Source organism: Pyxicephalus adspersus, chromosome Z (assembly GCF_032062135.1).
Source record: "Pyxicephalus adspersus chromosome Z, UCB_Pads_2.0, whole genome shotgun sequence".
Taxonomy (NCBI): Eukaryota; Metazoa; Chordata; class Amphibia; order Anura; family Pyxicephalidae; genus Pyxicephalus; species Pyxicephalus adspersus.
The window spans coordinates 76,856,632-77,000,810 of NC_092871.1; the positions used below are offsets into that span (position 1 = coordinate 76,856,632).

The 144,179-nt window shown below is 37.9% G+C and overlaps 4 protein-coding genes across 5 annotated transcripts in view; all 4 read right to left on the reverse strand.

Moving 5' to 3' along the window:
• The window catches only part of LOC140343335 (actin-associated protein FAM107A-like), a 13,997-nt gene extending 9,352 nt beyond the window's left edge, over nt 1-4,645 (reverse strand). Inside the window, exon 1 of the mRNA XM_072429975.1 lies at nt 4,603-4,645. The gene's annotated coding sequence lies outside the window, so the exon portion shown is untranslated. The remainder of the gene's footprint in view (nt 1-4,602) is intronic.
• A 15,539-nt stretch (nt 4,646-20,184) lies between these two features.
• On the reverse strand, nt 20,185-55,546 carry LOC140343642 (5'-nucleotidase domain-containing protein 2-like). Its single transcript, XM_072430422.1, has 14 exons — nt 55,212-55,546; nt 44,952-45,136; nt 43,325-43,399; nt 43,021-43,076; nt 42,110-42,203; nt 40,745-40,873; nt 32,652-32,712; nt 31,072-31,174; nt 29,820-29,921; nt 27,634-27,715; nt 22,244-22,330; nt 22,019-22,159; nt 21,166-21,230; nt 20,185-20,486 (listed from the first exon to the last, which is right to left on the reverse strand). Exons 1-14 carry the CDS (start codon nt 55,492-55,494, stop codon nt 20,225-20,227), a joined length of 1,725 nt encoding a protein of 574 aa, XP_072286523.1. The 5' UTR covers nt 55,495-55,546; the 3' UTR covers nt 20,185-20,224.
• A 16,604-nt stretch (nt 55,547-72,150) lies between these two features.
• On the reverse strand, nt 72,151-105,972 carry LOC140343114 (protein bicaudal D homolog 2-like). Of its 2 annotated transcripts, none has more exons than XM_072429623.1 (9): nt 105,834-105,972; nt 99,252-99,491; nt 97,680-97,892; nt 94,579-94,725; nt 93,424-93,810; nt 87,705-88,637; nt 79,571-79,722; nt 78,170-78,379; nt 72,151-75,911 (listed from the first exon to the last, which is right to left on the reverse strand). In XM_072429623.1, coding segments are annotated over exons 2-9 (2,253 nt in total). In that variant the 5' UTR covers nt 99,462-99,491; nt 105,834-105,972; the 3' UTR covers nt 72,151-75,910. The 2 variants fall into 2 exon arrangements, with proteins under 2 accessions (XP_072285724.1, XP_072285725.1); XM_072429624.1 differs by having other exon boundaries at nt 78,166-78,379.
• A 4,442-nt stretch (nt 105,973-110,414) lies between these two features.
• On the reverse strand, nt 110,415-122,977 carry LOC140343255 (myosin heavy chain, skeletal muscle, adult-like). Its single transcript, XM_072429849.1, has 39 exons — nt 122,937-122,977; nt 121,297-121,509; nt 121,071-121,214; nt 120,679-120,835; nt 120,452-120,594; nt 118,947-119,039; nt 118,791-118,854; nt 118,615-118,713; nt 118,394-118,497; nt 118,146-118,284; nt 117,938-118,056; nt 117,702-117,851; nt 117,460-117,630; nt 117,061-117,367; nt 116,895-116,968; nt 116,643-116,730; nt 116,436-116,553; nt 116,218-116,341; nt 115,999-116,135; nt 115,650-115,905; nt 115,304-115,546; nt 115,046-115,222; nt 114,812-114,957; nt 114,640-114,730; nt 114,151-114,540; nt 113,936-114,062; nt 113,606-113,724; nt 113,314-113,510; nt 113,046-113,229; nt 112,800-112,965; nt 112,591-112,715; nt 112,174-112,482; nt 111,776-111,979; nt 111,564-111,689; nt 111,308-111,478; nt 111,106-111,210; nt 110,892-110,987; nt 110,615-110,746; nt 110,415-110,526 (listed from the first exon to the last, which is right to left on the reverse strand). The coding sequence occupies exons 2-39, from the start codon at nt 121,495-121,497 to the stop codon at nt 110,509-110,511; spliced, it is 5,814 nt and encodes a 1,937-aa protein (XP_072285950.1). The 5' UTR covers nt 121,498-121,509; nt 122,937-122,977; the 3' UTR covers nt 110,415-110,508.
• Nucleotides 122,978-144,179: the final 21,202 nt, after the last annotated feature.

Here is a 144,179-nt window from a genome sequence, read left to right on the forward strand (position 1 = left end):
TTGACAATAAGTATTAATATAGCTTAATTTTCATGTTTCATTAGTTTTCTATGAAGTTAATATTGAGGTCATTATTTCAAAAACTAGAGCCAATCTAACAAAACCAATACCTTATTTGAAATCTGTGCATCAAACATAACCTAAAATGACTTTCATCTATTTGGCAAAAAAATGTTTGTTGACCAGTGTTATTATTACTCACATTTAGGCAATGGCTGCAAAAGATCACACCACAGGTAAAAGAGCAGTTCTTTCTCAGAACAATAGGGCAAACAAAAACTCAGTAATTAAAGGTTAAATGCTTGCAAAATGCTTGTACAAAATGGGGACTTACAATGGGTATGGGTTTAAATAAATATATAAAAAGTAAAAACAGAAATGGCATTGTAATAATTATTTTATGTACACAAAAACATCTCTGTAAATATCTGATTCATGTTACTGGCTGTTGATCCTCAAGCAATATATTCCCAAGAAGTGCACCAGAGATGGGAGTAAAGCTTTAAAAACCTTTGCAAAAGTGGCACTACATATATGTTGGTTTTTTGGGATTTTTGACAGCAAGGACAGATGATTGGGCTCCCCTGGTACTTGTCTTACATTGGCACTAGTGTCATTAGAAGATCCAAACATTGTTAAAAAAAAGTAGATGTGTATATATATATATATATATATAGGTTGAATAAATTGGGCTCCATTTATAAAACAAGGAATCAGACATTGGCTCAAGCAATTCATATTGGGAATCTTCTAGGCAGATGTTTGAATGGCAGTAATTGTATTCAATCTTATATACCACAACTAACCACATTCACATATGCAAATAGAGAAAAGTCAGATTTTAAATACTTCAAAACTTTCAGAGTAAAAACTATACAATATATGCCATGGAAAGAAAGTTCTATCTGTCCGCTTAAAAAAATGTAAAACATTTGGGTGCTAAGGAAAGGGGGCTTAAACCGTACCTAAATTTTTATATAAAGTAGAAATTGTTTGTATTTTTTTAAGTGCAACCTTTTTTTAAGGTAAGGGTGCAGGACCAGCCCTTAATGAATGGGAGCACAAAGCCTCCTGGGATACCTATGTCATGCATCCCGGCAGGCTCTTGGGTGCTCCTTCTGTGCACGCCTGAGCACAGAAGAAGCCTTTTCGGAAATGGGAAAAATTGCTGATCTCACGTATGCGCAGTGAGATCGGCAAGTTTTTTTCCTAAACTATGTCACCCGATCTGGAGTCTGCATCTGGTGACAAATGAAGAAGAACCTGGAAGAAGAGGAGAAGAACGCCTAGCGCACTGGCCCGAAGACAGATACAGGGACGATGCGGGACCTGATAAAAGAAACCTTTGGACTGACCAACTGCTCTGCGGATTAAACGTAAATGGATTTTTTTTGGGGGCAGTTTTGAGTTTAACTTGACAGTGGGGAAGTTGTTAAAACAGTATGGTTTGGTATCAAATAAATAAAGGATTCACTGGTTGGCGAACATTCAATATATTGCATTAAATGCCCACATGCCACCTCCCAAATATAGACCAAATTGATATGTGCAGAGAAACGGAAGAAGCTGCTTCTAACAGAGCAGAACTCACTGGACATCTTATGGAGGATTGTTTCATCTATCTCAGGCAGACTTGAACGCTTCCTGGCTTCTGGTCCTACTATTTGGTTGCTGCTTCCTGTTTACTGGCACTCATCGCCCTTCTGTACTCCTTACTGTGTGAACCTGGTGCTTGGGAAGTGATACTAGAATTTGATTTATGTTGTATCATTATATTTACTAGTCTCATTAAGCTTCATCCTGAAGAAGTGGTATTATACCATGAAACATGTCGATGATACACTGGCACGTTTTGTGAGATTTACTATGTTTCAACTCTGTATTTATGTTGATACTTTTATGAAGAAGTGGGTTGTATGTCTGTATATTGTAATATAGGGACACAGTGGTTCCCAATCTGGGGCACTGCAAAAATCAATGTCTCCTACTTTACTTTTTAATATGATGTACCAATAAAATGTTTTAAGTGTTTTATATTTGCTGTTAAAGTCCTGTTTCTCTGCACATATCAATATGGTTTGGTATCAACCTTTTGTAGTCCCTGTACAGCAGAGCACAAACAAAGGAATGGAGAAGTAGCACAAAGAGCCCTTTAGGTGCACTGTGGTGCAAGAGGCATGCTTATAGAATTATTATTTGCTATTCATGGGTCAACTAAAATTTAGTTTTGATAATCATCAGAAACTACAGCAAACTTTTCCAAATCAGTTTTTGGAGCAGATTTCAGATCTGTTTTCAGTTTTTCCTACGTAAGCACCATTGAAGTGAATGTTAATACATCTTTATTGTAAAGTAAAATAAGGCACACTGTGGTATAGATCTACTAAACAGTGTCAGTACTATTATTTCTCCAGAAATGCTTAGAGTATGACTTTCTTGTGTACTCTTTGTCTGGATTGTCGCCGTATAGCATCCAGTAGTAGTCAACCATCATACTTTCATTCCAGAAACCTTGGCAGCGGTGCTCCATTAACTGAATGTCCTGGTGAAAACATTCTCCTTGTTCATCACTCACCATACCAAGATTTTCCGGGAAGAATTCTAGATGTGAGTGCATGAGTGCAATGTTTTTTTAATGACATGCGACAACCCAGTTTTTGGTATGAACCAAGCAGATCAATCCTCATCACCTTCTACAGAAGCAAATCCATGATGTGGCGGTACCTGAACTGGCAATGAATCATCATGGAGAACAGGCCTAATTGCAGAATCGAGGCTGGGATATAAGATTATGTGCTTAGTTTTACCTGAGAATCCACTTTTGTTGACACAGCAAAAATAGTAGTCGATTAGATGGTCTCGCGGTTCTCTGCACACCATCGAGATTGCAAATGGCATTGCTGCTTTACGCCGATTTAGCCGCAGTCCATTGGAACAACTGGTACAGATGACATGTGGAGCCCAAGATTTATCCTGGTCACCAAGTGGACAGCCAAAATATAATTTGTTTATCTTTTTTACTTCTGTGGTAATTTGGCGATGTTGTGCTTACGTCGTTAATGAACCACACACGTAACAGAAACTGTCTGGATCATTAAGGCAATTTCTAGACATGATGACAAATGAAATCATTCGCAGTTAGTGCGCTCTCTAACCTTAAAAAAAGAAAACTATTGTTAAATGTTGTAATATGTTAAGGCTATTTATAACGGATTTCACACAATATATATTTAGCTGCATCACAAAAACTAGACATGCTAGAGAAAAACTGAACACAGATTTGAAATCTGCATCAAAAAATAAAATTTATAAAATTATATCTGATGAAAATAACATGTTGACCTGTGTTATTAGACAGAATTTATATAGCACCAACATATTACGCAGCCTTGTACATTAAATAAGGGAGCAGAGTGACTCATTGGTCTGTTTTATTTCCATTCAGAGGCCGGGAGTGGAGATCTCTAGGGGCTGTATTTATAAAATATTCCCTTGGAAGTTCGACCTAAATTCCTCCCTTAAATCATTAGAAGATACAGCATTTGCTATTGTGACTGCTATGCTCTTTGAATATTCGGCCACTAGGTGGCAGAAATGGCTAAACGAATTTTAGTTTTTTTTGTTTTCTTTTCTTTCTTTTTTCATAATCAGTATTTGCCAGGTAAACTCAATGTAGACAAAATCAAATTAAATCAAGTTTTTGGATTCTTTACAAAAAAATATTTTTTACATACATTTACTAAATGACCTGAACTTGTCTTGAGAGCTGGAGTGCAATAATCCCTTGAACAGCAAGTTTTAGAAAGAGAATTGCAGCGAAAAACATTGGCAGCCTTGTGATGCACAGTGCAGTCAGTCTAACATTGTGAGCTTTCAGGATTACAGTGAAATGGACCAATGACCTCACCAGTGTGCTGCAGCTACGTTATAGTCTAGACCAGGCATGGGCAAACTACGACCTGCGGGCCATATATGGCCCAATAGGTATGTTTTTCCGGCCCTTTGGGTGTTCCGTGGCTCTGGCTCTGGAATACGTCCCCTGGAGCTGAGCCTGCGATTGGAGAGTGGCCAGGGTTAAGCCATCATGACATCACGTTCAGCGACGTCATGATGACATAAACCCTCTCACTGTCCCATCGACCCGGCCCCTCTGTCAAATTTTTTCTTTTATATTGTGGCCCCTGAGTCAAAATTTGCCCACCCCTGGTCTAGACTTAATTTCTGACCAGTCCTGACCAAACTGCATTTCACAAGTGCAGAATACCTTGCAGAGACATCTAAGACCTTGGATACATTGGGCCTTGTTTATTAAAGCTCTCCAAGACTGGAGAAAATACACTTTCATCAGTGAACCTGGGTGATCCAGCAAACCTGGTCCAGCTATCAAAACATTTGCTAGCAAGTATCAAATGACAAAATCCATTTCAACCAATTTCACTGAAAAAAATGTATTTTCTCCAGCCTTGGAGAGGGATAAATGAATCAACAGGCCAGAATACAAACTTTTGTTAAGTAACACACTTCATAACCTTATACAGGTATATTGGTCATGTATTCTGTACTTGAAGTTTGGCTTTTAGGACTCGGTAAGTTTTGTTTTACCTGCATTGTGTAGGAACGGGAGGCGTGGATCCCCACTGCTCATCTCTGTGTGGTATAATAAAAAGAAAGAGTTAGTACAAAGCCCTAGCACAAAGAAGGGATTATACTATTTCCATATACACCTGTCCAGCCTTTGCCTGTATACAAGAGTTATATACAATAGCTATTCAACTACTAAACTATGTGTGTCTAGGAAACAACATCCAGATGTTTAATAATGGATTCAGAGGCTCCAGGCTCCTGTTTCACAGCCAGCAACAAACACTTTTTGTCTAGAAAAAAAATAATCTGCAAGTAGGTCACTAGAATTAATAACATCTATGTGATGTGTCACAAGTAGGAACCCAAACCATTTATTGAACCCTACTTAATTTTATACTTGTATAAGGTTTATAGAGCAATAAAAGCTAGCTAATAAAGTGATTCCACTTGACTTGCATCAACCTGAAAACACTTACTGCAGGACAAACAAGTATTAAAGTGGCAAATCATATATCTTTTTCTAGTTTAGGAAAGAATAGGGATCTGATCTGAAGAAGTGATTTGTGATGCCACAAAATGCGTCACTCATAATGTGTGGCTACCATGTACAACCAAGAGTTATGTACATATAAACATCTTGGAACATGAAATGACTTATATGCCAAATTTTGTTACTGATGGAATTTTAGTTAAGACTGAATATATATATATAAATATATATATATTTATATATATATATATATATATATATATATATATATATATATATATATATATTTATATAAATATATATATATATATATATATATGTATGTTTAAATCCTTCATTTTTGAATTGCTATGTAAGAAAGGTGAGGGGATATCTTAAAATGGATTCAAATGATTTGGTGACAAGGATTCTTCTCACTATAGGGAAAGTTCCTCTTACTTCCTGTCCTATCTCAATGACAAAATGTTCTCATCAGGACACAGAGGACAAAAGATAACTTAGCAGCGGTTTGAATAAAGCTAGAATAAATGAAAAAAAGGTTGTTTTGTTCAACTTCATCTGGTACCAAAAGTTAAAAAAAATTGTAAAATTTGGACTATGTACATGTAAACGGATTGCAGAAAACATAGGCTCCCAATTACAGACTTCAGTAATCCGAATTCTCCCTAGAATTTTACCTATGTAACATGACTGGATGTTATAACAAACCAAAACCTGCTGCAATGACCATATAAACCGAAATTCAAAAGGGGAACAGCATAGGACAAATATTCTGCAAACAAGAAAGAATAATAGAAAAACAGCTCTATTTTTCAAACCCCTTTGAAGACAATGTTGATCAATGTAGATGATTAGGGGGCATTCTGGGTGATTTTACCTTGCCTATTTCTGAGAAGACAACTCCATTTCCCCTAATTTCCTGAGAGTGGTCACTAGTATAGTGTATATTGAGTCAGTCCCCCCAGATGGCAATACAAACTCTAACCCAACTCTTCTTTAACCAAAACTAAAATAATTTATTCTTACACTTTTAATAAAATAGTAGTTTGTTAGTTTGGACGGCTTTTGGACAGCTGCCTGCAGCTCACCCCCATACCACAACTAAAATACTCCATATGAGAAGACAACACTTTATCTTCCCCTGCTGTCATTTACTTTTACTAACACAGAGATGTCATAACCATTGTGCATATGAAAGTCCTGGAATAAACATTACAAGCTTCTGTCACACCGTTCACTCCATTCAGACATCTGGAAACACCAGCAGCACGTCCAAATTGATATCGGTCTCACTATCAAATCATTTACAAGTAGGAATTCGGTATCACAAGGCTCTTAATGTGGTAAAAAGCCCCAGCAATAATACTAAGTCTCCCCTTACCCCTGAGGAAGCCCGGTACGGGCGAAACACGTCGGGTGGGACACCATACTGCCATCGCTAACCTAGTATGATACTATACCATATTGCTATTTTTTTGCGAAACCAGTGGTTATATGTTAGCCCAGGATTCATTTACAGAGTCTTAGCTCTTAATCTTTTAAAAGATGTGGTTGGAACAATAAAATTTTGTGTTTTTAAATTTAACTCTGGTTGCCCTTCAAAAGCCTGGCTTTCCCTTCCTCCTTTTCTTCACTTCGTCCCACAGATACATGGCTTTTAATAAAATATATTGATAAGAACTTTCTTTATGCACATTCCTATATTGATATGTCTATCTTGTCTGTCCTTGTAAATACATTTCATCATCAAATTCAAAATATGACCCTAAGCTAGGCATACACTAATAATAGAATGTCCATAAAAGAGATTTTAATGAATATATTTTAATAAAAATCATATGATAAATTTGATAGACAAGAATATTCAACTTTTTAACAAGGAGATGTGATGAAAAGTATATTTTTTTACCTAATTACAATACAAAACTGTTTTTTTACAGTTGTGTCTAGATGGGCTGCCTCTCTCGGCTGGACCCTTTTTGCTCACAGATAAAACTTTCCCTGCTTTAGGTAATCATTTTGTATAATGAAAAGATAAATAAATACCCATAATGCCAAAAGGGTAATAAAGGTGGTCCCTAGGTTAAGGACATTTAAAATACAGATGGCTACTAGATATGAATTGGGCATCCCTGCTTGCTGTGTGCAGAAAGAAGGCTTGAAGGGGTCAGTTTGCATGACTTGCAGTACAAATCTTTTGCTAAACACAGCTGAGGTTTGGGTGATCCTAGGGGGTGAGCTCTTTCTGCAGCTTCTTGTAACTCTTTAATGACCAGGACAAACTCTGCACTTGTTTCTTTTTGCATATCAAAGCACAGCTTGCTGCAGAAGGTAATAAATGTCTAGATTCCATAAAGTTTTTATTTGCTTTGTTTGTGATTACCTCACAGTGAGGATTTTATACAGTAACTGACACCACGCAGCCTAATAATATGTTGAGACAAACATCTGTCCTAATTGTATTTATTAAAATAATGTACATGTTCCAACTTACATACAAATTCAACAAAAAACCTACTCTATAAACCCTCTATATAGTGGGATTTTTAAGGTACTACCAACAGACACAAAATATTAAAAAGCATATTTATTGAAATATATTCATAAAAAAAGAGAGTATAGACCCCTTTTCTTATTTACAACATAAAAACAACAGCATGTATCAACAACATTGGTCACAAGAGAGCCAAATTTTGTACCAAACATACTGTTACTATCATATATTAGCTAAAGAAGGAACATATGTGTCTTTCACGCATCAAAGAGTTACATTTGGAAAACTACCACTCTCGGTGCCTTTCACAGTACTAGTCTGCTTCCTCAGGAAGAGTGTGACAGAACAGTAGATAGAATAAATTCATCTAAAGAAAAGGAAAAGTTGGTAAGTTTGGTAAAAAAACTTGGCTCTCTTGTGACCAATGTTATTGATACATGTTGTTGTTTTTATGTTGTAAATAGGAAAAGTTGTCTATACTCTCTTTTTTATGAATACATTTCAATAAATATGCTTTTAAATCTTTAGTGTCTGTTGAAAGTACCTGTAACTGTATTACCCTTTTGGAATTATAGATGTTTATTTATCTTTTCAATGTGTTATTTTGGAATGTGGTACAGGTAATAAATTACTTAATAGGGGTAAATTAAAAATTGTGATAATCATTTTGTATCAGGTAAATGTATAATCGATTTAGATTTTTGTTCTAGATAGGAGCAGTATAAGGCAGTGTTTATTTCTGCTTTAGAATGGCTCAGGTATTATTAATTTCACTGCGTCAGACATAGTTACAGTAAAGAATAAATCATAGGAATTGGTAGCAGAAAAATAAAGAGAATATAGCTGTAGAGAAACTCTGGGGTCTTACATGTCCTGGAGGTGGTTTGGTTCTTCTGGGGTCTGTGACATCATGTGAAGTTGCTGGAAACTTGCAGTAACTTTGGGATGTGTCTGACCACCCTGGCACAGTAGATCCCAACCTGCTGTTATTTCTGGTGTATCTTTCCAGTATGCATTAATTATTAATTACCCCTGATTGTCTGCAATCCACGAGACACACGTATGTACAGCTATTGTTAGACAGAGCAGGTACAGAAGAGAAAAAAAATATTGAAAGGCTTAAAACACTCCCATCAGTATAGAAGAGGTTACTGGTGAACTACATAGTCCAGTTTGTGCTATTGTTAAAATAAATCATCACAGTATTATTAAATGCACAAAATGCTGCATTGATTTTAGAGAAAAATCAACATTCAGCATTGCTATATTACAAACACAATCTCCCATGTTTATTTCCATAGAAAAATACTGGAATAATACAGGAATACTTTGATACTTGCAGCCTATTTAGAAGGATAAAACTATGAAATGCTTATGCATTGTAAAATATTTTGCTCAGATATTTACATAAAGACAATCTCTTACAGAAATTAGTTATGAAAAATAAAATTAAAGGTTTGACATGCTTCAGAAGGAAGATATAGAGAGGAGGCTGCTCTGCATTGGCTCTTCTGAGCCTCCTATAGAAATACTTGGGTCACATTTGAGCATTTGATTTTTTTTAACTCAGCAAGATCCTTTATAAAATACTATTAAAAAATTAAAAAAGGGGGTGACAAAACGGAATGAATTAGCATAGAATTAAAAACTATTATTGTTATCTTTTTTTTTATAAAGCTAAATGCAATATTGTTTCATGTGAGACTTTTAAGGTGCTTGCCAAAAAACAAACAGTATTATAAAAGCAACGACAACAGCCAATTGGTTTATGTCAATAAGGTGAAACTTTATATATTTATCTTGTTCATATAGATGAGACTGATGCAGTCACCATGTTATGTCCCTCTAAAGAAGACTTTGGGTGAAACGCGTCAGGGACGCTAGTGTGGCAAATGTTAGATATGGAATTGACAAATGTATGTACATGTAAAGCATAGTGGAAATATTTTTTATATTAGTTTTTTTTCTTGTGTTTTTAAAATCTAAGTATAACTTAATAAAGTAGTATGAAAGAAATGCTTTTATAATACTGTGATTGTTTATTGGCAAGCTCCTTAAGGCTGGGTCTACATGGACGTTTTGTAAAAAGGCATGTAAACGTTCCTACTGCGTTTATAAGCGTTTTTATGCACTTAGGCTGGGTCTACATGGACGTTTTGTAAAAAGGCATGTAAACGTTCCTACTGCGTTTATAAGCGTTTTTATGCACTTATTCTAACGTTTTAAAACTTTTTTTTAAATGCTGGAAAAAGCTGAAAAACGTCTATGTAGATTAGCCCATTGGAATGCATGGGGACTTCAAACATGGGCTTTAAAAGCCTCAGGTTAAACGCTGGGGAAACAGTCCGTGTAGACTAAGCCTAAAAGTCTCACATGAAACAATATTGCATTTATCTAGATACATTGGGGATGTGATGCAAATTTGATTCTCCCAGACATAAATATTTTTTTTCTTGTTGTTTTTTTATAAAGCACCAACATATAATGTATCGCTGTATAATAGGTAAAAAACAAACAAACACTGAACTGCTAGAAGCCTTTAAAAAGATTTTTTTCTTTCATCCAATTAAATTAGGTAAGGAAAACACAGACTATTGCCTGCAGTGTTGGGGGCCAAGAACACCACAGTAAATGGCAAAGGGCAACAGGGCTCCACTGGTTTGAGAGAATTGCAATTCCTAAACATAACCACTTGATGGCAGCAACGCATCACAGTAAATTATCAGAATATAAAATACAACCAAAATCATCAAATTTTTATTAACCTCTTCAGCTCTCTTACCGTAATGCTTTATGGACCATAGCTATTTTTACATTACAACTATGTCCTGTTTATTTAGAAATATTTTTGTCATTATTTAGGATAACACAAAAAGTAATGCATATGTTGTTTTTTTGTGGAGGAAACTAGGCTACCTTTGTAAAATATTGTTTTAGGAATTTATTTCCTAGGTACACTATCGACAAAAATACATATAAACATATTAAAAACAGTTCTGTGTGTTGAGTGGGATCTCTTATCTTTTAGACTAGATAATGCATGAGTAACTTAATGACTCCTCCCCTCACCCTTTTTTTTCCCCTTGATTTAAACTCCATACCTTAACTTAGGTTATTTTTATAGCACCAACATATTACGCAGCGCTGTTCAAAGTTGATAGTCATTTCATTAACTGTCCCTCAAAGGGAAGCTAATTAACCTAACTGCATGTTTTTGGGATGTGGGAGGAAACCGGAGTACGGGGAGGAAACCCACACAGACACGGGGAGAACCTGCAAACTCCATGCAGATAGTGTCCTGGCTGAGATTTGAACCTGGGACCCAGCGCTGCAAAGGCCAGAAGGATAACCTCTGAGCCACCATGCTGCCCACTTATAACAGGAAATATTGTAAAAGTTCTTTATGTTGCATTTACAAAGACCATTGTATGTCATAATAATGGAATACTGATGTGATACAATATTTGGTTTAAAACTTATTTTATTTTTGTTGAAAACAAAGAAGTCTCTGTTGTTATAGCCTGGATTTTGTATGATGCGTGAATGTTTATAACTTCAACTCTTTTACTGTTGGAATTTTTTGTTGTTATGTGACTCAGTTTTCCCCCAAATATGTTGTTAAAAAAACCTTGAAATACAAAACAGTTTTGTTTACTTTGACATATTAGTTTTAAGAAAAAGTATTTTTCTATATTTTGACCCATTTAAAATGACGTCACAATTATATTCATGGTACAAAGCAAGACAAAAGTATTTGCAAATGAAAACAATACCTGTTTTTGTCTTCAGTTTTGCTCATTTGTTTTGTAATGCAACACTGAAAATTAACAAAATAAAATTTTAAAACAAACAATATTACTAGTAAAAAAAAAATCTCAAAAATAATAGCTGAGGGCAGAATGGGAAAATTATGTCAGCTTATGTCAAGTGAAATTAATGGTTAATATTTCTAAGGGTGTAAATGGTAAATCCAGTCTCATGTATGTCCTTACAAAGGGTTTTTCCACCTAATAAGATTTTGCAGCTTTCAAGAAACACATTGATTGTTTTCAGTGACTGCACTACACACAGCACTGTTGAGTTCTATGAATAGGGAAGGGGGGAGAACAAGCAAGTGGCAAACCGTTGTGTACTCTTCCGTCGGAAAGTACAGCAGTTATCCCTGCTCAGTCATTCATCAATCTGCCAGAACAGATTGGTGAACAACAACGGGGGGGATAGCTGTAGACATGCTAGATCTACACCAGAGTCAATCACAGTCGTTCACCTTAGGGGACAATCAACATGAATGGGTGAATTCATAATAATAATAAATAGAAACAGAATTTTCTAGGTTAAATGACACAGTTCTGCACTGTCAGGAGCTGGGAGACAATGTTTAAGGTAAGTGCTGGCTGACATGCCAGCGAGTGTCTGACTTGGGTTGCAATTTCCAGGTTTAGACAAAGCAAATCATTTTAAATCAGAAAGTAAACTTGATTTTTCCAAACACAAGCGGACATTTACAATTTAGAATGCAAGTCTTTTGTTTTGCATAGGCAAGCGGACTTGTCACAAATCCAGACATTGCAAACTGAGCACATGAAAAAATACATAAAATGAGATTACGCGTAATGAAAACCAAATGGTAAAACATTTAGCAGATACAGATATTTAAACAGAGGAATCATATTTCCACCTCAACTATTCCTGTAAAAACATACCATTCCCAAATCCCAAACCTCATTATTGGTTCTTACATGATAAAAAGCTGAGCTCCCCACTGACCATCAGGATCGGCAACTGGTATGGTGACCAAGCCTGGCTGTTACAGGAAGGATTTGTATTTAAAGCTGAAAACATTAAAAAATAAAAGACCAATTAATAGAAAAAATAAAGCAGCTTTAGTTGTTAGTTGATGTTATTGGTGTTTTAATCTTATTATTTCTAAATAAAAAACAATTTATATAGCGCCAACATATTACGCAGCACTGTACATTAAATAGGGCTTGCAAATGACAGACGAATACAGACAGCGACACAGGAGGAGGAGAGGAACCTGCCCCGAAGAGCTTACAATCTAGTAGGTGGAGAAGGTAACACATAATAGGAGAGGAGATATGAAGTAATGGGAAGAAGATGGGCAGACTCTTTTAAATGAGCAGAAAGTAGGAGCAAGCCGAATAGGATGAGGAAGACCATTCCAGAGAGTTGGGGCAGCTCTAGAGAAGTCTTGTTCAAAAAATATAAGACAGTGCCTTATTATAGGGGAAACGGTATGTCAGGGGGAGATTTGGAATTTGAGGGGGGGATGATGATGAGTTCTGTTTTATCCAGGTTGAGATCCAGGAATCGGTCAGACATCCATGATGAGATGGCTGACAGGCAGCATGAGACCTGATCCAGGACTGAGGGAGACCGTGTTTGTTTTCTACTCCTAGATGTTGCCAGTGTTCTGTGGTTCAAAAGGCCTGGCATCATTCTTTCCACTTCCTTTAACCCAGGCAGTTGTGGACCCATCCCCAGGGTTGCTTAGACTATCTTTGCACTGTACTTCAGCATTAAAAGGAATAAATAAGTCAGCTGAAAATCTATTCTTTTCCTTTTCTGTGTGTATTGTCTGGCTGGGATTGACCAAAATGTAGATCAGCAAAATTGGTGATGCCAGGAATTTGGCATTTGCAGCCTCACTGATCCTTTTCTGTCATGACCAAGAATCATCAAAATTAAATTGTCTTTACTGGAAAATGTTTACCATTTTATGTTTTTACTGGTATTCTGGAGTTTCCATTTATCCAGACATATATGGACTGTCCATCAAAAACAGGATAGCAACCCTTGTTGCTCCCTGAATAATATTTGGTTTCAATAATTTTTTTAAATTTTACAAAAAAAGTTTACATTCTAACTTTTTAAACAATTATTTATAAAAATGTGTTATAAAATGTACAAACAATGTAGGCAAATGTCCATCGATTTCAATGTAAAAAAGACAGAAGGCCACCCATGAAAATAGGCTAATAGACTCCCAGGTCATAAGTCCGTGGCCGTATATATCCACCCTGAGTACCTGTATGAGTGCAAATAAATTCAACAAAAAAGAAAAAAAGCATCAAAGGATAAACTATATGTAAAAAATATTGTACTCTAAAAGGAGAAAAATTTTTTTTTTTAAGTGTTTGTATGTTTTTATACAGTGTGTTTTGTATCAAAAATAAAATACAGAAATGTAAAGTTTTTATAAAAAGTATATTGTGGTGATATTTATGTGCACCAATTCCCATTTCCTTATAGGAAAAGATAGAAAATATATAGATATAGATATAGAAGAGTGAGAAAAAAGGGGGGGGACCTTGGAAGGGCAGGGTTGTAGTGGGGCGGGCACGGGTGGGAAGTCTTTGGGGGTCTGCCCCCCCCACTGAGTCAGGAGGACCCCCGGGGGGGGGGCACACTGGCCAGAGCCACGGACCATGTCCTCCAAACTGATCGCAGGCTCCAGGCAGTGGGCAGGTTGTCTCTCTGAATACAACCAGCCTATTGGGCCTTTGGTGGGAGAGTGGATAGGTTCTGGTATGACATGACACAGACAGAGGTTTTGTGGGGCGGGCACACCCCTGCGAAGGGGTAGGGCAGGGGAGGGATAGGGCAGGTAATCAGATCCTTGCAAGCTTTAAAAATGGTTTCCCTTATGGACGAGTTTGGTCTTGGGAAATGCAAAGTTATAGCGTCAAATTCGTTTGGTCCCTTACCGTTGGCATGTAGACTTCTGAATAATTTTAAGCTTTGGTAGGCTACCACAAGTTTGTAGAATAAGATGGATGACATAGTGGCTATCAGATGCTTATTGCATGTACATTTCATGACAAAAATGCTGGGCAGAGAAAGTTTTGGTGTCCCCTGCATGGTAATGTATCACCTTTCCTTTAAGAAGATTTTCTGGTCTTAAATTGAATCCTAGAAGAAAGTTTACTAAATTTAAATTTGGTCAATTATGCCTATCATGGAGCCAGGTGACTAAGAATTACAAGACCAAAATCTTTGGGATGTCATGCCATAAATGCAGCCCCGGGTCTTTGATGTGGTGCCATATAAAGTTCCAGCACTTACATAACGATAACTGCTATGCCCGCTCTCCCCTAATCAACTTTCTGAGTACCTTGATCTGATGAAGCAGAGATTGTTCTGCAAAATTGTCAGCTGTAGCTGTACTACTGTCACTTGCAGCCATAGTTCTCCCCAAAAAGTTTTAGCCGGTTGCTCCGCCCGGCTGCCGTGCCTCCCCTGCCTACTTCCCATCCTCAGCTCTAATGCTCTGCACGGATCTCAGTGAGGCTGCTGTGTGCTCAGCTGTCATCCAGAGGATTGCTGGCAGTGAGAGGTGGGCGGAGAATTCAGCACACAGCTCAGCCTTGATGGGAGTGGCACACAGGCAGCCCCACCCCATATCTAATAGCACAAGCTGGGATTTCTATTAAAAAAAAGCTGCTTCTAAAATGTATCTGCCCGAGCGGGCGTGTACAAAGACGTCATCAGCAGCAACTCGGATAGAAATCACTGTGTACAAACCTTCATATCTCCTAAACTGTATGTTGTAATGACTTTCGGGGTACACAGGGGACGCTCATAGACACCAAAATAGCAGCCCCCTAACTTTAAGGAATTTTGAGATAAGGGGGGGTCACAAAATTAAAATCTTATAAAAATACAACATAGGGGTTGCTGTTTCAAAAGAAAATGCGCCTAGGAGTCCTAAATTAAAAATGCACTAAGGGCAATTTACATAGCAAGGAGCATTGGGGTGGGATCCCTAAATGTATACCTACCTGTCACAAATCTATAACTGTCAAACTACGCTACCCTGTCTGCTTTTCTTCTTTGAACCCCAATTTCTCTAGAGCAGCAGGAAAACTGAAATTAAAGGTGCAAGTGGTAGACACCTTTGGCTAACTCCCCTTATAATTTCATTACTATAGCATCATTGGAACATTTAAAAAAAAAAAACTCTGCCCATCAAAATGCGCTGCCCTCCCACACATTACTCCACACTTCTAACGCTTGAACTCAAATTTTCCTGAATTGGGGAGGTGTAAGAAACCAAAAACTGTGGGGAACATCTGTGGCTACCATCCACCACAATTTCATCATTAGAACATAAACTAAGCCAACTAAAACTAAATGGGGATCAGGTACTGGTAGGGTACAGTCATGTGTAAAAGGGAGGTTGCTGCTAATGTGAACTAAGCCTCACTTGTTACACCACATTGATCACACTTTTACACTACTTCAAGGCATTACACTCTTAAAACTTAGAACACTAGGCAGTTGGATGAAAATACACAGCACTGGACAGTCAGGGCATAATTAGGAAGTTGGAACAAAGTATAGGAGGTAGGTGGAACACTAATAGGGGTTACTGGATAATTGCGGCATAAACTACTGGGAATGCTTAATTTGCCTCATCTTGCCCCCACACCTTTTTTGACCACCCGGCTACAGCTTTCCTCCACCCAGCTGAAAAAAAAATTCTGTGGAGGACACTCCTTGCAGCAGTACTATAGCTGCATTACAGTCACTTATAGGAGTACTATTGAACATCTAAAATGCAGATTTTATGTCTGCAAGAAATAAGTTTCCATTTAGGTTTGTAGATTGTTGTGTATGCTATGTCAAACATGCAAAAAAAAAAAGTCTTAAAACTTCTTTGGTAACAAGAAATGTTGCTTTTTTTTGTTAAGTGTGAAAATGGTTTCATGAAATACTTAAAATATTTTGATTTTAAAATATTATGGATGGATATCTGGAAACCCCCTATTATTAACTGACTCTTTAGATTGTATTTTGAGAAGATTTACTACTAGAATGGGGACCATGAAAAAAAAAATTATGAAGGGTGGTAAGGTCACAAGATGGTCAGCTCTCAGTGGGTTCTATTGAGATGTCTTCCTCATCACGGGTGTCCAGTGAACAAAAGAAGTCTTTAATCATTGGATGACCTGGTTGTTGCATTAAAATTATTTACGGTTACAATAGCGTTTTAGAATGTTGCAGCTAGTCGGCTAGCTAGGTCCAAGATATTATTTAGGCTTCCTTCAGGTCTAGTGCATTGCAATAATGTTAACATGCATTGTATTAGGGAAGTACATTTTAAATGGTCAACCACCACAACATGGAGGGGGGAATTCCAATGATTCCAGTTATTTATTGAGTAAATTATTGTATGTTTCCAGCCAGCAAATGAAGCATTAGAACCCCTGGTATTCCACAGTAGGCAATGCTCCAAGGCTGAAGGTACTTAAATGCAGCTACTGACACCTTTGCTACCAGTTCCCATTATGGCTACTGAACCGAACACGTGGGGTAAAATTGCTGGGAGTTATTTATATCAGTGTACAATACCAATGCTGTGTGTTTGTTACTTAGGCTCTATCAAAAAACTTAAAACTCAAAAAAACTTTTAAAGCCAGAAAACTCTGCAGCTTCATAACTAACTTTATTAGGTGCAACCTCCAGATTCCTGCTTTAGGAGCACTGCCCTCCAAGCTCATAAAAACTGCCATAGAACCAAGATTTAGCAAACCAAACATGTGTTAAACTTGATTCATAAACTATAAATTCTACAGCCTTGATTAATCACTAAAATTCTTTAGAATGTATCAACTTTGATCTCATCATAACTAATATAAATACACAGTCATGTGTCATTTTAGGAATTCTTCATAGGTGGTTACAGCTCTGCTTAATTTAGCAAGAAATCACCTTTATACATTATGAATTTATAATGGAAAATTACTCTGGCACTTTCCGGATCATGGGAAATAAAGCACCTCTAACCCAGCAACACCATCTCAGAAAATTTGTTCCAACCCATCTCCCTCCTATTGCATTCCCATGCTGATCAGTGCAGTTTTGGCTCAGTTATGACTTGTGCAGTTCTAAATAGACAAGATTTTCCAGAAAATATACAGAAGCAAAATTTGATAAACTTTTATTGAAATTTCCTCTGTACAGTATTTCATATCTTTTTAAAATCAACACAGAACAGCAGTAAATGTTTAATACGTTTTTGCCATTTCATGTACAGAAAATATTCAGAGAAGGCAGTATGTATGTAAAACTAAAATTTGACAGTAAAATTTGGCAAGTACCCATCAACAGATCCATACCCTGCAGTCTAGAGGGATTCGGCTTCCAGTCAATCATTCTCTTACCCAGGACAAAATCTCTGAACTTTAGCAAGAATTCCAGATCAGTCACTGGGGAAACGTTTGTTGCACATAAAATCCAGTAACAAGTCCATTTAGTTTTAAACAAATTAAATGCTGTGTACCTACCCAGAGTGGCCTTCTTGTGAACACCAGTGTCCCCAAGTCTATGTTCCTGCTGTGGTATGGTTTAGAGAAGAGGGGTATAATCTCTTGACACATACAGACACAGCAAAAACAGAAAATAAGATTAACTTGTTGTGGTACGTCACAGCAAACTAAGTTACACTTGGCACTCCAAACTACTCCACACCGAAAAATAAAACAGAATTGGAGCTCCTCTGATTAAATTCACTTGCATTAATCCTTTCAATGCAACATAGTTCCAACCAGCCTTTCTGCTGCCTGCCTAACCTGAGGTGAAAATGCTATGAATATTTAAAAACATTTGTTGTAAGTACCTGTCTCCTAAATCTTCCACAATGAATCCATCAGAGGATAATAAAAAAAAAAATTCTTGTTCTCCCTTATGACATTGTTGCATACAAAATGAGGTCTGGATTAGAAGACTACCATGCACTGGTAAATTGATAGATAATTTAGGGATATACATTATGAGAATTAAACAAGATTGTTTTGTCAAAATGAATATGGGAGCTAGAATACAAATCATTTATGATCTTAATGCCCCTCTTTCAAAGAACTATCTGGTAAGAATCTTTTGTACAGTACTACTTGCAGAACATCCCTATACTCCACTTGTCTTTCTTCTAAATTTCCCTATATTACACTTGCCTTTCTTCCAAACTTCCTTATAGCCAAAGCAATCTCCTTCCAGCTGTTTCAACCCACTTCCTACAAAGAGAAAAGACCGTTAGACCAGGGCTGTCCCAACTCGAGACCTCACGAGCCACATAAAAAACCAGTCATTTTCTGGCACGCCTAAAAACTTTACCTTACTAAATTTACTAAGAAAAGTTTAGAGAAATACTAAAATTGTGGAGACCTTACCTCTTAAGGCAGGAGTTGGGCAACCTAGGGCTGGACTGTCAGCTAAGGGCTGTGCCAAATATCTCTAGTAAAAGAAAAAATATTTGGCTGAACATTTCAGATGTTGTGAGCTTACACAATGACAAAGGCAAGAAACCCAAGTTACAGGTCCTCTTTTAATAAAACAAGTTGAAAGTAGTCTGTAAAAATATACTTCATCATTGAAAAGTCTAAACTTTGCAGCCTTTAAACTATGGCAGAAAATTCATATCCAACCAACACTTCCAGGAGTACTGGATGCAAGGTCATCCTTGCCAGCTCCTACTGTATCCTGTTAGTAAGTAGAACCAGTAGAATGAGTCACAACCGTGTTCAATGCTAAAGAATTGCAGGAGATTGCAGTGCTTAAAGACGAGGTTTATCTTTGCCATCAGCTTTAAATGTATATATTTAGGAGATTTCATTTGCAGGCACCATTTCCTAGTTTTTGTTAGCTGACATTCATAACTACATAGGTGCTATTGCATTATGTGGGGAAGCAGCATTTTCTGTAGATGTCCACCATGCCACTGCCAAGTTTTCAATGCAACTCAACACTTCTGTTATGTTTGCTGGTGACATAACTCAGATGGCCATCTGTCTCTGGAAGTGGTGGCCTTTCTGCACTTTCTAAACAATACAAACTAAGTCTGCAATTAGCATCTATTGATGCTTGCAATAGCACCCACAATATTTCTCCTTAACTAGGTAAAAGGCACATGCACTTTAAGGGATAATACCAATGTCACAAAATAGGTTATCAAAAATAAATTTAGGTACATTACCAAGTTGGCTCCTGGGGATCTATCTAGCATTACTAATAAGCACAAGACAATTGTACGGAATATTAAAGACAAGATTTAACACTGTCGTTACCATGTAATGCAAATCTCTAACAGCTTAGTACTCCTCTTTAGAATTCTAGTTATGAGGCTTAGTCATATGAGCTCCTTGCGAGGAGCCAATGTTGGTGTAAAAATGAAAAGCAGATGTTGGCAACAGATGGCCAAGTCCCAAATATTTCTCACATTCCGACTACAGCCACCTATTTCCCAAGCCAAAAGTCATTTGAATAGCAACTAAAGGTCCGCACTGTTCTTCAGCCCCAGGAAAAGGAGGGCCAAACACACGGCAATGCAATGAAATTTACTTTGTAAAGAACAGTTTTTCTGATCTTAATCTGTCCACTATAGGGTCCTAATGAACAGGGAAAGATCTTCAAAGCAACTTTGTTTTTAGCAGACCCTGTTACCGAGCCTATTACAAGCACAGATGGTTAAACTGTAACTGTAACACTTTGCTTGGAAAATTCTGTGCCCACCAATGTGCAAACACTTAAAACAAAACCAAAATAAAAATCAAAAAAAAAAAAAAAAAAAAAAACAGTCAGAGAAATAGAAGAAGCCTTTGAGTTTATATCTTAAGTCTATATTGGAAGATCCTGTTTTAGCGGATGTGGGCCATTTCTTCCAGGAATGGTGTTTTCATGCATCCAGTGCAAAGCTGATCCATCCACAATGGTGCTTCATGCTGCAGCGGTGTGCGGCGGGGGAAGAAGGTATAGCTTAAGTCGTAGTTCAGCAGGCAGCTGACAGAGGCCATGTAGAGATCAGAGAAACGGCAGAGGCGACGGGAAAAGTAGGTGGGATTATGGCAGGTGCGGAAAATACTTCCGAACTGTGGGTTGAAGAGGTTCTTTGTCACTGCCCTGTAAATTACATAAAGACAGGTTTTACTATTCTGTAATAACAGAACTACCATATTAAAAAAATATTTTGCCACCACTAAACAACCCCCCCCCCCCCCCAAATACCTAGCTTGGCCTGGCAACACTTCTGGGTGGCATGGGAGCGGTCACCATGTTTCCCTGCAGACCAAGAAGCTCAAAGTTCTGCAAAAGTGCACTAACATCCACTGTAAGAATGCTGTATTGCTGGATTTCAAGCTCCCAGCTATGGCAGGAGGCACAATGTCATTACTTGTGCCACTGGGAAGTACCGAAAACTAGGGCCCAAACTATTTTTCTTTGGTGGTGGCTTCAAATTGTTTGAAAATGCATACCGTTTTCTAAACCAATGTAGGTTTAAAATATCCACGTCTGGGTATAAATAAAGTTTGAAAAATCAACCACACATCGTTTTAAAAATTGTGGATTTACTTTATGAATCTTATAAGTAAATTAGTCAAGATAGCTTTAATGACCGCTATTTTATTAAGCTACTGGATACAGCAGTTTGTCATTTACTACCAACTAATTGGTCAGAGACAGTAATAACTGAAGTTTCTTATCTGTTTTGAGTTTCCTGTCTGACAAAAGACTACAGAGAGCCAACGTACATATAGAAGAAAACATTTTTTACACAATCCCCAAGCGAATAAGCAAATACCTAAGTTCTTGTCTTTCCTTCATCCAGTCTTGTAGAATCTGCTGGGACTCCGGATCACGGAAATTCTGTAAAGAAAAATAACATTACTTGATAGTGCTCTTCAGGTATTAAGTTTAATTTAGTCATTCCATTCTGCCCAAATACAAACCAAAATGATTTTAATCGATTACATATTTTTGGCTTTTCCATTAAAATTACATAGAGTTTGGCTAGCTTCAATTAGTCAATGCTAATGGTGACAAGGGCAAAAAACCCTCTGATCTTTAGATACACACATTTTCCACAAATAGCAACACCACATGTTTTTACATCACACTGTGCAACAGAATCCAAAAGAACAGGAGCTGAGAAACAGATGTGTTATTTCATGCACTAGTGCCATAAGCAAACAGGGAAATTATCCCGTTTTATTAGTACGGTATGTGTATACAAAAAAGAACAACTGCTTATAGAAAGAAAAATAGTCGGCACAAGTATATCGAGTCAGCCATGTGCTGATTACAAGTCACTAGTTCAATTCAGGTCAAACCCTAATGCTGAATGGACAGTATGATGGCTGTATACCTTTCTTTCTTTGAACTCTTGTCTATTTCATACTATACATTATCAAATATTACATTCTATCCCACTTCAAAAACTTTTTTTAACTACAGTTTTTCTTTGGTGTTTAGGATATGTGCCCCCCCCTTAAATATACAAATATTTAGCATCGTTCTGTTACAAAGAGTATATCCCAAGCCCTTATTCCATGAATATTTATTTTTTGCCTGGGTCTTATACAGAATATGTGTGTATATTGTACATGGATGGCAATGAAAAACAAATCCTAAGATTTAGCAATGTACATGCCTACCTGCATACGCTCCAGCAGACCAGTCAGAGCTTGCATCCATGTCAAGGACTGAGAGTATTGCTCAGTATTAACTATCTTTGTTTCACTCTCCAACTCCGGGACAATGGCTCCTGTTCTCCAGCCATGACGCAACATTAAATCCTGGACAAAAATAGGAGTGTAAGCAGTAGATACACAGGAAAAGGGGATATTAACAGATCTAAAAGAGGGAAGGAAGAGGCTTACTGCAAGGTCACTGTAAAGGTGGTCCCCAAAATACAACACTTTAGAACCTCTCCATCCAGTCAAACGAAGGAAATCAAATAGGTTTCCCTGAAAAAAAACAACATATTGCCGTGTATTATAAAGATTTTCAAAATCACGAACACGATAGTCATTTTAAGCAAAACAAATCCTCAAAAACATCAATATTTTTTACTTTCTACATACAGCATCAAGGTGGCAAAGGGTAAAGATAGCAGTTCTGATTTACCATTATGCAGTGAACAGTAATAGAAATACCAGATATCACACAATTATCACCTATGCAAGGAAAAAAAAAAAAAAAAAAAAAAAAATCAAGACAAGTTTTTGTGGTTCTAGCACAAAAATGATAAGGCCCAGCAGGTTCTATAAACCCTATTTAAATAATGCATATTAAAATAAAAATTAGGAATACCTAAATCACATTTTATAAATCACATTACACAAGGGTGCATACATTTTTAACCCATTAAATAACATGTAAGATACAGTCATTGTTTACTTTCTAAATCTGTACATTTAAAATACTGCTGCATTAAAAGGGGGAATAATCTAAAAATCATATTTCAGCAGTCAAATGTGAGGTTTAGTAAAGCAACATCTAAATTCATTTTTCTATAGAGGCATTTCTCAAGGATTGAGCATCATTGACCTTTTCCAAGCACAAGTACCATCTACCGCCATCCAAGTGACTGGACTAATTAATTGTACCTAAAACAGTGGCTCACCTATCCACATACAGGAGGAGATGCTGAAAAGTGGGCAAAATAAGAAACTGAAGAACAAATACACCAAGACAGAGCTTTGGTCCAACTAGTAGAGCCATGGCTCCTACCTCTAGAACAGGGGTTGGCAAAGTCTTATGGGGTGGGCAGGAGCACATTAGGCCAGACCCACCCTAATGGCTGTGCCCACCACCAGGGAAAACCCCGAAGTGAAATCCCTCTCAGTATGCATTGGGGAGGAGAGGGATTTACTGTTCAGGGAGCTTTCCTTTTTTACCACAGCAGCAAAAGTATCAATGCTGGCCGCGGTAAATAGGGGAGCAACTGCAAGGGGGCGGCATCAGAGCTCTGGTAGTTCCTAACGACCCGCATTATGCCGAATTGGCAACAACCAACTACCAGTTAGGCCGTATCTGGCCAACCCGTTCTAGAAGTTGACCTGCATCACCAAAAGTGTTGTGGAGTTTGAGCAAAAACTCCCATTGCAGCAGAAGCAATGTTTGGCAGCTCACAAAAGGATTTAGAAGCACATATCTGCCAAGATCAACCACATTTTTCCATACTTTACAAGGGACAGAATATAAGTTTAAAGGTTTCACTTACAGGTTTCCTCAATTTTCATTTTTACTTGAATACTCAGCATTTGAAACAGCACCATGCAACACTTATTTCTGGATATGACGCTGTAATCTATTTCAGTAAAATTACTATTACAAGACTATATGGGTAACATCATCAACAAATAGATGTCCTCAACTTCAGATCTAGGACTTCCTTCCCATACTTCATACAACCCTTTAATGTATCAGACAGCCTGCCAAAACACAATATCCTTAGACAGAAAACTGCGCCAGAACTGGGAGTCAAAAGCACATTATTCATAGTTTAATTACTGTAAAGTCTCTTACAGCCAGTGTTTGTACAAGATGGGTCTCCAAAACTGCAAACAGGACATATGTGTTAGGAGACATGCATTGAAGTACAGTTAACCCTTTGTGACTAGAGAACTTAGACAGCAATTATATGCAGTGCAAACCTCAGCAAAGCCCTGAATCAGAAGGCTGGGCACTGGGTCGTCATTTGACAGTGACACAGTTTAAATAAACCTTTTGTTCATCTGGCTTCTATAGGAATCACAGTCTGCATGCTCAGCAGTGGGAAAACTAGGTAACAGCAGTGACAAAAGTCAGCACAGCCTCCCATTTGTCTTCCAAGTCAATGAACGTGTCCTCATATACATAATTGTTATACAAATCACTTAACAGAAAGTAGGATTTAAAGGCTAGACATAGCTCTGTTTAGGGAAAAAGAGGGAGTGGGGTATGAGCTGCATGATAAATACTAACGTCATCAAGCATGTCAAAAAAACGAGAGCCTAACAGGATTCTGTACACACCCGAATGCATACCAACAGCACAGCATTGTCCTATAATAATTTGGGTTTGCTGCACAGTATGTAATTTAGAAAAGTAATAACTGCAGCCTATTGAGATTCGTAGCGGTGAGAAGATATCCAAAGCAGCTGCTTAGCCCCCCTAGCATTCTTAATTCTGTCTGTATTTCCACACAAAAAGCATTACTTTTGCATGGAATTTTATATTGTAGGCCTATAATTCTTAGGTATAACTCACTGAAATATGTCTAATATTAAACAAATTTTAAATTAAAAAAATGTTAAAATAAAATATAGTGATACATGTAAACTGTACAGCAGCATATATTATTATATCAAGATTACTTTGTATTGGACAATACAGCTAGTTTGTATTGACTCCCAATACAAAACTTTTGGAATTTCCCGCTGCTCCCCCCGCACCGACATCACCTAGGAAACCCTGAGATTGTCTCTGCATTCGCCGGCTGGTGATTGGAAGAGGATGTGTCCTGAAGACCTGCGGGGACCAGCAGGATGACAACGGAACATGTTTAATTAAAAAAAAAAAAAAAAAAAGCAATCTTTTTAGCATTCCCAAGTGTGACTCGAGGTTACCACTTTTTGCATGGAAAATCCACTCTGATTACCGCTAGGGGGTTAAACTTTCAAGCTGGAGCCTGTAGTGTCTGTCAACTGGATATTCAGACTTTGACAGTAGACAGTTCTGTTATGGAAAAGCAACACAGTGCTTTCTTTGCGCCGGGATCAGAAGGAATCCCAGGACAATGCAGGACCAGATCTTTGGAAAGTCCAGCACCATTGAGGGACCTACGGGGTTAAAGTATTTTTTATTTTTTTGGCTACTTAACCCAACAATGAGTTACCACCTTGTTGATCAGACTTTCTCTTGATAGGTAATACTATACAAAACACTTTCTAGTATGTTTTGGTTTTGCTGGGCTGTTCGGTTGCCAAGACTCTACAGAAGACCTCCAGTAATATAGAGCAAATTCCAGTACATACTGCTGCAAAGCCACGTATGCACAGTTGTGCCTTTCATAGCAAGGATAGACATAGTGAAGATTAGATGCCAGGAAGCAAGACGCAAAGCGTACAGCTTCCTCTAAGCCCTACACACAGGCACACCTGCCAAAAGAGATGCCACATTTCACTCCTAAATCAAAATAAGCACTGCCGATGTGGATATAGTGTTCCAGTGAATGCAGTGTTCCAGTGAACGCTTTAAATCCATAACCCTGGAAAATGACTATTAGAGCAATAACTCCTAAAATAAACAAACAATTAGTTTAAACAAAAAACTTTTTTTTTAAAGAACACACCACACAACATGCCTGCTTTAGATCCTGTTTCCCAACACAGATGTGCACGGTGTTATGCCAAATACATTGACATTTGTGTTGCCATGTGAGGAGTTTTGGCAACACAAGTCACTGTCCATCTGCTCAAAGACATTTGGGATGTCATTAATAGGTGGTAATTTAGAACACCAACCCATGTGCTGTACATTGACATTGCATGAAATAAGTTATAATTCATTAAATCAAAATTCACATACAGTGCTGTGGCTGATTGAATAATACTCATTTAGAGGGGTTTTTATTGGCAGTAGATGTATGCTTGTCTGATGGGTGAACAGTGCAAGCAACAAGGGGGTGCTGAGAAGTCCCTGGCTTTGCCCCTTTTAGATAAAATTGAAAAATGAGTGTAGGGGCATATGACAGCCTAATATCTCAGTATGTAACTGTGCAAATATCAGGTGTTAGTGATTCTTAAGCTTTTTTTTTTTTTTTTTTTTTTTTTTTTTGAGTGAGAAGCTGTGATGGTAGAGGCACAAGTAAATTTCACATTGGAGGACCGGGGAATTGAGGATCAGGGAATATCCGCAAAAAAGATAGCCCAGATACTTGACATCTCACGGGAGTGTGTTGGGTTTGTTATCACCACTATCCTAGACATGTGCAAGCTTTCAGCGAAGTGGGTGCCGAAATGTTTGAACAGTGATCAGAAGAAGGAACGAGTTGAAGCATCCAAAGCTGTTTTGGCCCATTTTGCACAGGGCTTTTTTGGCTAGGTTAGTGACTGAGGGTGAAACCCGGCTCCACATCTATGATCCTAAAATCAAGGAACAGTCAAAGGCATGGTGCCACAATAGGTGCACGCGGCCGAAGTTCTGAATCCAGAAAACGGTTAAAAAAAACATTTTCTGGGACAAAGTATTCTGTTGGTGGACTACCTACCTCAGGGCTCTAATATCATCGGACATTATTATGCTAACCTCCTGGACCAGCAGAAGGAGGCAAGACGAAACGCTGTGGAAAGTTGACCAAAGGGATCTTATTTTTCGGGACAGTGCACCTGTACACACACACACACACACACACACACGGTGGCTGCCAAATTGAACACCCTGGGTTTCCAATTGGTTCACCATCCCTCTACTCACCTGACCCCTTTGGACTATTATCGGTTTCTGATTTTTAAGAAACACCTGGGGCAACGTTTTGAGGACATTTCTGATGTCAAAAGATGCTTGCGTTTTGGTTTTGCAGCCCAACCAAAAGACTTGAATGGTCTAGAAAAGCTGCAACTACACTGTACCAAGTGCATCAGTCTATGTTGATTAAATGTTTTATTTCTTAACTCTGGCTCCCTTCTTTCTGGGCAAACCCAGGAACTTATCAGCACCCCTTTTACATGTGGTTATTGCCCTACTTCACAACACTGCAAACTAGTTTCGAGTGGTCCATTCATATAACCGTGTCAACTGATCAATGAAATTGATCCTGCAGTCCATGCCATTGAACTTCAATGTGCTTGTGAGAAACCAACATCTGCCAGACCCTTAATCTCCTTCATTCCCTGTAACTCATGCTGGTTTTTGCCAATTTCATTGCTCTGCATCAATGCTTTCAGGGGGAAATGACCAGAAGTCTATTTAGATTTTGAGTTTTACTGTCTTTTGGATGGAGGAAATGATTGTTTTTGACTAGAGATATGCTTTTAATGTTCTGAAAGGACAGGTTAGGTTGAAAACTGCTTTTATTTACAGGTAAACAACAAAAGCCCCAATAGCTTAAAACCTGGAGGGCCAGTTTTGTTGAAATGTAATAGTAAGTGATGCCTTGAAGTAAAGCACCACAAGAGAATACAACAGAAGACTAATCTTCCATTCCAGATATAACACTAATGTTACCTGATCTATTGTAAGACACCCACCTCCAAAAACTGATGCAACACTAATGTAACCATACCTGTTTGTAGACTTGTCCCTTCTCCAGCTTGGTGATTCTGTCCCACTTCAAGTCTCCATTTCCATCCACCCGACGAAAGGGCCTACAAAACATACACATCACTTGGTTAAATCTGGTTTAAAAAAGTGTTTCTTCCAACCACAAGTGTTAAACATCCAACCCAATACTTTGAGCCCACATCCCTCACTGGGAGAGGAATCTCCAATATGGACCCATCAGACCTTCAATCCCTCTTACACTATCCCTAAACCAGACTTCACACTGCTGAATGTAGATACATTTTTATAAAAAGAATCAAAGGATGATTTGGCAAACTTCTTTGGCAAAGTATAAAACTCTGTTTAACTAGTGTTATAATGCAAACAAATCTGTGCAGTTAGTTTGGAAGCAACAATTTCCAGGTTGTCACTTTCCTGTGAACGTGTAATAAGTGGTGGCATAGCCGATTTTCCAATGAGTGAGCAGGTAGGATGCATGAAGCTACAACGCTGAAACAGTGGAATGACCTACTGACTATTCAGTATGGTATTATGTTAATGACTTAGCAGAATTACAGCATTTGTTATAAAAACAGTACCCATGCATTTCTTCCATTTATTTAGCCATTTAGCCATTACTGTTAAGCTTGGATAACTGCTTTAGAAAATTATAGTTCCTCCAATTTCCCACTTGAATTAAAAAAAATCCCAGTGTTGTAGACTAAGAGTTTAGGAGACATAAGCTTTGCAAGAACGAACATGAAAAACTGATCTTAACAGTGCCAGACAAATGTCTTGCAATTATGAAATGACTCCAGAAGAAGAAGCTCAGCGACCAAGCTATCAGTCCTTAGGTTTAGGTAACTGGAATAGTAATTGGTAGGGTCCCAATGCCAGGAATTCCACTTTTAATTACCAAGCACCTTCTGCCCGACAACTACAGTTAGTCAGCTAGTTTTACATCAAATGATGTTGCACAACCAGAGAACTCACAGCATGTTTCCTAAATCTTTGTCATAAAATATGTAATAAGAACTCTAGTAAATACATTGTGAAGTTGGCTGGATGCCTTTCACATGCGTCACAATATTTGAGCAACTACTGATGTGAATTCTCAAAACAGGCTGACATGAAAAATTACATCAGAGCAAGCCAGACAGTCCCTTACAAAATGGCAGATGACATTATATAAATGACAACCTGCATTTTGTGGGACAAGGGAGCTCCAGGTTATGCAAAACTCTTGTGTCTCCAAAGACACTTGCTGGCACAGATATATAACCATTCCCTTCCCGAGTTTGGAATCTTTATTCCAGCCTGGTCAATATGGTAACCTAAAGCAGTCCTAAACCCACAAAACACCAGCTTGTCCGTGTGTGGTGTTGCTGCACACAGAGCCAGCCGCTAGAGATACTGGAACTCTTGCACATGCGTATCCAACCACTGGAACTCTTGCACATGCGTATCAACCAATCAGTGAGGAGGGTCGCCGTTTTTACAGGAGCTGGCAGTGAAGACGGATGCTTCTTTAAAAGATTTAATCAGTTTTCATTTTCCTTCTTGAATTTGAAGCAAAGACACACTAGAGGTATCCAGTTCTTTGTGTTTGGAGGATTGGGTGGCCTTTAGGCTTTCCAGCTCCAACTCATTTATATGATACAAGATGGAGCTTTTTATCATTTACATGCACATCTAATGGAGGTAGATTGAACTCCTGTACCTGGCTGCTCAGCTCTCCATGTGAGCATCTTCAGCCGTTTGTGTAAGAAAACACTTTATTATGAAAAGCCTATTACTGCATTTGAAGACATGTTCACAATCCAATCAGTTTAGGTGTCAAAAAGTTAAAATGATCAGAAAGATAGTCAGCCTTTTACAGATTCAATGCTTGAGTAATTAGCAATCATTCTGGCATCATTTGAATTATCTAAACAATTTAACAAATATTGAGCTGTGCATGCCTAACATTACATACTGTCCTTTAAAATATCAAGTATACCCATGGAAATTGACTTTTTCAACATACATAATCTGGATTTAAACAATGCCTACAAATAAAATATGACATTTTATTAACATATATAAAACAGTCATGTGAAGTTATCCTCACAACTGCATTATGAACTGTTCTGGGCAAAAGTTATGTAATACTCTTGTGGCCTTCTTACTGTGTATATATTTACAGATGCATTTTTATGAAATACTCACTTTATGCAATCATTGAAGAAATGAGGTTTGTCTGCTTGAACGATAACCACATCAAAAAAGTCCCTCCAGTCCTTGCCCACCATATATTTCATGCCTTTGTCTCTATAAAATAACATAGGATCAGTACCAGTTTTACTGGACATAAAAAAACTACAGTAAAAATCTGGTTATAACATCAGATATTCTTACATTGTCAGGAAAACCTACAATACTGTTCCTTGTTTCAGCAATTCCCTGTTCCCTAAATATTTACCATTAGAAGACCTTTAAGGTGCGTACACACTTCCAATTTTTATCGTTCCAATCAAACGACGAACGATCGATTGGGCAAAAAATCGTTCGTAAAAAAGTAACCAACGACGCCGACGAATGAGGAAACTCGTTGGAAACGAACGACCGGCAGATCGGATGACGATCGTTGAACATCGTTCGTGTGTACGGTCGTTCGTTGATCGTCCATGGGCTGAGCATGCGTAATGAACGAACGTTCGTTCACTTTCCTGTCGTGCACATAGTTCCTCTATCGTTCAAACGATCGTATCTATTGTGTGTACAATATCTACGAACGATCGTGTCGTTATCTCTATGTGCAGGATCGGTGCTATACGATCGTTCGTAGATATCATGCAGGATAGTTCGTTTTCCAACGATAATAATTGGAAGTGTGTACGTAGCTTTATTCTATAAATATTCCTGATAGTGGAAATTATTGGAAGCAAACATACCCAATAGCAAAGGACATGCATCCCACCACCCCAATATAAACATTCCAGATTGAGAAAAACATGCATTTCACCCCAATATGCATGTTCCCAGTTGTGAAGAGAATATGCCTCCAGTGTAAACATTCCCAATAGCAAAAAGCATGGACTGCCCACAAATATAAAATTTACTGACTAAGTGAAACAGGCACTGCCCTCCACCCCAATCTGCAGGTTTACAATCCTAAAGAACATGTGTTCACAAAACATTCAATTGTGAATACATGCTTTTTACCAATGCAAACATTCATAATGTTGAAGCCAATATACTCCCGTTCAGCAGATCTGAACACTGGTTGTATAAGCTTGCAGAACTAGTAGAGAAACATGAAAGTTTTGTTGGAGGTTTTCTGATGCCATTTGCTCTTTAGTATCCCCCCTCCCAGGATTGTTTAAGAGTTCATTATTTAACAATACAAACCTAATTGGCCTTCGTTGGAATAGGTAATGCATCTACTTTAATTAGGAATGCTTTACACAGAAAAACTTACACAAAACTAAAAGGACTGTTGGTGATGAGAAAAAGTTTCTTCCCATTACTTGCTAGGCGGTGTAGAACAGCATAGGTCTCATCCCCACGTATGATGTATTTTTCTAAAGAAGACAGTGACATATTGTGAGTATAGTTTAAAAGCGTAGGGTAACAGTTTATTTTCCCCCTTTGCAACCATGCCCAGACTAGGGACATTAAAACAAGCCATCCATGGCCCCCCTAACTTCCATAAATGTTTAAAGTGCTTTTACATCTTGTTCAGAAATGGGCATAGATTCACATTAGATATAAAGTATTTACAGACTGCATACCAAAAGACTCAGGAAAAGCCTATTCAAATATATTTTTATTCACTACTGAAAATATAAACCTGCAACTAACATTATGAGATCGCATATAAGAAAACATTCAGAAAATAAAAAAAGATCACCACACGAGATACATTTACACATGCACAGGAAAACCAGATATAGGGGTACCTTGTGCAGAGGCTGCTCTGCACATGATGATTAAAAGTAGAACCTTTAAACTACCAAGCTACACCCCCTTCCTTTACAAATGCCTGCCTACCTCTGTTGCCCAGTTGTAGTCTGCCTAGCAAATTTCTCTTTAGTGCTGGCCACAACCAAAGGTCAACTGACATGACTAGAGACATTTTTTTGGGGATCTCTGGTCTTTGTATACAGCCTAATTTAAGTAGAGGACAGATCGGGAAGTTATTAAAAAGTATTTATATAGCACCGACATATTATGCAGCACTTTACTGAATAGAAAGATAGCTGCAGCATCTTCCAGTGTGTGCAGGCTAGGTTACAAAAACAGCCAAGGTTGAAATTGGGGTTTGTGCAGTTTAGGTTCATATAGAGGAAACATTTCAGATCAATAGTTTATAAAGTTATGTTTTTCCTTTAAAGGATTATTCCACAGAAGCTTCCAAACATAGACTGCTTCCTTGACTTTGAAACCTGATGCATAGAGTATTTGCAATGAAGATGAATAAATGCAGCTTCATAGACCTAAATCTAAACATCTTACTTGCCAGCTCACAAAACAAAAAAGTAGACTGTTTAAACATGTCAAACTAGCATCACAAATGGACACAAATGCAGTTATTTGAATAAAAAGTAGAAAAAACACTTTCCAAATGGTATTTTTAAGATCCAAGAGTAGCAGGCTATTTACTTTCTCTGCAAGAATTGCAATAAAATATTGCAAATAGTCACTCAAAACTGACATGAATGTACACACCCTGCCCTTGTCACATCACATCTTTTCAGGAATGCAGAGAAACTTAACTTTGTTAGTTTGTGCAACCTTTTTAGATGAGGACAGGTCCATCCCCAGGGCTGACTAGTGTGACCTCTGCAGGGATTAAATGAAGTTATGTTCCAATGCTCCTTAAAAGGCTCCATTGTTTTAAAGTATTTGGAGTACACATCCCATCCCCCCTAATAAGCTTGACCATGCCTGGAGATGATATCTTAGGGAAGGGGCAAGGCTCCTTTCCAAGATAACAAATACCAGCAACATCCTCCAGATTTCCAGAGACAAAAAAAAAAAAAAAAAAAACATACTTACCAAGATCTGACATGATCCATTGGTACATAAAGCCTTTAATGTGAACATCACGAATTGCATCCTGTAAGGGAACATTGGAAGAAAAAAAGGGTACAATTATTGCTTATAATGTTTCAATAACTGTACACCATAAAGATTTGTGTTCCTCAAATACTCTAAAATTGATCTACTGAACAAAAATATATACAAGTTTTAAAAATATGTATAACCATACTATCTCTACCACTATATATTTTTATTATTTCATGAAAGATTTCCCAATTTTGCATCCTTGTTAGGCAAGCTGAAAAGAATACAACATATTTAAAAGAAAACATTGAATAGAGTCAAATTAGATTGATTTTTGAGCAATAATTTCCATGTTGACTAAGTTGATTAGGCAAGATTTTTTTTGCAGACCAATTATCAACCAAGTGGATGGTACAGTGGTGGTCAATTGAAAAGGATTGATTTGTGCCATTCCTTTTCCCTGGTCACTAAGTGGGAAGTCACTGCAGCTCCGCCAACTGGACCTCAGTTATTAGCAGAGTCCTAATGCACTTATAACACTCTGCCAACACCCACAACAGTTCATGGATTCAATGAAAAGAGCTATTTCCAGGATGCATGGATTATAAATACTCCAGTTCAGGCTGTAGTTCTATTGGCTTGATCACCTGTCATATTGCTCAATAAGATCTGGGCTCCATCTCATTCTAAACGTATACCTTTCTCAGATTTCTACCAATAAATGCAGTCTCCTGACCTACACAAATTTATAATTTTTAAAAGGTAATATGGTCATATGGGTGCAGCAAATGCATTAAATGATGACTGGTAATGTGTGGCAGGCCCACCACAGGAGTAAATGAAAAATATTTAATATCAAGGACTTGCTATTTGATAAAGCAACAATCAACATGATATGAGCATGTCTTATCAAGAACTTTCATTAGGAAATCCAGCTGTCCAGTTCCATCTGAGAAATGTTGGTGAATCCAGAGAATGCCTGAACTTAATTGCTGAGGATGTCTATACAATTTTACTACAGCTGTTGAGCGATTACTTTCATAGTTACCATGCCTTATTTTACAACAGCCATAGTCATGTCAACTGTCCCTCAGTAGATCACAACATACCGTTCCCACCCTAGTCATGGCCAGACACTTCTATAAAGTTTAAGACCAATTTTGAGGGAAAAGCCAATTTCCCTACCAGTAGGTTTTTGGGATGTGTGAAGAAGCCAGCATGCCCAATGGAAAACCAAACATGGCAAGACCATACAAAAACAATTACAACAAACTCATGGCCAAGGCTTTCACTTGGAATACTAGTGATGGAAAAATTAGAGAAACCACTGAGCTGCCATGCCATCAGTAATCTCCCCAGGCCCTTTTGGACGGGTGCAACACCCAGCATTTTTTGGGTGGTTACTAAAGAGTTGGGTCACAATACAGGGGCTGCCACCCGCCTACAATTTCCTCCCATCCAGCTTTAAAAAGTTTCTTGGTTGAGCACTGCCACCAGTTACTTCTCTTACATATTCTAAACAAAAGGGTACACATATATATCCAAAGTATACTTCATACAAAAAAAGGGTTATAGTTTTATAGAAAAGAACAAAATAGTCACAGAATGAGAAACAATAGATAGATGTGATTTCAGCCTAGACGCACATCCATATCCTGGATAAGAAAGATTTATAAAGTGCTTCTGGGTTTAATAAATTAAGCGTGTTTATAAACTTCCACTTCGTCTGCACCGGAAATATGAAATGTTTTTGCTTAAACTCTGTTTCTCTTGGTGTTTAGTCACTGGGGAAAGGGCACTTTTATGTTACATCCAAGATGCTTCCTGTTTGCACAATAAACAGATTCACAAAACAGTTTGTCCACAATTCCTCTTGTAGGGTTATTAGGTTTTGCCTAAAAGGATTAGGCAAAGATCATCATAATCATTAAGTCAAATTTGTGTGTTGTCTATAGAGATTTCAGATTTCACCCCTAGCTTTTCCATGGCCATTTGAGGCTTGTTCACAATATATGAATGCCTGTGTTTTACTAATCAGTCAAGCATTGCAATGCACTTTGTTTGGAAACCCATACCATGCCCATTATTAGGCCACCAAATGCAGCAGATTGCACACAAATGTAGGGCTTACAGCATTTTTTAAACACAACCATACAGTCATGGTACCTGAGATGCATTCGAGGTGCAATTAAAAACTAAAATCCAGAGCAGAGAGATGCTGTTGCTTTGTTTCTGTAACATGCCAACTTAAACAAGCTCTAATTGTTAACTTTTAAAATAAATTTGGTCCTTGCACATCACTGTGACAAAAAGTCAAACTGAAAATGTTAAAGGCACTGTTGACACTAAAAAACAAACTATACACTATAAAACTATAAGTGAATCAAATAATGAAATTCACTAATGACCCTAAAAATGCCTCTAGGTTGCAATCCCTAAATCTAAAGTATTAGAAAAAAACAAAGAAAACATGACATTTGCCCAATTAAAGACCGCCTGAATCAATGTTCCATTTGTGCAGGCACCTTAAGGTACTTGAAGTTACACTTGCGTAGTAAGCACTTAGGGGGGCCAGAATCCCAAAGATGCTTACAGGTCAGATGCCTACAGGAGGACAGACCACAGGGATGGACCAATCAGTGTGCAACTGCTCCTCTGCTTTCCCCCCCACATAGGCTGGGGTGAGCCTTGTGCAGTGAGTATTGCCTAACTTTGCTGTGGTCGGAAAGAGTGCACATGACCTTGACATGTCACAGGAAAAAGTTTGGTGACTGGCTAAACACCACAGATCAAGTGTCAAATTTACCAGTTTATACACATTTCAAATGCATTGGTTTGCTTTTGCCTTTAAGTTGGAACCTTTGACCCTTGGACTCAACCGCTACTAGATAAAGCAGGGGGTCGGCAAACTTATGGTCACTAGGCCATTTCAGGGGTGGGCAGGAGCACACTAGACTGGAGTCCTTCCCCAATGGCTCCACCTATCAACCGGGAATGGCCCCTGAAGTGAACTCTCCTCTGTATGCATTGTGGAGGAGAGGGATTTACCTTCAAGGAGCTTTCCCTATTTACCACAAAGGGCAGAATTAGCAACGCCGGCTGCGGTATTTAGGGGAGCAACAGCAAGGAGGCGGCACTAGAGCTCTGGCAGTTCCTAACGCGCCCCCCCCCCCCACGGGTTGCCGGCCGGCATTATGCCAGATGGGCCAGGGGGAGTAAGACCATAACTACTGGCTAGGCTGTATCTGGCCGGAGTTTGCTGACCTGAGCTAAAGAATGGTTTTCTAAAGGGAGTCTGCAATGGCAGCGATCTCTAGCAATATCAAGCAACATGTTCCCATTCTCTAACAGTTTCCAACAGCACAAACCCAACCTTTACCTACCTGTCAGCAGACTATATACAACAATCCTGACTTGTAAAACATTAGTAGTCAACCTACTGAATATACAACCCATGGCCTGCCTATAGTATAGCCATATCATAAATGCTGGATATGAAGTGGAAATAAAATAAAGTGTCCTGAAAGTAAACCTCAGAAGCTGAAGATTCCTAGTAACCAACATAATGAGTAGAACATGCAGCGATGCCATGCAATGTCACCATACCCTATATGTGGCTGAGGCTAATCCCTGTGTAATGTGCAAACACTATCCCTGCTTTGGTCACAAAACCCACTTATAATCCCTCCACTACAGAACCTCAGGGCTCATTAACTATATTCTATTGTGCTGCATTCCATAGAGAATTGGCTGCAGGTGAGAATGCAAACAATCATGCATTTCAGGTCAAATATACTGGAAGTGCACACAGGTGTGAACAGAATGTAATTTGGTATCTTCATCTCCTGGTGAGGTGAGGGCAGGGTCAGGGATTATCACTGCACCTTTCCCCCAGGGAAATCCTATACAAACGGAAAGAGGACCTTGTTTCAACAAATTTGTGAGCTACATGACAATGCTCACACTTAAATGCATAAACTATTCAGATGTTGCAAAGCAGCAGTAGCAAAAATTTAGGTACAGAGGCTCAAAGACCAAATCTTTTATCAGTAAAAAATAAAAAAAAATAAAAAAAAAGGACTCCTAGTTAAAGTGATATATAAAAATACATAATAAAATTAGGGGAATTGGTCTGTGCAAACAAGTTATATGTAAATACATTTCTATCAAACACCTTTGCAAGATGCAAGGTTGCATTGGCAAAATGAATAAAAATACTTAATGCTTCACTTTGCAACCAAATACACTTTTGATTCATAATATCAAATACAATAAAAGAATTTCAAGTGGACATACCATTATGTAAAGTTTTTTTTTGTGCAGGCATATTGATTTTTGGAGCCCATTAACAAAGAAGCGATAATAGATTGCCATTTTAAGAATGCCAGCAACTCCCGATGAAGGTTTGTACACATTTTCGGGAGAATACCACCATGACACTAACCTATCTTGGTAAATGTAAAGCAATGTATCCTTTACGGGTATGTGTTAGAAACCTATAATTTTAGATATGTTTTTGTATGTAACTGAAGGTGAAGGGCAGAACATATGTTGTTTTATCCATCTTACTTTAGAGTTGAAGCTTTTTTAAAAGTTTAAGACTGACTGCCCAGAAGGTTGGAGCAAATATTCATGAGCTGTATTAGTTTATTGTTTTTGTTCTCTATTTCTGTACGTATGACCATATTTGAATATATGGAATGGTCTATATTGCGGGACATCACCACACACACACACATACACTCATGTACAGGGTTCTCCCCAGGCCCTTTTAGCTGGGTGCACCACCCGGCACTTTTCAGCACCCACCCGGCTGTTTTTGGGTGGTTACTAAAGAGTTTGATCACAATACAGGGGCTGCTACCCACCTACAATTTCTTCCCACCCAGCTTAAAAAAAATTCTGGGTTGAGCACTGATGTATTCTTATTAAACTACTGCTGTAATTTTCTATGAAGATTTTTTGAATACACAGGCTTTTTATAATACAGAAGTAGACAATCCTGTTCTTAATGCACCAAATAATAATTTATATTACTTTTTTACAGTATGGACAGTTACAGCAAAACTGTACAAAAAGAATTGTCCATCCAGAACACTCTACAGATCACTATCAAAATAAACACCAAGTACTCCATTCAAAAATATTTTCACTCAACTTTTACCCAGGTTTACACATTCTTCAACTTTAATACAATTAAAAAAAATGTGTGACCATTGTACGAATCTTATTTAAAAAAAAACATTTAAAAGACGGTCAAAGATTTTTTTCCTACAAAATGCGAGGCCTTTAAGCTGTGCCCAGGGATACCAAGGACAATGGAGTCACTGAAGACACAGAACCCCATTATGCAGAACTTACAAAGGCTGCAAACATTTTGCAGGAAAGGATTGTATCTGAACAACAAGGACCTCTATTAGGGCATTCATTCCGATCAATTTTATTGTTGTTCAAAAAGGATTTCCAAAATTTAAGAACTTGGATTTAACTGAAACCACAACAATAAAATTTCTTCTAAAATGAGTGGACAGACACAGAAAACTGCTTTTATTGCGGTTTTCCCTCCAATCAAATCAGCCATCTGCAGGCCTCCACACCCAGCTAGATAATAAACATCTGTGGCGGCATTACGTCACAAGTCTCACTTTCTGGCACAAAATGTTCCTGTCAAGCTTGAGGGATAGTCACAGTACAATATAGGAGGAAGGGGCTGCTGAAAACCAAAACAAGCACACCATGGGCCCCTCCACACCAGCTTCCTATATCCAGTTAGCACTGGTTTTAGCCAGGGTTTGTTTTTATTTTAGGGGAGAACACCCCCCCCCCCATCCCATTTTTAAACATATTATTCTGCAACACTTTATTTGCTTCTTTCGGGCTCATATTCTGGTTTGTTGTGACTGTTTCCTTACCCTCCTGGGCGGTTCATTTCTGTCCGGTTCTATATGTCTAAAAGTGGTACATTGTTTTTCACGAAATTTTTTTTTTTTACAGAATATAATAGTATGAAAAGTCTAAAACACAAAACCATGTCAAAATAGAATAGTATAAAAAATAAATACTCATAGTAAATTATACTGTAAAAAAAGCTTCATGAAAGACAATGTACAGCTTTTACATGTATAAATCCACTCCCAGTAGTATAAATCTACTACAGTTATTTTGTATTGAATGCATAACACATAGATTTGAATTTCCCGCTGGCAATGTCCTCACGCACCGACTTCACTGGGAACTCCCTGGTGACTCATCGAGGGCATAGGAAGCCGGCCGGAGGAAGAAAAGACGGATATTGCCGAGAAGGATGACGCAGGATGCTGGCGGATCAGGTAAGTAGCGATTTATTTTTACTTCCCATATGTTTATCCATTACCGATTTTAGCATCTTTTTTCTACCCAAAGTCACACCTGGGGTTATCACCGAGGATGTTAAACAGCATCTTATGTTGACACGTTTCTTTTTAGATAAAGTCTGTCCTAGAACACCATGTACCCCAATACTCAGGCAGCCCAAAATATCAGTGCTATTCATTTGAAGAGGACCTAAAAATCAGAATTTTTACTTTACATAAAAGAGTAGAGAACCCTTTATTTAAAGTCTGCAAAGCCACCTGGGATACCTACGTCACATCCCGGGAGGCTCTTGGCTGCTCTTCCTGCGCATGCCCTAGTCTCAGGCATGCGCAAAAGGAGCCCTTTATCAATGGAAAAAAAGAAATTGCTGATCCCACGCATGCAGTGAGTGAATTTTTTCCCCCAATCTACGTCATACGATTTTAGAAATGGGCAGATTGAGATCGGGTGATGCCGGAAGAGCGTAGATGTCGGCAAACCAGGACTGCTTTGAGTTAACTCATGAATACATGGCTATATGAGGGATGATGAGAAGAATCAGTCATGAATGTAGCATGCATGAAACTGCTGAGCAATATTTCAAACAGTGTTTGTGGAGTAAAAAACTACAGCCAAAAATAAAATATGGTGCTTTTGTCTGTTATAAATCAAAATGGATATACCTCATGCTGCACCTTTACTCAGGATAAAATTAAAAGATTAAATTTATTTCCAAATGCAGCATTTGTAAGATCAGTTAGCCACAAAGCCAACATGTGTTAAAGCCGTCAGCTACTCATGCAGAGCAATTCCTTTAACTGTGTGGTTCCTGACCTTGGGGCCACAGATAAGTCTGCAATCATCATCCATCATGTCAGTCCGGAAAACAACTTGGTGCTTACACCTTTACAAGTTAGTTATATTTCAGACAGCAAAGCTTTCTAAGGAGAATAATTTTTTGACTCACAGCAAATATGTATATCCTGCAGATCAATATACTATGCTATCCAACCTGTAATTAACACATCATTCGGTGATTGAATGATGTGAAGAATTGTAGTCACCTATGCTGGGACTACAAACATGTTTTGTTGGGATAAGTAGTATTCATATAGAAAAGAAGGAACAGTTTGTGTTGTCTTCAGCTCACAGGAACATCATGTAAGTATTGTGTACTTACTGTAATTCTAACTAGTGAAACCACCAAAACTAAGGACTAAGGTTATTGCAATATTTTTTGGGTAAAGATACCCTTTAAGAAAGCCAAGAATTATCAGCTAACAAACCCCAACAAAACAGTCACTCATTCTTCAGTGCAGAGCCATTACATCAAGGAGAATTACCACAAAAGGGTCTTTATTGTGTGTTGCTTGTAATACACTAAATCAGCAATTCCATATTTTTTTTCAAAAAATCCTGAGCTTCCAAAAGGCCAGTTTGTTAATTTGAGGTGTATGCAAGCCAATATGTCCAATTTAAAGATAAAAAAAAGAGCAATGCATTACAAAGCAATGCTGGGCTTTTAAACAGCATGCAAATGCATTGCGCCTTATGCACATCAACAAACGCTAAACTCAACACAAATGTTGTGAATCCAGTGTAAAAAAGGTTTGAGGTTCTGTTCTACCAAGATGAAACCTCCCATTACCTCAAAAGAATAGAGCCAATGTTCAGACCAGTGGGAATACAAAACACACTTTTAAAAGTTTTGAACATCAAGGTTAACAATTAGGCACATTTCAGGTACTTACAGTGACATCCTTGTAGAGGTGGACTGGATCATAATCAATGTCATTGGAAATGAAGAAATCATTGGCTACAGCCAAAAGCGTCATCTCCGGCAGGGAGAAAATGTCCATGTACTGTTTGACAGCGGGACCCTGACATAAAAAAATCACTACAATCAGAAATCATGTGAGCGTAAATGTTTTTAATTATAATACTGCAAGAGAAATTTGAAGTGCAACTATAACTTCTCTTCATTTGCTTAGATTTTGGGGGTTTTAAATTGCCATTTGTCCCAGCTAAGCTTGCCTTTTAATTCCTGTTCCAGCAACTACTGTGAAAATAAGTGGAGTACAGTTCTCAACGATGAGACAGACAATCCAACCCAGTCTGCAAAATATATATAAAAAGAATGCTGTCTCTGATCACTATCCCTGGTGTGACAAAGCCAGCTGTTAAAACCCAACAGGTTGTTAGCCTTCCTGGCTAACCAAAAAGTTTAATAAAACCCTAGGCTCAAGTTCCACTTTAACTATCTGGAGTAGTCCCTTATATAACGTAATTTATGGTTTCCATAAATAAGAGTATAAGCAGTGCAATTAATGTTCTTTTTTCTCATGCAAGAAATTAACACAACAATCCAATCTTAGCAATGTTACTTTCCTATTGGAAACACTCAAAATAATTTTCCTCCTTTTTAGGCAAAGCTACGCTTCCTAGTTTTGCCTCTTTGACCCACAACATTCATCTTAATCAAAACGTTGGGACTATAAAAAAAAAAAATTTTTTAGGTCTTATCAGTAGGTTGGAGAAACAGTCAAAAGAAGAAAAACCCAAACATAGAATTTAGAAGACCTGGGTCTTCTACTGGCCTGAAGTGTTTCCAAAAGAAATCAATCTAAAATTTATTCTGTGGTCTGACAGTTATGCTGGACCACACAGCCAGCTTCTCAACCTCCCTACAGACTACACAGATTCTGAGCAATAGATTCTGGTCCAGGACCTGCCTGTGAATGGAATAGAAGTTACATTAGTTATCAGATAACTAGCCATATTATGTACTAGTTCTACCTAAAGATATAATATTGATAAAATTATGAAAAATTATGATGAATAAAATTGGCTTGAAGATATTTTAAAAGGCAGTTTATTTTCCAAAATGACAGATCATGTAAGAATACCCCATCCACCAATATTTATCTTACTCCAACACCCCTGGCACTTTGTTGCAATGTGGATATAGAAGAGATTTATAATATTTCATTAGATTAGCCCAAAATTAAATAGCCTAACAATATACTGAACTAAATTTCAGTGGCCATATTTTTTCTAAATTCATATGATTCCTCTAAACAAAACTCAGAAAAGAACACTGCATAAAATAGGCTTACCTTGCCGTAGAACCCGCTGACCTGGTGAAGTGGAATGTGGTGTGTTCCCTGGTAGAGCGCCATCACCTCCTCATATGGGACTGGCTTGAGGCCCCTAGTGATTGGGGAGGGAGGCACAGTACTTTTAGGTTATGGTAAGAAAGTTTAGGTGAACACACCACACTACAGGAAAACCATTTCCCAAATACACAAAAAATTATAAAGAATTGCAGCAGTTGTGTACATTTTCATTGAAGGGAACAGGGTATAGGACTAACACTAAACAAGGGGTCAGTCTACACAACACATAGTAAGAATAATTATGTGACCAATTCAACAAGTCAGGTAGTACTGTACCCAAGGATATCAACTCTAGATTAGCAAATAACTGAAAATTCAGCTTTCATTGGTTTGGTTACATATCATTGTCCAGATTTAAACTGCAAGTTTGAATATATCCACAAGACGGTAGCTGGACGGAATCTAGAAACATCAGGCACAAAACACACTAAGAATCAGAATTTGCAGAGCTTACACCTATATCCAGCATTATCAAAGAGAAACATTGCATTGGATATAGGACATGTCACAGTCTACTTCACTTGGACTACTTTTATTGCCAGTCTGCCGGACTTTGACCTCTAAAAAAGCCAAACATTGAGCATAGGTAAGGTTGGCACTATCCCACAACACAAAGGAGTAGTGTCCAAAAAGCCATTGCCGTAGAACGCAAAATTCTTTCTTTACAGCAGCACACTTTGTAAGAGGATGATGTAAAGCATGGCCACTTTGGGGACCAGTAGTCAGTCATTAGCCTATATAAATCACCATCAACTGATGAAATACAATTTACATTAAGCTTGTACATCAAGGACCTAGACAATGAAAATTTTCTGCAGTGCTCAAAACTTGTGAAAAAAGCCTACACCTACCTATACACTGTGCCCAGCTCAATGTAATGATATGCATCTATCTTCATCAGAAGCCCCTATATAAAGAAAAACAAACAAAGAAAATACATAAAAACAAACTATAAAAATTGTTCTGAATTTTAATAAAATTGTACCTTTTAGACCCTAGAAACATAGAATTTAAACTTGAATTATATTTTACCCCAGAGCCTGAATTAAATGCTATATAACATATAAACACATTGTTTTAAGGAATCCACCAAATCTATAAATGAGATAAGCAGATTCTTCATTAACAAATTAAAAGCTGATGGGAAACAATTACCTTATTGATGTCATAGTGAAGGCCTCGTACAGCAAAGTTAGGAAGATATTCATACGTAAGGATTCCGGCCGGGTACTAGGAAGCAGAAAAACAAAAGGGTACATTTGTAACTCAACTTGAATCTGTTTACAATACATGTTGGAATAAGCAAGGACAATTCAGTTTACCAGAACTGCAGCTCTACCACTGGGTTCACGAATATTAACTTAATGCTGCAAGTGAATATGCACACAATATCCTACAATTTGGTCCTTTAAATTTTCCTCTACACTTTATTATGACAAAAAGAGTGGCCATGTACAAGCATACTGTTGAAAAACTGTTACAGTACAGTTGGCTCTAACTTAAATTTGCAAAACAAACCCTTTGGACAAATTACTAATTGTGTTCTATTCATCTCTGAAAACAGATGAATCAAGACTAACAATACCTTAATTTGCAGGAAACCAGAGAACAAACTAGATAGAGAATGTGACAATAGGTTTCTGGATACAAAAGTTTTCCCATTTATTTTTTGTTCTATTATTTAAGCTTTTGAATATACTTTTCCCAACCTGAATAACCATATACTTGGCTTACTTCACAGAAATAGAACAAAATTGTATCTAGAGCAGGGGTGTCAAACTCTGGCCCGCAACATCCTTTTTTTTGGCCCCCTACAATTCGCGGCATCACTCGCATCTATAGACCAGTGGGCTCTCTGCCTATATGTGGCCCTGCATTGGGCTATTTTATAGATGCAAGGAACTGTAGTGTGTATTTGAGTTTGACACCCCTGATCTAGAGCATGACCAATTATAAATTAAAACCCTTATATACTAATCTGTTCCCACTCCACCACTATTTACATCATTCTATTCCTAGATATGGTTTTCGATCCTCCTGATTGGCAAGGCCAGGATGACACAACTCCCATGAGTTACATTCATTTGGTCCTGGCATGTACAGGGGAAGCCGGGACTGCCGACTATCCCTGCAACCAACAATGAGCTGCACATGTGCAGTTCAGCAAGTATGGCAGTTCCAAAGAAGCAAACAGGCAGGAGGCTTGCTGCAGAAGACATTTCTTGTTCACTTCGGCAATAAATGTCCTGTCCGATACAAACTTTCCACAAAGTGGAATGTTAGTTAGCAGGAGAATGATTCTAAACTAAGGCAGAATTTTATATGAGCTTTATTTTTGCTAACAGTACATTATGAGAAGTGGACATGGAATTTGAAGTGACAAACGGCACTTGTTGGTACACCAATATCAAAAAAACATCAGAAATATCTGGATTTTTATAGCAGATGGAGTAATTTTAACTAGCACAGGGGAATAAAACCAAATAGTTAGTGCTTTGACCAAGGTTCAGCTCTTCATGCAGTTTAATATTTGTTCAATACTCAGAAAACCCCAAATATAGATATGCATGCCAATGTTTTTATCTCCATAAAAAAGCAGCATAACTTCTTCATAAATAACCAACTAATGTTTTGTAATCAATACACATGAACAGTAACTTGTCTTTTTTAAAAACTCCATTACATTAAATCACTTTCCACTTGGACATGGTTATCAATAGGATCACAGGTGTCCGATCCCCACAGTTATGGCCACTGAATTGGCTGAGCATTAGTGACTTACTTTATACTGCTCCACCAGGATGTCCCGAGCAGTGTTAAAGATCATGGAGTGCAGAGCACTGGAGTATAATGCCAGTGTGTAATCATAGTCAAAACCATAGATTTCTATATCCCCAAGGCAGACTTCATTGTTGGCATAAATGGTAGATGAATTCAAGAGGTTACATACACCTGGTGGTAACAGATCTGGAAAAATAAATGGCAAAAAGAGAACAATTATTTCATCTAACCAAACAGATTTTTTTTGGAAATTAAAATGAAAGAAAATGCTGGCTATATTAAACAGTAACACAACCAGGTACCATGCTTATGTCTTCTCCCAAAAACTAGAATTAAGGCTAAAACCCAGCTATACAAGGAGTGTCAGGATATCCCTCCTAGAGGGTGCAAAGGCCACACAACAGTATTTTGACTACAAGAATTTCCTCTTAACTGTTGCTGGTTCCCCACAAAATCTGAAAACCTTTTTAAACAAGTTTTGTTGATGGGGGAGGGTACACATGCCAAGAAATTAGCCTAATTAAATCCTGCAATGTAGAAACAATAAAAGTAGTTATTCCTCCAGGACCGGTCTTTAGAGCAGTCTTAGATTACACCTATCAATGCTACTGAATCTAAGGCCAGGGAGTAAAAACAAAAAACTTTGGGTAAAACTGAACTGTGAAAATAAACTATGGGCTTGCTTGTAATACAGTGATGTTCACTGAATGTATAAGATGGCCATTACATAATGTATTTCTCATGTGTGCACATTTTCACAAATGCATTTAGCAGACCTTCCAACAAGACTCACACCACACACCAATTTTATCTGTTTGTTTGTAACCTGAACACGGGTACAAAAGCAGAATGCAGTTTTCTGCAATTTGGCATTTTAAGTGGAAAGCACATGTGGAAAAACAGAGCAAAGTGGTAACATGTCTTATAAAAAGAAAAAAACCCTCATTTTGGTATTTGCATTACATGCAAGGTTCTCCCAGGAATGCACCACTTTTGGGGAAAGCCAAGGCATTTTTTTTTTTATAACTATGGCATAACTTAATCTTCTCTTACCTAAATTGAACAGTGTTTTAAGTTTTAACTTTTTAAAAATATAGAATCAAACCAGGAAGGAAAAAGCCTTAGAAAAAGTTTGAAAGTGTAAAAAAAAAAAAAAAAAACTTCACATTAAAAACAAAGGCATTTTTACTGGGGCTCCCATTATCTTCCATAAACCTAAAAGCAGGTTATCTGACTTCTTATTGAAAAAAGACCTATTAAAGAAAAACTAATAGGGACAAGTGACTGAAAGATTAGCAGGAGGTAATGTTAAAATACAGAGGTTTTAATTGAATTAATAAAACATCTGGTCAGTTTGTGACTTTATAGATAACCAAGCACTTCAAGATCTGCAACAAAATATATAGCTTCTTAAAAGTGACAAAGAAAACCCCAAAATCCTCATTTGATCAGATACACGACTGAAATCAGATATGAAATCACATATACAAGATGAAAGCTAATTCTTTACATGTAGAAGGGACAAAATGGGCTCATTAATTTATTGGTTGCCAACCAGTGGTTAATGAGTAAATTTTGGTGGTCCACAAAAATTTACATTTTTTATTAAAACAAAATTATAATAATTGCTTATATTCTGAATGACAATTTTGCCTTTATAATGCACTAAATTCACCTGAAAGATTGTTGACCACTGCTTTCAATGACATTGGGGAAAAAACAAAACCACCACATCTCTACACTTTCTATAGTCCACAAATGTAAATCACACCACATGCATTGTGGTCTTTTAATGGAAGATAAAGCTGAAAAGCTGGGTTTGGGCATGCCAAGCCAGAATTTGCAGAAGACAGATACAGATCACTGCGAGCCTAAAGCTGCATACACTCGTGCAATTATAGTCGTTGGAAAGGATCTTTCATGATCCTTTCCAACAACTAAGCACTACACGATGCATGAACGAGTGTGTACATACACCACTATTCTGCTCTATGCAGAGGGGAAGAACAGAGAGGCCCCCGCTGCGAGCTCTTAATTTGCATTTTGATCATTCATACAACCGTGCTGGCAGATCCACAAACGGCACGCGCTGTACACACTTCAGATTCTTGCCCAATATCAACCCTGAGCCAATCAGGCGAGAACCATTGGAAGTGTGTACGTAGTTTTACAAAAGACTAATAAAATGTCTGATAAGAAAATATTGTTCCAAAAAACATGAGCAACCATAGGACTAACCTAAAACACCACCTACAATTACATCACATTGACAGCTGCTACTCCTAGGCCCTTCAAAAGCTTAACTCACAAGAAACTGCTTTAGGAACCTATGGACCTACAAGTGAAGAATATGCGTATTCACAAAAGCCCGACAACCGTGGATTATACAATACTCTATCCTTTAAACGCCCCACACATCAGATTTTTTGCACACACGTTAAAGTGCATAAAGTCATATCGCTGTTTTAAGTGTGGTGCAGTGTACCTAGATGCCATCTGCACACTTTGCAACATGTGTTGCCGTGCTTGGAAGGGACTCCTCTATGTGTTGTAGTGTATTCATGCAATACAGATTTACCACAGCACATTAAGGTGTAAAAGGGTAACCAATAGAAAAAGTGTAATTTCTGAGCTCCGAGATCTGCCAACTACTATAACAATTATAAGTATTTCCTCTTGATGTGGTGTTTTTAAGGCAATGACAAAAAGCAGAGGTAATTATCTAGCAAACATCCAAAACACTCTTCTAGACAAACTAGCATTTCCAAATCAGTGACATGCAACATGTGGAAAAGTTGGCAACATTACTTTAAGCTTTAGGTTTGTAGTCAAAATCAATGTTTTCTAGACAAAGTTTCTCATGCTTTAGAAGCGGTTTTTAATATGCTCAGTGTTTTCTAACCACTTTTGTGGACCGGGGTGTTTGCTAAACCAACTATTATCCTTCTGAAATTAACCCTCAGTTTGGCAGAGGAGTTCCCTATAAATGTAAGGCAGAACCATGCACAAGACAGATTTCTGGTAAAACCACTGACCTTGAACAAGCAAAAACATATGCCTAGGCTTAGGCAGTGTCAGTGACTCATGGTAAAGCACAAAAAAAAAAAAAAATTGTATAAAAGCTTTGGTGCGTGCACTTTCCAAAGATTAGATGTTTGTTAACTTCAGAGAGTTAAGGCTGCTGTCAAATTTCTATTTCTTCTCCCTTTTAGGGAGATTTACTCTTGATTTGTACTGGTGTCAAAAAATTGGGGATGGACCCCGACGAGGCCAATTAACTTAACGTGCTACATATAAACACAAATTGTAGCACATCAGAATGCACAGAAAAAAATAGATATTTTAACAATCAGAAACCCTAACTATTTCTAATAACATTTTAAAGTTTTAAGTTACTTATATTTTGCTTACTATAGTTACAAAATTATGTTTATATATTCCCTTTTGGTGCAGAGGATGTGCATATTTTTAGTTTTAATTCTCTTTAAACATACAGTTTCCTATCCAACAATCCATGCCAAAACTACCAAATTTCACAGGAAATATTGCACACAAAAAAAAAAAAATTCCCAAAATAACCTATTCTATGGTTCTAATTTTAGCATGAAATGACAAATTCCTCAGGATAGAAAAAAATAAAAAAGTACACAACACAGAGGTATTAGTAATGACTCAAAACACAGCAGGTTTTCCTCCCTGAATGAAAGCTCTTCCCTCCCAGTACGTGCTGTCTGCAACGTAGCATCCTCTGCCAGGACCGCTAGCCTGTCCACAGAAAAGGCTTATGTGAGCTCACTGCCAAGATCAGTGGGCACAACAGCAAACTGGCAAAAAGTAACAGCAGTTAACTTCTTTATTAAATTAATCATATTTTCTCATAGTTCTAGTATTTGTTTAATGAGAAGGCAGACTGAATAGTGTGTGTCTTTTGTGCAGTTCTAAAGTAAACAGGGTGCAAAAATTTAATTCAAGCCCAATTATATTTTGCAGTCTTTTCACAGTGCTTCAAATGGAGATGCAACCTTCTGCCCTAGGGTCGTTTGCTGTGCAGAGAAGTTTATATTGCCAAGCTTCTAGATGTCTGGAATGGTTTCCAGAGTCAGTATAAAGAACAGAAATATGGGAGCCAATATAAAGTGGTGAAAAAAAAATATATCATTGGTATCTTTTGGCATGCTTTTAATTACAGAGTGACTGAACCAAACATTTATGAGAATGGCTGGCAGCTACCTGGCAAATACCATCTCTACAACCAAGCAGAAAGAGAAGGGAGGATGACAACCCAAGCAAGCCAAAAGCAACAGAACCAATTTTTCTGCTCAGGCCACAAGTTTTTAAAAGGAAATTTCAGAGGTTTTACTGATGCATACCTTTTAATAAAGCATTGTTCATTATGTTAAACTGTAGGACAGGCTAACATTTGCATATCTTTAGCTCCCCTAAAGCCACATACACGTGTGCAATAATAGTCGTTGGAAAGGATCCTTTCCAACACTTAGCACTGCATGATGCATGAACGAGTGTTGTACATACAGGACCGTTCTGCTCTATGGAGAGGGGAGAGCGACCATTTCCTTCCCTTGCATTAGGATCGTTAGTCATCCATGGAGCCAGCAGGACGGTGGTTCAGACAATTGGCGCTGTACACTCCAGATTCTCGCAGATTCGCTGCGGCCCTGAGCCAATTATCGGGCGAGAAGCGTTGGGACGTGTGTACGTAGCTTAAGGCTAAACTGTAAAAGACACTCATTGGCAAGATGTTGAAATGTCCTTGAGAAATGTACAAAATCCTAGACCCCATTGGTCATCAATCCTACCCTATAGGGGGCAACAGGGAAGCTGGGAGGACATTGAACCCTTTGAAGGTGGAAAAAAATGTGCATATAATCCTGCTGCCTTTACCTCTAGATAGACTGATCATTTTAACATGGAACTAACATCTGCTTCAAGTAAATAAAAAAAAATGCAATATACTGCAGCTTATCAGTTCTTAAATGTAGTGACAGAATTAAATAAGCCATACTTGTGTACAGAGACTCTGACACAGGCAGGTATCTGAGCACTGAATTGAACCATCAAAATATGCTATATGCCTTCCTTTTCTTTTCTTGCAGACAACAGAACACATTCTTGATGGAGATAAGTGGGTTTGTAATCCTCATTTTTTTCCCCTGGGATGACAGTACTGCTCCCCCAAACAAAGAGGCTTCAGGAAAAAAAAAATGTATAAAGTAAACTAGTCAGTTTGGCAGGGTTTAAATATCCTGTAATCACTTTCTGATTGTTCTCAACTCTTAGCTAGATTAGATACCGATTGTTCAATTTTGTGAAAGTACTTTCAATTTGATGCTCAAAACAATGTTAAAGCAATTTACATCAGCACTTACGAAATCACTTCAGTGAAAGTAAAGATGAGGAAATGCCAGCAGCATACACAGCTGCAACTATGACAAGAACAGCAGCCTACATCCTAACTACAAGACAACTCCACAAAGACTTCAGATACAAAGTCAATAAAAAGCACCCCACCATTTTGTATCCCATATACCCTACAAAAAGAACACTAAACACAATTGACTTAAGATAGCATTCGATATGTGTAGTTTATTTATAGAAGAATTTAAAAGATTATGGAGAAATAGAAAAATGTTGGATGTTACCTGTGCTGTAGATAAATCAATAAATTGTTATTTTACTGGCCAAGCTTTTGATTAGACTTTAATGTGCATCTACAAATAAAAACTGCATTAAAGTTATTCCTGCATTTTTTTCTAACTCATAAATTCTGATGACAGCAAGAACTTGGAGATGGTACGTGCAGTCAGATTTAGTGCGTTATCTGCAGGTATATTAGTCATATATGCATCTGGAAGTTAAATGACATTGTCAGTGACTAACCAAAAAGGTGGAGCAAGATATTATTAGGTAGCTAACTTACACTGTCTGCAACAAATCCTGAACCTAGGCTTAAGGTTTCACTGAAAATAGCAAAAATGACTTCCAGTATTATCTACTTAATGCTGGCCACAATTTTTGACTTACCTAAATGAAACACTGATGTGGATTAATGAGACATTAGAAATGACCACTGACAAATACAATATAACAAACAATGAGGATAAGAATGTAACAAGAATCTGGTTTAGTAAACCTGCGATATCATCATAATCCCAACAGCAAAAAAAAAAAAAACTTTCTAATTTGTGTAGATGTCAGGCTTTTGTAGAAATACCAGGAGGTCAAGTATTGTTTCAGGATGGAAAAAAACATTTAACGTACAAATAATTGCATCAGTTTACTCCAGGAGGAGTACATTATCAAAGTCAATGAAGAAGTAAAAAGAATTGAAGTGTCAAACCTAAGAATTCCAGTAAAAAAAAACAAAAAAAAAAAAACACCATTCCATATTCCCATTCTTGGTGTGTGGCTCCCCCCCCCCCCATCTCTTAGATTGTAAGCTCTTCTGGGCAGGGTCCTCTCCTCCTCCGGTGTCACTGTCTGTCATTTGCAACCCCTATTTCATGTACAGCGCTGCGTAACATGTCGGCATTATCTAAATACTGTTTAATAAATTATTTTTATTACAACTGGTTTAATTAACAAATTAAAAACATGTTTTGGGGATAAAAAAGCCCCCCCTTCAACAGGTCTTTAGCCCAAAGCTGGACTAGTTGGGAATCTAACTACCTGAACTAAGTGGACATAGGAAGCTATGCAAAGCAACAGATTTCACCCATTAATCCCAAAATGAAATAATGGGTGTGTTAATTGACAAATTGGAATGGTGAACAAAAGTAATTAGCTTCAGGCTCAACTGCTCACATTTAAATGAATGGGAAAGGCTGGAACCCTTCTTTTGCACAAGGTTGTGGTGCAGTTTGCAAGAGCAATATGTCATACTTGGCTGCACAGCTGTGGACTTAAAATCTGCACCATGGTCACAGATCTGAGCAAAACTTTTTACCTGCAGTGCATTTTGCCCCTTTTTTGCAGCAGTTAGATGTGTGGACCTAAAAAGGGCCCTAAATTTGATGTTTTAATTTTCTACTTTCAGAATCTTATGCCTCGGGACCTTAAAAGGAGCAGCTGATGAGTAGAGATGTCTAGACAACACTAATCTAACGGGCCAGGAATAGCTCTTCAAGGTACCAGCATCCTCTTTAGGATAATCAGACAAAGGAAAATCCTTTTAGGTTTGGCAAGAATAAAACAAAAAGAAAAAAGCGTCAGATGGGTATTCAGATAACTGATTTTCACATACAAAGCTGCTATAAGACAGAAAACGTTATCCGTCTATAAGGAACCTTATGGTCTGTATAAGGGATAACAGAAAATTTGGTTATATCTAAAAAAAAAAAAAAAAAATCCATCTAAGGCGGTAGGTACAGAAAACCAATATCATGGAAATTTGTGCAATGACATTTCTTTAAACTGACAATGCAATATGCAAAACAAGCACATGATGCTTCATCATAATCAAGGAATATGTTTTTATAGATAAGAGAAAGAGGGGGGAGCAGGCAATTATCTCTGTATGCAGACAGTTCGCAGCAACTCAAAAGTGCAGTTCAGCAATTAGAATATGTGTGGCAAGTGAGACAAAACAAAGTCATGATTCGTTTTTAAAATCAGCTTCATCTTCTATTGAAAACTCTTTAAATATTTTTTGTTATTAGTTTGATAAAACCTAAAATAAGACACAACCGTAAAGACAAGAACAGAACAGTCAGACATCGCAAACAAATGATTAACATAATTAACAAATATATTTGGTTTATTATGGATGAACTTTCTTCACATAAAACACCCAAGGGATGAATCAAAAGATGCTACAGGCATCAAACACGCTAATGTCATAAAAACCAAAGGTCTGCTTCACCTCACCTGTGCACCTATTGCATATGAGGACAGGAAGAGAAGGGGTTCACATTTTTTTGTTTTGTTTTACATTGCATACACAGAAACATATGATGTGCATTAGGTCCCACCAGCAAAGTGCAATTTAGAATGTTGCATGCATTGCTGTAATGCACAGATGTGAACCCAGGCAGTGTCTGCTCACACTGCCAGTAAGAGTTGTCCGTAATTTAAATGTTGTCCCATGTTATATTATTGTCCATACACCTACAGATATGAATGATGCAATGAATTTCTATAAATCTAACAATTAGAGATGGTCTAGAAATAACAGTAACTGAAAATTGTCCACTTTTCTACTAATCACTTTTAATTGATTTTGCAGGTGGAACTGAAAAGGGAAAAAATCAAATTAGTTGGAAAATTAAGAACTGGAGTAAATGACTAAAAGCAGAGCATGTTCACGATATCTGATTTCAGACATATGGTGCCTGATTTATTAACACTCTCCAGGACCGGAGAAGATAGACTATCATGAGCAAACCTAGAATGGATTTCATAAGATTTCCTAATTGGCAAATGTTTCCACAATTCTTGACCAAATCCATTCCAGGTTTGCTGGATCACAAAGTTCACTCACACAAACCTGGGTGATCCAGCAAACCTGAAATTGATTCATGATTATCTATCTTCTCCAGTCTTGGAGAGCTTTATTGGATCAGGCCTATAGTGTCAAAATGCATGGCTGACAGCTCAGAGGCTAACTGCACTGTGGGCAACAAGATCTGCAGGGCAGATCTTTGGATACCACAACTGCAGTAGCCAAAAGGATATTGTGGCTTTTGTAAACTTTGTCACATGCAAAGACCAGGTGCCAACCCTTCTAATCTCCTTCAATGCAAGAGATTGGGATTGCAGTTAAACCCACAACATTTATGAAATGGCCATTAGTGAACATACCACCCACTTATTGTGTGTTACTTCCTCCACCTCCTAGATTGTAAGCTCTTCGGGGGAGGGTCCTCTCCTTCTGTGTCACTGTCTGTATCTGTCATTTGCAACTCCTACTTATTGTACAGCGCTGTGTAATGTTGGCACTATATAAATTCTGATTAATAATATTGGTGAAGTAGTGCTGACTTTAAATCACACAAACAATCCAGCATTTGCTTAGCACACTTAACACTAAGTTTACAAAAATCATTTCTCTTCTGCCCATGGTTGTTGGTACATTTTATCAGATTTTGATTTAAACACAATTTTTGTACTTTCACTTGAGATTCACCTTAAAGCCTGATTGGTAACTTACTGCAGACAGCTGTTGATTTGCCCTAACACCAATTGTTTAGAAATGTAAATTGGCCCACGTGTACTAGTCCTGAATATAGCACCCAAGGGGCTCATACATGGCTACAAATTTATTTATTTTTTGCAACAAAAGTTAATATAATCAGCATAAAAAGTTACAAAAAGTGATCAGTATTATTAAACAGGATTTATATAGCACCAATATTTTAGGCAGTGCTGTACACTTAATAGGGTAGGGGTGTCAAACTCAAATACACAAAATTAAAAACTTAGACAAAGTCACAGGCCAACCTTGAAATTTAGTGAAAAGATTGAGGAAATTTTTCCTTTTCATTGGATATAAAATTTTCATTGGGAAACAAAGCTTTTGCTTCACATTCAATCTGGAACACACTTATAATTGAGAAAAAAGGCATACTTTTTTAATAAATGTACAGCACTGCATAATGTTGGCACTATATAAATCCTATTTATATTAAAACCTTTGTTTTTTGCCTTCTGTTAAATTTCAATGGTAATCTTTTTGCACATGCTAATATTAATACCAATAGTCTTCTATGAAAATCCAACCATTAAAGTAGCAAGGAAAATTACAGCTAGGGTGGAGTGCTGGAAATGCCAGACACAGCCAATGCGGAGCTAAAACCTATGAGTGGGCCGCCGCTGAAACTCTTCATTGAAATAGAGCTCATATTAAAATTCCCAACTATAAAACAGTCCAATGTGGGGCCACACATAGGCAGAGCACTTGCTGGTCTATAGACATGAGTGATGCTGGGAATTATAGTAGCAGCAATATTTCAAGGCAGCAGTGGGTCAGCTGCAGTTCATATCGAAGATTCATTTGGGGGCCAAAAAAAAGGACATTGGGAGCCACATTTGGCCCCCAGGCCAATTTGTCACCCCTGTAATAGAGGTTGCAAATGACAGTGGCACAGGAGGAGGAGAGGACCCTGCCCCAAAGAGCTTACATTCTAAGAGGTGGGTAAGTAACAATAGGAGAGCATAAAAAAATACCCAAACATATTAAAAAAAGTGCAGTATAACTTTTCTCCCATCATACACATGTACAGTGCCGTTTCCCGATATCTCTCACCTTGCACAAGTTTCTTCATCTCCCCATAGCGGGACCACAGAAAACTTTTGTTGTCAACTTTGGGAGCGGTGGAAGAGGAGGAGAAGCGGCGCCCCAGGTTTGGAGCATTTGGGGGATGCAGATGGGGCTGTTGAGAAGGAGGGCTGGGGGAGGTGGAAGTTGGCACCGGAGGTACCTGGGAGTCAGCAGGGGAATTGCCGCCATCCTTAGTCGTGCTGTACGCTGCAGACGCGGCTCCTTTCCAGGCTGAGCACCGCAGCACCCTGCACATCACAACCGCCATAGTCAAAGCCGAACTGGACACTGCCACGAGCTGCTCCCTGCGCCACAACAAGGCTAAGAGGACACACCTCCACAGGGCGACTATTGGCTTTAAGGTTAAGGAATGGGCGGGGCATGAAGCTAAGGTCCAATAAAAAACTGAGATTTGTTGTCTCTTATGTGGTGGCCACGCCTGGTACATGGGCTACGTGTTGGATGAAGCACCCCGTGCGTGGCATGTTAGCGTGAGCCCGGAACGTATGGCAGCACTTAGGGGCCACAGAGCTATTATATGCCCGGTGTGACCCCCTATCACTGTGCTGCCTTATAATGCCACTAATACTGTGCAGCTTCCCATTGTTCTCCCTTCACATTACTCCCTTTAGCTTTGTACAGCGCGGCATAATATGTAGCGCTATATAAATACTGTGTAATAATATTAACAATACACAGTATTTATATAGCGCCGACATATTACGCAGCGCTGTACAAAGTCCATAGTCATGTCCCTCAAAAGAGCTCACATTCGAATATCCTACCATAGTCATATGTCTTTAATATAGTCTAAGGCTGGGGTGTCAAATTCTGGCCCAGGGGCCAAATATGGCACCAACGTTCTTTTTTTTTTTTTTTTGGCCCCCAAAGCAATCCTAAATATGAACTGCAGCTGGCCTCCAATAGCGCCACTACTACAATTCCCGGCATCACTCGTGTCTATAGACCAGTGGGCTCTCTGCCTATGGGTGGCCCCGCATTGGACTATAGATGCAAGTAATGCCGGGAATTTTAGTAGCGGCGCTATTTTAATGGAAGAGGGAGTTTCAGCAGCCGGTCACTCATAAGTTTTAGCTCCGCATTGGCCGCGTCTGCCATTTCCAGCATTCCCCCTCAGCTGTACTTTTCCTTGCTACTCCAAGGCAAAGATTTGAATGGGTAGATTTTCATAGAAGAATATTGTTGTTATTGTTAGCCTGTGCAAAAGGTTACCATTGAAATTTACCTCAGAAGGCTACAAATAGAGAAAGAGGCATAAGATTTTTTCCTGAATAAAATAATTATAAACTATTATAAGCTTGTTCCAGATTGAATGTGAAGCAAAACCTCTTTGTTTCCATATAAAAAGGGTTTTTATCTAATGAGAAGGAAAAACGTCCTCAATTTTTTCAATAAATTACAAGGTTGGCCCTCGACTTTGTCTAAGTTTTTTATTTTGGCCCTCTGTGTATTCAAGTTTGACACCCCTGGTCTAAGGTCAGTTATTTTTGGGGTAGCCAAATAACTAATAAAAATAAATATGATACTAGAAGTGTTAGATCAGATAAATATGACAACCTCCTTAGCAGTCTAATTCCGTCAAAATTTCCATTTTTTGGCATGGAAAATTATTTTTCATTGTAGGCTATAATTCTTAGGCATAACTCACCGATATTTAATACATTTAACAAATTTATTAATAAACTTTAAATAACAAAACACAAAAATATGTTAAAAAAAATAAAAAAAAAATTTAAACATGTAATATAACTGTTCAGTAGCATATATAATATATATAGAATATAATTATATCTATATATACTATATGAATATTTCTTGTATTGACTCAATACAGCTTTTTTGTATTGAATCCGATACAAAACTATTTGAATTTCCTGCCGATCCTCCCGCCCGCACCGACGCATGCACCAATGTCACGGGGAAACCTGGAGATTGTCGCTGCATTTGCCGGCTGGAGATCAAGGAGGAAGATCAGGGATCAGCAGGACCCCGGGGGACAGCAACGGAACAAGGTAAGTGGGGTTTTTTTAGTTAAAAGCTACCCCAAGTGTGACTCAGGAATACCGATTTTTGCAGGTAAATTCCACCCTGAATCACACTTGGAAATACCGCTAGGGGGGTTAAAACAGTGGTCGCAGTTGGACATTATTTGCAACTTATTAAAAATAAAACAAAAATAATATCCTAATAAATTCTTATATCCTGAATGACAATTTTCGTCTTAATATTGCACTAAATTCACAAACTGTACTCAAGATGGAAAACCAAGGGCGGCGCAGTGTGACGTCAGTGTAGTATTAAGTTGTATGAGACAACCGTTACCGAGCCATACGCTTCAGTATTGTTTCCACCATAACAACAGTCACCCCGCTCCGCCAATACCAATTCTCATCCGATTGTTTTATTTTATTTGTTTATTTTCTCAGATGCTCTTTTAGGTAAGTATGACCTTAGCTGTGTATTTTCTTTAACTGTTATATTTAATGGCATCAAATAGGTTGACTTTAATACCTATCATTTCTTGTTTGGTCTTAGATTCCAATGAAATAAACCCATAATGAGTGAGAAAAAGCAAACAAATATTTTGTATTTCTTTAATAATACCAAAGATAATGCAGCTAATGATAATAGTAACAATAGTAATACTTCACTTAACCGTGAGCTGATCATTGAATCAGAGCCTCCACAGTCCTTGTCAGCACCATTAGGAAGATCATTATTTTACAAATGTGTTTATCTTTTTATATAAATTCATATTAATGGTCTGCAGGATTTAAAATTATGAATTTAGTGATCAATGAGGTCCCAAAGGTTGGTGACCACTGTAATAAAGGGTATAGACATTTCTCTTTTGTAGGAAGAGGGTAGTATTTTTACCCCTGCCAATAAATTCTGTATACAGTTCCTTTATCATTTGAAGCATTTTCCATCCTTTTTTTTTCAGTGACCCAACAGAAAGAGGAAATCAAGCAACTTGAAGAAAATACAACCTTGGAGAGTTGTCACTCAGAAATGGTGTCTCTATTGGAAAATTATTCCAAAACTTTTGTTCTGGGGAAAACTTAAAAATGTAGTATACTAAAAAAAAAAACACACTTATTTTTAATCCCGCAGATCCCTGGATGGCGCTGATCCTTCTTGCCATCCGGTCCCACGTCGTCCTGGGATTCTTCTTTGTCCCCGCGCAGAGGACGTGCCGGGCACTGCCATCTTCCGTCCTCTTTTCTAGTCTTCTTGATCCATCGTCCGATCTCACACTGTGTAGGTGTGAAATGGCGTGATGTCGCAGTGAAAAGAGAAAAAAAGAGAGACGATCTTGCGCATGCATGGATCAGGGCATGTGCAGAAGGAGCAGCCAGAGACTCCCGAGATGCGTAATGTAGGTATCCCAGTAGGCTCTGCATTCGGTTGTCTACCCTTCTATGTTAAATTTAAATGTTGAGTTTAGGTACTCTTTAAATTCCACTTTTAGGTTTGCATGATCAGACAGGTCATTATGGCAGAAGGAGACAGATGATGTCCGTTCTGCAATAATCCCTCCTACCTACCTGATTGCTCCGGGTTTATGGCAAAAAAGTTTGCAGTTTGGACTGCCAAAAGTGAATGAATGCCTAGTTGTTGATGTAACTCCTGATAATTCTTCCTGGCCTGGCCCTGACCAAAAATTGCAAGGAGGAAGTAAAGAAGACTGTTGCAAGACAACAAGGACAGGTAAGTAATGTGGGGTTTAGTTCTGCTTTAACGTGCAAGAGACAGCAATAAATACCTGACAGATTGTCTACTGACTTTATTGTCTACTACTTTGTCAAAAACAGAAAATTTATTTTTCCTGCAGATACAATCTAAGAATACAGATGTCAGTGATTTCATAAAATACATGGGGTTCATAATTCTTACCTGGATGGGGTGCAGCAGTGTTCAAGTTCCTCTTATGTACATAGTCATGCTGGGAGACTTCTTTGATGTTATTGAATAATCAATGTGACAGCAAATTGGATTATATACTTTGTTACTATGTAGATCTGCATCATAATGCATTAAAACAGGCAGTTTTTTTGCAGAAGAAACAGGCAATGCCCCTTTTGCCCCATTTATATTACACTCACTTTTCCTCACCGCCATCTTTGCCTGGTCCCTGTTTGGAGTCTGGAATTTTGGCCATTCAGGTTGGTCAGTCCGGAATGAAGCAACTGCAAGTAAGTTTATTTACCCTGTCCCCTCTGTGCTGGAAAGAAGGTGGAAGTTGGGACAAAACGGGATCTACTGGGCTCAGATTTTTTTCTCCTTAAAAAATAAGGAAAGGCAAAGTGTGAAGGAGCATTAAAAGTGTAGTATCATCAACTTTGGTGTCAGAAGGGGACCCCCCAAAAACTGAATGAATTACAAATGATGGAAGACCTCATGGCCTCAATGGCACGGAGGATGTGATCAGGCAAAGATGGTTTTACTGGACTATGTTTATCAAATCTGCGGATTACCTGCAAGCCCTCTTCTGATCCATAAACACAATGTGAGACACAAGCGTACATAAAGCATGAAAGAGGAAAAACTTCCCTAACTTCCCCCCAAGTTCCCTAAAACCCCAACTACCACCCCCTTGATAACTTATCACTTGACTCAAATCCCTATTCAGCATAAATTAAGAAAAATACTAGATGAATTCACTGAGGTATAATATGGAAGATTACACAATTTATTGTACGAGACAACATAAACAACAGGAGCCAATATGAGAGATATAACCCCGAAATTCAACCCTGGGATGTTAACCATGTGTTAAATGTTATTAGCTAGTTAGTTATTTGTTAGTGGCACTCCTTGGTAATGTTGTGTTAGCACTGCAGGCCGTGGCGGCGCCGCTGCTCCTAATCGCAGGCACGGGCGCAGGGTCCTATCTCTCAGGTAATCCACTACCTGTCTTCCATGTCAGTATTTCTTTCATGCTGAGACTTGCTCTGGTATGGGTGTGTCTCTGAGGTAACACACACACGCCCTCTGTTTCCTTCAGCCTATGGCTGATGCCCTGCAGGTATTTAAAGGCACTTCCTACCACAGGAAGTTGCCTGAGCAATCTCTGGCTTGGAGTGGCACCTGGTAGCTACCCCGCAGCCAAGCCTATCCTCACCATCAGAGGCTCTAGTGAAAACCGGGTAGCTGCTTAGTTACGCCCCTCTAGAGTTTACCTGGCCAGCGGCACAGTGAGTCCACACCTCGTTCATAACATGTTGTTAGTTTTTTTATTGTATATTGTTTTATTTTTTATTCCTGGTTGTTAATCTAGTATTGTTGTATGTTATTTTGACCTCATGTTGAATTCATTCAAACATCAACTTTAAAAAAGTGTAGTATCATCAAACTGGTGTATTATGAAATATAAGTATACCAAAATAAATACGTTTAAGTATTAGGAAAGGTTGCTGGGGATCTCTGAATAAAACAGGTTGCAACTTGTGTCATGTGTAAAGGTTTCTGTCATCACACAGTTGTCAACAGTTGCTCTCTATTCTCCTTGAAAAACTGTTCCTGTGTTTCCTTAAGTTGTTTGAAACCGTGCCATATGGAAGTGGAGTTAATATAATAAAAAAAAAAAACATAAATAGCAATAGTTAGCAGAGGTGGACAATAAAGGATGTTCTGATGCTGATATTAGTTTTAAAACCAATAGGTATTAAATAACTAATATTAAAAAAATCCCAATTTCTACATTGGAGAACAGATTAAAAACACTGGTATATTGGGCACCTCTTCTCACTACTGCTTAACTTTGGCATTGTATTATGTTAACCCAGCTTTTATATTTATATGTGATCAGCCGGTTCGCTATTTATTAGGGGTCAATTAGCCATACATCACTTTCAAATTGGCAAATGATTTAGGGTGTAACAGTGATTTTGAATCACCCTTTTAGCTACTTTTGCTACTGATAGTCACTTTAGAAATGCACAGCCACTATGAAAGCCAATGGGCCACATACCACTTCTTTGTAAAGAATCAAACTTGCATAGAACAATTATGCCAAGTTAATGGAGCTTTTCAGCCCTCTTTAGAATAATAAGTGTTCAACAGGCTTCTGAAAATAGAGGAGGAAAACAAAACTTTACTTTTTGTTTAGCATTACTCTACCACATTTAAGAACTGGTAAATTGCAATATATTAGGATTTTTTGGTTTAGATACACTTTAAAAATGACAGCCACATGGCTAAAAGCATAAAGATCATTTAGACTAATCTGAAGCTGAAGACACTGATGCTGTGAACATAGTCGCTGGCAATATGTAGGCACCATAGGGTGAAGCACAGTTCATTCATTCATGAGTTTTTTAAGGAGTATTTTGGGAAAAAAAGAGGTCAGTATAGACTGCAGGTAGTTGGCAAATCTGTCCAGAAGGAAAAGTGTAGAAGGATGTCCTTGATAGTCAACTAATGAAAAACAGCAGTGATCCTGCTAAAAAAAACTATCACAGCAAATTATCTCTTAATTATTATCTAATTATCTTATTCTTTTTTATTTTTGACAGGGTCCTCGCCTCCTCCTGTGTTTTTGTTTGTTTCTGTCTTTCATTTGCAACCCCTAATAATAATAATAATAATATAATTAGGTACATCCCAATTCATGGTGGGTCCAAGGATGTAAGGTAATTTGTTGGTTCCACACCACTATAGCTGGTCAGAAACATGACTGTACCCGCTACATCAGCAGTTGCGCGGCTATGGCCAGTACGCCCCCCAGCGGGGTCAGGAGAAGGGGGCGCACTGGTCAGAGCCATGGACCATGTCTCTTGTATAGACCCAACCTGCTCACCTATGCTGTGATGTGAGAGTGGACGGGTTCTGCCATCATAACGTCACTCTGGGAGAAGTTTTTTCCCCTTTGAGTGACACACAACTCTCTGCACATGCCCGAAGATTTAGTGGTCTGTGAGGTCCGAAAGGTTGGTGATCATTGCTCTACATCTCTCTCAGAGCCCCTGCCCCGTGCAGTTTTTCTTTTTGTATGCGGGTGCAGACAAGTGTCCCCAATAAACTCCAATATGTAATATTTGAAAGGGTCCACAATAAACCTGTAGCTGTCTGAAAATAGCACAGGGAAATAGCGCACTTTATCTTAAAAATTATTACCATACTCCTCTGGCCTTAGCACTTATAGTGTACAGTGCAACAGGTACATTTGACTTGCAATGCAGTTTTCTTATGTTTATCTTTATTACTTCACATGTGCATGAAAATTGCACCACATAGGAGCTGTATGTCACCATAACTTTTCTTGATCAGGTTACATAAAAGAATTATTTAGAACAAGAAGTAGGGCTACCCCTTTGCAGGGCTGTGGAGTCGGTAGATAAATCCTTCCACTCCGACTCCTCAGTTTCTGGTACCCCCAACTCCGACTCTGTATTTACAGGGTTTCTCATTTTATCTTCACACTTTTCCAACCAAATTTCACAAAAAAAAATTTAGACCCCCTAATTATTTATAAATCAATAAATGTATTATAAAATTATTATAACACAATATTTTTACCATTTTTCTCAAGAAACATTAATAAAAATATATGAAAATAAACTGATGATTTGTCAATTAATCTGTTTTTTACTTTATATAATTTTAAAATTAAATATCTTTATTTCAGGGTTACTAAGTGTTAAAATACCAATATTATTCATCTTTTTATCTTCAAAGTTATTAGCTTTATGTTTAGTATTACACTTACCCTTACGGCCAGAGAATTAAGTAATGCAGAACGTCAAAGAGTGGTAGACAGTTATCTGCCTCCCAGATAGCAATGGTTTTGGGTTGTAATCGTACAACCATAACCAAAATTATTGGAAATATGTTTCTCAAGAAACATAAAAAAAATATGTAATAATTATTAAATGATTTATTAATCATTAATGCTAGCAGAAGATCAGCAAAGATGAAGGCAGCGTCATCTGCTCAACTTTCTCCGTCTGCTAAAAGAACTTGGAGGAACAGCTTTTTGAATTCAACTGTAAGTGTTTATGTTTATTTTAAAACTGCATGACTGCTTATGTGTACTATGATGGAAAGCTGTGTGCATGTTTCTGGATAAAACTGGCCCCCTGGGGGCCACTCCCATGGCAATGAATATTAAGGTACTGCCAATTGTATGTGCACTGTGGTGCCCCTTAAAGTTCCCAAAACCTCAAGGCTGCGTTCAGACTGGCGGGGAGGTTGTGGTTTGATTATCCCTTCCTCATGCCTGCCTAGGGGGAGACGCTCAGCACCGCTCAGTCAAATCTGCAGACGCTGCGGTGCAAGGGACTGAGAGGCTGGCAAGCTGCCTGTTGTACATAGTTGACTTCTTACTTTCTGTGACCCTCAATGTCTCTGGAATGGAGGGATGATAGCAACTGGTACAGAAGATGTAGTAGTAAGAACATGTACCCCTTGGCTATCTATCACATTAATTGCATTGCAGAGATTCTTGATTCATCTCTTTTATTTAGTGCATGTATTTAAGGTAACTAGAAACATTTCAATTTTAGTTCATTTTAAATTAAAACTATTCTGGTTTTAAATATACATATTTAATGTTTGTTTGCACTGTGGCCCCCGAGTTTTATCCCAATGTCAATAGCAGCCCCCAGATAAAAAAGTTTGGGCACCACTGGTTTAAACAATGCATTTGACAGCTGCCAGATTTATGAATATGTACTGCTGCCATCTAGTGTAGAATTTGAAGAATACAACATAGTTGCCATTACTGCAGAAAAGTGTTTTTTGCATGTCTCAAGTTAAGATAGTTTAATAAACCAAAATGTATTCAATAGAAATATGTCTGTGAAAAAATAGTTGGGATGCTCACAACAACCAAATTTCATTATTTGTTTTAAATTAGGCGTTTGTGTGGGAACTCTTCAAAAATTCTTTGGGGAATATTGCTATTTTTCCTTAAAGAATTACATACATACATATCTATACTTGTGATGTCAACCAAAGTTCAACCTTTGCAGAAATGTCCTGATTTGGCCTATATTATTCGGAGTAAGAGTTCAAATATTGCCTTATTGAAGTTATTGAAAACTAGATGTAAAGATGAATGAAAGACATAGTGGAGTCTTGGTGAAAAAGAAAGTTTGTATAGAAATAGCTGGAGGTTAGGCTGTCCTCCAGAACATTGGCCTGCAAGCATTATACCTCTTTGCCAATACTTAAAGTTAAAACAAGAAACAGAATATAGTTAAATAATCAAAACTAGCTTCACCCTCAACCCAGGGATTTCCCTGTAGTACTTTTTTTCTGCTAGATTTTCTCAGTCTGATGGCCAGAATCATTCAACCCACCTAAATTGTCCTTTAACCCGGCCCAGTTGTGACTGGACAGTGAAAGGAGATGATATACAGTCATAAACTTATCTCTGCGTATTTATGTTTATTTTTCTTTATATCAGCATGCTCCTGATCAGCACTTAAACTGATTGTTAGTGTTGGTCGAATATCTCACTATTTGATCGAATAGGGAGATATTGTTCGGGTAATTTCGGGTTATTTTTCGGGACTGTAAAGAACTGCAAAAGCAATCAGGAGCATAAGCAACCGCGGCCACATTCATTGACAAGATCCCTGGGGCACTAGAGGCTAAATGGAGACAAGTATCTACATTCATTCACCTCTAGTGCTCTGTGATTGGCTGGGGAAAGGAAAATCCTGAGGGCGCTTGAGCTGTCATCACGGTTTACCTTTTCTCAGCCAATCACAGAGTGACATTGATACTAAACACCTGACAAATCCAACTTTGCAGGGTGGTCCATAGTATTTGAACCATATGTGTTATTTCACTGGAATATAAAGGTAAAATACAATTTCAAGATGTTCTCTTGGTTTCAAGGTGTCCAGCATTGTAGTTTCATCTGACTGCTGCTACATACCTAAATGACAAGATAGTGACATAATGGACAGGAAATTAAATCACAGCGCTTATTAGGGGACGAAGCATTCAACACACCCAGAAGTGTTGGATCCTAAAGTTTCTGCAGCAAGAATCAATTGGTAGCCAATTTAATTTATTTAAAGCTCCCAACTTGCAATTTTCTACCACTTTTCTACCTGTAATTTCCTTAAACCCACTGAAGCACCTTTGATCCCAGGGCGTTGGGCTGGCCCTAAGTGCTGCAAGTGTGGAGTCATATTGTTGCTCGCTGGGAGTAAAGGTTTGACCCCCTAAGTATGCAAAAAAAGGGGGACATAAGGCACCATGCAACCTGGAAGTATATCAGAACTGGGCTGGCAGGCAGAAATTTCTTTTTAGGATATCATTGGAAACAGGATGAATATTGCAGCCAGCCAGCAGAGATGTTTTTTTGTTTTACTTTTTGTTGAAGTCACATTTTAAGATGTATTATACAGTATATAGACTTTCCAAATGCAGGTCAGCTGGGTATTTACAGAGCTGTGATCAACCATAAACCAAGCAAAGCAGCCTTGGCATAAGGACAGTAGCATTTAAGCACATGGCAGATTTCATTTCATCACCTCATTATCCTGATTTATCATTGATGGTAGAAATGCTTCAAGAAGTTGCTGAAAGCTGTTGATGAATCCCCATGAGATAGCAGCAGGGATTAGCAATTATGCTTGGGTTCAATTCAACAAGGGTTAAGTCAATCGTTTTTAAAGTTTGGCAAACTCAAATCCATTTATAGTTCATGGGGGACAAATCTTGGAATATGGAAAAAAAAAAAAAAGAAAAGAAAAGAAAGTAGAAAAACATTGAAGGGAAATTATCCTGGTAGAGAATAAAACCTAAAGAAAAGTATTTTTTTTTTAATTAGCTTGGTTTGCATTTAGCAGCACATTGATCAGTCATTTTAGAGTTTAAAAACTGTTCTTTGTTTGGTAAGAGGGTTCATTTTACCATGACTGGACAATGGAGTGCAGGCCACTTGTTGACTGAGCTTCCTAAAAAATTTGGCTTCTATTGCAACTTTTTTCTTTGGCAAGTAAAGATCTATATGACCCTCAAAATGACCTAGTAGCAGAAAAAGTTTGTTGACCCCTTGTTCTAGAATATAGGATTTAATTAGCTTTAAGTTAGTATCCAAACTCCACCAATACTTACTAAGCAGTCAGTCATTGTGACAATTCTTGCAAAACAAATTGTGCATTCATTGATAAGGTTACAGATTGTGAACTTAGTAATTGGCACTCTTCAAAAATCATTTATCCTATGTAGATGATGAATATTACTTTGGCCCTTTTTGGATATTAAATTTAAAGTAGGTCCTAAAAGTGATACTGTGCATTTGGTTGCTTTTCCTTCTGCTTATAGCTGTATCACCTGCTTCAGTCTTTTTAAACTATGGCCTTTCTTTTAAGCTTATCTCCATTCAAGTTCAAACTGCGTTTTCTAGCATTGTGCTTCAGACAAAACTACTTGTCCCAGTAAGCATAATTAAGGTGCTTCACTAACATATGTATCAGCTCATCAGATTGCAGTTTTTGGCCCCTAGGTGACAGGTAAAAATAAAAAATAAAGTAAATGAAAATTATGACTAACCGAAAAAAGAAATCTAATGCAGCCACCACATCTAAAACTTGGTAAGTTGCAATATGGTATAGTTTTGCTTTTGGTCCTGATATTGATTCAAATTCCTACATTTGGGAAAGTTTTTAAAACTACCTACCAATCTGATCGTTAAAGGGTCTCAGATATACCTTTTTTGTAGGGTAAAACAAAAAGAAGCAGGAGAGGTGTGACTCATACAGTAGCACTGTGTCTGCCTAAAAGATGGCAATCTACGGGCTCAACTGTGTGGTAGTAAATTTGTGATTAAAAAGGGTCCTGGTAACGAAACTCTATCACCATGTAATGCTGTAAACATTGATTTTTGATACATTTATATTAAAATTAACACAGCTCCAAGTTTTTATGTACTGCAGTATAACATTGTCCATAGGACCAATTACCAAGTATACATTAGATTAGGTAATGCACAAAAAAAGTGTAATTGTCACGAATATATTATTATTATTTTAACAAAACAGAAGTTATATAGCGCCAACATATTACGCAGCTCTGTACAAAGATAGGGGGAGCAAATGACAGACAGTGACACAGGAGGAGAAGAGGACACTACCCCGAAGAGCTTACAATCTAGACCGTGAGGAAAGTCTCACACAATAGGAGGGGGGATATGGAGTGATGGGTAGTGGTGAGTGATTTTAGGGACAGAAGAAGATGGATAGGCAAGTCTGAAAAAGTGTGTTTTGAGTGCGCTTTTAAATGAGTGGAATGTAGGAACAAGCCGAATGGGACGAGACAGACCAATCCGTAGAATCTGGGGAGCTCTAGAAAAGTCTTGGAGCCGTGCGTGTGATGAGGTTATGAGCGAGGAAATCATTAGTAGGTCATTGGAGGAGCGGAGAGAGCGGCTGGGGGAGTATTTTTCTATCAGGTCAGAAATGTAAGTGGGACAATAACTGTGGAGGGATTTGAAGGCAAAGCACAGGAGCTTAAATTTGATTCTAAGGTGAAATGGAAGCCAATGGAGAGAACTACCAAGAGATGCAGCAGAAGAGGATCAGAGGGAAGGATGGATGATTCTGGCTGCAGCATTCAGGATAGATTGTAGAGGAGAGAGCCGGGTTAGTGGAATACCAGAGAGGAGGAGGTTACAGTAGTCCAGACGATAGCTACTGTACAGACCATTTAAACGTATATATACGATTTTATAAATACTAACTACTATTACTGTGGAATCCTCAATATGGACTGTATTACAGAGGACTGTACTGGGTTTTCAGAGGACTCTGCACCCACCTTGAAAAGTTGATGTAAGCTGCATTTTATAAGCTTTGTTTTCATTATATGCTAAAGAAAGATGTTTTTGGTTTGGATTACAATAAAAGAGACTTGTATCATTATAAACTTTTGTGTGCATGCTGCAAGGGAAAATCCACCTTCATATCAATATTCATATCAATATATATATATAAATATATAAAAATATTTATACACACACACACACATAGACAGGTAGTCCCCGGGTTAAGGACATCCAACATACAGATGGCTCCTGGATACGAACAGGGATTCCCTGCTCGTTCTGTGCAGGGTAGAGGCTTGGAGGGGGAAGCAGGGCGGTTCGCATGACTTGCAGAAGAAATCTTTTTCTAAACACAGTTAATGTTGTCGGTGATCTTAGGGTGGTGAGCTCTTTCTGCAGCCTCTTGTAACTCTTTAATGACCAAGACAAACTGCAGTTGTTTCTTTTTTGAATATCAAAGCACAGCTTGCTCCAGAAGTTATTGAATGTCTAGGCTCCATGAAGCTTTTTTTCTTAGTTGTTTGTGATTAACTCACTGTGAGGTTTTTATACAGTAACTGACACCACACTGCCTAATAATATGTTGAGACAAACATCTGTCCTAATTGTACTTATTAAAATAATGTTACCTGTACCACCTTACACACAAATTCAACTTAAGTACAAACCTACAGTCCCTATCTCGTATGTAACCTGGGGACTACGTGTGTCTATATATAAATATATACGTACACATGCATTCAAATCTTGGGTAAAAGCTGTATAATTCTGGTATAATTTTACTGTATGAGTCTCAACAAAATGCCAATTAAAATTGCTGGGCAAAGACACTTCTTGGGTAGTGAACTATCACCCAATTTCATTAGTTGTCATTTGAAGATATTGGCCAATTCATTTTTGGACTTCTATTTTATTTACACTAAGTGGGCTGTCACTAATCACCAGGCCCCACACCACCCCAGAAGATCAGTTGATCTGATAATGGCTATAACATCCATCTGGGATTAGGGCCCAGATAGAAAGGCTTTTGATAGTCTCCCTTGAGGCTATCTCTTTCAGGTCCTCAATCAAATGAGATTTGGCCCAATATTTCATCAACTGCCATATACACTTTATGCTACTCCACTGGCTCCGGTATCGCTGTTTAGTGAGGGGATACCTTTCAGTTCATATTTTCAATAAAAGAAGCATGCTGCAGGAGTACCCCCTTTCACCTTTATTATTTGTATCAGCAAATAAATCCCTCACCATACCTGTTCAGGAAGACAAAACATACGGGGTATGAGATGTGGCTCGGTGAAACATAAACGCGCTCTGTTACCAGATGAAAGCTTGCTGTATATAACTTCACTTCTGATTTCTCTACCAAACCAGTTAAAACTGCTGGATAATTTCTCCAGCCTATCAGGTCTGAAGGTGAATTGGCCTATAGTGAGGAATATTAACCTTCCTCCAGCTTTGCTAACACTGCTAACAGAACATTAGTTTGGAATGGCAGACTGACTCACTGCAATACCTGGGAATTTGGCTTACACCTTGTTACAACTCTTTTTATTGAACTAGCTATATTACCCGATTTAGAAGAATCTATGCAGATCTTGCCATAGTTGTTCTCTGTACCTTTGTAGTTTGGCAGGATAGTTGCTGAGAAAATGAATGTGCTTTCCAGAGTACTTTACCTGTTTTGCACCCATTCCATCATGATGAAAAGGACTTAGCAATGCTTCTATCCAAAGATGGGGAAATAATTGCTGCTGCCTTTCACATTCTACCATGTAAGTCCTGAAATCACAAGGGCTGGTTGACAAATATATCATTATTGTAGCACAGCTTTCAAGATGTACTTTATTTTATAAAAGGTCCAGATGAGGAATTAGCTTGCCCCATTATGACAATTGAAGTGATTCTTTGGGCCCCTAGCCTCCGACTGTGCCAAAATCCTCTGCCCATTACTACAATATTTCCTGTCTGTATGGGATAAAAAAAAAAAAAAAAAAAATCAGACATATGGTCATCTAATGTTCCCTGACTCCACTGTGGGGTAAACCAGAATTTGTCCCAGGGCTCAATCCAGAGACTTTATCGTAACTGCTATGTATCATCTAAGCTCACCCGAGGTCAACCTACCAGGACCCCTTTTGAATGTTCCTGCAAAATGATTGATGGGCGTAAAGTTCAAAGATCTTGTATTGTTTTGTTCTCTCTTCTTCCTTTTCTAAACATATTTACATGAGTGCCTGGGAAAGAGATCTGAGTATGAAGTAGGACCTGCAGGAGTGGCATTCGACCTGTTCGAAATATCACCTAATGTATCTTTATTGAACTTAATTACAAGACTATGTTGAGATGGTACTTGGTCCGAGATAGTATGTTTCTGCCTAAACCCACCAAAAGATTGACTGGATACAAATCTCAAACCACATCAGTGGTATACTTCAAACTCAATGGGATCATAGTCAATATTAAACCTATTTGTATTCTCAAGGACACTCCCAATATGTTTGAATTTACCTGGGACCCTTGGAAGGATTATTACCTTTCTGGACTCCCACCTGTGTAGAAGGAAGGTCACACACACACTTATATATATACAGTGGTACCTTGGTATAAGTCCGCTTTGGAATAAGTCCATCTTGGTATAAGTCCTGTTTGGACACAAAAAAATTTGCTTGGTATACAACCATTGTGGTAAAACTTGTATATGGGTCAGAATGAATCATAACATCGCGCGCTCCCCTTATTTACCTCTCTCAAGACAAAGCCAAGACTGCCCACAAGCATCAGTACGCCAGTTGCCACCATTCAGCGAACAACCCGCGCTATAACTCTCTGTGAATTACAGAACATCTCCTCCTCCCTTCTCAGCACCATCCTAGTAGGCACTCCACTCTTCTTAGCAAGGTAAAGTGAGGGTAAATTTTAATTTATTTAATCAAACTGCTTTTGTAATAATGTATTTTAGTATTAAGCAGTGTTTAAATTATTTCATACAGCCCCATCAATGTATAATATGCCAATAACAAAAGGATTGTTTTTCATGGGAACAGATTAATAATTTTCCTTTTATTTCCTATGGGAAAAATTTGTTTGGTATAAGTCCTGTTTGGTATAAGTCCAAGGATCTGGAACAAATTAAGGACTTATACCAAGGTACCACTGTTTGGGTGTATGTGCATATATGGTGTTTTTTGTGTTAAAATGTTTACTTCCACACTCAGCCCCAACCCTCTAAATAAAAAAAAAAAAAAAAAGATTGAAATATAAGTAAATATTGTCTGACCTGGGTATCTGGCCTTAAATGCAGCCAATCAAGAATTCCTGAACCTGTATGCTTGACAATGATTTACAAATCGTGGAGAGAATATGATCAGAATGAGAACCAGTTGATTGATTTAATTTTTTATGATTTCTTAAAAGTAAACCAAAAACCAGTAAATCAAAGTATGATGCTACAACTGATTACCTCAGTCTGAAAATTTGAGCTGCCTGGTCATCTCTGGCTTCAGAGTTGTCATGGGTGTGTTTAATTTGGTTTCATTATAACTGGACAGGTTAAAACCCTAATCTCAGCCATTATAACATTTAAGGCTAATTTAGAAAGCAAAGTGCTTTGTAGATCTGCCATCAAAAGTAATTCCTACAGTTTGTCATGTATTAGCATTCATTTTATGCGTGGAAGGTTTGCTTCCTGAGCACATTATTTTTTCTACGCTGCATGGAGTTACACACGTACACAGGATGAAACCGTACTCTCCCTCCAGAGTATAAATCATTTTTTTTCCTAGAGAAAATGTAACAAGATTATGCTAAGTTTCCTTTTAGCAGGGGTACTCTTTATAGTTTATGTTCCATTGTTTCCATTGCAGTGTTGTCCTGAGCCCCCGTGAGCCAGATGCACCACCAGAAACTTTTCAGTAACCACCCAGCTTTTGGGCGGTTAACGCCTACAATTTCTTTAAAAAAATTCTTGGTTAAACACCTTGCACTAATTCTCATTTGAAGACAGCAATAAAACTGTAAGACAAAAAATTAATTAATCTTGACAATTATCTTCTGACAAAGAACACTTGTAATTACAGTCATTTTTTAAAATTTAAAATTGGTAAAAAGAAAAAATACCTATAAAATGTTTTATTACAAAACTGTGCGCAGGCATATTATTTTTAGACAATGAACTCCTAAAATAAAAATCAAACAGTTCTCTGATTTTCTGATAAAACATTTAAATCATCTAGCAAGAACAATACATATTCTGGTATTCACATTAAGACTTATTAAAATATTATATGGTATTTTCTGTTTCATAAACACTATTCTGGTAAGATGGTGGGACAGACAGGGTGTCAGAGTGTAAGTATGAAGGGGGAGGGATAACCACCTAAAGGGGAAGTAAACCCAAAACTAACCCAAAATAAAAAAAATCACACTTACCTTTAATCCTCCAGAGCAGTCTATACTTTGGAAGGTTTCTTCCATCGGGCCCTTTGTAGTCCTGGTATCCGTCTTCGGGCCGGTGCAGAGGGAGCGCCGGGTGCCATCATCTTTTCCTCTCTTCTTCAGTGTTTTTCCCTACATCACCCAATCTCGCACTGCACATACGAGAGATTGGGTGACATAGATTAGGAAAAAAAAACTTGCTGATCTCACTGCGCATGCGTGAAATTGGCAACTTATTTACCTATTGATGAAAAGGCTCCTTCTGTGCATACCCGAGATGTTCAGGCATGCGCAGAGGGAGCAGCCAAGAGCCTCCCGTGATGTGTGACGGGATAGGTATCCCGGGAGGCTCTGCGCTCCCATTCATTCTAGATCACCTAGGCCAGGAATGTCAAACTCAAATACACAGAGGGCCGAAATGAAAAACTTAGACCAAGTCAGGGGCCAAACTCGAAACTTATTGAAAACATTGAGGAAGTTTACTACTTCATCCATACCTAGCAAAAACAAACCCCTCTACACACATTTTAGGGTTAAAAAGACTCATCCTCTCACATCACAAGTTTGTCTGACACTAAATATTACACTATGCACACTATAATGGACTAAAACAAACACAATGCCCCTGGTAGTCAGGCACCATGTGATCATTGCCTAGGCTTTCTGTCACCATGGGTGTACAGGAATAATGTCTATGCATTTGCATGTATTGAAAATGATGTGAGGTGGTAACGGGTGGGCCAGATGTAGTTCATTTTCGGAATTCTTTGGGGGGGCCAAAAAAAAGGACCTTGAGGGACATTTAAGGACAGAAATGGTTCTCAACTTTTATTTTTGCTTTGTAGACACGCCAGATGACTTGTCACCCAAAATGAACAGTGATGCTCATTTTTGGCAAAAATTAAGTGCATGTACAGTGGTCTCCCAATGTCATTCATCAGTCCACCCTGGTGGATTGATGAACCACCAAGTGAGAACCATCTACACCTCCCCTCTTTATAAAACAAAATGGCTGTGTGTGTGTGTACAGCACTCCTTTGTTTTCCTGTCACTGGAAATGAATATTTCCACCAAAAGACATTAGATGTCTAAAAAGGGTTTAACAGCACAATGAATGATATGATTCAGTCTGTCACTAGCAATAACTTAGTCCAGAGACTAAGAGATGCAGCTTTGAATAAAATACTAATCATGTAGAGGAGAAGCAGTGCTGTGGGCACCAGGAAAAAGGTAAATATTTCTTTTTTTTGCAATTTTTTAACGTAGAAGGTTAACCTTTTGTTCGCACTGGATATAGTTTGACCCAACTATAACTGACACTTTTGTTAGAAATCTTGGCCAACTAAAGGAAATGGATCTACTGGCAGAATCAATGGGTAATATGCCATTTTTATTAAAAAGGGGAGAAAAAAGTGTCACTAATGTTGCCAGAGTCTTCAAGACCAAACAGGTTTTGTTCACTGGCGATCAGGCTTACTAAAAGTGGAAAAAGGAGGTACTGTTATACCTTTGAAGTAGGAATCAGCATCTCTATTCACTTGTATGGATTAACTTAGAACTGCTTTGAAAATGTAGGGATAAATTCATTTTTCAAAGTGGCAAAAAAAGTATTTGAATCAAAACAATACAGATCTCACCCAGCCTATGGCATTCTTTAAATGAAAAATCCTTTTGGGTGATAAGAGATGATAAATGTAGCATTATCATTATGTTCCAAAGTGCTGTTAAATAGAGCTTTCACAAAAAAAAAATGTTAAACCAAAGTTGATAATTTTGTCAATGTTAAAAATGTAAACAATTAAAAAAAAAAAAAGGCGTGATAAACCTATACGCTTTGTGATAAATGTGCCACTGTATAACTGCTGTGCTAATGCTTGTGACAGACCATAATAGGAAAATACTGCCAAAAACATTAAAATCACCCACCAAATATTGTGCAGGTTTTCCTGGTACTTCCTAAACCGCTCTGACACAAAAAGGCACAGATTGCACAAAACCTCTCCAGGTGTCATTGGTATCTAGCACATTAAAATCAGATCCTGACCATTTTGGAAATCATCTGACCCTAGTCATCACAATTTGCTTGCTCATATCCTTATACTTCCTGCTTACAACACATTACTTTAATGAACTAAATGTTTTCTCGCTGTCCAATATATCCTCCCATCTCTTGACAGTTGCTACTTTAACCATTAATTTAATCATTGCTAATCATTTTACCTAGTTTTTCCAAATCAGAGTTCCTCCAGAGGTTGCTAGGGGTTCATTAAGCAATGAAGCATTCTGTGCCTCTCAGGTCAGTGTAAGTGGCACCAATGATCTTTTTGTCTATTTGTAAGGATGACATTTTTCCCATTGGCCAACAGTGTAAGCGGCATTCTTCCCACTGACCACTACACTAATGTATTGTGAGCTGTGAATATAGTAATTATAGCAGGGGCTCCCTAAAACCCAAGAGTTATTTCAAGGTTTCGCTTAATAATTTAGATGTCTTGACTGATCAGTTTTTATAAATGTTTGTTTTGCCCATAGTTAGTTAGACATACAAATGTTCCAGAACACTACAAACACAGACAAAATACTAACACATAAAAGAAAATCAACAGCATGATTTTTAGCTAATACAGATTTTAAAATTCTCCAAAATAATTTAGTTTATAACTATTTAAGGCACTTGCAAGTATATACAGTAATACTTTTCATAAAATTTTATCAAGTTTAAAGAGAGCATCAATAGGATTTCAAGTTGAAAACAGGTCTTTGCAACACAGATTATTTATAAAATATATATATCTCAAATGCACAGTAGTCATTTCTGTCACAGCAAAGTCTGTTGGTTCAGAAATTTTTATCTGATATCTTTGCACAGCTTTACTTACCTTGAAAATCATGTGCTGCAGGACAAGGAGCCAGGATCCTACATAAAACAGCTTACTTCTCCCTAACTGGCCACAGGTATAATTTAAGAGAATGTTTAGCAATAACGAAAACCCTCCACTGACTTGTGATTTATATGAAAAACAGTATTTTTTCAGGTAGCAAAAGTTACAGTTGCAGATGTCTACTTGCTAATAAAGATGAATAATATACCATAACCATAAAGACACAATTCTGTATGAATATCACTGTATCAGAATTGTAATAATATGACCTAATATTACAGATTATGTAAATTAAAATATATTACAACAGGTCAGAGATCACACTATTGTTTGAAGTGAGCGGCAAATTTTGGGACCCTCCAATGAAGGGTCACAATGATAGAAGAATTACAATTACAGTACAAGTATAAATCTTTTGATGTTAAGGCAGTAACTTATATTTAACATGTTTAATTTTAGAAGGCAGTTTTTTGTTAAGGCAGAATGGAAATTGTCCCCAGCAGGAGTGTGACGAAGATATTCAGGTGTGGCAGCATCCAGTAGACGGAATGTTTCTTTCTGTGTAGAGAAATCAGGGATGCAGTTATCTAGTAACAAACCAATATAGAAATACCAGGCAAACAACTTCTTTAAAGTTAAACTGACATCTCCCACTAGTTAAAATATGTATTCTACTGCTACTGTGCGAATAGTAGTTCATTTTTTAAGTTTATCCCCAGGATGACATTCCACCTTTAAAAGCAATAGAAGCTGCAGTAAACTGCTTTTTCCAAAGAATATTGTAGTTTAATTACCTTACTCGCCCATTACAAAGAAAACTCAAAGATCTGGGGATTTAAAGTGAATAGAATTCAGCTGGGACATAAACTAAAATTAGCTCAGCAGATCAAAAAACATCCAATTCCTCTGACTTTTTACATCATCTCCTCTGTAAGTCTGATAAAGCAGACGTTTCTGTGTCATGTGACAGTATATTAAGCCGTGCAATGTATGTGCCAAAAACGTTCTTTATGTCAAATATATAAAGTACCTTCCTTTAAAAAAAATAAAAACTGTTATAAACGGTGTTTTGTTTGTAAGCATTTTTACTGCTCTTGAAATCAAGAACAGAACATCTCCAAAAATTCTTGTTGGGGGGTTCACTGTAAACTGTGAATTCTCCCCAGAATTTTTTGAGCTGGGTGGAAAATAACTGTATATGGCTGGTGGTCTCTGTATTATATTCCAACTTTTTAGTAACCACCCAAAAACAGCTGGGTGGTTACTGAAAAGTGCCAGGTGTAGCACCCAGTTTAAAGAGGCTGGGAGAACACTGTACTATGTCATTTTTAGGCAGAAACATAGTGGCCATTTAGGTAACTACAATTACAGTTACCTACAGTTCTCCCATGCCCCATTTCGTAACAGTTGGCAGAATCAAATGAGCATGTAATCCACGATCTGTCTCCGTGAAAATGCAAGGGCTTTGCAGGACAGATGACTGATAACTGGATACTGGTACTGCCCCGGGGATACTAAGACAGTTAGGAGTAATGTAGGTGTATATATGCATTGTTATTTTATCTAACGTGCCACTGCCTCTGACTGCTAGTCTCACTACTTTTAGTTTAAAATTTGGTGATGTCTCTACTGTGCCGATCACTGTTCTCTTTTCTAGAAAGGCGTGTCTGCAGTGCAAGAAATAGCCTTGCTCTGTTTAATGTATTTTGGGGATCTGTGCTTCCACTATCTTTCCTGCTGCCTCTTAAACATTATCCAACTACTAAATAGTCATCAAGGCAACAGTCCTGATAAATACCGTATTTTTCGGCATATAAGACGCACCCAATTTTAAAGGAGGAAAATCTAGAAAAAAAAGATTCTGAAAGATTTTTCCCCTTCTGATCACCCTGTGCCAATTTATCCCCTTCTGATCACTCTGTGCCAATTTATCCCCTTCTGATCACCCTATGCCAATTCAACCCCTTCTGATAAATTGGCACAGAGTGATCAGAAGCAGTTGAATTGGCACAGGGCGATCAGAAGGGGACTAATTGGCACAGAGTGATCAGAAGGGGATACATTCCCCACTCTGTGCCAATTTATCCCCTTCTGATCACCCTATGCCAATTCAACCCCTTCTGATAAATTGGCACAGAGTGATCAGAAGGGGTTGAATAGGCACAGGGCGATCAGAAGGGGATAAATTGGCACAGAGTGATCAGAAGAGGATAAATTCCCCACTCTGTGCCTATTTATCCCCTGCTGATCCCTTCTAACTTACCGGTCCGCCGGCTTGCTTCCGGGATCGCGGGGGCACGCTTGCTCTCCAGGCTTGCTTCCGGGATCGCGTGTGCAGGCTTCTCCTCGCTGGGTCTGCAGAAGGCGGAGACACGCACTGCAGCCAGGAGGAGAGAAGATCGCGGGATCGCGGTATCGGGTAAGTATGTTACCGTTTTTTTTTCTTTTTAAAACTTGCATTCGATGTATAGGACGCACCCACTTTTCCCCCCCAGTTTTGGGGAAGAAAAAGTTCGTCTTATACGACGAAAAATACGGTAAAAGCAAAGCTTGGCTCTTCTATTAGACAGCCTCAACCATATAGAAACATATTATAGAAAAAGGTATGATAAGTCAGTAATTCTCCGCTGCTGGGAGTCAAGAAGCAATACTGGTGACTAGTCCCTCACCACAAGCTTTTTAAAACAGGAGAATTCAAATATTTAAAAGTGACCATTCTGAAAGGTCCTCCTAAACATCTAAAACTAAAAATCTAGTTCTATAACATTTCCTTAAAATCAAAGTAAATTATATTATTCCCAACTGCACTTACTTACTAATTATGTTTAGATTTGGAAGGTCGAGTTTTAGACTTCGTCCTAAGAGTTTTAGCAACTTCTTGAGCATCACGACTTTCCAAGCGGTCTGTTAGGGCTAACTTTTGCTGTATAGCCATTCGCAATAGTGTATTCAAGGTCTTCTTCTCATCCTCTGCTGCAACAATCTGGCGCTGCATATCCTCCAACTGATTCACATACTGATCACACCTAGAAAGCAAAGTATGAGTCAATGAAATATGGAAAGACACCCCCAATGATATCTTCTTTACAATAGTTTTCAGCTAAACACACAATTACTGTTAAGTGTCAATGGTTCTCTTAAAAATATAAGCTACGTCAAACTTACTGTAAAAGCAGGAACCATAATGCTTCACTATTTAATATAAATCCTTTAGTGACTACATAGGTGCTCTCATTGTAAAGGGGGATGATGGGAGGGTGGAGCTCATAACCTAGGAAAGCTTAAGTTAGGAGAAGTCAAATTTCACCAGAAATTTCACCAGAAACTTTCTGCCCTGAACAGATTTTCAGTTTGTAGATGAGTATAGTAACACAATTTAGTTGAGGTCTTTTTGGTCCTTTTTACTTTTTGTATATTACTGTCAATATTACATTCTACCACACAATGCTTGCTGTCACACCAATCCTGTTTTACAAACAGTGCTTAACTGCCAAACCCTAAAGCATGCATACTTTTTCTGTCATACTCTACAACACACTTCTGTAAAGATGACCCATCATATCATACCTTTCTCCCTCCTGCATGTACTATCTGTTACCATACACTAAAGAACACCTTTTTTCCCCCACAAACTGCTAGCAATATTATCCCTCCCACACTTCTCCAGCACATACTACCTACTGTCACATCCTGCATACAATATCCCCTGTACATACCTAGCTGCTTTCCCTGTAAAATTTAGGTTTGACTTGCTCTGTCAAATCTCCCTGACAACTTTTTAATGGGATGGTCAGTCTCACTAATCTACAGAAACCCTCTCATTCCAAGTCAGAGACACTGTAGCAATAAACTGAGTAGAAAAACTATAAAACAATTTTAAGGAAATGCCAGCAATAACAAGCTACAAAACTCTTTATAAAAAAAAAAAAATTAAAGGGTTGCTACCAATCCTTTTTGGGACCCATGACACAGAATCACCTTACCTTCTTCAAACATAACAAAAAAATAAATAAAAAAACATCAATGAAATTTTTATATGTGCAGTTAAGGGAGAGACAAGTCTTAGCAAGTGTCTGCGCCAGGGCACCTCTGTCGTTGGTCCAGGGTACATGTATCTCAATAATTGATATATATATTTATTTTTTGGCCCAGTAGCAGTTGCCGATAAAATTTCTTTGCAAAAATAAATGCCTCTTGTAAGGGTTTGCATTTCATACCTGCTTGCAAACATAGAGCGCATTGATGAAAATGTAGCCGCATCCTCCTTCAGGGCTTTTAACTCATGACGCATCTTCACCATAGTATCAGAAATTAGGGTCTTCTCACTCTCATATTTACTCTTCAAGTTGGACATGGCTACTTCAGCAGTCTGCACAGAGATAAGAAAATGTTAGAATGCTTTACTACCAACAGCTTGATGACCAAAATACTTTGACTTTATCAATATAGATAACACACACCATTACAGATCCTTACTCATTAGACTAGATGTCATGTATTAGACCTGATTGCCTGGGTCTTCCAAAAAGATTAACAGGTGCAAGATCCAAGCCAATTCCTAATTTGGTTAATAGGCATGCGATGTGCAGGTGGCAACTCTAGATGTTACTGCTACCCCTAACAGCTGGGAGAGCAGCACATCCAGGGGTGGGGAAGGCAATGAAGGAAGGCGTAGACAGTTGGTTGTCATAGGGGATTCTATGATCAGAAAGACTGATAGAATAGTTTGTGGTCCAGATACCTTTAACCAAATGGTTTGCTATCTCCTTGGTGGCAGGGCTCGGCATGTGGTGGACCAAGTGGTTAAGTTACTGAGAGGGGCTGGGCATGACCCAGCTGTCTTGGTCCATGTTGGAACCAAAGACAGAATATATAAAAGATGGAGGATCTTTAAAAATCCGTTTAAAGAACTAGGTTTCAAGTTGAAGGAAAGGGCCTTCAAGAAAACATTCTCTGGAATATGGCCTGTGCCAAGCGCAACCCAGGAGAGGCAGCAGGAGCCTAAACAGCTAAACACACGGCTTAAGTTCTGGTGTAGAAGGGAAGGCTTTGGGTTCTTAGAGAACTGGGCTGACTTTTCATTGGGGTACAACCTATATGCCAGAGATGGTTTGCACCTAAATGGAAGGGGGTCTGCAGTGCTAGGGGAAAGATTTAGGGGAATGGTGGAGGGATAATTAAACTAGGACAGAGGGGGGTGAAACAAATAAATAGGGTGGCAGAAAAGGTAAGACAGGTGTCAGTCTCAAGTGGAAGGTGGAAGGTGGGGATAGTTGGGGGGAGGGTTATGGATAAATATAAGGATTTTCCAATGTTACACACAAAAATTTGTTTGCACAGTGCTAATTGTACTAAAAATCAAAAGAGATTTGGCAAACAGTGCTGGTAAATGCAGAAGTGGTTTAAAGAGCCTGTTCACCAATGCTAGACGTCTTGCAAACAAGTTGGAAGTCTTAATAAATAAAGAGCATTATGACTTAATATTGCTGAACCCTGGCTTTACCCTTCACATGACTGGGCTGTCAATATTCCTGGGTATACTCTCTTTTGTGAAGAGTCAAATGAAAAGGTGGTGGTGTCTGTATGTGAGAAGTGATCTGAAAGTGAAGGTGAAAGAAGAAGTTGTTGACGGAGCTTGAGGCATTATGGATGGAGTTGAATATGGGGATACATAATACGCAGTTAATTTTTGGAGTTTGCTATAGGCCCCCCAGTGCTAATGAAATAAATAGAGAATCAACTACTGGCACAGAGAGAAAAGGCTGCAAAAATTGGCATAGTCTGTTCTACACAAACAAATATATTCCAATTGATAATACGTTTAAGAGGCTAAAATTAATCCCCATGTGGCTCACAGCAAATGTAAAAAAAAAGCTATAAAGAATAGGAAAAATGCCATTCCAAAAATATAAAAACAAAGGATCACCTTATCATTTAGAAACTATAAAGTATATAACAAAAAAATGTTTTTTAATATGTTAATAGCAAAAAGATGAGGTCTGAGCATGTAGGCCCCTTAAAGGATGTCTCTGGATTGGCAACTGGGGATAAAGAAAAGGCAGGTTTACTAAACACTTTTTTTGGCTCTGTGTACACAAAGGAAAAAGGCAGAGCTCAAGTCCAAATTACTAATAGCAATGTCATGGCCTTAAATGAGCCACAATGGCTTAAAATCGATATGACTAAGAGACAGTTGGGCAAAAATAGGGTTCACAAAGCACCAGGACCTAATGGATTACATCCATGTGTCCTCAAGGAGCTGAGCTCAGTTATTTCAAAGCAATTGTTTCTAATTTTTAGAGACTCTTTAAGCACTGGCTTGGTACCAACAGATTGGCATAATGAGGTTCATATCTTCAAAAAGGAAGTCATTACCAAGTGATTACAGACCGGTAAGTTTAACTTCCATAGTTGGAAATGTCCTAGAAAGTTAGATAAAGAACCACAGAGGAGTTTCTGCTAGAAAATAATTTAATAAGTAATAGTCAGCATGGAAGAAAGACCAAAATTGTCAAATATTCTCTTTTTATGAGGAAGTAAACAGACAGTGGAATAGCAGTTGATATAGTATACTTGGGCTTTGCTAAAGCATTTGACACAGTACCCCACCGACAGTGATTATGCAAGTTAGGGTCGATAGGTTTAGAAAAGTCAATCTGCAAATGTATCGCATCCAGAGAGTTGTAATTAATGATCCATACTCTGAATGGTCTAAGGTTATTAGTGGTGTACCCCAGGGTTCAGTGTTGGGAACTTTACTGTTTAACATCTTTATAAATGATATAGAGTTTGGGATTAAAAGTACCATTTCTGTGTTTACAGATGACACCCAAATATGTAATGGAATTAGGTCCATACAGGAGGTCTATAATCTACAAGCAGACCTGGATGTACTGTACGATTGGGCAGCCAAGTGGCAAATGAAATTTAATATAGATAAATGTAAAGTTATGCACTTATTTAGGGGGAATCAGAAATGGAAAAGTATCTGGGGGTTCTGGTAGATCATAGACTTAATAACAGCATGCAATACCAAGCTGCAATATCTAAAGCTAGCAAAGTAATTTCTTGTATTAAAAGAGGAATAGACTGCAGGGATGGAGAAATTATCCTGCCTCTGTACAAAGCATTGGTCAGAGACCACATCTGGAATATGCAGTCTAGTTTTGGAGACCAGTTCACAAAAATAATATTATGGATATAGTGAGGGAAGGGCATCTAAACAAATAAAAGGAATGGAGGAGCTCAGCTATGAGGAGAGATTAGTTGAACTGAATTTCTTCTCCCTTAAGAGACATTTAAGGGGGGATATGATCACCCTGTATAAATGGTCCCTATAGAAAACTCTACATTTTTCACAGTGAGATCAATACAAAGGACGAGGGGGCACTCAGTCTGGAGGAAAAGTTTAAGCTTCAGATAAGCAAAGGATTCTTCATGAAGTTCTGTGAAAATGTGGAATCGGAATCTCTCAGGAAGTAGTTTCAGCAACTACTATAGAGTGCTTTAAGAAAAGGCTGGATGCTTTTATAGAAGCACAAAATATAGCTGGGTATTAAGGCTTTAAAGTTAAAGATAGCAGAGACAGTTGATCCAGGGAACATCTGATTGCTTCATGGAATCAGTAAGGATTTTTTTTTCACCCATTGGAACAAATTTTACCACAGTTTTTTATGCCTCTCTGAATCACCTATGACTATAGGGTTTATATCTGGGATAGGTTTATTTCCCCAGTGGTTGAACTTGATGACATGTCTTTTTCCCAAACCTGACTATGTAACTAGCTGGTTGCACCACCCATACACTGGATTAATAAATCTGTTTTCACTTTAACCCTCCATACATACATAAATGGCCATCTTACAGTGTGTAAATTAAGCAATTTTTTTATTTATCAATTTTGGGTTTGCATGCACTTTGAATTGAATTTCCATGTGCGACTGACTTTTGCAGGACTTTGCTTATTTATCAGTTGAACATTTTTGAATTTGATCATGCATGGTGTGCAATGGTGCAATACAGTCTTTGCCCACAAGGTGGGGAACATTAAAATCACTAACAAAGTGTCTGTTCAGATCATTGATTTTGTCTGTTTTTTGGTTGCCCAAAAATAACAAATTTACATCACTATAAATTTCCACTGGTGGGACTTTAGCTTTTGCTAAAACATTCTATTAGAAATTACTTCTAAGATTTTTAAAGTCCAACTCCCAGTACACTTTCTGCATGGAGTTTGCAGGTTCTCCCATGTGCGTGGGTTTCCTCTGAGTACTCCGCGTTCCTCCCACAGTCCAAAAACTTGGTTAGGTTAATTGGCTCCCTCTCCCCAAAAAAAAAAAAACGACCTAAGACAGTAATAAAGACATATGACTATGGTAGGGACATTAGATTGGGAGCACTTTTGAGGAACAGTTAGTGTCATGAGCATGGACTTAGTAAAGCACTGTGTAATATGTTGGTGCTATAGAAATACAGTGTAATAACTTGATGCATGAGAGTTTACTGCATTTGTTATTCTTTAAAGATACCTTGCCAAGAGACCATTCATTCTAACAATCGTTTCATATAACATGAACATATTTTATGCATTGAATTTCCTTCTGAATTTAAAAAAAAAAAAAGCTACCTTGTGTAGAAATCCAACAGCCCAAGCTGGCTACTGGGTGTCACTTTTGGCCATGTCAGCAGCCTTAACAAACTAACTGGATAAGTGTGTGCAGACACCTAACCTAGACTACTCAACTAGATGCCTCACATGAACTAAAGCACCAACACTAAGTAATCCTAATCCAATAAAAATTTTTATTAATCACATTAAATACATGTCAGAAGTATAATGCAAAATTCAAACAGGATTATAAGATGGCACTATGCGTTGTGGAAACAGTGCGCTTCATTAAGAAATCAAGGAGTCCACATAATAAACAGTAATCACTAGTAAATAATCATTAAATTTAACAATTTTCAATACATACTTCTTTACAAAAATAAACTTCCTTTCCAAGCCATTTACTTCTTTGGTGAGTTTTTTTTATTAGAGGTAAATAGCTTTGTACATATTACTTTTGATATACATTCCATTATTTATATATGTGCTTTTGTTGATAGGTAATGGTATGTTGATGTATTTGATATATGTTAACCAATACCTGCATGATACCTCATGCTCAGCATAAACTCCATATTTATAAATAGGGTATATGTTTTTTGATTGATATGTGTAATTATAGGCATTTGTGGTAGTATTCAAATTGTGTGAATTATTTTGAGTCACAGATGGATTTGTGTTTAGTTAAGGACTATAATTTAGTAATTTGATGTGTATATAATATCTGATTGGTATTGATAACATGTTAGTAGGAACTTGTCTCCTGATGTCCAAGGTCAATTTTTGAGAGCACCTTTCGGTAAGTCCTGGTGCAAGGAAGGAAGTTTATTTTATAAATAAAGATTTATAGAAAATTGTTATTAAATTTGATGATTACTGATTTTCTGTAGACTAGATTTCTTAATGAAGCAGAAGTTTTTGTAATGTGTAGACAAGATCATCTAGTGAGAACCACCAAGTGTTTTAAAGTTTGGATTATAAATCAGATTTTTTTATTTTTAATATGATTAATAAAAATGTTGATTTTAATTTAAGATTTTGCTACCTTTAAAGACCTGTCCATCAAGTAAACAGCTTACTGTAAACCTGGACAACAAAGCCATTTCCACATGTATTTCATCTTATCTAGTTAACCTGGAGTGCTATTTACCTGCCAAAGGATTAGAATATCATTTTGTATATCTGGAGATTTACATGAATCTACAACAAAGCACAGACTTGTCTAGCAGAGTGGGTGTTCTGAATTTCTGTGTTGAATACTTTACCCCTTTTGCAGCCTGACATTGGACAGGGAAAAGGAAAGTAATACACTGATATGTTCATCTGTTACTTTACCCTTCTACATGAGCACTGCAACACAACTGATGGCTACTTTACCCAATTTTTTTCCTTTTATATAGAAAATATTAAAATTTTTGAGCATAGTTTTTCACGCTGGTGTCCTGTTGCTATGAAAATTGAACTTCAGTCAGAAGACTACTACAAAAATCATCAACTTTAAACCATGCAATCTTTTCAACTGCATGAAGCTAGGTACAAATTAGTCAGCTTAAGAGACAGGTTATTCATCCAGCTGGTGATGACAATGGCACCCAAGCCATTTAGGTTGAGGTTATGGCGTGCTGAATTTTTTTGTTAGGCCCTCAAAACCATCCTAAAATTGCAGGAAATTGTACCAAAATTTTTTTGCAGTCCAGATGTTGGTAAATTAGTGTTACAGTCACCAGAGCAGACTTTATGCTAAAATAAAAGTGTAATCCTAGAAAATCATGGTTCTCTCCAAAGTAACAGCTGAACCTCTAATATGTTGCTTCTCTTCTCTTTTATTTTGTCCAAGCATTGCAATCAGGTTGCAAAAGCAACCTAGAAGTTATTGACAAACTACCCACTCATGGTTCAACAAATGCTTTTATTAACCCTTTTAAAGTAGAAAATCTCCTACAATTCCTCTATTAACAAGCTAGATGAAACCAAAAATTGACTCAAACTATAGTAACCTGAATGTGTTGGCATCTTGCACATTTTGCTTCTATTACAGATCAGTGTCATTAGTCATGTATCTACAGAATTGCTCCAATAAATTATTTCACAGCCTTAAGCAGTAAGTATGTGTAAGATAAGGGGTCAATGATACATTTGAGCCTTCAACTAATTCATAAATGCTGTATTGGTCATGCCATTGCAAAGTTGCAAAAAACACCAACTCTAGTTTTGAGAGGAAGAGAAAATAAATTGCTATGTATTCCACAAAAGGAACTACGTGGGGGTGACAATAGTACCATACCTCAGGTGCAATTAAAATTACAAGGTTACTAAATGGAGCACCGTTTCTGGAAGATCACCATTTTTCTGTGTTTGACATTTGGAATATGCATACACAGATGTAAACTTGTTAGCCTATACTCCCATTAAAAAAATAAATAGATGCCACAAGAAATTTTTTAGCCAAAATGTAAATTAAAAATGCCTTTTTGTGCACCTGTCTGAAAAGGTTGCCACTGGCAAGGCAGTCTCAGGGGACAATGGAACATCCTATTTGTAGGGCTTAGTCAAAAAGTCAGGCCCCAATATATAGAAAAAGAAGGAGTATAAAGAAGGCTTTATAAACAGTAGGAACAGAAGATATTGTATGGAACCCTTTAATGTCAACTTGGTCAGGATTTGACCAACCTGAGCCAAAGTTGCTGGAGTCTTAGCAAAGCACAGAAGCAGATTCCAAGATTTAACATAAGCAATTACACTACAACTGGATTTTTACTCAATGCGATGTCATGTCAGATTTACTTAAACAGATTACTAAAAAGGTTTTAAAATTACACATTATACACAGTGCATTGTTCAACAGTTCAGTATGACTCATGATTCTCTCGCTTCCTTTTCAGGACAAGTCCTTCTGATCCAAATACTACTGTGTTGGTAACATTTAAAAATAAACATTAAATAATTTAAAAAAAAAAAAGAACACTTTAAATGGCTCCCGGCATTATTTTTATGTCTGCATTTTAAAAGCTCTGCATAAAAATCTACTTTAATTTCCTACCTAACCAAGCATTTTAATACTTTAGTACCCCCACCATTCTGTTGACCAGTATCTGAAGGAAATAACCAGTGCTTTATCACCCACTATGATAGAACTAAGCCTATTAGCAGTCAACAGAAATCTGTAGCACTGTATAAGCTACAACTTTGGCAACTCTACATTTCTTTGCTCCAAATGGCTGCCAAGAGTGGTGAAAAGTGTACACTGCTAGGCTGGGCAATTAAGTGAAACCTGTGTGGGCAAAACAGGTTTGTTTTAAAGCCCATCTAAACCAAAGAAAAAAAAAAATGTTTTAAGTATAACAGCTTCCAGTCCACATGTAGCTATTAGTTTTCATTTATCTGCTTATTTTTAACCTTTTTGCATGGATAGAAAATGTACTGAAAAACTAAGAAAACTAATGAATCTACCAAACCAATAAGGCAGGCTGCAATATTCCATTTTTTGATTTAGGGTTTCAATATATTAAAGGGTATTTACATTATAGATACAGGGTATACTGAACATGCACATTTAATGAGCAAAAATAAATGGACCCCTAATCTATGTCCAATAAATAAACACAAACTTTTAGAAACCCATTTTAATTTATTACGTTATGAAAAAAACACACAAAAACACTAACAATTATAAAACATCACAGCGGAACACTTAAAAAAATAAATAGTAAATAACCGGGAGCCTAGGTAAAGACAAAAGGTACCTGCTTGTTAGCCTTCACAACAGTCCTCAGAGTAGCTATTTGTTCCCTCTTAGTGCTGAGCAAAGCATTCAGTTTAACAATTTCCTCCACAAGAACCTCTTTGTCCTTTTCCATTTCAGAATCAATACTGTCCAGTGATGTCTGGTACCAGGATATGGCAAAAGCACCCTGCAAGTGTTTAATTTGGTCCTTGACAATTGCTAAAAGATGAGTCACGCTAAGACGTTCTCTAGGAGAGTCTGCACAATCTGACCCCAGAGTAGAGTCAGGACTACTCATTGGGGATCGCTCGCCACTGTGAAGCTCAGTTATCTCTGTGTCAGGGCTAATCAAAAGTTTGCCAAAGTAATCTGAAGATTTTCTTTTCCCGAGAAGCATCTTTGCACCCTTACCATCTCTATAATAATCAAGCATGGCACTGTTGGGCATCAGGTGGTTTCTCACGCAGACACGGTTGTAGAGGTAAGCAAGCTCTTGTATAAAGGCCAAGAGCTCCTCGTGGACAAGATTAAGCTTGCTCTGAAAGTCACAATATTGCCTGCGTGATGCCCTCAACTCTTCCTGAAGATCGGACAGACCTCGATCAATATCAGATTTATAAGACCGTGATTCATAAAAAGCTTGTAGGATCTTCCCCAACTTTTGCTTCTCTTCTTGGAACTTCTCCTCAAACATTTGAGATTTTTGCCTAAATTCTTCTAGCTCTTTATCAAGTCTGGCCAATTCAATTTTTTCCTGGCCACAGGAGCATTTTACAAGGTTACTGCCATTGTTCAGCTCCTGTCTGGGAAGGTTTTCTTGCTGGAACACCTTGATTTGCTCTACCAACTCTGCATTTTTCTGCTGTTCATTACACAGGTCCTCCTTTACATTATCCAGAGTCTTTTGCATGTCTTGTATATGACTTTCCAAGTCAGACTTCTCACGATCAATCTGAAAAAATAAAAATAAAAAAGTGAATACAAAAAATATCCACAATTAAGGCCATAAATTTGTTACCCTAACTGATTAAAGAGGTTTGTCTAGAACGACACTAAGTATTGAAAAATGTTGACAAAGCAAAAGTACCAAACGGAACCTAGCTATACTCTATTTTTTCAAAAATACTAATTTGCCAAACCCAAATTTTAGATACAAAAAAAGGAAAGGAGTGGGTTTTTTGGGCAAATAAACATTGTGTATTATATTTCACATCATAAAAGACACTGACTTTAATAGTATGCAAGTTAACAGAAATAGGTCACTTCCAAAAGTATTCAACTGGGAATCAGGACCTCACAGATAACCTGAAGTACAAATACAGTAAAGGTGCGAACACACTTCCAATTTTTATCGTTCCAATCGAACGACGAACGATCGGGCAAAAAAATTGTTCGTAAAAAAGTAACCAACGATGCCGATGAACGAGGAAACTCGTTGGAAACGAACGACCGGACGACGATCGTTGAACATCGTTCGTGTGTACGGTCGTTCGTTGATCGTCCATGTTCAGAGCATGCGTGATGAACGAACGTCCGTTCACTTTCCTGTCGTGCACATAGTTCCTCTATCGCTTAAACGATCGTATCTATTGTGTGTACAATATCTACGAACGATCGTGTCGTTACCTCTATGTGCAGGATCGGTGCTATACGATCGTTCGTGTATATCGTGCAGGATCGTTCGTCGTTCGTTTTCCAACGATAATAATTGGAAGTGTGTACGTAGCTTTAGACTGAGGGCAACATCTTGTATCCCAATGTGTTTCCCCATTCAGCTTCCTCAAGGGATTTGTGAGGAAATTATGAACTGTACATAGAATACACAGATGTCTGAATTGGTAAAATGAATAACACGAGAAAAACACAGACTCTTGTTTGTTAGCAAAGACTATTTTGCACCCATAAACACTGACTTGCAATAAGCATTTAGGACTTGTAAGAACATTTAATCGATTGATTCCCTAGTGTGGTCCCCTGCTTTTTGTGCATTACTGCCCTCTCCTGGGGTAATGTCCAATTACTCACTGTGCTGACCCAGCTCCTCTGCCTCACTTTACATGAACTTTACAGCAGCTGCTGGGGAAACAGCAAAAAGAATACTTTATTAAAGTCAAGTAACAGTTCTAAGTCTGCTGGAACTGGATAAACCATATCCAAGGTGATGGTTCCATGCTGCATATTAACACAAGCAAAAAAAAAAAAATTTAAAAAAAAACTAGTTAAAAACACATACAATGTACTGGGAGGAGATTTGTTGAAAAGAATGGACTGTTGATAGTCCTTTAAAAGTATGTAAACCAACCATAAACTTTTATTTGGTACCTTTGGTCTGCTAGGTATATCACTGATACATGACAAGTGTTTAGTTAATGCCAAAAATCTTATGAGCTAGTAACTTCCTGTGCTGACTTATCACATTGTTTTCAGACATCTGAGGTCTATGGAACTACATCTCAATGTTCTCCCCAGCCCCTTTTAGCCCGGTGAACCACCCAGCTATTTTGGGCAATTATTGAACAGTCACAATACAGGGCCTGCCAATTGCTTCTTACCTCCCAACCTAAAAAAAATTCTGGTGAGAACACTGCATCCCTTTATATCCTGGAAAATCGAAATAAGTGCTTCTGTTGTCCCTATCCTGTTTCTGCTCTAATATGAATAGGTTAAGTCATCATCTCCGGAGTGAGGTGTGTTAGCAGATTCAACATTTGAAATGGGCCACAATGCATTTACAAAGCTGCATACCACACAACACACGTCATCCACATTGGTGTGTTGCTTTTAGATTACAAGGAACTGTTATGGCGAGTGACTGGTGCACCAAGGTGGTATACAAAATGAATGGCGACACTTCAGTACATGTCCATGCGTTTGGAATTAACATGTGTGCATTTTACACTGTTAATGCACACAAGTATGAAGGAAGCCAAAAATAAAATTGCAAAAGTTGCAATACTTTGAAGTTCCCACCATGAAGACCAGGTTTTACTAGCACTGAATAACAATGAAAAAAAAAAAAAAAACAGTGAGCCACCAACTTACACATGGATGTGTGAAGAAAAAAAGTATTTGTTACAAAGACAATGCCTGTCCAATATTAAATGCTTTGGGAATTAGTGTGCCAGTCATCCTTAGAAACATCCTGGCGGATCCATGGACATCAAAGGTGCCAACCTTAAAATTTATATATATTATTAGTCTTTTCCTATGGAATCAAGGAGGTTTTGCTTCACATTCAATCTAGAACAAGCCTATAATAGAAAAAGCGGCTTAAAATTTCCTCTTTAATTTTATTTAGGAAAAAAATCTTATGCCTCTATTTGTAGCCTTCTGAGTAAAATTTCAATGGTAACCTTTTTGTACAGGCTAACAACAACAACATTCTTCTATAAAAATCCAACCATTCAAGTCCATGCCTTGGAGTAGCAAGGAAAAGTACAGCTTATAATAAATGAAGATGACTGCTGAGTGACTCCAAAAAGAAAAGCTGCTAACACTGAAGCTAGTGGCAGGATACCAAGTGGCTGATGTGTTCCAGTCAGCTGTTTATAAGGGGACATAATGAAGCAACTGCCTCCATAAACATCCTACACCATATGTGACAGTAGACTACTAGCCAGTTTTGTGGCTAGATACATGTTTTATAACAATCTCAAGCAAACTTCCTCATGGTAAATGAGGAAGCAGTGATTTTCAGAATATGGTACAGTTTTACACATAACAGGAATTGTGCCCATGCTCAAAATATCTGCAAGTAACATTCAAAGCACAAAACTAAAAGGAATACAACATTACACTTAGCTTAGGGTTTGTGTGTTCAGAAACAAAATTAGTATTAAAGGAGACCAAACCTAAAACTTGTCTGCCTAGAATGGTTAATGCAATAGTTGACATTTCCCACAAATACATGTTCTGTTGAAATGTAAGGAAATGTTTCCAGATTAAGGGAAATGCCCATGTAGATACCCAGGGTACGTGTCATTCCTTTGTGGTGAAATCTATCATCATTCTTAATTCAAATGCTAAAGGTCGCCAAAACCTATAAAAAGCATGACACAAAAACCTGACATAAGATCATTCAGCAGAACATCTCAACTGTTAAGAAAAAAACATGTTCTTTAGAACTATAGGAACTATTCCTATCAATATGTTGGGTTGCAATTAAGAAGGATCAGCATCAGGTGATGCATGCAGGCCATGCTAGGTAATGCCAAGAACAGCCAGCCTAAAAAAATTCCACTCCAGCAAGCAATGCATTTCACTACCAATATGGTAGTTTGTATATGTAAAAAGGAATGCAATCACCCTATACAGTGGTACCTCGGTATACGTCTTCTTTCAAAGAAGGCCAACTTACCTGCTCGGTATACAACCTTTGTGCTAGAACTTGTATGGGTCGAAATGAGTAAACACTGCCTGCTTGTTCCTTATTCCCTTATTTACCTCTCTTGAGACAAAGCCATGACTGCCCATGAGCGTCAGTACGCCAGTTGCTACCATTCAGTGAACAACCCGCTGCGCTATAACTCTGAATTACATAACCTCTCCTCCTTTCTCAGCACCATCCTAGGCACTCCACTCTTCTCAGTAAGGTAAAGTGAGGTTTGATTTTCATTTCATCCAATTGCTTTTGTAGTTATGTATTTTAGTGCAGTGTTTAAATTTGTTACAGCCCTTTCAATGTATATGCGAATAGAATTTTTTATGGGAACGGATTAATCATTTTCCTTTTCTTTCTTATGGCAAAATTTGTTGGTATAAGTCCTGTTTGGTAAGAGTCCAAGGACCTGGAACAGATTAAGGACTTATACCCAAGGTACCACTGTATAAACAAAATCACATACACAAACTAGACCGATACATACAATATATTATATTTATCCTACTGCTAATGTCAATAGAGGTCCCAGCAAGCCAGGTTATGGAAGAGCCATCAGTATCTAACTGAATAGGACCTGTTCAGTCAGCTTTATCAGCTTGGTTGGATGGATAAGAAGCAATACATTCAACCTTTTTAGAAGTTATTGGTTAAATGTCACTGCTACTAAACCTACTCTACCAAAAACCACCAGAAAGATTTACAATAATTATTGACATGCAAGGGACAAAGCAAGTCCATAAAAGAAAAGGTGTGCTATAACCTCAATAGGATGTCCCTGTCATCCAAATATTTCAGACCTGTAATGTAATGAATCACCAAAACCCATAACAATTTACTATAAATGCATATATCATGGTATACAAATTACCAACAATGGCTAGTCATGAATGGAACAATAGCATGACACAGGCAAGTAGTAATTCCTCATGTTTTGGAGTGTATCCACAACCGTCTTAAGAGTTCTTTCAGGTTTGGCACATCCTAAAAAGTTGGTTTTTCAGCCTTATGTTGTAAAAGCCTTCAAATTGTTTCTTTTTTACCCCATTACATTATATGTTTTATACCATTTTTTATGCATTCATACCAAAAACAGCATTCTGCTGGTTTATATCATAACAAATAGATACTAAGTAAATACCAAGAGACATCATAAACCATAGAAGTGAATATTAAGCAATAGTCAATAAAAGCTCTGTGCATAGCATTTATCAATGCAAAAGACTGCATCTTGTGATCCAATAAATAAAGTCCAGTTTGGGTAGTACCTGGCGGAATAGACAAACTACAAAAACTTCATCCATCTACAAGTATAAGACATTTTTTACATAGGCAAGCATTGTAACTAGTCAAGATATACCTGCAGTAACTGCTGCTTGAAATTCTTGATCTCAGTCATGTTAATTTCAGTAAAGAGATCCGTGGACAGCTTGCGTTCAGGGTTGCAGTTACATGGGGTGGACATTAAGACATCTCCATTAGACTTGTATCCACTGTCAAATTCTTCTTTGATTGAATCTTCAAAATTGATTTGCAAGTTTCTTATGGAGTCATAGCTTTGGAGCCCATTCAATTCTCTCCTGAGTTCATTCTTTTGTTCCCTCTCACTCTTCAGTGTCTCCAAAGTCTCCTCGAGCTGTTGCTCAGCTATGTCTTTTAACCGTACCAGCTCATCCACTTGCTCATTCAATATATCTATTTCTTCATCTCTTCTTTTCAGTTCATGTTTTAGCCCTTCATAGTGCACCTATGACCAAAAGAAAAAGTGATTTTTTTTTGTCCATGTGTGAACAAAGTCAAATTCTTCACAAAGTTTGATATATATATTTTGTAACTGAATACAAGACCAAGTTCATCTAGTACATCCCACATACACCCCCCCTTCCCCCTGCCCAAGCTGAACAGTCAACTAATTTTCTAAAAAGAAAACGCTGACCTCCATAAGCAAATATTGCCTAAATAGAAAAGGCATTTGTACTTTTTCTTGAATCTGTATTTATAGGTCTGCACAGTAAAAAAGGGTGAAACTTGTCTCATCAGGTTAATGCTATATTAAGGACTGGGTACTTTCTCCCAAAACTGCAGCTTTGAGTTGCATAGCCCTATTCTGTACTATGGGAAAGCCTTATGCCACCAAGAACGCCAAATATTTTAACAGAAAATGCAAACATTTGGTATAGTTTTTGCTTTGTATATATAGTTGTGTAAGGTTTTATAATATTGTGCACAAATGTTTATCAAATATCTGTTCACCGAGTCTGTTTCTGCCCTCAACTTTTCTAATGAGGTGACTGATTGCTCCTAAACCTGCATGTTGATTTACTAAAGGAACCAACCACCATCTGGTTTTCTATTAGACCATGGTACAATTTAAACAACTTCAGCAGAGCTCTGCTACAGTCTAAAAAAAAGTCCATTAAAAAAAAAACATTGTTTTTAAAATGGGTACTTGAAGTGAGACATTCCTTTTAGCATTATGCACCCTGAGGAGACTATGAAAATAAATAAAAATTACCTGGTTTTCCTTTAAAACAGACACTTGCTTCAAAAGAGAAATATTCTCTTCTTCAAGGTCAGAAAAGTCTTGTAAATGCTGCATTTCCCTAAGTTTATACTGTTTTATCTCATTACCTAACTGCGTCTTCTCTGTAACTCCAGTGTCCTAAAAAAAAAAAAAAAAAAAAATATATAAAAGGCAGACCATTACAAGTGACAAGGGAAAGCAGAACAAAAATAGTCTTGGTGGTTTAATCCACTGGCCCCTATCACTACTATATGGCCTAAAGTAAGGAAGGAGCCGGGGGGGGGGGGAAGGAGAAACCACAGATTAAAGTTGGGACTATAAGATTATAATGAATCTTCAAAGTTTCTTCATTCCTACATTCCTAGAAGATAGGGAATGGTCACCTTCAAAGTAAAAACTCACTTGGCAAAGAATGTCCAATCAGTAGCAAGTGAACAACAAAATGTGTTTGTCCATATATTTGATGATTAAATTTAGCTTCACCTCATTTCCCAAGCTTAGAGAATTTTATCTTAGCAAACTAAAAATTTCATTGCTTAACTGAGAATTTTTTTTTTATAGCTGGCAGCAGGAAATTGTAGGCAGATTGCATTCCCTGTATTGTGACCCAACTCATTAGTAACCACCCAAAAACAGCCAGGTGGGTGCTTAAGTGCTGGGAGGTGCACCCAGCTAGAATGGGCTGAGGAGAACACTGATTTTTTCCTTGATTTGTACAATTAACTGACTGGTTTTAATCATCCAATAGTATTACAAAATAAAAGTTCTTTACTCCCTCCCCCCAAATGACGAGGTATCTACAAAGTATTTTTACTGTGTTCAACTTCCATCAGGTCTCCCATTTAATGGAGATCTACATTAGCTTGAATGTGAAATTAACAGTTTAAAGTCTTTTCAACAGGGATTATAAACAGCCATGCTCGACTCCAGTACTAAACTGGTATACTCCGATATCACTGCATATTATAACTTCACAGTGTGCATTAGATTCTGTATTAGTTCAGAGCCCTTCTCATTTCTTATTGGAGGACATCTAATACCACCTAGCTCTTTCCTTCCCAGCCCGAATGTCCCTGGCCCTCATGAACTGGATTGCATTTCAATCATAAATGCCAGCATCATAGATAGTCATTACCTTGGGCTGTCTGTAGGCAAATTAAAACAGTCTAGATCACCCATTTTTCAAGACTGGCATATACCCAATAAAACAGAACTAACTTTCCATAATAAAAATTCATGATCAGGCTGGTCATTATTGCAGAAATGGACAGGCAATGTCCCTTCTGCAATAATCCCCCCTACCTGTCTGATTGCTTTGGCAAACTGTCAAAAAAAAGCTGAACTGTGCAAGTGTTTGTTGACTGTATACCCAGCAATCCTGTTTCCCCTGCACATGGTGGGAATGAACAAACTCCTGTGTTGAAGTTTCATCATCCTGGCCTGACGACTGTCTTGGACTGTTGTGGCCTGACGACACATGGAGACTAGGGACAGGCGAGTATTGCAAGTTTAGTTCCACTTTAAGGCATTTTCATATTTGCACTACCCTGTTTCCCCGATGATAAGACACTGTCTTATGTTTTTTTGGATGGCCAAAATATGCTCTAGGGCTTATTTTCAGGGGGATGCCTTATTTACCCATCTGCAGTCTCCGTTAGGGAGGGATGAGGGAAGCTGCCTGTGTTTGCGTGGGCGGAGTCACGTGTGTTTGCATGGGCGGAGTCACTTCAGTCCTGTCACTTCCTCTTCATGAAGAGGACGCACGGAGGAACCACACACACGGAGTCACCCACCGCACCATGCGATTCTGGTAAGTAATCGGTGGGTGGCTTATTTTTCATTTTTACCTAAAAAGGGGGGCTGTCTTATTTGATGGCCCTGCCTTATCATCGGGGAAACACGGTAACTCAATTGCATCAGTGCTCTTGGGTGCTGTGATGTTTTCAGTAGCCTTTGTATGGCCCTACCACTAGCTATGATTGATCTGCATTGTTTAAAGTAGCAAAGAGATATAATAGAAAGGTTTTAATATGTAATTAGCATAAATGAAGAGGCTAAAAAAGAAACCAGAAAAGACAAACAGATTGTTCATTGACTTTTTACTGACAGTTTACATGAAAAACATGTAGCTGCAATTTTTTACAATGATAGCAAATAGAGATATTGTGCAGCAAAAGCGTGATCATGGAAATGTATAATGAAGGTCTTTCCAGTGTGGGAACGCAGAATATAAAAAGGCTTTTATGCTTGATGCCAGCCAGAGAGATCCCTGACTTTTCTTGGTGGCCTTCCACAAGACAAGCCAGCAATTGTACTCTGCAATGAATCAGCATTGCTTTGATCCTGAATACACAAGCCTACATTACAGCCTGGTGTAATGTCTAGCAAACTGTGTGCAAATTGTCTTTAGGTAAACCTGAACTCCTGATAGATTGAAGTAAATTTTTTTAAAAAGGCCAAAAGTCTGGTTTTGGTTAGCATGAAAACCAAATTGCCTTTTTCCCCCCCTTACATAAAATCAGAACAGGCAGTGGAAAAAGTTACCCTCTCCTGTTGTCCTTGTAACTACTAGTTTTGATAAATCTACCCAAAAGGGACAAATATAGCATCTTTATCACTTCCTTATTTTATCAGAAAACTACAGTTACAAGTGGATCTTGATTTTGAGCATCTCTAAACTCAAAGCACACCTATTTTATATATGCAACATGTACTACCCATGTGGTGGCATTTATGAGATGTGTCACAGACAAAGTAATACCTTAGCACCAAATTATTGCTCCTGTGTACAGGAAGTGGGGGCTTTCCCCATCCCTTCTTAGTGTCTTTGTGATAAGATATTTGTCCATGAAGAGGGCACTGTAGCACTGAAGAACGAGCAAGGGGATCAAGCAACAATGCTGGATAAGGTGTCCACCAGACCCAGATATGGTTCTGAAAAGAGAACTGGGTGGTGGATCTTGTTTTTCAAAGCAAGAAATAAAAGGGGTTGTAGGGGGTGCTATACACAGTTAAGGATAATGCCAACAATGCACAGTATAAGCAGCTTTTGGAATTGTGTTTTTAGTTAGTCTCACTGTGTCTTATCTTACCTTTGTCAAGTTCTGAATAATGAGGTTGAGGCGTTCATTATCTGCAGTTGTTTCAGAAACAGACAACTTCATCTGCATCATTTCATTCTGGAGGTCATCAATCTTTGTGTTTAAATTAGCTTCCCTGGAAGCAGATTCCTTCAGTAAGCTTTCCTCTCTGCTTTCTCCATCAGCAACTGTTTTTTTAAGGTTCTTGTGAAAGTCTGCAAAAGCCTGACCAACACACAAATAAGCCAAATAGTCTCACTTTTATGTAGGTTATGCTTCAAATATTCAATGTAAAACATATTTAGATACATTCATTCAAGTTACAGGATGTGGTTTTTAGGTTTCAAAATAGCTGACTCTGCTGCACCCCAGGTATTCACTAACTAAAACCAACAAGTGTTCTAGATTAGTCCTATATGACCTTGAAGATAAGACACCATGCAAATACACAAAACCATTCTGAGGAAGTTTATGTAATAGAAGTTTTAAAATGCATTTCAAGATACTGCTTTGTGAAGCATCCTCCAATTTTCTTTGGATATTGACTAAAGGTTCTATTTCAAATCATTAAAGGACTGACTATCTTGTCAGAAAAGATGGACTAAAGGTCATCTCAAACCCATGGGGTGAACGGCAGCAGTCTGCCTCAATCTGCATTTCCAACCTTTTCCCCATTTAAGGGAATAGGAGCAGTTGAGACCTGCTGCAGATTGCTGTGTAATTTGCATTAGGGGACGTTCCTTTTAGCCATAATGGTTGTGGTCTAATGATCTGCCCAACTGCAGTCAGAAGCAACCTATTGCTTTGAGGAACTGCACTCTGATCCTTTGCAACCACAACAAAGTGCAAACCATTCTCATTGAGGTAAAATGGCAGCAGTTCCAAGTGTATTTGAGGCAGTGGTAGAACACTGCAGTCAATTGCAATTCTGAAATGGCCCTTAATTTTTTTTTATCATAAAATTTTATCAGACTAGTTGTACCTCTAAATCCCACTAACATTCCATAGCCAATTTCACCAATTACTCAAAACATTAAAAACAATCTGACATTTATTGTGTAGGCCTTTACAAGTTTTCCAAAAGGTGTTCTGTGGTATCTGGCAAATTGACAGCAGATCCAGCAAGTCACATTGCCTCCGCTGACCTGCCTGCTTCCCATAGTGCATTACACAAAACTGCATGATCATCTGCATGATCTACGCAAGAAAACATTAAGGCAGACCAAGCCCCATTGGCACTTTATGCTCAGACACCATTTTCTTAAAGCTAGTATTAGTTTTTCACCAGTTAGTGCTACAGGGAGCTCTGAGCATCAATGATTCAGGTATGCCAGGTACCCTTTCTTATACTTTGGATCATTGTTGGTAGATACTAACCACTGTGATAAAACAAGCCACAAGACCAGTTATTTTGAAGATTAGCTTCCCCACATCCTTATGCTTGCTAGCTTTTTCCTGCTTCCATCACCTCCAAGAGTCCACTTGCTGTCTAATAAATCAAATCCCTTCTCGGATGCTTTTGTATTCAGATAATTTTGTCACATGAAAAAATGAATAAAACTCAAAGCATGAGTTATCTCCTACCTCCTTCATTTGCTTTAGCTCCAACCTCATCTGCTCACATTCAGACTCTAGGTCTGAGTTTTGACGCTTTAATTCTGCATTCTGCTCCAACACAGCCAGTCCATACTTAGCCGCCTGAAACTTCTCTTGGGTGGTCACCTGTAGTTCTGCAGACACACGGTGCAACTCTGCCCGCAGAAGGGAAACATCTTCATGGTCCATTGTGTTCATTGAACACAAGTAAATGATCTCCGGTTGAACCTGTTGCAAAGACAACAAACTTTCAGTTGAATGCATCTTTTTTGTTGTACATAAGCATGGAGGGGAGTTTTTTAAATAAGTAATCCTTCTAAACAAAAAGAGTTGGCAAGCAAAAGTTTAAATCTCAGGGTGCACATAATCCCACAAGCCAAAGACCCAAATGAGATTCTTAAGTCAAAAGTACTTCACCTCTTCCATCTAGGTGATATACGGTCATGGAATAACATCTTTAATCTTTAACGCATAACTAAACCCAGGAACAAAACAGTAATTTATTGCAGCTCAACTGTCCTTGACATAGTGACCGTTTTCCTTGATTATACCTGGTGTTCCTGTCAGCAGCACGTTTTCTTTCCCAGGTTGACAAATCTTACTGCATCCATGAAAGAGCAATGTTGACTTCAGATCCATGTAAAAATTTGTCACCCTTTTGGGGTTCTGCAGTACAAAAATATAGCTATGGACAGTATTAACTGAAAGGAAAGCAATGCACAGAAGTGGATTCCTGGCAGGATCAGCAGGTATTTAATGCACTTAGCGAACAAAACACTGTCAAAAGATATATGTATGTATAATATACACAGAGCAGAAGGTACAAAACAAACCATTAATGGTTTACAGTGTCCAGTGCAAAATAATAAAAACCACTGGAGAAAGACACTCCCTGTGTCAGTTTTTGTGGATACCTAAAACATTAGGCTAGGTACACATGTACAATAATTGTCCTTGTAAAGGATCCTACACAATCATTTCCAATGACAAATGACTGCACAATGCATGAATGAGTGCTGTACATACAGCACCATTCTGCTCTATGGACAGGTATGAGAACGGTGCGGCACGATGAGTACTGTACACATGCAAGATTCTCATCCGATATCATCCCTGAATCAGAACCATTGCATGTGTGGACATAGCTTTAGCCTGATGTCAAATTAGTTCCATGTCATTGCCTTCGGAAAGAAATGCCAATACAGTCAGGTAATTAGCACAAATGGCATTCTTACCATCTTGCTAGAGGTTTTATTTATATTTTAATAGGTTCTTTACACTGTTGTAACATGTAGATATTAGTGGCAGGGAATCCATGCAGAACAGCATAGCTTTGTTCATTCTTCAGATTTTCATAGCACAGACAGCACAACCCTTTTCTCTCAAGCATACAAGAAATGATTCAGGACTGCTAAGCGGCTTCAACATTCAAACATTTCAGGCTGCAGGATCTCTACTGTATTATACTTGATCAAAAAAATCAGAAAGCCTTGAAGACATAGAATATTAGGAGTGTTCCTTAAAGAGAACATAGACCATTTTTTCATCAAAACTATTCTACCATTATGTGTAATTAACATTTCATGCATGTTATTTAACTGTAAAGACCTCCCTTGTGTAGACATGCAAAAGTCCAAAACCATTGCTTGGTATCGCCATCTTGGATGTGATGACAGCAGCCCCCCCCCAGACTCAAATATGTCACTTAAGGGACACTATAGCAGCCTTCCTCAACCTTTTAACATGGAGGAACCCTTGAAATAACTTTCAGGTCTTCAGGGAACCCCTGCTATAATTACTATATTCAAAGCTCACAGTACATTTGTGGCGGTCAGTGGGAAAAATGTTGCTGCTACAGACAGCAAGAAAAATCTGGTGTCAAGTAAACTGAACCAAAAGGTACAAATTGCTCAAAGCAACCACTGAAAAACCCCAGGGTTCAATGGAAACCAAGTTAAACACTGATCGTATTCTTCATATTTTCTGCTGGTGAGGACATAAAAAGTATCTACATATAAAGGTATAAACAGGCTGTTTTGTCAGAAAAATCTTTTTTATACACAAAAAATACCACTTTTGAATATGCATGTATTGTTCAAAATAATTATAAAAGTAGAAACTAGTCTAACCTCCACTTTTGCAATCAACTGATTACTTTCAACATTATGAAAGTGGAAAGCTTCAATGCAGCTGCTTTATGTTCGCTTGTGCATCCACTATAACATATGTTAGCCGAGTCTATATTCATTAGCCAAGTCCAAAAAAAAATCCTTGTTAGCAGGGTCACTCCTTAAATCAAGGTTTCGCTGTATATTGGTGCTTACTAGTCCCTGCATGTGATGTCAATAAACTTGAGTTAGTTAGAAATGAAGCTTTTTGCAATGATCAGGGCAAAATGTCAGTAAATTTAGATGAAGACTATACAAACACTTTGAGAAACTAAACCCAAAAGTCCCTTAAACAAAAAAGTCCATTCACCTTAAATCCCGCAGTTCAGTCAGATCCCTCCAGAGGTCTCAGAGGTCTCTTACAACAGGTCCCGCATAGTCTTGGCATCCGTCCGCGAGCCGGCGCTTTGGCCAGTGCTATCCTTTCTTCCTATGTCACCCGACCCAAGTGCAAGATCAGGTGACATAGGATGAAAAAAAAAATTGTCGATCTCACGGTGCATGCGGAGATGCTTGGGCATGTGCAGAAGGAGCACCCAAGACCTCTGACCGATATCCTGGGAGGCTTTGCATTTCCATTCATTCTCAACTGCCTAGGTGGTTGAGAATTAGGGAGAGGTGCTGCACCTTTTTTTTTTATTAAAAAAAAGACTGTTGCCTTAAAAAAAGCATTTTCACTTAACATAAAAGGGTTGTGTACCCTTTTATGTAAAGTGACATTTCTGAGTTTAGGTACGCTTTAAGTCACCCATAAAATACACATGCTATATATAATTTGATCACAAGTTTTGTGGTGGGGCAGAGAATTACCCGTCACACAGGAAACCACTGCTGAACTTCCTCACTGTCTTTGCTTCTACGAATACTGAGCAGCCCATAGCAGTCACTGCATTTCTTTTAACACACAAACCATAAAACATGTTATATGAACGGGGGGTGCAAACCAGAACTTGACTTTGAGGGCAATTTTTAATAAAATATGATATCTGCCTAAACATTTATGTTTTTTTATTCAATTAGTGTTTTGAAAAGCTTTTCAGTACTTATTCTAGCCCTGATCATGACTAATATGCAAAAAGGGGCTGTGGACATGAAATATGTTTGTGTATATTGGTATATATTGCTATATACTATTATAAATTACTAGAGCCGTTTCACCAGCATTTAAAGTGAGCTTTTTAAAGCCTATAACTGAAATTCCAATGGGCTAGTCTACACCAGTGAGTTTGTAAGAGGCACATTTTGGAGCATTAAAGGCTTCATCTACTCAGATGTTTAAAAACCATCCACCATGACCAATAGGCCATTTATGGGGTGGGTGGGAGCACACTGGACCTGCCTAATAACTCCTCCCATCACCGGGGAAGACCCCCTGAAGTGAAGTTCTTCTCTGTATGCATTGCGGAGGAAAGGCATTTACCTTCAAGGAGCTTTCCCTCTTTATCGGTGTCAGAAGTATCAACACTGGCTGCAGTAAATAGGGGAGCAACTGCAATGGGGCGGCACCGGAGCTCTAGTGGCTCCGGCAGTTCCTAACGCCCCCTGGCTGATCCGCAGGCATTAGGCTGGATAGAGCAGGGGGCGTTAAGCCAGAACAAACTACTGGCTAGGCTGTATCTGACCTTAAGGCCGGTGTTTGCCAACTCCTGGTTTAGACCTAGTCTTAGAGAACTTTCCTTGCTGATTTTTAAAAACTTCAACTTCTTGTAACAGGGAAGAAACGCTTCCATTGAAATCAATAGGAGCATTTGCAAGAGATTATAAGCATTTAAAAAGTGCTTCCATTGACAAGCAATTAGACGAGTTTACAGGAGTTTCTAAAAGTTTTAATTGCCTGCTTTAAAAGCCTAGAAACTCTTACAAACCCTCATAAAAGCAATATGGGCTTTTATATGTGATTTTGGGTTTGCGTGTAAACTCATTCAATAGTGGTATGGGAGTTTAAGAAATTAAAAAAATATAAATAAAAACTGTGCAGACCAAGCAATTATGCTTCAACACTGAAAACAGATTTCTAATGTGGCAACCCAGATGAGAAGTGTCAGTCTCCAGTTAATTGCAAATGAGGCATAAACACCTCTAAACTGCCTATTCATCACTTTTCTGATGAATCCATAAATATGTTTGAATAAAAAAATAAGATCTACACACTGCAACAATTTCTGATCCAGTATGGTTTGTTAAAAATTAGGTAAAATATCGATATCCCCAATATCGGTCATTTACCGAAACCACCATGAATCACTTAATTTCAAACTGGTGTAAATAGTCCTAAAATCAGCCAGCCAATAGGAACTTTCATAATTATATCATTTAACAGGCAATGTAACCATGTCAGTGCTCAACTCAGAATTGAGTTTTTAAGCTGGGGTATGTAAGAATATGTAGGTGGGTGGCAGCCCTTGTATTGTGACCCAACTCATCAGTAACCACCTAAAAACCAGGTGGTTGCTGGTGCCAGGTGGTGTGCCCAGCTAAAGAAAGCTGGGGAGAAGACTGCATGTGAACTCCTATTAAATTATTACTCATTTAAACAATAAACTCTTGGCTGGTGGTAATGCAATATAATTGGAATCTCTGTATCTGTGCAGTGTATGACCACACTGATGGTAAAGTGGGAAACATTGATCTACAATAGGGCCCCCCCCCCGCATCAGGGCAGTGGACACAACTTCTATCATTAAGGTTCATAAATCAAACAATAACTGGCATCTGTAGACCCAATAATAGCCCCCAGCACTGGTGACAGTGACCACCACTTCAAGAAATGATATCAGTGAGCATAACAATAATTCCCAGCATTGTTGTTGGCAGCCAAACAACAGTCATACATACAATATCTACACTACTGGCATCAGTAATATCCCCAGTATTGGTGGTCACAGTAACCCCTTCAGTCAGTCAACACAATAGCCTTAGCACTCACATCACTGGTACCAATAATAGGCCCCAGAGTCGTCAGCAGTCATAATAAACCCTTTCATTATTGATGTCAGCGTATGCAACATTACCGCTAACATTGGCATCAGTGGACACAATAACTTAGAGTACTGGTATCCATGCCTTCATTAGAGAGGAAGTGAACCCAAAACAAAAAAACTTTCTTCAATCCAGCAGAGCAGTCAATCTGTCCAGAGGGTTCTTCCATTGGGTGCCGTGTCGGCCCAGCATCCCGTCTTAGGGCCTGCGTGCTAGGCACCACCATCTTCTCTATGTTCTTCTGGGTTTTTCTTCCTACGTCAACCAACGCAGGAACAATATCAAGTAAGTAGATAGAAAAAACTTGATGATCTTACTGGGCATTCATGAGATCAGCAACTTTCCTTTTTGGCAAAAGGAGCACCCAAGAGCCTGCCGGGACGTGCAACGTAGGTATCCCAGGAGGCTCTGCGCTGCCTAGACAATTGAGAATTAAGGGGAGCAGTGCTGCAGCTTTTAAAAAAAAAAAAAAAAAAAAAAAAAGGTAAACACTTAAATACTAAACAGAATTTTAACCTTACACAAAAGGGTTGGCTATTCTTTTATGTAAAGAAAAAATTCTGAGTTTAGGTACACTTTAACACCAGCTCCCAAAGGGAAGAACCGGCACTTATTTTTAGTGTCACAGCAACACTGCGGTGCCATTAGGATGGATGAAAATATATAATACAAATGTGTATAGGATGGATTCACAACTGAATATTCCATGTTTAGCCACATTGCAGTGCCATTTCAAAATTCTTCCCAATGCAGCAAGACAACAAAGCTCAAAGCAAGCACATTATAGCACTCCTATTGTGTGACACCTTAGATTGCAAGCTCTTCAGGGCACTCCCCTATTCCTGTCACTGTCTGTATCTGTCTCATTTGCTACCCCTATTAATTGTACAGCACTGCATAATAGGTTGGCACTATATAAACCCTGCATAAAAATATAAAAATAAAAGAAAAAACAAAAAATAATAAAATAACTACCATGCACAGGTGTGAATTCAACACAAGTTGTCTTCACCTTTTTCCTTTTCAAGTGTTGGGATCTTCAGCCAACTGGCCAGTGCAGAATGACACAATTCCCAAACATGACACAATACACCAAAACCATACAACAAGCTGCAAATGTGTACTCTAAAGATGCCAAACATTAAGATATTATGTGAACCTAACAGCTGCATTTGTACTCAGATTAATGCAACACAACCAGTATGCAATGGAAGGCAGTGACCTATCACATGATACATTGTAGACAAACATTAAGCACCGGTCTCTACAACACCCTCATCAGACTCCAGGCAGCCATATCACATATGGCAGCATTGGAATAACACAACCCAGCATAACCAAAAAAAGAGCAGGAAGGGGACTACAAACAATAAACATGCCCGAACAAACTTTATAAAACACGAACATATTTAAAAACACTTACACGTTTATGGCTCTATACCGTTATCAAGGTTGGTCGGCCGGCAATAAAGGGAAGTTTTACACAACTGGTCGTTTTCTTCATTTACCGTTGTTCAAACCACTACAGAACGCTTCCCTCCAATTTCCGGTACACGGCGCACGACCGAAACTACAGACTTGTCCCTTTTAAACAACTCCTAACCAATGGCTGAGCAGTGCTAAAGTACAACATGTGTGCCAGGGACTAGTGATTGGTCACGACACCGTCACTCATTCAGCCTCTTGTGAAACGTTCGATTGATTGGTTATATTCATATACGGGGCGTTTCTTCAAGCTCCCTGCTGTTGGCAGGGCGACGCTATGAATGAATGGTTTGCAGAAAGCGGAAGTGAATGATAGCTGACAGATAACGGGGCAGATGTATGAATGGCGCAGCTACTATATAAATAGTTCATTTTATGTTACTGGATGGTGACTAGAGGCTATAAACAGTAACTGCATGCTTTACAAATTTCTGAGCTGAAAAAATAAACACATACATACCATGCTCCAATTTATATGGACCCTAAGGCTTCTTTAAGACTTTCTGTCAAAAAAATACCTAGTCAGCCACTTATAGGCACATAGCAAATGTTTGCTATGCCTCCAGGGGTGGCAAACATCACCTCAACCTGCAACTGCGCCTTGTAAAGAGAAAAAGCAACCACACAGTCAGAAGAAACACGCCATTACAGGAAACTTTGCTTGAACCTCTCCGAACGCAATCAAACGCACAAAACAGTTCCCAAACACCCCGACTGGGATGCGTGATTCAGCATGCAATGCAACACTGGTATACTGCAAAGTTGAAAAGAGACCAAGGTTCCATTTACAACGCCACTCATCTTGATTCAAAATAAATATCACTCCAGTGTTCCTTGGTAATAAATGTGTAATGCATAGTGGAAAATCACCAAAGTTTTGGATTAGAAAGAAAATAATTGCCCTTTTTTTGGCGCAATGCTGTGCAGATGATTGGATATAATGGGTCCATCACGGCCCCACACACATCGTCTGACACGCATTAGACCTGGTATTCTCTAAACTCTGCAACCTTACCACCTTGACAACTCACCATTTCCTTTTTTCTGATTACAACCGTATCACCTTCAACCTATCTAATTCTCGTTCTTCTTTGCCACATCCCAGACCTGGTCAATGGCAGAGAGATATCCCTGACATTGACCACAACCTATTCCTAAACTGCCTTACGTCCCTAACCCCCACCCTCCCTAAAATCACATCTCCAGGTAAAGCTGCCACTCTGACCCCCGTACTACTAAACCCGGACCCTGGCACAACAATCACACCAAACAGCTACAAAAGACTGTTGAGGAGTGGAGGAAATCTGGCCTCAGCGCAAACTTCATGGACTACAAAGCCATGAACTCCCTCCTAAACTCCACCGCTACCTTCCTTGCCCAAGACATAGCCACCTACTTTAGAGATAAAATTGTCAAAATCAGACATAATGTCTCTGCTCATTGTGCTACTCCAACCATACCCACCCCTTCCACCTGTAAATCTTCACTAACCTCCCTCAGCCCTGTTACTCTGGATGAAGTCTTCTCTCTTCCCTCATCATCTCCATCTACTACCTGTTCACTTAACCCAATTTTTCCTGATCTACTCCGTTCCCACTCCTCCACCCTGCACCCGCACTAACCAAACTATTCAACCTTCCCCTTTCTACTGGTATCTACCCCTCTGCTTTTAAACATGCCATTATTCCCCCTATCTTAATAAAAAAAACACTAGACCCCTCCCTACCTTCTAGATACTGTTCTATCTCTCTTCTCCAATATGTTTCCAAACTTTTTGAATGTGTTGTTTATAAAAGACTCACCAATTACCTGAGCACCAACTCTCTCCTTGACCTTCTTCAGTCAGGCTTTCGAGCTGCCCAGTCCACCGAAACAGCCTTTACTAAAATGGCCAATGACCTCATCAGAGCTAAGTCACAAGGCAACTTTTCCCTTCTTCTCCTAGATCTTTCCTCTGCTACTGACACTGTTCATCACTGGCTTCTAATTTGTGACACTGTGCATACTCGTTCACTCTAGTCACTTAGGGGTGTATCATTGAGCTCTGCAATGGAATGGTTTCACTTAGGGGTCTATAGTTAAATTCTGCACTGGGGTTCTGTCACTGAGGGGTCTATCATTGAGATCTGCACTTGGATTCTGTCACTGAGGGGTCTATCATTAGGTATGCACTGGGATTCTGTCACTGGGGGGGTATATCATGGAGGTCTACACTGAGATTCTGTCACTGAGGGGGGTATAATTTTGAGGTCTGCACTTGGGTTCTGTCCATAGGGGTCTATAATTGAGGTCTGTACTTGGATTCTGTCATTGAGGGGTTGATCTTTGGGGTCTACACTGGTATTCTGTCACAGAGGGGTCTATCATAGAGATCTGCATTGGGATTGTTTTACTTAGGGGTCTATTGTTTAGGTCTGTACTGGGGTTCTGGCACTGAGGGGTTCTATCATTAAAGCATGCACTCGGATTCTGTCACTCAGGGTATATCATGAAGGTCTACACTGAGATTCGGTTACTGAGGGGTCTATCAGTGAGGTTTTCATTGGGGGTCTGCCCCTAGGGATGTCTGTCACTGACTGCCAGCAAAGGATGCATCATTCATGTACATTAGTGACACTGTGCATACTCTTTCACTCTAGTCACTCTTTTTAACTGTACACTTTAAAACTAAGGCTAAAAAAGCCTGAAAAAAGAAAACAAACACCCACAATATCTATAGGTTAATGGATTTAGAGCAATCATTCTCAACCAGGGTTCCCAGGTTGTTGGGTGTTCTTTAAGCATTGGTGAATTGCCCTCCCATATTACGAAGCCCGTGTAGTCCTAAGGCCAATGCTGCTTAGCACCAGTAGATCTTCTCTTGCTTTTCCTTTAAGTAACCGTCAATAACAAGAGGTAAATTGACCAATGTAAGTAACATTCTTCACACTGACCCCCAATATAAAGGGAGTGGGTATGTTTCACAGACTTAGAATGGAGCAATATTCTAAATGTCAAAGTAAGGGTGTCTGTCTTCATATGCTTCTTGACTATTAATATTATTATTAATAATTAATTAATTAATTAATTAATAATAATAATAATAATAATTAAAAAATATTTATTATATTATTTATAATAATTAAAAAAAAAAATTTTTTTACTGTTTTCTAATTTAATTTTGTAGGACAGAGAAAGTGGATTAGTCTTGAGTGTCAAAGAGTTTGAAAGACTTTAGGTAAGCAACATTCTTTGTTCTTTTGTTTAGTCTTTGTATATTTATATCTTACTGATCATTATAATTGTCCTAAGAGTAGGAGATAAATTAATTCTTAACAAGAGTTCCCTAAAACCTGAAAATGATTTTAGGGTTCAAGCAGGAAAGATCCATTTTAACGTGGCTATGTTCAAAGTGACCACATCCCCACAGTTTGCTTCACACTTGGCCCAGCCATGTGGTCAATACATTTGTGGCTCTCCATTAAGTTGATTCTGGATGTTTCAGAACATTAGAAGAGACTGTAATGTTAGAGTGCAGTGAGCATGTGTTTTGTTGAGAGACTTAAATAAGATGGATTGTTGCTGCAGATTAGTCCCAAAAGTAAAAAGGGGGTGAATTAGGGACTAGACTTGCAGCATGAAGAAGACAATATGCTGTTGTGCAGCTTAAGTAATTTTTTAAACATATTGAACCTTTAAACACCTCATCTAATTTAATATTGCCTGCTTTTGTCCTCTAATCAATGTCTGTATTTGGTCAAAGGTTTGTCCAGTTTATGTGAACTTTGCTTGTTCAAGAGGAAGCAAAATAATGAACTGGCTCCAATGTGGACATAATAGACTAGTACTGTACTAAAGATCAGCTGCAGAGTAAACATAGAATTTGACTAGTTGTTTTTTTGCATTACATGAGTAATACCTTTATTTTTCCATCACATGCTCAAACACTTTTGGCTTTCTTAATCGCCAGCCCTGCCAGGTTTCCATTAGGGGCCAGACAATATTTAAATCAATAAAGAGTTAAAATGCACATAAAGAAGCTCTCACACCTCCATGTATGTCAATCCAGTCCTGAGATACACAGAGCAATATCAGAATGAACATCCAGGCGGTAACTTCCCTTTTTTTTTTTTTTTTTTTGCTGCAGTTTATTATTTAAAGTAGGTCATCTTCATGTCCCGTATGTATATGTATTCTACCATGGCAAGATTGGATACATGGATACATCCACAATGTCACACAGCAAACAAGTCAAAGGTAAACTTCTGGACAAAAGAATAAATGTTCTTTTAAAGCAAATCTGCCAATCTAAGAGCAGAGAGAGTTTCCTGCAGTGTGTGAAGGAAAACTAGAGGAACCAAAAGGGATAGCAAGGGAAGGGCATCTGGGTGGAGCTGAAACATCTGCCAGCCCAAACAAGAGAGGCTCACTTTAAACATTTGGAAAGGAACCAGAGCACCTCAAACTAATTTATTAAGAGTTCAGCGTATTAAGTAAAAACAAATAACAAAGCTACAACATATTTAAAGAATTGCAATGCTTTATTTAAATATTAGCACAACATAATTTAAATATTGTTTATTTTCTACAACCATTCTACCATGGCAAGACTGGCCGCATCCAAAATATCACATTTACTCCTCGCTTTCTTTCTGCAAAAGAAGAAAAAAACAGAACAAAAAATATTTTTAAGAAGAAATGAAGTAACATACCATAAAAAGTTTTTTTTTTTATTTATACCTTTCCAATATCACGGCTTTTGGCCCTGAGCTTGTTCACTTGGGACTCGGCAATGTCAGCTCTTTCTTCAGCTTCTTCAAGCTCATGTTGAACCTTCCTGAAGCGGCTTAGATGACCATTGGCTTGTTCCTCCTGAAAAATAGGTTTTAGAAATTAATGGAAGGTGTTATTGAAAAATCATATGATAATCGCACATTTGATCTAAATCTTTTTTGCCAAGTCTAGTCTACGAAGAAAAAATATGTTTTGTTTTTTTTTTTAATTAGTTTTTACTTACAGATTCCTCAGTTTGTCTCTTGTAGGCCTTGACCTTTAACTGCAGTTTATCTACCAGATCCTGCAACCTAAGGATGTTTTTCCTGTCTTCCTCTGTCTGCAAAAATAAAAAATAAAATAGTTTAGAGTATTCAAAATATGAATTTCATGTTCATTACACAGTTTTTTAAACCAAACAACTACCTAAAGCATGGGTACCTTCAAAGTTAATATACCTGATAGGTGAGTTCCTTCACCCTCCTTTCATATTTACGAACTCCTTTAACTGCCTCAACTCCACGTTTCTGTTCATTGTCTAGTTCATTCTCCAGTTCACGCACCTGTAGACAAGATTTTTAGAAAAAAATATTGAATTTTTGTACACAATATTTGATAAACTCTCCCAGTCTTTACATCATTTGCATTCATTGTGCTCACTCTGGATTCCAGTTTCTGGAGCTGCTTCTTGCCACCTTTCAATGCCAACTGCTCGGCTTCATCCAGACGGTGCTGCAGGTCTTTAACAGTCTGTTCAAGGTTCTTCTTCATTCTTTCAAGATGGGCACTTGTGTCTTGTTCCTTCTTCAGTTCTTCTGCCATTAGAGCAGCCTTGAGTATTAGAGGAAAACAGTCAGTTGAAATGTTGATGTAGGTTTTATCTATGACATTTGTTTGTAGATAAAGGGATACGTACATCAGTGATGGCCTTTTTGGCTTTGTCTTCAGCATTTCTGGCTTCCTGTACAGATTCCTCTACTTCATTCTGCATCTGTGTAAGGTCACCTTCTAACTTTTTCTTGCTGTTGAGCAGACTTGTATTCTAAGAAGCAATTGGTGTATTATTTTGCATTAAACAAAAAGAGGTACCAATATTGCTAAATCTTGGTGCATAGTAGAAAATCCTACCTGTGAGTGCAGGAGCTGGAGACGTTCACTGGCATCCAGAAGTTCCTGTTCTGCCATCTTGCGAGATCTCTCTGTCTGTTCCAGAGCAGACCTGGTCTCTTCAATCTCAGCTTGTAGCAGATTGTTTCTGCGTTCAATCACAGCAACCTGTTCCTTTAGGTCTTCTTGTCCTCTCACAGCATCATCTAACTGCAACTGGGCATCCTAGATTATGAAGGTGAAGATGGAGTGTGCAGTTATGTAACAACAATCGTAGAATTTTCTTCATTCATAAATTAATGATTACTAAAGTACTGGTATCATTTAAATATAAATTTTCATTTTTGTAGGATTATTGCTTGTCAGTTAATTCAATTTGATTTTTATGTTACTTTCCTATTTGTACTTATTTAAGATACCTTTAGCTGTCCTTGTACATTTCTGAGCTGTTTCTGTGCCTCCACAGCTTGGCGGTTGGCATGGCTGAGTTGGATCTCAAGTTCATTCAAATCTCCTTCCATCTTCTTCTTCAGCCTTAGAGCATCATTTCTGCTTCTGATTTCTGAGTCTAATGTGCTCTGCATGGTGTCGATAGCTCTCTGGCTGTTTCTCTTCAGCTGTTCAATCTCCTCATCCTTCTCTGAAATCTTTCTGTCTACTTCAGATTTTACCTGGTTCAGCTCAAGCTGGATTCGGAGGATCTTGGCTTCTTCATGTTCCAATGATCCCTTCATGAAGGAACAGAATAATCAAAATGAAGTTGTTTGAATACTTCCAGTCAAAAATGGCAACATAAATTCAATTCCATGTAGCATGAGGAAGTTTTAATTCTATACCTCAGCTTCCTCCAAAGCAGCCTGAAGGTCACCCTTTTCCTGTTCAATCTGCTTCTTGGCCTTTTCAAGTTCATTAATGGACTTTCCAGTTTCACCAATCTGTTCAGTCAGATCCGAGATCTCCTCTGGTAAGAGATGGCAAAACAAATGTTACACTTCACATACAATAAAAATAAGTAAACTTTTTTCAACTGTAAGTCGTAACATACGTTGGAAAATCTTATTCTCGCGTTTCAGGGTTTCAACGTGCTCTAGAGCCTCTTCATAAGCGTTCTTCATTTTAAAGATCTCAGTACTCAGGCTACGAGCTTCTTTCTGAGCAGCCTCCAGTTCAGCCTGACCTTCTTCATACTTTTGCTTCCATTCTGACAGGACCTGATATCATGGAGAAAATATTCAGGAACATGGCCAAATACCTGAATGTTAGTACAGTTGTTGTATTTTTGCCCATTTACCTTATCAAAGTTCCTCTGCCTCTTGTCAAGAGCAGCTGCTGCGCTATTTGCTCTCTCTACATCGACCATGAGATCTTCAACCTCAGACTGCAATCTCTGCTTGGTCTTTTCCAAAGAGGCACACTTGGAATTTACAGCCTCAACCTGTTCCTCAGCATCCTGCAAACGCTGCGCTAGCTTCTTCCTGTAAAGAAAATAAAAAGAAATTGTTTAGTTTTATTTAATAGTTCAGTTGAAGTATTTTAAAAAGGAATATCCCAAATTTTACTTGGCCTCCTCTAGCTCCTCTGTGCGCTGGATAGCATCAGTTTCATATTTGGTCCTCCACTGGGCAACTTCACTGTTAGCTTTGGACAAAGCACGTTGGAGTTCAGCCTTGGCTTCTTGTTCCTCCTCGTATTGCTCGCGGAGCAAATCATTATCATGGCGGGAAGATTGCAAGGCATGGGCAAGGACATTCTTGGCCTGGAATATGCACAAATGGAAAAATATGTGGTGGTTTTGTAATAAATTTACTATTTAAAAAATCTTGTTTAACTTGATTTCACAATGGATGGTACCTTTGTTTCCTCTTCAGCCTGTCTCTTGAGTTCCTCAACCTGCTGAGTGAAGCCCTGCTTTCCTCTGGAAAGCTGAGAAATAAGAGACTCTTTCTCTTCAAGCTGGCGGGAAAGTTCACCTACAATTTTATGAAGTAAATATTACAACACATGAAAAATCATAAATTTAATAGATACATCACAATGCATGTACTTTTTTTTCAATTTTCTGAATACTCTTAGCAAACCATTGATTTTGTACATTTTATTTTATTTAATTCTTAAGTCAAAACCTTTTTTACTTTTACTACAGTTATAAGTTTTATAAAATTATTGCAGTAATCTACCAACCAGTCTCGGTCTGCAGACGAGCTTTCTGAGTGGTGAGATCATTAAGCAAACGCAGATGTTCTTCATCTTTTGTCTTAACTTCACTCAGTTGGTCCTCAAGCACGCGATTAACTTTCTCAAGGTTGGCCTACAAAAACATTTGTTTTAATTATTGTAATAATTTCTGAATGAAGATTACAATAACATAATGAAATATGTATAGAGAGATGAACTACTTTAGCTTTAGATATGCTCTCCAAGTTGCTGGCGAGGTCATCAATCTCCATTTTCAGCTCACTCTTCTCTTTCTCTAGCTTCTGTTTAACACGCTGCAGGTTGTCAATCTGTTCCCCAAGCTCAGCAACACTGTCAGCATGTTTCTTGCGCAAGGCAGCAGCTGTGGCTTCATGCTGGAGAGTAGATTCTTCCAGGTCTCGTCTGAGTTTTTGGAATTCAGCTTCACGCTTCTTGTTCATCTCAATCTGGGCAGATGTTGCACCTCCAGCTTCTTCAAGTCTTTCACTGATTTCTTCAAGTTCTCTGGAGAGATCAGCTCTCTGTTTTTCAACCTTGGCACGTGCTGCCCTCTCAGCTTCAATTTCCTCCTCAATTTCTTCAATGCGAGCCTAAATAAAGAAGGTTATTTTAAGAATTAAGGTGTTTATCGTTACACGACGAAAAAAAATGTCTTTATGATATAAGGATCCTGTAATATTTCACTATACCTGCAGTTCTTTTATCTTCTTCTGCAGTTGGGATTCCAGTGATTGTTCATCCTCAATCTTTCCCTGGAGTTGGCTGATTTCAAAGTCCTTCCTATAAATTAAGGTTAATAAAAGTTTTAAATTTTGCCTTTTAATTTAAAAAAAATATTAGGAAAAAAAGAGCAATCCTCACTTTTTAAGCTTTTCCTCAGTTTGCTGTTTATCATTTTCAAGATCCATGACAGTTTCCTGGGACAGTTTCAGGTCACCTTCTAGTTTTCTCTTAACCCTCTCAAGGTCAAGTCGAAGTTTCTTCTCTTGTTCCAGGGAACCTTCAAGCTAGAAATAAATGCATTTGTTTGAAAAATATGTCCCTTTTTAAATGTAAATGTAGTAGATTAGAATGGTTGTTTTTAAATATGTGTACATCATCCACTTGCTGTTCCAGCTTTGTCTTTGCTTTTGTCAAGGAGCTGACTTTGTCTTCCTCAGCCTGAAGGTCATCAAGAGTTTGCTGATGAGACTCCTGAAGAGCTTTCTTTTCTTTGGTGAGTTTGGAGACATTTTCATCAAGAGAGGCCATTTCTTCTGTAAGATTTTTAACCTACAAGTTAAAAGAACAAAAATTAACATACATAATTATTTTATGTTTATTTTTAGAAAATGGATTGCATGCTCCTTATACCTTATTTTCTGTTGCATGTTTTTCCTTCTCTACTTTTGCCAGAGTGAGTTCTAGGTCATCGATATCTTTCTTCAGCTCTGAGCATTCATCTTCCAGTTTCCTTTTCTTAGCTGTCAGTTCAGCATTGCTTTCTTCTTCATCTTCAAGTCTTTCATTGAGCTCCTTGATCTTTGATTCCAGTTCAATCTTGTTCTTGATGAGACCTTCACATCTCTCCTCAGCATCAAGGAGAGTCTCAGACTCCTGTTAAAAATAACATTCTTGTAAGCAACTGTAAACTTTTGGATGTCCACCAATTATATATCATTATACATTCTTTTTTAACAGTGTATGTCATTCTACTTACTGACTGAACTTGAAGCAATAAATCATTCTTTTCCTGTAGAAGGGCAACCAGCTTCTCTTCTAGTTCCTTCTTCTTAGTTTCTGCCTTGACAAGAGTATCCTTAGTCTTTTCAAACTCCTCTTTCATGTTGGCCATCTCCTTCTCAGTCTCGGCACTTTTCAGGAGAGGTTTAATCTTGAAGTACAGCTTCATCCATGGCCAGTGTTTGACATTCATGAATGATCTGACATTGTACTGGATTACAAAGATTGATTCCCTGTTTACAAGATGGGTATAGTTTTAGTTCTTTCTTTGTCTGTAGTGAAGATAGATCTGTACTTTATTAAATTAACAACATAACAAATGTTACCTTCTTTCCATCATCTTTTTAAACTCAACTCTCATCAAGAAACCTCTGCAGAGGGCCTGAGTACGAGTAATAAGTTGTGCCAACTTTTCATCTCTCATCTCTTCCAGGGTACCCAGCAGACCAGCTTTGAAAAATACCTTTAGCAAAAAAGTATGCATTTTAATTTTAAATATTAGCAGTTGTTATATTACTTTATTTTGGCAGTTGATGTAGCCATACCTTGGTGTGCCCAAATTTATACTGAGTATGGTCAACATCAATAGACCCTAAGAGTTTCTCAGATGCCTTCTTGCTGTCAATGAACTGACCCTCTGGGATTGCACTGGCATTCAGGACCTTATAACTTTAGTTAAAAAATATAAATTTAGTATATATCAGCATCAGAATGTATGAAAAAGCGATTCAATATAATGATTACAATGATCATAAGAATTTACCGTTGCTTAAAGTCACCATAAATAATTCTGCTGGGGAAGCCCTTTCTACAGATTCTGATACCTTCTAATACACCATTGCATCTCAACTGGTGGATGATCAGATGGTTATCCATGATACCTAGGAATGAAAAATAAATTGTCATAAGTGGTAACAACAACTGTTGCAAGTTTGATGATTACAAAATGAAAACAATAATGATCCTTTACCTGGAGTTTTACTCTCATTGGGAATTAGACAACGCACAAAGTGAGGGTGAGTGCTCCTCAAATTGGTCATTAGCTTGTTCAAATTTTCCTGTAACACACAATGTAAAGTAGAATGTAATACATGTTATAAAAAAGAATCTGACTTGTAGCAAGCTTTTAAAATCTTTTCTTTCAATTACAATTAGAACTTTTTTTATAGCTATGTTAGATATTTGTATGTAAGCCTACATACAGAATAAAAGTCGTACTAACTCTGAACAGAGCAGACACAGTCTGGAAAGAGGATCCCTTCTTCTTCTTTCCACCTTTGCCACCACTGCCAGCATCTGATAAAAAAAAATATATTTTTCCAATCAACAATAACCTTGGTTTACAGTTGAAAAACACTTATTGTTAAGGCCAAGGCCAAAGAACTTACCATCAGTAGCATTGTAGCTTGAGTACAGGAAAGACAGTAGTTTCATTGAAGATTTCTGGTACAGCTGAATGACAGATTCATTCAAGGGATCCTTATTCTTTTCAAGCCAGCCACTAATGTTGTAATCCACAGTACCAGCATAGTGCACAAGTGAAAAGTGAGCCTCAGCCTTTCCTTTGCCAGGTTTGGGCTTTTCAAAGTTCTTGCACTTGCCAAGATGTTGTTCATACAGCTTGTTCTTGAAGGATGTGTCAGTGGCCTTGGGGAACATGCATTCCTCTTCAAGGATGGAGAAGATGCCCATGGGCTAACAAATGTAAAGTGATGATTTTATTCTATAGCTAAATATAATAGTCATTTTTTTAATAACATATAACATTTACATATATATATATTTACCTTCTCAATAAGCTCAATGCAGGCAGCCAAGTCCATACCAAAATCAATAAACTCCCAGTCAATGCCTTCCTTTTTATATTCTTCCTGTTCCAGGACGAACATGTGGTGGTTGAAGAACTGCTGCAGCTTCTCATTAGTGAAGTTGATGCAGAGCTGTTCCAAGCTGTTGAACTATAGGTAAATAACAAATTAATAAATAGACTAGTTTGGCCATGACAGACTTACACTGAAAATAAATTTACATCAAAGATCTCAAATCCAGCAATATCCAGCACACCAATAAAGAACTGTCTGGGCTGCTTGGTGTCAAGCTGCTGGTTAATACGAGTGACCATCCACAAGAAGAGTTTCTCAAAAACAGACTTGCAAAGGGCACCAACAGAGTTGTAGACCTGAGGAAATAAAATTAACAACCCTCTATCAGTGGACTGCGTAAGCATAATAATTCTTTACTGTGGGATTTCTTTTTTCCTTATACCTGTGGCACAGTTTGTCCCTTGGTCACAAATTCATTGCCGACCTTTACTCTTGGATAGCACAAAGCTTTTAGTAAATCAGCAGAGTTGTAACCCATAAGGTAAGCAATTTTATCAGCCACTAGAAATTAGACATATAGAAAGAAACGATTACTAAAATATGATAGTTAACAAAAAATAATTAAACAAACTATGAAACAAAAGACGAACCCTCAGTGCCATCTGGCTCAGCCTGCTCCTCCCTCTGCTTCTGCTTGAACTTCATGTTTCCATGATGCATGACAGCACCAGTCAACTTGTAGATGCCAATCTTTTCTTCTAGGGTGAATCCCAGAATGTCAATGGCAGTCTGTTGAAAAAAGTGATCTGTTATATAACCTAAAATTTTTCAGCAAAATATGTGTGGAAATCTGAGAAAACAAAAAAAATATTTTTTTTCTTTTTTACAAACTACTTACATCAGTGGCCATCAACTCCTCTTCATCATTAATACTCTTCACAACGATTTCACCCTGGCTGATTGAGGGGTAGTCATATGGGTTGGTGGTCAGAAGAAGAATTTCTGAACACAAACACATTATGCAAATATAATAAATACCACATACTGTAATAATTACATGCTCCTAATGATGGTTGTCATAATTCTTTGCTTATTTTCTGGAAAGATATATGAGCATACCAACAATCTCTGGTTTTTTGTTTGTCAAGATCTGGTAGAAGATGTGGTAGCTTCTTTCAGCTGACAGCTGGAATGTTACTCTAGACTTTTCCAGCAGATCTGTAAATATTCATAAGTTAAATGTCACTACAAACACATATCCCCAAAAAGTTAAACTGAGATTTAAAATGTCTTACATGTTTCGATATCAGCTGAAGACAGCTTTCCAGTGGTGCCAAAGTGGATTCTAATAAATTTACCCTAAATGTGACAGCAAGTTAAAAAAAAGCAAACTTATGTTTAGTGCAGTACCAGTGAATGCAACATTTAGCTTTAATTTAGATTATACTCACAAAGCGAGAAGAGTTGTCATTTCTCAAAGTCTTTGCATTACCAAAGGCTTCCAGCAAGGGGTTAGCCTGGATGATTTGATCTTCCAGAGTACCCTAAATAAAAAGAATAATGGTTTAGCATGTTCACAATAACTGTACATTTAGAGACATAGGGCCTGATTTATCAAAGCTCTCCAACACTGGAGAAGATAGACTGTCATCCAGAATCTAGGTGATCCAGCAAACCTGGAATTAATCCATTCACGATTGAAAACATTTGTTAACTAATAGCAAATCATTTTAGGAAATCCATTTCAGGTTTGCTGGATCACCCACAATAGTCTATATTCTCCAGCCCTGGGGAACTGTAATAAATCGGACCAATTGTTCAGTTACAATCAATGTTCTTTACAAATAAAATCTGTAAATGATAGTTTTAAAAGGTTCCCCATTCAAAGGAAAAAATGGTTATTTTTTATTTGGCTGGTAACTTTGTAAATTAGTTAAACAAAAAACTGTTCTGTAGCATAACAACACTGTAACTAAAAGTTGACTTCTATATTCTTTATACCATCATAGTAATTTTTTTTACCATATCTTCATTCATAGGTGAAGAAATTTTTGTATAGGAAAGGCAGAGCCATAGATAATCAGATCGGAAAAGGAAGTCCTTTTTTGACTATTTTGTGTTCTAACATGGAGCTGGAAATTGTTATATGAAATCATCAGGTTGAATACAAAGTTTAATATTAGGCCCTTCAAGCCTATCTGAGCTAGTTGTTTTTTATGTAGTAAATAACATCATCATAATCTTATTAGCCGTTTCATAGTCAGATGCCAATATAGTTTAGGCCTGTATCATATTTCTTGAACACTGCAAACAGCATATTAACTGTGAAGGACAGATCTGTAATCAGAGCCAAGTTATATTCGTCACCATATACAACTCTCATAAATTTCCATTTACTAAGCTTTAACATTAGCACTCAACACATATCCCTAATTACATAACTTTGTTAGCACAAGTTAGTGTAATACAGTCAGTAAGCAGGCAAAGGAGGCACCTAAGGTCATAAATATGTATATTATGAATTTAGAATGTATTCCCATGAGAGGATGTAACAGGCTGGTACTATATACATTGTCCATAGGTATACATATTAGTATTAATCCCCTCCAAGTTGTGTTTTCCCAAATTAGACTTTAACCTTAAATTAGGTTTAACTTTTTAATTTTTGGCATAAAAGAGGCCTGACATCCATTTACTACTTATGTTTAGCCTACCTTTGCAGTCTCCCTAAATGTCATTCTAATAGTTTTTTGCCCTAAAACTGTATTCCATACTTAGCATGTAGTCTTATTGATTTGAAAGGCAAAAACTATATTTATATTGTGTCATCCTTATACTGACACTGAGTACATATGCTTAAATAACCATGTCCTTTACCAAAATCCTATTTTTCAAAATTAAAAAATATATTTTTTAATTTAAAACATGCTAACTAGGCTGAAAGTTTAGTACACACCTGCATGCTGTTGCTGGGCTCCTTCTTCTTTCCAAAGTCACCAATAGCTGCAATTGTTGCAAAATACTGGATGACACGCTTGGTGTTGACAGTCTTTCCCGCACCAGATTCTCCAGTGATCAGGACAGACTGATTTTCACGATCTGTTAAATATAAATGTGATTTAAACCATGTACATTACTATTGAACATATCCAACAAACATTCAGAAAAGAACAAGTCTGTTACCTGTAAGCATAAACTGATAAGCGTTATCAGAGATGGAGAAGATGTGTGGTGGGGCTTCCATACGCTTCTTCCCTCTGTAGCCAGCAACCACCTCAGGGTTGTACACTGGCAGCCACTTGTAGGGGTTAACAGTGACGCAGAAGAGCCCAGAGTATGTCTGTAATGTATCAAGTGTATGATGTTAGTTTGTGAAACAACTGTGATTTATTAAAACATCTACTGTTGAACTTGAAATTCCAAATTTTTTGCTGCCCTTGATTTATCACCAAATTTTCAGCATTTCAAATAAGCCACCTAATATTACAGTTTAACAATTTACAGAGAAAGTCAGACGTAAAGCTTTTTTTTAGCCCCTCCACCATTTTTTGATCTCTGTATGTGTTGAAACTTACATAGATCATCCAGGCTGCATAACGCTCTTTGAGGTTATACAACACAGAAGCTTCATTCAGGTGGGTCATCATTGCCATATCTTCAATCTTATCAAACTTTGGAGGATTCTGGGGGTACACTTGGCTTTCTTTGACTGTTACAGTCTAGAATGAGAAAAAATGTTTAATAAAATAATGTTTTTGATTCATGTCTATTAGGTGACTTAATATACAAAAAAATACCTACCCTGCCATCATCAGTATTCACAGTGACTTTCCCCTCTTCCCTAGCAGTAATCATACCCTTCACATAAAGTTCCTTTTGATCATCTACAAAGCATGTGTTCTTGGCATCAAAAGGCTTGTTTTGGGCTTCCAGTCTTTCCTTTTCACTCTTACGGAGAAAACAGGCAGCTTCGCCGAAAACTGACATCTCACCGTCACCCATGGTTGCTGGTTTCTGAGGGAAATGTAATATTTTTATTAATCCTGTGAGGGAATAAATTGTAGGACAATATCTGAATAATAATCAAATTAACTCCTATATGTTACATTTATTAAATCAGTTAAGACATATATATGGACCAGAGCAATGTTAAAATGTATGTGGCTCAAATGTTTGGTTAGTTATTGTATCACTATCCCTTCTATTGACAGTCAGGGACTATTAGAGCACTAACAAAGTTCAATACAATTACTAATTATGACTGTGATAGTTACTTTCATACTGCTATAAATAAATATATATATATATATATAGCATTTTCTGCTGTTGTATATTTTGTGACATGTACAATACCATCTGTTTGCACCACATAGAGAATCAATTATTGTACAACTGCAAACAGTGGTACGATGAGGCAATCCTGTCCAAGGACATAAAATGACATCCTTGGTTTATAGGCAAAAACTAATGAAGGACCTCTAAGATTGTCCAATCTCTGTCCTACTATCTTCTCTACTTAAAACTTCCAGCCCTCGTTACCCCCTATTTACCCCAAACAGTTCAAAAACCTGCAATTATCTCTACTCAGAAATCTAGTTTAGTTCACGACAAACATTGTAGCTACATAAAGATGAAGGGGGTATTTAGGTATTAATAGCAAGGACCCCTACCCCTTCCCCTGTCCACCATCTAGAAGAAGGGGTTTCACCCTTGTGGGTAGCCACAGTTTTTCCTATCCTTATTTTTAGTAGCTATGTTTGGTACACCCTTCTGACTAGAATTCTCCCTCAGCAGATCACAGAGATGCTTGTATTTGATGGGGCATGACAATTGTTGCAAGTGTTATGCTTGTAGAAATTCCACTTCCACTTTATTACTATTTATTAATGTGAATTTATATGATGCTTACATTTTCTACACAGCTTTACAAACTATGTATTCATGTCACTTAGCTGTCCCTCAGAGGTGCAAACAATCTAATGACCCTACCACAGGCAAATACACATTTTTTGGGGTGGGGGAGTTCATTGACCTACCAGTATGTTTTTTAGATGTAGGAAGAAACCAGAAATAGGAAGAATATGCAAACTCAATGTAAGATAGTCCCCTGGGCAAGAATCACAACAGGACTAGTGCTGCAAGAGTGTTAGACACTCTGCGAGCTTGCTTAGGAGCTTCTACAAAAAAAAATAAACTATATAACTAGAACCTGGTGTCTAGCCCATAGTTTTACTTTAAATTAGGGGGATATGCTGAATCTACTAGGGAGCCAATGACACAATCAACAGCCCATCAGAAAAACTGATTCTTTTTCAGAAAAACACCTTTTCAAAGGAAAAAAAACCAGATAATTATTTTCTAAGTATCGCCTTAAGTTTCACCAGGACCGAAAATGAAAGTGCTTCCGTCACTTAATCTAAAATAATCTAATATCCACTTACTTGTTAGCACCGCCTAAGATGAAAAAAATATGATGGCTCCCTAAAAAGAGAAAAAAAGGACAAATAAAATAAACATTTGCTACATTTCTGTTTGCAAGATCTTAACTACAAAATTAAAACAACTTATTTTTACACATAATACCTATGTGAGTGCAAGCATCTAATTTTCATTTACAAATAATATCAATATTATCTTGTGTCTTGTTTTGATGCACAGCTTTTTTTTCTACATCTCTAGTTACTATGCTGGCATATGGCTTGTTATCCCAGTCTGGGATTGAGCTACTCACCAGAAATGAGAGGTAAGAAGCCTAGGACCCCCAGAGGGGCTTATATAGGCTATTCTCTGTGCTTACCCAGCTTACTCCTCATATGGAAGTGGGCTTTACTTTGCCTTAACTAAGCATTCAGACCCAAAGTTGTCTGTTCATCACAAGTAAAAATAACCAACATAATTCAGCAGGCGACTGTTACTAAAGGCATCATTTGCAGTCTATCATCTAAGAAAGGATTATTTTACACTGTGCTAAGGCCGAGGAAGCTGTGAATGAAGGAAATCTCATTACTTTAAAATAGAATCTCTTATCACTTATTAGGGACTATATGATGGATAATCTTCTGGGTGCATGTGTTTGAGTGGATAAAATTGATTCTCCACCAGGGAATGTTTCAGTGAATGTCAGATTCGCTGTTTTATAAATAGATGACCTGAACTACATGTTGCCTCTGCTTTACGCTATGCCTAAAATCTATATATATAAAACTAGATGTGTGTGTGTATGTTCCACCATCACTCAAAAATGCATGCAGACATTTCAATCAAACTATGACTGAGACTCATGTGAGTCCACCAGTCATCTTTGTACAGTGCTGTGCTATATGTCAGAGCTATATTTGTATGTATGTATGTATTGCTTAGTGACAGTGTGCCCTTTGCCGAACCCTATAGCTTTGATTTGATTCCTTTTACTGTATAATATAGGATTTTTTAATATAGGAGAATATAGGAAACGCATTGACACATTTTAACCAAACTTGGTAGACATATGCCTTGTACAGCGCTTTGGTATATGTCGGAGGTATATTTGCATGTATGTATGTATTGCTTAGTGACAGTGTGCCTTTTGCCGAACCCTATAGCTTTGATTTGATTCCTTTTACTGTATAATATAGGATTGCAATAAATAAATACCCGGGCAAAGCAGGGTAATCAGCTAGTGCCATATAAAGTAAAATGTTCTGCTAATTTTGGTAATGACACCAGCGTTGCGATGAATGATGTAATAAATAAGTTAAGAATGTGTAATAAATGTTTGCACATAGTAAAATCAGTATTTGTATTTAGTTGATAGAACATTAAAACAATCCTATACACAATTTAAAAAAATCCCTTATTCAATTCATAATTTTGTTGTGCAATTGGAACTAAAAATTTTATATACACAAACATCAAAAAATACAATCGGGTTCATGACGCCCTACAGTCATGGGATGATTCTGAGCGTCATTCAACCTAGTTAACTGAGAACTTCTATTGGCAAAAAGTGGTAAATGCAAAAGACACTGGCAAAGAGAAGGTAGAAGTTAGAGCAAGAGGTGATAAAAAAATTAACCAAAAAGCTGATCTTAAGGATGCATCATATACATTACATTTAATCCCATGCTCTTCTTGTATCCATGCTGCCTTTACTGTTGCTAGCAGTACAAATAGAAATAATAGTTTATCTATAGCGCACAGATTCACGTAAAGCAATTCACATCATCTTAATATAATTCATTAGATTCTTTCATATTGTAAACATGCAGTGTTTTTCTAACATTTTCAGATCGCATGCTGAAAATGATAGTGTAGTTAGTGAGGCAGCATGATTTTAACAGTTTGTCCTCCCTGTTAAAAAGGTATAGATGGCAAACATAAGTACATTGACAGTAAAAGTAGATTAGATTGTAGATGCAATAGAAGTAATCAGCAGTAATCTGAGAAGCCAAATGATGGCAAGATGCTAGATTTTTCTATACTCAACTCCATCTTTTCACACCAGCTACTTAAGGGGAAACTAATACATGTCACAGCTAAATCTACCACAGCCAACCCTATTAACATTCTTATACCAAGCAATTATTCAGGACTGGAATTTAAAAACAACCAGTTGATGCTTTTAGATGCCTACTTTTGTGATCATTGAAAATTTGGTTTGTAGTAAAGTTTAGGCTATTTAGAACATCACCTAAAATATTCAGTTCACTTTTAGAGCAGAAAGATTAGCATAACCATGTTATTGAAGGAATACATGGCTTTCTATTGCTGACCTCCTGAAAAAACAATGTTTTTGGAAAAAGCAACTGCCAGTGAATTTAGAGTGAGCAAAACCCATGATATACATTTTCAGATTCCAAAATTTCCAGATAGTGAGCCTCTTTGAGACAGTTAGTGATATGACTTTCAACTTGAAAAAACGAGAAGAAAATATTTTTTTGGTAGGCTTACAGAAGTACAAGCGTTATTTACCACGATATAATGCTTGTTAGAATAAGAAAAAAAGAGTTTAGACAATTCAAATCCCAACTCCATCAATTAGTGGGTTGTATCAGGTTTTGTACTAGACATGTGTCTCCTATCTAGGTCTGCAGGATTTCATTCCCAAAAGGAGGGAAAATGAGCAGGTAGGTCTTGGTCCAACACATTTTGCCCTCTGAGCTACCTCAAGGGATAGTGAGAACCCTTCCAATAACTGGCATATAAACATACATAGTAAATAATGTATCATATAAATGATCTTAGAAACACAGATAAGTAGATGTAATTGTAATAAAAACAAGTGGCGGTAATGGTATGTGTATAGGTACAAAAACGTATCAGCTCCAACAACTGGTCAACAGAGGTAAGCAATCCTAGGCTATAGATAGGGATAAAAAGGTTTGGAGTGAGTCAGGAAGTCGGATAGAATGCCAACTTGGCTTTATAGTTATCTGGGAAAGTTGTTTAGGAAAAAACCCATCGACAGATCCATCTAAAGTGTACCAGCCTGGCTGTCTATCCATTCAAAGCTATCAAAGGATACGCACCCAGGCTGGTACACTCTTGATAGGTTTGTTCTTAAACTTCCTTTCAAGATAACTTTGAGATTGAGATTTTTTTGAGATTCCAAGCCCCCACCCCCCGGTTTAAAATTCCTAATCCTATTATAATCTTCCTGCTTTGGTTTCAACAACACACTGCTAATTCTCGAGGTTTTAGTCCTTCATATACATTTATAGAGTGCATTAACAGAGTGCAGTTATTTTAAAAAGGCTCTAGGTAGGGTCTGCAACAGTTCCTTGGCAAAATATTCATTTTAATAATGTTGATATTAAAAGGCATGAAAAGGCAAGGGTGTCTCATGTCTGTAGTTCTTTGGAGATTTTTGAACGGAATGGGAGGAAATTCAGGGAGAAGACCTGCGACAGATCTCTCTGGTTTTTTTGGTACCTAGGTAGAAGATGACTTCTTTGACCAGTGAAGGATGTAGGAAACAGACAGCTGTTACTGTTCCATCTGGCATAGGGAGACATTTAAGTTTACAATGTTTAATTGTACATGAAGTGGCCAAGGGTTCTTGAGGGTTACCCAGAAAGGCAGTCTCAGCCATAACTTTTATTAACCCATGTCCCATGTCTCTGGAATGTCCCAGAAAGTTCATTTGCTTTTGTACTTTCTCCTGTTTGCATCTTGATGGGAATTTTTGTTATGTGATCCATGATTTTTTTGGAGGTGTTAAACCTTACTATAATCAATACATGTTACAGTTTCCAGTCTACAAGGACAGCTGAACAAATTAGACCCAGGCCATTCTGGGGATGCCTGTTCACAGCTTCTTAGCCAAAGAACTCAGTGTACCTTTAGCAGCCACCTGGCTCAATAATGTCCTCTGGGTGTAGGTCATTTGACCACATGGGCTTTTGGTGACAGGTGGTTAGCAGTTCTTTGCATGAAGGATAACTCTCATAAATTAGGTAGATAGATATATAGATACATAGATATATGAGGAGCTTTAGATACAGAAGTATCCACAGGGCCTGTCCAAGATTAGGGATGAGCGAGATTTGTAAGTTCGATCTTGTGGCGAATCGGGCCTTTCTCGCTTACCGAACATTTAAGCAAGAACGGCCTTGTGATTCGCCATGAGTTCATGTTCTCCCCGAACAAACAAGGGAAAATGCAGGGGGCGGGAATGGCAACTCTTTCCAGTGGAAATGGCACTCCTGGGAGCGAATTATTTGCTCCCAAGATGCACAGCAAGGCCCAACAGCCCAACCAGCAGAGATCTCATAACAGGCATTTATACAGGGAAGGAGGGAAGAGTTAGTCACTCCATCTTGTGTTCTGTGTGAGGGAAAGAAGCAGGGAGAGAAGTACATTGTGACAGGGACAGGTTAGAGGCCTTCTGTATATCTTGAAATATACAGATTATGCAGTTTTTGTTGCTACCTCTTGCTATTTATAAACAAGGCAGAAACATTTCTGTCCTACTCTCTCCTACTCTCTAGTAGCTTTCTGTGATACCTCTTGCAATCTATCACAAAAGCCATAAAACTTCCTGTATTTCTCCCAAAAAAATACAGATATTTTATTCTGATAGCACATGCTATCTATCCAAAAAGCCATAACAATTTCTGTATTTCTCTCCAAAAATTACAGATATTTACTTCTGATATTACTTGCTATCTATCCAAAAACCCCCCAAAAGTTCTGTATTTCTCTCCAAAAAATACAGATATTTTTTATAAAATATAAAATAAAAAATAAAATATTAATTCTGATAGCACTTGCTATCTATCCAAAAAGCCAGAACAATTTCTGAATTTCTGTCAAAAAAATACAGATATGTAATTCTGATAGCACTTGCTATCAATCCAAAAACCCAGAAAATGTTCTGTATTTCTCTAAAAAAAACAGATATTAAATTCTGATAGCACTTGGTATCTATCCAAAAGCCATACAAATTTCTGTATTTCTCCAAAAAAAATACAGATATTTAATTCTGATAGCACTTGCTATCTATCCAAAAACCCATAAAAATTTCTATATTTTTCTCAAAAAATACAGATATTTAATTCTGATAGCACTTGGTATCTATCCAAAAGGCCAGAAAAATGACTATATCTCTCTCAAAAAAATACAGATATTTAATTCCGATAGCACTTGCTATCTATCCAAAAAAGCCATAAAAATGTATGTATTTCTCCCAAAAAATACAGGTATTTAATTCTGATAGCACTTGCTATCTATCCAAAAAGCCATAAAAATGTCAGTATTTCTCTAAAAAAAAATACAGATATTTACTTCTGATATCACTTTCTATCTATCCAAAAACCCAGAAAAAATTCTGTATTTCTCTTAAAAAAATACAGATATTTAATTTCGATAGCACTTGCTATCTATCCAAAAACCCAGAACATTTTCTGTATTTCTCTCAGAAAAATCTGTATTGGTATCTATCCAAAAGCCATACAAATTTCTGTATTTCTCCAAAAAAAAATACAGATAAATAATTCTGATAGCACTTGGTATCTATCCAAAAAACCAGAAAAAATTCTGTATTTCTCTAAAAAAAATCCAGGTATTTAATTCTGATAGCACTTGGTATCTATCCAAAAGGCCAGAAAAACATCTGTATTTCTCCCCCAAAAAAATACAAATATTTAATTCTGATAGCACTTGGTATCTATCCACAAAGCCATAAACATTTCTGTATTTCTCTCAAGAAATACAGATTTTTAATTCTCATAGCACTTGCAATATATCCAAAAAGCCGTAAAAATTTCTGTATTTCTGTCAAAAAATACATTTTTCATTGTTTGATACCTCTTGCTATTTACCAAAGAAGACCATTTGGTACAGATTCATTTTTGTCCAAATAAGGTAAAGATGAGCGGTAGATGCAGGGGAAGTCCTGGCATTGGGCGACCTGCCGCATCTTGCAGGGGGCATACTCCCCGGGAGTCTGCCACTGTAGGACAGCAGCACTAGCAAACTGTTGGAAGCAACAGGACAAGTTGTCAAACAGTCCTGAGATGTGTGCAGAGCACCAGTACGCTGGTAGATTTATTGAGAGGACAGACTACAATCATACAGCCATGTCATGTGGAGAGTATTGTGGACTGGGTCTCAAGGGCCTTAAGTGCAGCAGGCTTTTCTTCTGGAGCAGGCTATTCTTCTGCAGCAGCAGCAGCAACCAGCAGAGCCGTGACAGTAACAAAGATAGGAGTTAGTGTGGCTAATGTGCCTGTACCTCCCAATGACTCTACCTTGTTGTTTGACGAACAGCCTGAGGATCCGTCATTGTGAATTTCAGAGCAGGAGGCAGACTTTGAGACCCTTGGAAAGTGTAGACAGCAATTGCTGGGTGGGGGTTCTGCATCAGTGGCTTCATTTGCAGAGGTTGGCTTGGATGAAAATGGAGATGATTATGACTGTGATGTCACCTGGGAACCACCGGTGCATGTAGGGGCTAGCAGCAGTTCCGAAACGGACGTAGAGGAAAGGCAGCAGCAACAGCAACAACAGACTGGGGATGGAAAGGGCCTCAAATCTGCCTCATGTGAGTCCGAAGAACATACAGACGAGTGGGCACAAGCAAGGGAACAGTCAAAGACAATTTGACCGTGGAGGAGATGGAGCTGGAGCAGACGCAGGGCAACCAGCAGTCGCAGAGGCAGGCAAAGAAAAAGAGCAGCAGAGTGGTTGCACGCACCTCTTCAGTGTGGTCCATTTTCACGCTGAAACACAATGACAGAGAGGTGGATGCTTGGCTGATGCCATCCGGGCTCACAACAGGCAACGTAGTGTGTGACAACGGGGCCAACCTTGTGGTCGCGCTGCGCATGGGCCACATAACACATATGCCCTGCTTTGCGCACGTACTGAACTTGGTGGTGCAGAAGTTCCTCCACACGTGTCCAGGACTGCAGGACTTACTGAGACAGGCTCGCTCCATCTGTAGCCATGGCGCTTAGCAAGATTATGCGCCAACAGAGGCTGCCACCGCATAGACTTATTTGTGACACTGTAACTAGATGGAACTCCTCCCTGTACATGCTCCAGCATCTGTGTGAGCAAAAGCCAGCCATCCGCCATTACTTGGTCAGCGTGGTGCATGGAGGCAGCGGGGTCCTTGTTACAGCCACAAAACTAATTTATTTTAGCAGTGGCCAGTGGCTGCAGATGGAGACGCTGTGCAAGGTACTGGCCCCCTTTGAGCAGGTCACAAACGTTGTGAGCCTGGAGCAGTCAGGCTGGAATGATGTCATACTCATCATCTTTCTTCTTGATAGTACTCAGCGTGGGCTGATGGAAAGTGGCAATAGGAGAGGAGGGGAAGAAATAGGGGAGGAAGATGAGGGTGACGTACAGTCCATAGGGCACAGCCAACACCTGGAGGAGCAAGAAGGGACACTGGCCAGCATCAGGAGTTTCAAGAGGAGGAGGAGGAGGGGGAGGAGGAAGATGATTATGATGATGAAGGAGACCATGTTGGGGATGCTGGACAGGACCTGTCGAACCCACATTTGTGCTGTCACGCCCCAGGCATTGTGTGGTTGATGGATCAACAGGAACTGCTGCAGCTTGAAGAGGAGGTGGGTGATGAGGAGGAAGATGTTTAGGCGCCTACTGAGGAACAGGAGGAGGATGAACCCAGGAAACCCCTCTTTCATATGTGTGTCCACATGTTGCTATGCCTACAGAGGGACCCCCGCATCGTACACCCAGCTCTAGATGCCAGTTACCAATGCCATCCATGCTCCGTCTCAGGGCCCAGCGGCTTCTCCTCCTGCTGTTGCTGCTGCCGCCTGCCCAGTACTCCATTCACTAAAATTGTATTACACACTTCTGGGTGACATTGATGATGCAGTACACCCAGCTCTAGATGCCAGTTACCAATGCCAGCCACGCTTCGTCTCAGGGCCCACCGCCTCCTCCTCCTTCTGTTGCTGCTGCCACCTGTCAGTACTCTATTCACAAAAATTGTATTACACACTTCTAGGTGGAATTGTTGATGCACTTCACCCAGCTTGAGATGCCAGTTACCAATGCGGTCCCCACTCCCTCTCAGGGCACCCAGCCTCCTCCTCCTACTGTTGCTGCTGCCGCCTGTCAGTACTCTATTAACTAAAATTATACACTTCTGGGTGGCATTGACGATGTACTACACCCAGCTCTCCATGACTCGTACCAATGTGGTCTCCCTGTCGAAAGCTGACCAGAGGTCACACATTGCAACTGCTCTCGCTGACCCAGGTTCCGTCTCTGCTCCTCCATCCTTGCCTAATGTCACCACACTACTTGTCCACAACTTTATGGGTGTCATAGTGTTAAGATATTAAGGGGTGCGTACATTAAATAGCAACGCGTTGTCCTGCTGTATTGACAGCAGAAACTGTTGCTAGTGGGTCGAGTTTACCCTTTCTCAATGTCCTAATATTTATGCTGCCTTCTTGACGCTGTCAATCACGCAAAAACCCTATTGGCCTACTATCATTTTGCCTGCCATTTTCTGGAAAACCACAAGGTCTTTTAAAACTTTTGTATTTTTTTTTCTTGTTGCCACTGTTCTCTTACACTTACCTAGTAAATTTGGTGGTTCTAACATGTATAGGGGCTTTGCTATTAAAGTCAGCCCTTAAGGGCTATGTCACAAAAGCATCTTGATGGTCACAATCTGTCATCTACATCAGAATCTCAAATAGAATTCCTGACAGTCTCAAAGTATCATTCCCAGTCATCAGGGCCTGCCACATCACCAGTGAATAGGATTCTGCAATGTTAAGGGTGATCAAGGGAATAGTTCCACAGGTGAAAATGTAAGGCTATTCCACATGTCTCATGCTGATGATGATGTGTCACTAACAGTTTACATTATCTGACATCTGCAAGATCACCCAGTGTGTATTGCTCCACCCAACAAAGGGTTACATACAGCTTTTAGACAGACACATGAAGAGTGTTTCAAAGTATTTTAATGGAATAGAGTATGCTCAGTTTGCAAAGTAAATTCTCACTCTGCCTTTTACAGAGATGAAAATATATCAAGTTTAATTTTCCATTTATGTGCCAGAAAAAATATTGTTTCAGTTTAATTTTATTTACATCATTATCATTAGATATTTGTGGAGTTTTTAGGAGACCCCAAAAAATAAGTGGCTGCTGATACTTCTGTATACAGAAATTTTGGATAGATAGATAGATAGATAGATAGATAGATAGATAGATAGATAGATAGATGATCCTTTGAGCCAACCGGTGATCTATTGCCTAAATTTGATCAGAAGCTCTATTCACTTGAATGATAGATAGATGGATCTATACAAACATATATGCATACACTGTATTTCATCATCACCACAGTGCCTGATATTGCTGGAAAATCTGGACTCACTTTTTCTCATTCCAGTTTCCTTTGCCAAACCTTTGTTTTACCCTCCAAATTTGCTCATCAAAACTTAGAATAGTTTAGGTTTATTCTTTAGTCAGATTGATAATATGGGATGTTTGAGGGACCTGTGGGACCATGTCCAAAAAAAATTGTAAAACAGCACGTAATACAGAGTTGCAGTCATTAAAGTAATGTTTTTTTAGTGAATCTGTGCACAGTTGTATGACTTTTTGTTTGGCAGAGCCAGTTAGTTAGAGCACTCTTCATATATGACAAGAACATTGCTGACTGCAGCTGACCATCCCTCATGTGTGAAGTGAATCTCTTATCGTGACTTCTTCCACCTGATGAATCTGCAGATATATAAAAATACCTTCTGCTGGCAAGTTGTTGACATGTTTCTACCAGCAAATCATGCTCTACATTTCAACATTGGTAACAAGGTCTGTGACAAGGACTGAAGGATTATCCAGGCCTGCTGCAAATTTTGAAAGTCCCTATTTAATATACAGCACTGAGTTATAAAGCGCTATATAAATCCTTTATTTATAATAATACTGTGCTTGTAAACTCAGCACAACCAAAATTTATGTGTCAGGAAGTGCTCACCAGCCAAATATACTGTATAGGGACAACCTGAATGTATGGCTTTCTGCAATGCTGGTGTTGGAGACTGGTGGCAGAAGGGTTTCATCATGGTCTTTGTTAGAAGATAGAAAATACATATATTTACTACTTGTACTTGTACTGTACTTGTAGTGTGTACTTATCAGTAAACTAATGTCTGCTACCCCCTTTTTTGCCTTGAACCTCACCTTTTCCTCCCTTGGCCATTTATTTGTTACCTTGACAAAAAATATCTTGTTCTAAGAGAACCACGAGGACATTTGTCATGTCTGCTAATTGTCTGTAGTCATGTGATCATGCACTGATCATGCCTTTGAACTGGTATATAAACTGTGTGCAAACAATAAAGTTTTGAGAGTTATCTAACTACACATTGAGTTGTGTGTGTTACTCACTCTACCAGCGCTGTAAACAAAAGTCATCAGAAAGAGGAACAATAGATCTGGGATCAATAGGAGAACACCTTAACACTACTCTATTTTTTATAGTTATAGTTAGATTTATAGGTCAGTAGGGGCTCAAAACCCATTTCTTCTTCTAGCAATTATGCTGCCATAGACTAAATCATTGGAGGAAATTAAAACTTTTTTTTACAGGCTAAGGGAAGCACAGGGACTGTGTGCATCATGCAGTTTTGCTTCTATCACAATTTCTGTCATTTCTCAGCAGCCAGTGCTTAGTTTCTGGATTTCTGTGATTACTGAGAATATACAGCTTTTCAAGCAGCCACTACTGCAGGAAGTGTGTGGGCACATAGCATAGACAGCGAGTGAGGAGATACAGGCTTTTGCAGGTGATAGTCAGGCTATTGGTAATCATAGAAGTATGGGGTACTTATGGTTCTTTTGATTTGAAAAGCAACAAATATAATGCAGCACAAGTTCAAAAAGTGGCAATTCATTAATATATTACACCTTGTGCATGTAAAACAGTAGTTGACCAGTTCTGTCAGCTTTGTATTTTCAACTACTTTTAAATGTCCATGTGTAAAAAAGTGTTTTGGTATATGTGTTTTTAGGCTACAAATAAACACAGCTTGCAATGTAAAGTGACTATGAAATCCTCACATATGTGCACAAATTCTTCCAAAAAAGCAAGGAAAACAAGGAAAATGACCTGTTTTAACATGCTTTTCAATGTGTTTTAATATTCTAAAAAAAACAAAAAAAAGTCAGTGTAACCTAGGCCAAAAAGTTTGCAGAGTGTACTGATACATGCTGTGCCCCACATTCCTTTGATATCAGTAGCCTAAATGTTTTAGACTGGATCAAAAGTGTGAAATTTCCTAAATCCAATCCAGGAGCCCTGATGCTCATCTTTCAGAGTCTTACAGTTTTTCTTGGCTGCACACACCACACATACATACTGGCTGGACACCTACCCACGGGCAGCTGTATAGGTTTTGTAGCCAGCGTCACAAACTTTCTTGTTGTTCAATGTCTAGCCTTTGTCCATACATTGTGAATCAAGCTATGCTCTTTTTACAAGCACTGTCAAAAAAGCAGCACCAGAAGCAGGCTTCTGGAAACAAAACTGGTAGCATGAATTGACCCAATATGCATTTTAGGTGTTTTAATATCCCCCTCTAAAACTTCCTTGGAGAAAACCTTAAAAGGAGCAGGGGGTATTATCACAGACCCTGATATCCAGTATATCATCAGACCACAGTGTTAAAATGTTCTTTTGTAAAAGGAAACTATAAGATGATTTTAGTGGAATGCATTTCGCATTTATTGGTATAATTTTAATATTAAATATAGGGATATAAGGGGTGTGAATCAAGCAACAACAAAATTAGACACAATGCAGGCTAATAGATTAGGCAGGTTTTCTTTTGTTGCTAAAAAAAAAGCTGTTTCAATATCTGTCTTACAGTTCCATAATCAAATATCCCACTGAAAAGCATGAATAGGGAGAAACATGCAAGTTGCTCACAGTGTGACCTGCTGCATAATTTGGCAGATGGGTCATACCATGAACATATTTCCATCCTTCTCATTGATTCATAGAATGCAGTCAGTCAGTAATTAGGATTAACTGTATGATTTTACCATACTTACTTTTCCCCCCTGGTCCCGTAAGCTACAGTTTAGTTTGATTGCAGATCAGGGATATTACTGTATGTCTGTTCTCCAGTAAAGAGCTACTTCTTTATAGTAAAAAAGAGGAAGATTTCCACCTATACATATGTTTTATATCACATAGACCACGTCCCTTATTAAACCCAGAAAAAAAATACATACAGTGAAGAACATCAATTTTTTAGCGGGATTTTATAGGCCAATATCAACATTATATATTATAAAAATAACAAAATTGTATAAATATTTACATTAAAAGGCTCATTTCCAATACATAAAACCAGATAAAAACCATTATTATTACACACAATAATCTCTCCTTTCTCAAGTCGGCGACTGCAGCATGCAGGGGAGCTGATGTGTAAACGTGTGGCTCAGCTGTGAGATTTCAGTACGGTATTATTGTTTGCTTCAAGTTCCATCCAAAATTGACTAATAAAAATAACAATAAAACTAAAGGACTTCAAAATTGTAATAACAACTAGATGTGATTTAAAATTGATACCAGAGCAAAACATATAACAGCTTCACTGCCATGACTACCGATCTGTTCCCCACTACTGATTCTAACAGAGAATGTTGCTAAAAACACAAGCATCAGATTCTCTCTCCTCTCTCCTGAGGAAGCGGATATTTTCACGAAACGCGTAGAGAATTAACCTAGAATGTATCCCTAAGAGGGACACTCTGAAAGGAGAGATTATTGTGTGTAATAATAATAAGCCCTTTAATGTAAATATTATTACAATTTTGTTATTTTTATAATATATGTTGTTGATATTGGCCTAAAAAATCCAGCTACAAAAATTGGTGTTCTTCACCGTATATTTTTTTTTCAACTTTTTTATAGCAACTTTATTTTTTAACAAAGTTACACTTTAAAGTATTTCTAACATTTTTAACCAAATATACCTATTTTTAACCCTCCTCCCTAACCTAACTTTCTCTCACTCTTCATTGATTCCTAGCCACTGAGTAAGGGCTTGCAGTTTCACCTTTTGTTAACATCCACCCACAAGGTAACATTTGCAGTACTTTGTTTATGGACAGGAGTCATTAATGGGGCTCCTTTCCAACCAAGGGACACAGTTTAATAGACAGCTTTGCATATTTCTTGCAGGAAGTTGTTGACAAAGGATATGGTAAAACTGCAGCGCTAAGGTTGTCGATAAGTGGCAATCTAAAGAAAAGTGGGTTAGGTTAGGTCAACACAGGAGGGTTAGCAAGGATATATTTTGCTTATAGGTAGAGATGTCCTTCAAAGAAAGTATTCATGTTTTCATTATTCATTGTATTCATTAACAAAGTATTACTGAGTCATCCTTGTAACACAAAGTTACAGACATATGACTGTAACAGGCAATCACAAAGAGAAGAGTTTTAAAAGACAGTAAGTAGGCCAGTAACTATTTTCAAATAGATGTTTTCTTTTTTACACAGGCGTTGCCATTTATCTGGTATTCACACAATCAGCTATCCTGGGGACTGATGGCTATAAATGGTGACTGAATCAGGATACAGTGATGATATGTGTAATGGTGATTCAGTCATACAAGAAGCTTTTCTTTATTGCAGTGTTAATTTGACGCAGCAGTGTATTTTATTTTAGGAGTTCCAGGGTGTAAATGTTTGTTCCCGTTTCTAGGGAATTCGCACCTCCCCCCTATTGACTTTGCTGCCTATGTGTTGTCTTAGAGGGGTTACTTGGTGGGTTTTATTTTTCTATACTGATAGGGACCTTATCACTGTATTTTTTTTGAGATGCCTCTCATTTTTAGTTTTGTTTAATTCATCAAATCTATAGGATGAAGTATAAGCTCTCCTACTTAGCAAATAAAAAAAGGAGGACCAATTGTGCTGCTACAGATATACAAATTTGTAATTTAGTTTTCATGTATGTTTGGGATTTGCATTTATTTCATTGAAAGATTTTTTCATACTCACTTGTAATATCACAGTCACCGGTATATCGCAATTAGGCATCAATGCAGAGCAGAAGAATCTCCCATGCAATTATGCTGACAGTTGTATTTTGGACCAAATCAACTTTTTTAATTCCTACTTTTTGAAATGGGCCTTTTTTTCTTAAGAAATGACAATGATATATATATAATAATGATATAAATAATAATGTAATTATATAAGATAGAAAGTAATACATATTTATTTTTGGGGTAGACAAGCAACTAGTTTTACTGTTGATAGGTACAAAACTTATACTAATTCAATTTTATTGTAACATTAAAAAAGCGTTTTTGGTACAAAGAGCGGACATTTATTAAGGATCTAAATGCATTTACATAGAGAAGAGCGGATTATGACTGATTAGGGGTGGTTTGGTACTGAATAAAAACAATCTTTATTTTTATTTTTTTTACATGAAAGGCATTTTAACTGATGTGACATACAGATCAAAAGCCACCTCTGTAATCTGGACATGAATTTATAAGTATAATTATAACAATAATGTTATATTCTATTTATGAAGAACCAAACACTGAAATTATGTTTAATTTAAGGGTGTGTTCACACCAGCCATGTTTCAGTGTAGCACCAATTCAAGAAAAAGGTGATTTGCCTTATGTCATATGGCTTTAGTGTACACCAACACATTGCTTATAGTGCTGTGTTTTCACTCTAGACATGTTGTTTCAGGGAACTTTAGCAACAAAAATATTAACCCTGACGGTAATCCCCTTGGCCTTGCATCCCGGCGTTTGAACATTTGAGACACGAGGCTAGGGGATGCAGATGCCGGGCATGCGTGCAGCATGTGTGCGGGGGGCGATGGCGGGAACGGCGGTAAATTTAAATTTAGAAGTATTTTTGAATGTCAAATGTAAAATACTAAATTAATCATACTGCCAGGGAGATTAAAGACCAAAATGCTGTTAACACTTTTTAAGTAACTATAATATTTTAATAATTTAAGGTCCATATAAGCTAAAGCCATTGACCAATGTAAAGCCAAAGCCTCATTGTAGTCGGGGCTGTTTTCAGGCATAGGCAAGAGTGCCGCCTAGTGATGGTACATCATTTTGATTCCCACATGCCTGCCAGCCTGGCTGGCCCCATGTACAATAAAGCCCCTTCTTCCCCTTTATCCCACCATAGGAAGAGTAGCTCAGGGAAATGTGGTATAATAGCCACATTTTACTGTATCCAGTGCCCAGCAAATTCATCTCTAAAGTATAAACCTCTTGTAATCTGACATCAGTAGTAACAACTGCTAGAAAACGGACTTTGAATCTGCTAGGGGCTGGAACAGGTATGCTATGGCTAATATAACATGCTTCCCTGTGCTCTATATGCGAGTGGGAAGAGGGAGCAGCAGATTTAATATAAAGAGAAACTGGGTACAGGGGGAGTGGAATACTGCCAAGAAAGAGCCCTGTTTCAGTGTTAAATGGCTCTGTACCTGTCAATTTTCAGTTTTGCTGGACATCTTTGTTTTAGATCTACTGGCAGGATCAACAGGTAATGTTACACGGGAACTCTGAAAGAAAAAAACTGCTATGCTAACAGCAGACTGCATATTATTTTGTGTTTAGTTTTTGATTTTGCCTATGTTTCTACTTAGTACTCTAGTATTTTTTCATTTGTTGTTTAAGTCATACGGTACTTTTATAACAAAGTAGTACTTTGGCACACCTGTTTTTCAAGGCAGTTAATGTCAAATGAAAGTGATTCGAACAGTAATCGATAGGTTCCCATTCCCAATTGATGTAACACATTAATTTCAGCAACTGTGAAAGTGTATTGTGCACATTTTTTCAGACATATGAGATTTTGCAGATCCATAGGCACATTTGGCAACTCAGGGCTTTGTATGCTAAAAGTCTGTATCCCTAAAGATAGCACTGTGTTTCTAGTATGCTGAAATAATTGGTATATATATAATTGCTACAAAAACATGTCAACTTTTTGATGTGTAGTGATTTGTTGTTGAAACAATTAGATGTCCAGTTCCTAATATGGGATGTGTGACTAAAGGCTCCACTGGGTATGCAGAAAAAACCTGCCCAGTTCCTAGAATGGATTGGAGGTGTTTTGAAAGTAAACTTTTGTTCCCTGTCTGTGGTCTTCTATGGAGATTATGAAGCAATGAGGGGGTCACATCCTTAAGGAACATAATCCATATTCAATGTGAGTAAACCAACTGATTTCATTCACTGTATTTTTTACATAACACAAATAATTTTTGTGGCATGTATGTTCCAGGATGCCTAAATAATACTTCTGATGTTAAAAGAAAGAGCTATTTACAAAGGCAAAGTTCAAACAATTGTGACGTTTACCACCTTGAGTTGTACTTATTTGGTAATTAATTTAAATTTTATATGAAGAGCATTTATGAGGTGTGGATTACATCTGACTTTTTAAAGTTTTTTGTAAATATAAAACTATTACATATATTTTCAAACTGCAAATTGAAACTTGAATGATATAATACATACCTGTGATCATGAAAATGTAGAATAGATAGATGCATAAATGCATAAAATTGTGTTGTACTATTCATAAAACTTTTTTTTTTTGGCATGTACAATTTTGCTTGATTCATTTACTTTGTTTTCAATATACAGATACCTGTTTAAAAGGTTGAAAGATACTTTGAAACAGGCAAATATATAAAAAAATCTATGTTATAAATAATACTTGGGTAAAGCTCAAAATGATGATGAGCGAGAAGGGGTGCAATGTAGGAATTACAATAGCTCTGTTAGGCAGTGGGTCTTTTAGATATTTTGCACAACAAAATGCTAAAAGGCATGGTCATAGACCTAGAGTGATGCTAGATTTTCACCTGAGATAATCTCAATTATGAAAGGGGTACTGTTTAACCCCCCTAGCGTTCTAATTCTGTAATTTTTTGATGCAAAAAGTGATCCTATTTTTTTTGCATAGAAATTTTTGTTTATATTGTGGGGACTCGGGATTACCGCTTTTTGCAATTTTTCCGGCCCCGAGTCACACTCGGGAACACCCCTTAGGGGGTTAAATAATAATAAGAAGGCTAGAAGGCGGGAAGTAGAGTAACAATCGCAGAAGCGTTGAAAGCTGAATATTCTTCAGCAAAGATTGGAACATAATAAAAGCAGGGTTCAGCAATGCAGGACAAGTTCATTAAAAAAAATATATAGTCACTAGTTAATACAATGCTAAACGTTTAGGAGAGATACTGATTTTGCTTTTTCCAATAGGCATTCCTAATTTTTTGAATATCAAAGTATCATCCCTATGACTGATTACATTTTGTGACACTGCTTTGTGTAAATGTTGTCATTGCTAGGAGATTATGCTAAAAGAGCAAGATATGATATTTTCAACTGTCTCTCAGTTCATACAGAAAATATGTACCAAGAAGATATGAGAGCAGTCATGCTGATCCATTAGTTTTTAAAATTTTTGATTCACTAAGCCAATGTCATTTTTAAAAAATGTATCACTTTACTCTGACTTTTGAAATCTAAAAATTTGCTCCAAGTCTGTAACTTTGAAAGTAGTGAAGTCAAATACAACCAGGGAATTAGCATTTCAAAAGTGCAATGTCAGACTCCATATTTGTCTGAATGTCTGTTTTCATTAGATTCCTTTATGTGCCATAACATTATACATATATCCAGTAAATGTTTAAAATTTTGACATGAGATCTTGACCTAATTGTTTTCAATACATTTTATTTATTTTTTAAAATGTTTATAGACAACACAGACATGGTAATACAAATAAAACAAACAACAAAAACATACTTGAACAAACAATAAAAATCTTTATTGAAAGAAATTAGGGAAAAGCAATATATGGTACGCAGAAATAACAAAGTCAGGACAAAACAAAAATCTGAGGCCATTAGACACAAAAATTATACATATAGCACAATCATGGATGTAACAACCTAGTATCAAGATCAAGTGTAGTATCCAACCAGTAATTCCATACTTTATAGAAACCAGGAAGGGTATTCCTAACAAAAACAGTCATCCTTTCCACAATCATAGTATCTGTGATGCATTACATAACGAAACTCAATGTGGGTTTCCGCCAAGCTGATGCTATAACTAATCTAGTTTCGGAAACACATGGGGAATTAAGTAGTTCGTATGTTTACAAACTGAAGGGACAGGCTTGTATAATAATGCTTCCCAGGGATTCTTCCATATGGTAATTTGCGGTGTGGTGTGGAGATAATTGTACACACTTATCCATAAACCCTTAACGACAGGGCATCCCCACCAAATATGGAGAAAAGTACCTATCGCTGTACAACCCCTAAAACACCTGGATGAACCACTAGAGACAAATTTTGCAGTCCTAGCAGGGACCATGTACCAACGGAGCGTTGTTTTGAATGCATTTTCCTGAGTGAGAACATTGGTGGAGCATGTGGAAACATCCTGCAAGATCACATCTCAATCCTCTACAGATATAGTAGTTCTCAAATCTGCCTCTCACTTTTCCTTATATGACAGTTTATGGGACCTGGCCTTAACCAATGTTAAAATCTTGACCTAATTGGATGGGAGTTGGGACTTCGCATCTTTCATGCAGAGTTGCCTAATCCTAAATCCTTCATACTATTTAAAGGGTGTTTATACTCTGTCATCAGTGGAAGATTTTGTCACTGTATGTCATCTGCATGGTTTTTCCTGCAATATCCTTGTATACAAAGCAGAGCTCAGATATTCACTGGCTGTGAGAATCTACTCATTTATATGTAGGCCTCACTTCTCACTCCTGCATTGTTTAGATATTTGGCCTTTATTGCCAAAATGATTCTCACTTCTGGCAGACTTACACCTTTCAAGTCCCATGCCTTCTGAATTTTTTAACTGAAATCTGACAGATCCTTAGTACAAACATTAATATTTACAGAGTGTGTGGAGTTATTCACTCCAATATCTATCTCAAACTTTCTGCACAGTACTGCCAAAAGCATTCAGTGTGATTGCCTGTGCTCTGTATGGTACTAGATGGAGACGCTTGACAATCTAACTTTACTGTGCTTTATTTTCTCCAACATTCTCAGTTCATTTTCACTTCAAGACAATGACCAGCTACTACCCTGCATCTTCCCAGTGGAACATAATCATCTCTCGTTAACCTCCGTCCTCTACTACGTATCTTTCCCTGACCTCTGTTCTGTCATAAAAAATACTTTTCTACCTAGGCTTGTAGTTCATGTCATGCCTTCCATCCCACTGTTTTCTTAGGTAGCTGTCACTCTTTTCCTGTTAATAAACTGTGCTAATAAAAGTTTAGTCTTCCCTTTATACCCATGTTTCATGCCTTTATCTCTACTTTCTCTGCACAGTTCTGTGAATCTTTCTCTCCATGTTTTCAGTGACTATGGTCAGAGCTCGCTCTGCCTCTTCCAATGGCTGGAAATGAGCTCCACTTCCACAGTCTTCCAGTTTGTTTGTTTTTTATATTTTCTATATTTTTTTTCCTTTATTACCTTTTGCTTAAATCCAACATAGGAAATGAAACTAGGTAGCTGCAGCAAGTAGTAGCTTATCTAGCATGTCTTTCTTTATCATCTCTAGACCTCTGACTAGAGAAAATGGATATCCAAAGTTAGCTCTGCATATAAATCACATAGTACTTAAAAAGTTTATTGCTAACCCTGTGACAAGTCAACAACTGTCATAGGCTTTTGGCTTGGGTTGACATCCATTTGACATTAGTTTGAAAAGCTTTGAAGATCATTCAGAATTAACTGACAGGTACATTTCACCTGCAGTTGACCTTTTTTTTACCTGCATCTGACTTGCTTCAAGTAGGTTTCACATTTCTACAGACTTATTTTAAACTTTTATAATGAATTATGTGACTATTTTTTTGTATACGATTAGCTAGTGACTATTTGTTTCTCAACTCTAATACCGAAAATTAATTGTTTATTAGGTATTTCAGTTATAGGTAAATGTTACAGAAATAAACCATCTAGTGGTTTATTTTACCTGTCGGGTATTCTGACTGCTAGGTGTCTGATTCTGAATTCTCCAATGTATCAATCACCCAAATTGTGACAGTATACATATCAACTTGTGATCATTCTTTGTATTAGCAATGATAAAATTATTTAAGTCAATAATAATTATAACACTGGTCAACAAACATGTTCTTGCCAAAAAGACTAAAGTAATTTTAGGTTTTGTTCAATGCAGAGATTCCAAATTTGGTATTGGTTTTGTTAGTTTGACTCTAGTTTTTGAAATAATGACCTCAATAATACCCTCATAGAAAACCAATGAACGTGAAAATTAAGCAAAATATATAAAAAATAAACTAGATATGCCTACGTATACAAAATTACATTTTTGAAATACCTAATGTCAATATATTCTATATTCAGTATATTTACATAACTAATCACAAAGAAGTCACTGAAAAACTCTGTATGATTTTGTTTTATGTTGATGATCAGGACAATCACGTTGAAGGCTCCAGCAGTAGTCTGCCATCATGTGTCTATCCCATCTGCCCTGATACCTTTCTTCCATCACCTTTATATCTTGATGGAACCTCTCCCCCCTTGTTCCTCACTGAAATTGCCAAGGTTTTCTGGAAATTATTGCAAAAGGCTATGGAGATAGTGTACCTTTGTGCTCATAGCAGCACCCACATTTTTAAAGTTTAGGAGCAAGTTTTGTTCTAGTTCTTCATAATTTTGTGCTTTATGGTTACCCAAGAAATTCTTGACAACCATGACATAGCTGTGCCAGACAGAAGCTTCAGTATCAGTCATGTAACTTGTGAAATTTGAAACATTTATCAGTTTCCGAATATGGGGTCCATCAAAATTTCCTCCTTTTATTTTTCTGTACTCAACCCAGGGAAGAATCTACAAATGTATTTGAAGCAGTCACCGTCCTTGTTCAGGGCTCTAACAAATTTCTTCATTAATCCCAACTTTATGTGTAGTGGAGGGAGAATGATTTTTTCTTTGTTAACCATTGATCGTTAATGCTGCACTTTTTTTCATGTTTTCTCTTGGAGGCCATGTCACTTTTTTTCCAGTGATCCTGCTTTGCTCTACTATCCCCCAAGCAGATGAGACATGGGTACTTTGTGTATCCACTTTGCTGTCTAAGTAGGAAGTTTACATATGGACCATT

Bases quoted from the DNA above. Each gene is read 5' to 3' on its own strand.
- LOC140343642 (XM_072430422.1), bottom strand. From the start codon at position 55,494: ATGGCGGTTGTGATGTGCAGGGTGCTGCGGTGCTCAGCCTGGAAAGGA. The intron at 31,175-32,651 runs GTAAGTATGTTT...TGTCTTCTTTAG, and splicing joins ATGGATCATGTCAGATCTTG to AAAAATACATCATACGTGGG. The intron at 29,922-31,071 runs GTAAGTTTTTCT...GTTATTTTATAG, and splicing joins AACAGTCCTTTTAGTTTTGT to AGACAAAGGCATGAAATATA.
- LOC140343114 (XM_072429623.1), bottom strand. From the start codon at position 99,461: ATGAACACAATGGACCATGAAGATGTTTCCCTTCTGCGGGCAGAGTTG. The intron at 93,811-94,578 runs GTAATTTTTATT...TTTTGGTCATAG, and splicing joins CTGTTTTAAAGGAAAACCAG to GTGCACTATGAAGGGCTAAA. The intron at 88,638-93,423 runs GTATATCTTGAC...TTATTTTTTCAG, and splicing joins TCAAGCAGCAGTTACTGCAG to ATTGATCGTGAGAAGTCTGA.
- LOC140343255 (XM_072429849.1), bottom strand. From the start codon at position 121,497: ATGGGTGACGGTGAGATGTCAGTTTTCGGCGAAGCTGCCTGTTTTCTC. The intron at 117,368-117,459 runs GTAAATATATAT...TACATTTGTTAG, and splicing joins GCATTGAGCTTATTGAGAAG to CCCATGGGCATCTTCTCCAT. The intron at 111,690-111,775 runs GTAGGATTTTCT...ATTGCTTCTTAG, and splicing joins TCCAGCTCCTGCACTCACAG to AATACAAGTCTGCTCAACAG.